The 138216-nt window shown below is 37.2% G+C and overlaps 1 protein-coding gene, 1 non-coding gene and 2 pseudogenes across 3 annotated transcripts; 1 reads left to right on the top strand and 3 right to left on the bottom strand.

Moving 5' to 3' along the window:
* Window positions 1-25129: 25129 nt before the first annotated feature.
* LOC140616711 (pregnancy zone protein-like) lies at window positions 25130-61103 on the bottom strand (annotated as a pseudogene).
* A 13144-nt stretch (window positions 61104-74247) lies between these two features.
* LOC140617746 (U2 spliceosomal RNA) lies at window positions 74248-74438 on the bottom strand. The gene has a single exon (XR_012017925.1). It is a non-coding gene; the product is annotated as a U2 spliceosomal RNA (small nuclear RNA).
* Window positions 74439-76741: 2303 nt separating this feature from the next.
* LOC140617523 (pregnancy zone protein-like) lies at window positions 76742-127088 on the bottom strand. 2 transcript variants are annotated; one of them, XM_072799095.1, is made up of 36 exons: window positions 126935-127088; window positions 124253-124433; window positions 123383-123536; window positions 123174-123226; window positions 122605-122625; window positions 121984-122152; window positions 120673-120757; window positions 118215-118338; window positions 116749-116863; window positions 114636-114745; window positions 112125-112286; window positions 111310-111537; window positions 109633-109696; window positions 105554-105696; window positions 102590-102739; window positions 99863-100027; window positions 97583-97706; window positions 91779-91914; window positions 91144-91372; window positions 90516-90642; window positions 90170-90291; window positions 89902-89953; window positions 86773-86856; window positions 85677-85853; window positions 85297-85384; window positions 84150-84306; window positions 83691-83765; window positions 83243-83420; window positions 82404-82624; window positions 81300-81518; window positions 80998-81128; window positions 80533-80623; window positions 79731-79799; window positions 79258-79360; window positions 77934-77975; window positions 76742-77278 (listed from the first exon to the last, which is right to left on the bottom strand). In XM_072799095.1, exons 1-36 carry the CDS (start codon window positions 127015-127017, stop codon window positions 77256-77258), a joined length of 4455 nt encoding a protein of 1484 aa, XP_072655196.1. In that variant the 5' UTR covers window positions 127018-127088; the 3' UTR covers window positions 76742-77255. The 2 variants fall into 2 exon arrangements, with proteins under 2 accessions (XP_072655196.1, XP_072655197.1); XM_072799096.1 differs by having other exon boundaries at window positions 97601-97706.
* LOC140617524 (ORM1-like protein 2 pseudogene) lies at window positions 87107-87967 on the top strand (annotated as a pseudogene).
* Window positions 127089-138216: the final 11128 nt, after the last annotated feature.

The following is a 138216-nucleotide window of genomic DNA, read 5'->3' as shown; positions in this document are numbered from 1 at the left end:
GGTGTGAAACCCGACAAACTAGCAGTAAAAATACAGTAGGCAAACATTATTATTATTTGTTTGGACCCCTAAAATATGCATATTTATTCATTTGATCCGGTCAAAAAGATTCTTTAACTTATCCTCATTTTTATAAACTCTTTTCTTGGGGTGCCTGGATGGCTTAGTTGGTTAAGCGTCTGCCCTCAGCTCAAGTCATGATCTCTGGGTCCTGAGATGAAGCTCAGTCAGGCTCCCTGCTCAGCTGGGAATCTGCTTCTCCCTCCCTCTCTGCCACTCTACCCCCCCCACCCCCGCCTCCGCCCCTGCTCGAACCAATAAATAAAATCTTTAAAAAACATTCTTTTATTTTTTGCTCTTCAACTTGGGTGCTATTATTACCCTGTCTTGCAGATCTCTATGTTTTTCTGCATCTCCTAATCTATTCTTGATTTCCTCTAGGATATTTTTATTTGTTATTATATTCTTCAACTGTGATTGGTTCTTTTTTTTAGATTTTCTATCTTCTTATTTTGAAATAGCAGCAAATTGAGTCATTCATGAAGCCAGCATTGTCAGAATCACCCTTTGAACATATTCCTATATGGAATGTTTAACATGCAGCACAAACTGTTAAATACAGTGTCTTACTAAAAAATTGATGGTGTGATTTCATTCACTCAGACACCACTTCTACCAACAACTGTGTGCATGCTTCTTTCAGGAGCGTGTAACACAGTGCACATGCTGCTGAGCAATGTGTACACTGAGATAAGAGCTCTATTGATTCTTAGAAGCATCTAGCACTCTGAGAAATATCTTTTGTCCATGTGCTCTTATGGAATGTTACTTATTTACTATTTAAGTATAGTTGACATACCTTGTTACATTTGTTTCAGGTGTACAACATAGGGACAAGTTTATACATTATACATTATGCTGTGACTACTGTAAGTGTCACTACCATCTGTCTCTATACATTGCTCTACAATATCATTGACGATATTTCCTATGCTGTACCTTTCATCCTCTTGACTTATCTACTCCAAACTGGAAGCCTATACCTCCCACTCCTCTTCACCCATTTTGCCCATCAAGTCATTCTTACCCACCGCCCGCCCTCCCAGTTGGTGAGGAGAATACAGTTTTTTTCTGTATTTATGAGTCTGATTCTTCTTTTTGTTTTATATATATATATATATTTTTTAAAGATTCCACTTATGAGTAAAGTCACATGGTATTTGTCTTTTTCAGTCTGACTTATTTCACTTAGCATAATACCCTCAAGGGCCATTCATGCTGTCTCAAATGGCATGATCTCATCCTTTTAGTAGCCAAACAGTATTATTAAAGCTCAGGATGCTGTGGGAGTGCATAAGAGGGATGCACAATCCGCTCTCGGACTTTGGAAAGGCAATCTCTGGCAAAGCAAAATTTTCATTAAGCTTTGAAGTATAACTAGTGTTTAGCCAGAGGAAAGAAGGCAATGAAAAATGCATTCTAAGCACATAAGAAATGACATATACAAAGGCTCAGGAGGTGAGAATAATCATGACACATTCAGTGAAACGGACAATACTTGGTATTGAGAAAGTGCCCATGCACTCAGAAACGTGGTGAAACAAACTGGCTTCAAATAAAAAAGGAGCTTGTTGATACTATTAATGTGCGTGGGGACTTATCAGTGGCGTGACTTCTTCAGATTTGCTTCTTGGAAAGATCACTTTTATTGAAATTTGGAAGACTGACTGGGAGGAGGCAATCCAGGAGTCAGAGAGGCCAATTTGGGAATTGATATAAGGTGAGATGACGGTATTTTGCACTAGCGTGTTCATAATGACATTAGAAAAAGATGGATAGGTTTATATCATATTTAAGAGGTAAAATTACAGTACCCAGTGTATATATGAATGTGATGGCATGTGGTTTTAAATTTTCCTGGCTGATTATGGAGTGAATTGTGTTGCCTTTGACTGGCTGAATGAAATGGAGGAAATACAGAGTGGGAAAGAGGGACAGAAAAGCTGAGGGCTGGGGGGACAAAGAGTCTAGTTTTAGAAAATGCTTGTAGGGGCACCTGGGTGGCTCAGTCAGTTAAGCGTCGACTCCTGATTTCAATTCAGGTCACGATCTCAGGGTCCTTTGATTGAGACCCCAGTCAGTCCTCCCTGAAAGTGGAGTCTCTTCCTCTACCCCTTCCCCTGTTTTCCAATGGGTTCTCTCTCTCTAAAAAAATAAAAAGAAAGAAAAAAAAGGAAGTGCTTGTAGAATATTCAAGTATTAATATTCAAAGGGAGTTTAATGTTTGCATCTAGAATTTAGAGCGGTATGCCTTAATAGAAACATAATGTGAGCCTCCTATGTAATTTTACACTTTCTAGAGACCACATTAAAAAACAAAAATAGGAGATTAAATTAATTTTGATAATATATTTTACTTAAGGTATCCAAAATATTATCATTTCAACATTTAATTAATATAAAAATTGCTAAGATGCTTCATGTTCTTTTTTTGTACTAAGTGTGAAATCTGGTGTGCGATTCTACACTTACAACACATATCAATTTAGACTAGCTGCATTTTGAGTGCTCAATAGCCCATGTGGCTACTGGTTATGTTTGACGCAGTAGGCTTAGAGAAATGTTTTTCAGATTATGGTCATCATTTACAGTGAGCTATGATATGATCAGTGAGTTATGACCAAGATTTAAAAAAATGAGCTAGAATATAATAAAATAGAAATTATAGTATAGTGAACAGAATAAGTAAAAATATTGATTTCAGGAACATCTGTTTGATATCCATGCAGCAGAAACTGTTGGTTGTATCCTATTACTGCTTCTCCAATTCTATCTTTCTATCCTTAATCCTTAATAATAGAACTCCTGAGGGGCACGTGGGTGGCTCTCAGTTGGTTAAGCATCTGCCTTTGGCTCAGGTTATAGTCTTGGGATTGAGTCCTGCATCAGGCTCTCTGCTCTTTGGGGAATCTGCTACTCCCTCTCCCTTTGTTCCCTCCTACCCCAACTCATGCTCTCTCTCTCTCTCTCTCAAATAAATAGATAAATAAGTAAAATCTTAAAAAAAAAAATCCTGAGTTTTAGCTGGGCACAATTTGCCTAGCTAAAAACTTTCATTTTCTAGCCTTCTTCCTTGAAGTTAAGTGTGGCATATGACTATATTCTGGTGATTGGAGTATAAGTGGAGTAGCTTTTCATGACTTCAAAAGGAAGAGTTGTGTTTAGTGTTCCCCCTTCCTTCCTTACCATTGGCTGGAATGTGGGCATGGTGACTATACTCAGACCTTCTATTGTAGGCTCTAAGATAGAAGCCATGTGTCAAAGAAGGCAGAGCAACAAGCAAGATATAGTCTGAATTTCTGAATCATCCAAAGGCCACTCTAGCCTAGACTTTCATGTTATTGAAAAATACATTCTCTCATTGTGTTTTGATATCTCTTTGCTGGGGCAGCAAAGTTTATATCCTAACTAAATTATTTCTTTATCACTATGATTATTATCATGTCTATTCTTAACTGTGAGTGTCTTCATACATTGTGAAAATGTGATTATAGTGTTCCATTGTGAGCTGTCCTATGAAAACGTACAAATTTTGCTAGTGCAGGTTAAAGTTAAAGCAATTGGAACACCACCAGTTTACTGAAAGCTGGCCTACTTAAATAGATTAGAGATTTATCAGTTTGTTGGGAAAGCTGATGCTAGGGAAATGGATGATAATAGCCAAGTAGGATATGTTGGTGATAAGAGAAAAGAGCCTAGGACAGAGCCTCAAGGAACACCAGGGTCTAGATGAAGGGCAGGTGCACCTAATGGAACAAGAAAAGACAGACAGAAAGAGAAACATGGGATGGGATCTCTATCTCCCCATTCCTCCAAGCACATTTTTAAGAAAAGTACAGTCAGGAGAAGATTTTTACTAGTAAGGGTGATTGGTGCTTGATGCCAAGGCATCTATAAATGGCACACAGAATTAGAAAAAAAAATTCAAAAGTTTGCATGATTTTATTCATTTATTTTATTTATTTATTTTTAATTTGCATGATTTTATAATGCACTGATTCAAAATATAACAGAACTCAAGGTGTTTTTAAGAAACTAGAAATAACTAAAAACCTAGTCACAAGATTAGTTACTTAAAGTAGGAGGTATCAATAACATTAAGAGCATTAATTTGTTGTCTTATAACTTACAAAGATGGTCTGTAAACATTGTTATTGTTAAATCCCTGGCTATCCATGTCAAATACCACAGTGAAATCTAATAATATATTAAATTATCATTTTTTTTCCCTTCTCCTAGATTTAGGCAAAAGGAGAACAGGATCCAGCAGTTTCAGTGTCTGTGTTGAGCAGAAGCCCAATGGCAGCTCATGGAGTGAGAGGAAAACAAGCAGCTGGAGCCAATTTCATGGAGTTCATCTGAAGGGAAGGGGGTTGCTAGGGCAGTACTTGGCAGACATGTTGGGTGACGAGTTTCTTTTAGAGGAGAGAGAGAGACTTAAATGAAATGTTGCTTCTCTAAATGCTGAGTGGGAGGGCCAAATGAAAGGGCAGAGGTGGAGTATTGTGGAGAGAGAAGTGATAATTCCAAGAGAGAGGCTGAAGCTGTGTGAGGCAGATGTAACTGAGTAGGTGGAGGAGTTATCCTTAGGAGAAATGGCACCACTTCCATATAATCATAGACAAAGAGGTAAGTTTTATCAAAAAATGCTCCCTTCATCCAAGATAGAGCTTTCTCTTCTTGGGAAGAAGACAAGTGAGCTTAGGGAAAAAGTGACTACATCAGTTGTCAGGACACTGAGTCCTCTTTCTGACCCAGCGGTAAGTAACTCAGTTGACTTCCCTCAGTTGACTTCCCTTTCATTTTCTAGCCTTCAGCTTCCTCGCCAATAAATATGGGGATGGTGATGTATGCACTCTCAGCTTCCTGGGGGTGGTTTTACACATGATGCTGTGTGGAAAAAGAGATTTCAAAACTACAAACCTTAGTGAACCAGTGAAAATGGATATTTATATTTGAATATATTTTTTAAAATTTTATTTATTTATTCATGAGAGACACAGAGAGAGGGAGAGACATAGGCAGAGGGAGAAGCAGGGTCCCTGCAGGAGGCCCACTGTGGGACTCGATCCTAGGACCCCGGGGATCATGACCTGAGCGAAAGGCAGGCGCTCAACCAGTTAGCCACCCAGGCGTCCCTATCTTTTGAATCTTAATGATTGAAGAAGGGCTCTGGGCTTTGGTCTAGGATGGTATCCAAATAAAGAGAGTTAGGGGACCTGAGTAACACATCCTTGATAGAAAAGAGAACAAGTTTTCTAGAATTTTGAAGTAGTTCACAAATATTTAGTGTTAAAAAATTGAGGTAAAAGCATAAGATAGGAAAGAAAGTAGGGGAAAGAAGAAAGGCCGTTTCTCAAAAAGAAAGTAAGGGTGTAAAATGCGGGAAAACTCATGCCCTTAAGAACAAGGGAGGATTATTTGGGAATTGAGAAAAAATAGGATTGGGAGGTAGATGGGTTCCAAAATACAGAAATACATAGGAAAAAAAATGTTTCCATTGTATTGGTATAGTGCTTGCCGGGACTGAATATGGCTTCTCCAGTGGTAACAATTGTTAGACCTGGTTTACTTTGTCTAGGTGAAGAGAATGTTCAGGATAGTGTAGCCCCTGACAATGAAATCAAGAACATTTCAGCCAGTTACATGTTAACCACATTCAGGGTCAGGAAGCTTAATGAATGGCATACTATATTCACTCTATCAGAGGGTGTATTCAGCGCCAGTACCTTGAGGAGAACTTGGGAGTTCAGACCATATGTATCTCCAGAGATGGTCTTAAAGATTTGATTGTTTCTCATTTATGCTACTTCCTTAATTTTTAAAAAGATTTTATTTATTCATGAGAAACACACAGAGTGAGGCAGAGACATAGGCAGAGGGAGAAGCAGGCTCCTTGTGGGGAGCCTGATGTGGTACAGGATCCCTGGATTCTGGGATCGGGACCTGAGCCAAAGGCAGGAGCTCAACCGCTGAGCCACCCAGGTATCCCTCTCTCTTAATTTTTGATGAGAAAAATATTTGAATGTACAAAGATAAAAAGCAAAATGAACTCTCAGATTGTTTCTATTCAAACGATATGCTTGCCCTAGTTTCTCAAAATTATCAAAAAGCTTAATGTTTTATCTTTTAAAGTCCACTTGTTCCTTTCTGCTTCTAAAGAGTACTGACATCACATGTAATTTGTTTTACTAGATTCTACATTGCCATACAGAGGAGTGAGTGCCTGAACTAAAGTGACTTATTACAAACAATGCAACTCAGTGACTGTCTTTACAGTACTTTTGGGCACGTAGAAGTATTTTTTGTATGACGAATCTGTAGTGAATTTGCTAAGTCAATGAGCACATACCTTTAAAACTTTGTTTTAAGGGATACTGTCACATTCACCTTCTAAAAAGACTCTGCTAATTATCATCTACCAGTAATGCCCAAAACTACCTTTCTACATCTTTGAAAAATTTCCCAATCTGGTAGGGAGTGGTGCATTATAGATTTCTTTTCTTTTATATGTATATGATTGCTAGTGATGTACTGCATCATTGTCCTTCCTAACTTATAGGAAGGCTGTAAGGGCTTGTCTAAGGGTTTTATTTTCTGATTAGGAAGTCTTTTTGCACCCCAAAATTGCAAAAAATCTGCTATATTGTTTTTCTAATTTAAGTATTTGTAGTTGATATTTTATCTTTAACTATATGCAGTTTATTATTATTTTTTTAATTTATTTATGATAGTCACAGAGAGAGAGAGAGAGAGAGGCAGAGACATAGGCAGAGGGAGAAGCAGGCTCCATGCACCGGGAGCCCGACGTGGGATTCGATCCCGGGTCTCCAGGATCGCGCCCTGGGCCAAAGGCAGGCGCTAAACTGCTGCGCCACCCAGGGATCCCCGCGGTTTATTTTTGAATATGAAGCAAGGTAGGGGATAGGTTGCAGGGTAAATTTTCCTTTGGTGATTGAAAAATTCTGTGCATATGTGAGGGCACCTGTGTACACTGACACACAGGATTATTTCATCGCTTCACCATATGAATCCACTTTGTTCTCTGAGGGTCTCATGTTCACTGTGGAGCTTTTAAGAGTCAGAAACTTCATTTTATTTATTTATTTATTTATTTATTTATTTATTTATTTATTTATTTATTTATGAGAGGGCGGGGGAGGGGCTGAGGAGAGAGAAAATCTTAAGCAGGCTTGGCTCCCAGTGCAGACCCTACGCAGGGCTCAATCTCATGACCTTGAGCTAAAATCAAGAGTCAGATGCTTAACTGACTGAGCCACCCAGACACCCCAGAACTTTTATTTTATTTTATTTTATTTTATTTTATTTTATTTTATTTATTTTTTAAAAATTTTTATTTATTCATGATAGTCACAGAGAGAGAGAGAGAGAGAGAGAGAGAGGGGCAGAGACATAAGCAGAGGGAGAAACAGGCTCCACGCACCGGGAGCCCGACATGGGATTCAATCCCGGGACTCCAGGATCGCACCCTGGGCCAAAGGCAGGCGCCAAACCGCTGCGCCACCCAGGGATCCCATTTTTAGAGAGTTATACCTAGTCTAGGAGAAAACACTGGAGTCAGATTTTAAGAATAGGAAAGGTGAAGTTATTTGTCAAGCTTTAATTACTTAGATGTTAATGACGATACTAACAACAATAGTGATGATAGCTAGAAATTACATAGTACATACTAGATGGATGAGCTGAGTAATGATCTAAGAGCTCTAGATATTCTAATTTATTTGGTTTTCTGTCATGCCAAAAGGTTATTTAACTATTAGTTGAATTGCGGGTTATTTATCCCACAATTTCTAGTAGTACTATAGCAATGTGTAAGAAATAAATAATGAAATATATTTTGTAAGATATTATTAAAAACTGTTAAGTTTTAAAAGTCATTGTTTTTATAATTCATGTGTTTTCATGGCAAGCTACATATATGTAGTTTCCTATTACTTAATTTGAAATAATGCAGTATAATTTGGAGGTAAAGTCATGTTATTTACAAAACAAAGGGCATGAAAAAGATAGTATTCCTTTAATAACTGTGTGTGTATAAAATTCTACTTTTCTAGTTTTCAGCTTTTGGTAAATGCAATATTATGATTTATAAGAGAAATATATATTTGTTCATGCAAATGACCAAATATGTATTTCACATTTATATTTGGTCCATGGCTCCTCCCCAAACCCTTGGAGTTTCCTAAGTGTTGAGAAGAGACAAATGTGTTTCTTATTATGTTTATGAGATTACTTTTAAACCCCAGCTAAGGATAGGGGGCTGGTTGCCAGGAGAACTAACCATGTGATTAGAGCACTGGAACTTTCAGTGCCCTACCCCCATCCCCTGACACTTGGTGAAGAGAGAGGGGCTGAAAGTTGAATCATTCACCAATGGCCAATGAATGGTTTAATCAACTGTGACTATGAAATGAAGCCTCCATAAAAAAGACAACAACCAGGAGGACTGGGTGGGAGAGCTTCTGATTTGTAAACATGTGGAGGTGCCAAGAGGACAGTGCACTCAGAGAGGGCATGGAAACTCCATGTCCCTTGCTACATACCTTGCTCCATGCATCTTTTCCATTTGGCTGTTCCTGAGTTATATCCTTTGAGAGTAAACCAGTAATCTAGCAAGTAAAATGTTTTCCTGAATTCTGTGAGCTGCTCTAGTAAATTAATCTAACCCAATGAGGAAGCCATTGGAACCTTCAATGTAGTCAGAAGCTTAGGTAATGGCCTCGGCTTGCAACCAGGCTCTGAAAAGCTGATGATGGAGCAACCTTGCAGGACTGAGCCCTTAACCTGTGGAGCCTGATGCTCTATAATACTACTAGAAATTGTTGAATTGTAGCACACTCAGCTGGTACCTGGACACCTGCTTGTTGTATGTGCTGGACCATGCCCTCCCCATTAAAATTGGGTCCAGGATCCCAAAAAGAGCAGTAATTACAAATAACTCTATTAATTAATTAGATAAAATGATGTAATTTTTCCATGTAATTAAAAAGTATGGTGTAGATTGCTAATGTATTTTAATTTTTGGTAACTATTCTGCGGTCTTATATATATATATATATATATATATATATATATATATATATACACACACACACACACACACACACACTCAAAAGTGAGATTGCTGGATCATATAGTAGTTTTTTTTTTTTAAGATTTTATTTATTTATTCATGAGAGACACAGAGAGAGAGGCAAAGACACAGGCAGAAGGAGGAGCAGGCTCCCTGCAAGGAGCCTGATGCGGGATTCGATCCCAAAACGCAGGATCAGGACCTGAGCCGAAGGCAGATGCTCAACCGCTGAGCCACCCAGGCATCCCCATGTAGTAGTTCTATGTTTAAGGAACACCATGCTATGTAGGCTCTTCTCTGTAGCAGTTGCACTTTTTAACAATGCCACCAATAGTGGACAGAGTTTCAGTTTCTCCACATCCTCATTTTTGTTTGTTTTTGATAGTAGCCATCCTAATGAGTATGAGATAATATATCATTATGGTTTTGATTTGCATTTCTCTGATGGTTAGTGATGCTGACATCTTTTGTGTGTTTATTGGCCATTTGTATATCATCTTTGGAGAAATGTCTATTCAAGCTTTTTTTGCTCATTTAACAAATCTGATTATTTGATTTTTTTAATGTTGAGTTGTAGGATTTCTTTATATATTAATGTAGATATTAACCCCTAATCAAATATATATGATTTAAGTATTTTTTTGCCATTCCACAGATTTTATTTCACTCTGTTGATCATGTCTTTGATGTACAAAAGTTTTTAAGTTTGATGTAGTCTCGATTGTCTATTTTTGCTTTTGTTGCCTGTGCTTTTGGTATCATAGCCAAAAAATCATTGCCATGTACAATGTCATAAAGCTTTTCCTCTCTGTTTTCTTCTTCTGGGAGTTTTATAGTTTTAGGTCCTACATTTATTTTTTTAACCCAATTTGTGTTAATTTTTGTATATTGTAAAAGGTAAGCATCCGACCTCATTCTTTTGCATTTAGATATTCAGTTTTTAAAACATCAATTGTTGAGGAGATTGTCTTTTTCTTCTTGAGTGGTCTTGGTACTGTTGTTGAAGACCATTTGATCATATATATGAGGATTTGTTTTTGGGTTCTCTATTCTCTTCCATTGATCTATTTGTCTGTCTTTATTCCAGGACCACACTGTTTTGATTACTGTAGTTTTGTAATATTTTTTAAATCAAGAAGTGTGGATCCTCCAAATTTATTCTTTTTTTCAAAACCATTTTAGCTATTCAGGGTCCCTTGAGATTCCACATGAATTTTATTATGGATTTTCTTTCAAAAGTGTGGCTTTACTATTGTATACATTTTACTTTACATTTTTTCCATTAAAATATATATTGAAGATAACTATCCATGTCAGCATAAATGTCTATATTGAGAGAGATATATTGATTTGATATATTTGATTTATTACACTTACATTGTAATTAATCAATGCCATATTGATATTCAATGTTTCTTTCTTGTTACTCTAGTTATTGCATTAATGGGCATCTGCGTTTTTGAAGAGTAGTCTGTAAGGTAAATTACCAGAAGTAGACATACTGGATCAAAAGGTCAATATTAGAAGAGGTTTCACAAGGGGAAGGTTTTTATTCATTGCTATATTGTCAGAGCCTAGAATGCAACAGTACCTGGTATGTACTAGGTGTTTAATAAATATTCATTTAATGATGAATATATATATCTCCTAAATTCCTAAGATATAATTCTTGAGCTCAGTCTCAAAAATTGAGAAGATATTTGCCAAGCAGACTATTGCAGGCACTGCTCATTGGCTATTTATTCATGTAATATCCTTCTCCTTAGCCAGCTTCAAGCTATGAGTCTAGCTTGATCTAGTCTGACCAATGACATATAAGTGGAAAACTTCTGGGGAGTGGGCTATGGAAGACTTTTGCTTTCCTAATAAAAAGAGAAAGTTTCAGTAGTCCCACAGTGAAGGCTTTTCCTCATTCTTCCTGTGTGGAAAATGGATGTGATGCTTGAAGATTCAGTGACCATCTTGAGATGATGAAGCAGCAGGAGGAGGATGAGGAAGGTCTGCTTACTAAGGAAGAACAAAAGATAGAAAGGGCCTTGTTCTCTGCCAGAATTATTGGGCAATTGTATCAACCTTGAAATGTCAACCTATGGACTTTCCTATTTGTTTAAGCAACTACTAGTTGCTTTTCTGTTATTTATTGCCAGAGGGATTCCCAGCTGATACAGACACGTGCAGAATATATTCTAAGTAGATAGTTCAGTGTGGTGAGAAATGGGTTTTGAAACAACATGGGATGTTAGGTAATCTGTAAGTACAAAAAAGGAGTTTAGCTTGGCAGGGGTTTAGGGATAAAACCAGAGAGTGAAGTTAGAGCTTCTAGTGCCATAAGAAAGAATTTGGATTTCATTCCATAGGCAGCTGTGTAGAAATGAGTTAGGCATGGGAGGCACATGAGCACTCTGGTAGGAAGCTGGCACACATACTGGAGGAGAGCAATGTAGACAATGAGAAGACCAATCTGGAGGCTGTTTCAGTGTTGCAGTGAGAGAAAATGAGGGCCTCAAGTAAGGTGGCAACGGTGGGGGGAGGGGTGAAATACGAATTTGAAGTATACAGAGCATGACAATTACTATGTTAATGTCAACAAGCAGAGTGACATTAAATAAAATGCAGTATTACTGCATTTTATCACCTCTGAGACATCATTGATAGGACACCATTCTCTAAGGTACTATTTCAAGAAAAAAAAAACCCTCATCTAATTAAATTCTAATATACTACTGATTGTAAAACACATCTCTGATTTCACAGATGTGAGAAGATGTGTATTTGAGAATCACTGAAAGGTGGTGATAGCAAATATTTGCAAAGTGCTTTGTGCCAGGCATTGTGCTGAGCACTTTGCTTTAATTATTTTACTTAAGATGCTCAAAAAACTTGTGAATTGTTTCTGAGTACAGAAAAACAAGAAACTCAAACTTCCTTTTATGAACTGAGTATAACACTGATACCCAGATCTGGCAAAGATAGCGTAGTGAGGAATCTCATGCAGGAATATTGATAACATGTCTTAAGTGAAAAGTTAGTAAACGTGATCCAACAGCACATCAAACAAGTACTGATTTTATATCATGATCAAGTTGATTTCATTTCCACAGATGTAGGAAGAGAGAGAAAGATATCCATTCTTTGTAAAAACTCAGTAAAAGAGTAATGAATGGTTAATTCCACAACTATATATATATATATATATATATATGTCTTTTCCTGAAAGCAGATATCATGCTTAATAAGAAAACATTAATGTATTTGCAATAAGGAAGAAAGAAGACAAAAAAGCTATCTCTACTACTCTGTTCTACACATTTCAGCAAATACAACAGAGATATTAATTATTAAAGGAAAAGGTGAAATGATTATTTGCATATGAGATAATTTATACCTCAAATATATAAGAGAACCAATTAAGAAACTACATCAAACAATAGAAGAATCAATAAATTATCTGGACATAAAATTAGTATGTGGCAATATTTGTCAATATAGAAAGCATCTATCTATCAAAACTAAATCACAAAAAACCCTATAACTGCACAATTCATTTGAATCAGCAATTCTATTTCTAGGAATTCAGTCTGCTATTTTATTAACACTCTTGCACAATGTTGTATGTTCAATATTATTCATTGCAATACTGTTTGTAGTAGTAAAAGACTGGAAACAGCCCAAATTTACATCAATAAGCAGCAGGTTAATAAGATATGGGACATGCATACAATATAATGCTGTGAAGCTGTGACAAAAATCTCCATTGATATGGAAACATGTTTAAGATATATTGTGTGAAAACAAAAAGTGAGTTTATGCTACCTTTTTATGTTAACAAGGTGGAAAGAAGAATGAATAAGCATATTGGTTTGTGTATTGACCATTTTTTAATGAAGTTGTTTGTTTTCTTGTGAGTTTTAAGAGATTTTTAAGAGAGGAGGCGGGGCAAGATGGCAGAAGAGTAGGGTCCCCAAGTCACCTGTCCCCACCAAATTACCTAGATAACCTTCAAGTCATCCTGAAAATCTACGAATTCGGCCTGAGAATTAAAGAGAGAACAGCTGGAACGCTACAGTGAGAAGAGTTCGCGCTTCTATCAAGGTAGGAAGACGGGGAAAAAGAAGTAAAGAAACAAAAGGCCTCCAAGGGGGAGGGGCCCCGCGAGGAGCCAGGCTGAGGCCCCGGCGAGTGTCCCCAGGACAGGAGAGCCCCGTCCCGGAGGAGCTGCACCGACCTTCCCGGGGGAAAGGGGCTCGCAGGGAGGTGGAGCAGGACCCAGGGGGGCGGGGATGCCCTCGGGCTCCCGGGGACACTAACAGACACCTGCGCCCCGGGACAGTGCGCCGAGCTCCCTAAGGGCTGCAGCGCGCATGGGGGACCGGAGCAGCTCGGGGGGCTCGGGGGCGGCTCCGCAGAGGGGGCTGCGGGGCGGGAGCGCGAATCCAACAGCTCAGACCCCGGAGCACAGGGCGCCGGGACACAGCCCAGGATCCGGCCTCCCCCGGGACAGGCAGAGGCCGGGAGGGCGCAGGATCGCGAGGACGCTCCTGCCCCGAGCTGAGCAGATCAGCGGCCCCGCCCGGAGCCTCCAGGCCCTGCAGACAGGGTAGTTCCTGTGGGAACTGAATCTAGGTTTCCAGATCTGCAGCAACCACTGGGGTTGTTCCTCCTGCGGCCTCACGGGGTAAACAACCCCCACTGAGCCCTGCACCAGGAGGGGGCAGAGCAGCTCCCCCAAGTGCTAACACCTGAAAATCAGCACAACAGGCCCCTCCCCCAGAAGACCAGCTAGACGGACAAGTGTCAGGGGAAGCCAAGGGACTTAAAGTACACAGAAGCAGAAGACACTCCCCCGTGCCCCCGTGGTTTTTTTTTTTTCTTTTTTCTTTTGGCTTTTTGATTTCTGTTTGCTTCCCCCACCCTTTCTTCCCTTTCTTTCTTTTTCTTTCTCTTTTTTTCTTTTTTTCTTTCTTCCTTTTTTCTTTTTTTCTTTTTCTCTTTTCTTTCCTTCTTTCTCTTCTCTCTTTTTCTCCTTTTCCCAATATAACTTGTTTTTGGCCACTCTGCACTGAGCAAAATGACTAGAAGGAAAACCTCACCTCAAAAGAGAGAATCAGAAACAGTCTTCTCTCCCACAGAGTTACAGAATCTGGATTACAATTCAATGTCAGAAAGCCAATTCAGAAGCACTATTATACAGCTACTGGTGGCTCTAGAAAAAAGCATAAAGGACTCAAGAGACTTCATGACTGCAGAATTTAGATCTAATCAGGCAGAAATTAAAAACCAATTGAATGAGATGCAATCCAAACTACAAGTCCTAACGACGAGGGTTAACGAGGTGGAAGAACGAGTGAGTGACATAGAAGACAAGTTGATGGCAAAGAGGGAAACTGAGGAAAAAAGAGACAAACAATTAAAAGACCATGAGGATAGATTAAGGGAAATAAACGACAGCCTGAGGAAGAAAAACCTACGTTTAATTGGGGTTTCGAGGGTGCCGAAAGGGCCAGAGGGCCAGAATATGTATTTGAACAAATCATAGGTGAAAACTGTCCTAATCTGGGAAGGGAAACAGGCATTCAGATCCAGGAAATAGAGAGATCCCCCCCTAAAATCAATAAAAACTGCTCAACACCTCGCCATTTAATAGTGAAGCTTGCAAATTCCAAAGATAAAGAGAAGATCCTTAAAGCAGCAAGAGACAAGAAATCCCTGACTTTTATGGGGAGGAGTATTAGGGTAACAGCAGACCTCTCCACAGAGACCTGGCAGGCCACAAAGGGCTGGCAGGATATATTCAGGGTCCTAAATGAGATAAACATGCAACCAAGAATCCTTTATCCAGCAAGGCTCTCATTCAGAATGGAAGGAGAGATAAAGAGCTTCCAAGACAGGCAGGAACTGAAAGAATATGTGACCTCCAAACCAGCTCTGCAAGAAACTTTAAGGGGGACTCTTAAAATTCCCCTTTAAGAAGAAGTCCAGTGGAACAATCCACAAAAACAAGGACAGAATAGACATCATGATGACACTAAACTCATATCTGTCAATAGTAACTCTGAACTCTGAACGGGCTTAATGACCCCATCAAAAGGCGCAGGGTGTCAGACTGGATAAAAAAGCAGGACCCATGTATTTGCTGTCTACAAGAGACTCATTTTAGACAGAAGGACGCCTACTGCCTGAAAATAAAAGGTTGGAGAACCATTTACCATTCGAATGGCCCTCAAAAGAAAGTAGGGGTAGCCATCCTTATATCAGATAAACTAAAATTTACCCCGAAGACTGTAGTGAGAGATGAAGAGGGACGCTATATCATACTTAAAGGATCTATCCAACAAGAGGACTTAACAATCCTCAATATATATGCCCCAAATGTGGGAGCTGCCAAATATATCAATCAATTAATAACCCAAGTTAAGACATACTTAAATAATAATACACTTATACTTGGTGACTTCAATCTAGCTCTTTCTACACTCGATAGGTCTTCTAAACACAACATCTCCAAAGAAACGAGAGCTTTAAATGATACACTGGACCAGATAGATTTCACAGATATCTACAGAACTTTACATCCAAACTCAACTGAATACACATTCTTCTCATGTGCACATGGAACTTTCTCCAGAATAGACCACATACTGGGTCACAAATTGGGTCTGAACCAATACCAAAAGATTGGGATCGTCCCCTGAGTATTCTCGACCATAATGCCTTGAAATTAGAACTAAATCACAACAAGAAGTTTGGAAAGACTTCAAACATGTGGAGGTTAAGGACCATCCTGCTAAAAGATAAAAGGGTCAACCAGGAAATTAAGGAAGAATTTAAAGATTCACGGAAACTAATGAGAATGAAGATACAACCGTTCAAAATCTTTGGGATGCAGCAAAAGCAGTCCTGAGGGGGAAATACATCACAATAGAAGCATCCATCCAAAAACTGGAAAGAACTCAAATACAAAAGCTAACCTTACACCTAAAGGAGCTGGAGAAAAAACAGCAAATAGATCCTACACCCAGCAGAAGAAGAGAGTTAATAAAGATTCGAGCAGAACTCAACGAAATCGAGACCAGAAGAACTGTGGAACAGATCAAGAAAACCAGGAGTTGGTTCTTTGAAAGAATTAATAAGATAGATAAACCGTTAGCCAGCCTTATTAAAAAGAAGAGAGAGAAGACTCAAATTAATAAAATCATGAATGAGAAAGGAGAGATCACTACCAACACCAAGGAAATACAAACGATTTTAAAAACATATTATGAACAGCTATACGCCAGTAAATTAGGCAATCTAGAAGAAATGGATGCATTCCTGGAAAGCCACAAACTACCAAAACTGGAACAGGAAGAAATAGAAATCCTGAACAGGCCAATAACCAGGGAGGAAATTGAAGCAGTCATCAAAAACCTCCCAAGACACAAAAGTCCAGGGCCAGATGGCTTCCCTGGGGAATTCTATCAAATGTTTAAAGAAGAAACCATACCTATTCTACTAAAGCTGTTTGGAAATATAGAAAGAGATGGAGTACTTCCAAATTTGTTCTATGAAGCCAGCATCATCTTAAATCCAAAACCAGACAAAGACCCCACCAACAAGGAGAATTATAGACCAATATCCCTGATGAACATGGATGCAAAAATTCTCAACAAGATACTAGCCAATAGGATACAACAATACAGTAAGAAAATTATTCACCATGACCAAGTAGGATTTATCCCCGGGACACAAGGCTGGTTCAACACTCGTAAGATAATCAATGTGATTCATCATATCAGCAAGAGAAAAACCAAGAAACATGTGATGCTCTCATTAGATGCAGAGAAAGCAATTGACAAAATACAGCATCCATTCCTGATCAAAACTCTTCAGAGTGTAGGGATAGAGGGAACATTCCTCGACATCTTAAAAGCCATCTCCGAAAAGCCCACAGCAAATATCATTCTCAATGGGGAAGTACTGGGAGCCTTTCCCCTAAGAACAGGAACAAGACAGGGATGTCCACTCTCACCACTGCTATTCAACATAGTACTGGAAGTCCTAGCCTCAGCAATCAGACAACAAAAAGACATTAAAGGCATTCGAATTGGCAAAGAAGAAGTCACACTCTCCCTCTTCACCGATGACATGATACTCTACCTAGAAAACCCAAAAGCCTCCACCCCAAGATTGCTAGAACTCATACAGCAATTCGGTAGCGTGGCAGGATACAAAATCAATGCCCAGAAGTCAGTGGCATTTCTATACACTAACAATGAGACTGAAGAAAGAGAAATTAAGGAGTCAATCCCATTTACAATTGCACCCAAAAGCATAAGATACCTAGGAATAAACCTCACCAAAGATGTAAAGGATCTATACCCTCAAAACTATAGAACACTTCTGAAAGAAATTGAGGAAGACACAAAGAGATGGAAAAATATTCCATGCTCATGGATTGGCAGAATTAATATTGTGAAAATGTCAATGTTACCCAGGGCAATATACACGTTTAATGCAATCCCTATCAAAATACCATGGACTTTCTTCAGAGAGTTAGAACAAATTATTTTAAGATTTGTGTGGAATCAGAAAAGACCCCGAATAGCCAGGGGAATTTTAAAAAAGAAAACCATATCTGGGGGCATCACAATGCCAGATTTCAGGTTGTACTACAAAGCTGTGGTCATCAAGACAGTGTGGTACTGGCACAAAAACAGACACATAGATCAGTGGAACAGAATAGAGAATCCAGAAGTGGACCCTGAACTTTATGGGCAACTAATATTCGATAAAGGAGGAAAGACTATCCATTGGAAGAAAGACAGTCTCTTCAATAAATGGTGCTGGGAAAATTGGACATCCACATGCAGAAGAATGAAACTAGACCACTCTCTTTCACCATACACAAAGATAAACTCAAAATGGATGAAAGATCTAAATGTGAGACAAGATTCCATCAAAATCCTAGAGAAGAACACAGGCAACAGCCTTTTTGAACTCGGCCATAGTAACTTCTTGCAAGATACATCCACGAAGGCAAAAGAAACAAAACAAAAATGAACTATTGGGACTTCATCAAGATAAGAAGCTTTTGTACAGCAAAGGATATAGTCAACAAAACTAAAAGACAACCTACAGAGTGGGAGAAGATATTTGCAAATGACGTATCAGATAAAGGGCTAGTTTCCAAGATTTATAAAGAACTTATTAAACTCAACACAAAGAAACAAACAATCCAATCATGAAATGGGCAAAAGACATGAAGAGAAATCTCACAGAGGAAGACATAGACATGGCCAAGAAGCACATGAGAAAATGCTCTGCATCACTTGCCATCAGGGAAATACAAATCAAAACCACAATGAGATACCACCTCACACCAGTGAGAATGGGGAAAATTAACAAGGCAGGAAACCACATATGTTGGAGAGGATGCGGAGAAAAGGGAACCCTCTTGCATTGTTGGTGGGAATGTGAACTGGTGCAGCCACTCTGGAAAACTGTGTGGAGGTTCCTCAAAGAGTTAAAAATAGACCTGCCCTACGACCCAGCAATTGCACTGTTGGGGATTTACCCCAAAGATACAGATGCAATGAAATGCTGGGACACCTGCACCCCGATGCAGCAGCAATGTCCACAATAGCCAAACTGTGGAAGGAGCCTCGGTGTCCATTGAAAGATGAATGGATAAAGAAGATGTGGTCTATGTATACAATGGAATATTACTCAGCTATTAGAAATGACAAATACCTACCATTTGCTTCCACGTGGATGGAGCTGGAGGGTATTATGCTGAGTGAAATGAGTCAATCGGGGAAGGACAAACATTAGATGTTCTCATTCATTAGGGGAATATATAAATAATAGTGAAAGGGAATAGAAGGGAAGGGAGAAGAAATGGTAGGAAATATCAGGAAGGGAGACAGAACATAGACTCCTAACTCTGGGAAACGAACTAGGGGTGGTGGAAGGCGAGGAGGGCGGGGGTGGTGGTGAATAGGTGACGAGCACTGAGGGGGGTACTTGATGGGATGAGCACTGGGTGTTATTCTGTATGTTGGCAAATTGAACACCAAAAAAAATAAATTTATTATTTAAAAAAAGAGATTTTTAAGAAAATATTTTGGATAAGTCCTTTTTCAGATACGTCTTTTACACATACTTTCTCCCAGTCTGTAGCTTGTCTTCTCATTCTGTTGACAACATCTTTTACAGAGCAGATTTTTAATTTTAATGAAGTCCAGCTTTTCAATTATTTCTTTCATATATTGTGACTTTGCTGTTGTGTCTTAAGTCACCACCATATGCAAGGTCACCCAGATTTTCTACTGTGTTATCTTCTAGGTTTTTATAGTTTTGTATTTTACATTTAGGTCTATGATACACTTTCAGTTAATTTTCGTGAAGAGTATAAGACCTGTGTCTACATCCTTTCCTTTCTACTCTCCTCCTTTTTCCCTCCCTCTCCTTCCCTCAGATCCATTCTTCTTTCTTTCCTCCCTCCCTCCCTCCCTTCCTTCCTTCTTCCCTCCCTCCTTCCTTCCCTCCTAGCCTTCCTCTTTCTTTCTTTCGTTCGTTCATTCATTCATTCTTTCGTTCGTTCTTTCGATTTTGGATTAATTTTTAGATGTCAGTTATATCCAGTTAACTGATGGTGCTGTTGAGTTGAACTACATCCTAACCAATTTTCTGTCTGCTGTAACTGTCCATTTCTGATAAATGGTTGTTAATGTCTTCAACTATTGTAAAGCCTGAACAGACAAAGCAATCTTAAGCAAGAAGAATAAAGCAGGAGGCATCACCCTTTCTGATTTCAAACTATATTACAGAGCTACAGAGTTTTAGTAGCTCAAAACAGTATAGTACTGGCATAAAAAGAGACACATACGCCAATAGAATGAAATATAGAGGGCCCAGAAATAAACCCACACATTTTATAGTAAATTGATCTTTGACAAGGGGAATAAGAATCACAAGGGGAAAGAATAGTCTCTTCAATACATGTTTTCAGGAAAACTGAATATCTACAGGCAAAAGAAATTTTGCCCTTATCTTACACCATACACAAAAATCAACTCAAAATGGATTAAGACGTAAGCATAATGTTGTAAAACTCCTAGAAGAAAACAGAGAGTATAAATGACTTGGCAATTTTTTTTCTTCAATATGACACTAAAAGCATAGGCAACAAAAGCAAAAATAGACAAATGGACTATACAAACTAAAATGTCTCTGCACAGCAAAGGAAATCACTAGCAAAATGAAAAGGCAACCTGCAGAGTGGGAGAAAATAATTTGAAAATCATGCATCTGATAAAGGGTTAATATCCAAGATGTATAAGGAACCCACATGACTCAATAGCAAAAAAGCAAAAACCCAACTCCTCCCCCACCAAAACAACAACAACAACAACAACAACACACACACACAGATTAAAAATGGGCAAAAGACCATTTCTACAAGTAGATATTTCTCCAAAAAAGACATACAATGGTCTATCAGTTATATGAAAAGGTGTTCAACATCAGTAATCATCAGAGAAATGCAAATCAAAGCCATAATGAGTTAGTACCTCACAAGCGTTAGGATAGCCATTATCAAAACCAAAAGATAGCAAGTGTTTAGAAGGATGTGGAGAAGAGGGACTCCTTGTACACTGTCAGTGGAAATGGAAATTGGTAAAGGCACTATGGAAAACAGTATGGAGGTTCCTCAAACAATTAATAATAGAACTACAGTATAATCCAGCAGTCCCACTTCTGGATGTTTACCCAAAAGAATTGGAATTAGGATCTCAAAGAGATGTGTATGTTTCCATGTTTATTGCAGGGTTATTTATAATAACAGAGACATGGAAACAACCTAAATGTCTATGGACAATAGAATAAAGAAAATGTGGTATATACATGTAGTGGAATATATTCAGCTTTAAAAAAGAAGGAAATTCTGCCATTTGCTACTTCATAGATGGACTTTAAAGACATTATGCTAGGGGCACCTGGGTTCCTCAGTGGTTAAGTGTCTGCCTTTGGCTCAGGTCATGATCTTGGGGTCCTGGGAATCGAGTCCTGCGTCAGGTTCCCCACAGGGAATCTACTCCCTCAGCCTATGTTTCTTCCTCTTTCTGTGTCTCTCTTGAATAAATAAATAAAATCTTTAAAAAAAGACATTCTGCTAAAGGAAATAAGCCAGACACAGAAGAACAAATAATCTATTGTCTTATCAGAAATCAGAAACAGTGAAACTCATAGAGGTAGAGGGTAGAATAGTGCTTACCAAGGGTTAGGGGCACAAAGAATCAGAAAGATGTTGGTTAAAGAGTTTATAGTTTAGGGATGCCTGGGTGGCTCAGTGGTTGAGCATCTGTCTTCGGCTCAGGTCATGATCCTGAGGTCCTGGCATCGAGTCCTGTATCCGGCTCCTTACAGGGAGCCTGCTTCTCCCTCTGCCTATGTCTCTGATTCTCTCTCTGTGTCTCTCATGAATAAATAAATATAATCTTTTAAAAAAGAGTATATAGTTTTACTTACCCAAGGTGAATAAACTTTAGAAATCTGTATAGTATAACACATACAGTTAACAATATTGTATTGTATGTTTAAAGTTTCTTTTTATTTTATTTTAATTCAATCAATTAACTTACAGTGTATTATTAGTTTCAGAGGTAGAGTTCAGTGACTCATCAGTTGCATATAATACCCAGTGCTCACTATATCACATGCCTCCTTAATGCCCATTACCCAGTTACCCCATCCCCCACCCATCTCCACTGCAGCAACCCTGTTCGTTTCCTGTAGTTAAGTGTCTCTTATAGTTTATCTCCCTCTCTGATTTCATCTTATTTTACTTTTTCCTCCCTTCTCCTATGATCCTCTGTTTTATTTCTTAAATTTCACATATGAGTGAAATGATATGATAATTTTCCTTCTCTCATTGACTTATTTTGCTTAGCACAATACACTCTAGTTCCATCCACATCACTGCAAATGGTAAGACTTCATTTTTTGATGGCTGAGTAATATTTCATTGTATGTGTATATACCACACCTTCTTTATATATTCATCTGTTGATGGACATCTGGGCTTTTTCCATAGTTTGGCTATTGTGGACGTTGCCACTGTAAACACTGGGGTGCAGGTGTCCCTTTGGATCACTACATTTGTATCTTTTGGGTAAATACCTAGTAGGGCAATTGCTGGGTTGTAAGGTAGCTCTATTTTTAATTTTTTGAGGAACCTCCATACTGTTGTCATGTCTGCACCAGCTTACATTCCCACCAATAGTGTAAGAGAGTTTCCCTTTCTCCACATCCTTGCTAACATCTGTCATTTCCTGGCTTGTTAATTTTAGCCATTCTGATTGGTGTGAGGTGGTATCTCACTGTGGTTTTGATTTGTAATTTTTAAAAAGATTTTATTTATTTATTCATGAGAGACACACAGAGTGAGAGAGAGAGAGAGAGGCAGAGACACAGGCAGAGGGAAAAGCAGGCTCCCCGCAGGGAGCCCGATGTGGGACTCCATCCCGGGTCCCCAGGATCATGCCCTGGGCTGAAGGCAGCGCTAAACCGCTGAGCCACTGGGGCTGCCCTTGATTTGTATTTCCCTGATGCCCAATGATATTGAGCATTTTTTCGTGTGTCTGTTGGCCATTTGTATATCTTCTATGGAGAAATGTCTATTTATATCTTCTGCTCATTTCTTGTTTGGATTATTTGTTCTTTGGGCATTAAGTTTGAGAAGTTCTTTATAGATTTTGAATACTAGCCCTTTATCAGATATGTCATTTGCAAATATCTTCTCTCATTCTGTCAGTTGTCTTTTGGTTTTGTCGACTGTTTCCTTTGCTGTGCAGAAGCTTTTTATCTTGATGAAGTTCTAATAGTTCATTTTTGTCTTTGTTTCCCTTGCCTTTGGAGATGTGTCTAGGAAAAAGTTGCTGTGGCTGAGACCACAGAGATTGCTACCTGTGTTCTCCTCTAGGATTTTGATGGATTCCTGTCTCAGATTTAGGTCTTTCATCCATATTGAATTTATCTTTGTGTATGGTGTAAGAAAATGGTCCAGTTTCATTCTTCTACATGTGGCTGTCTGTAAAAAGTTTCTTAAAAGAGTAAATCTTATGTTAAATGTTCTTATCAAAAAAGAGGGAAGGAAGAAACTGATGACAGTTACATTTATAGCATTTATAGCATTGTATATGGCAACTCTTTCCTTCTTGCAAGAGACTTCTTTCTCTTCTTCAGGAGCACCTAGAGTAAGTAATTTGCTCAGTAGTCAGGGCTTTCACAAAGTTATCTTTAAGTAACCTCTGCTTCTGACCCTGACAATTCTTAAGGCAAAGGAACACAAGAGTCTGGCTATACTTTTGAAATAGGGGAGGGGAAAAACAAGGGATTATAATCAGCATAGATCACATTTTTCCTAAATCTTTTTTAGGAGTGAAAACAAAACACCAGTTGATATTTCAGTAAGTTATCTTTCCATGTTATTCAGGGAAGAAAGCAGGGAAACTGAGAAATATTTCACATATTTTGGGAAAAGAGAAATGAGCACGTATAGTTTCAGTTCAGGTATGTGTATATATATATAGTTTTTTTTGGAAAATGATAAAGGAAAAGATAAAGGAAGGGGAGAACAGTCTAGTTATCATTTTGGTAATTTCTATTTTAATATATATACCTCCATAACCTCACATTGTTGGGTAAAAACATGCAAAGACTTCTGGTGCTAAACTCCCATGTATGATTTTCTTATACAGGAGTGGATAATTTACCCTCCCCCCAATTTCTTCTTTGGCCTATATTTGATAATGCCATTACTGCCCACTCATATATTCTTCTTGCTTGTGTAAGCAGAAATATGATCCTAGAAATATGGAATTTTAATCCCAGGATTTAATAAAGAGCACTAGCATTAAAAGACTTACCTCTTTTTCTGGGAATAGTGAAATGTTGGGAAAATGTGTTAATCTCTTTTTATTACCTCTCCCATTCATTATGTATAAATGGATCAGCAATACTTGGCTTCATAAGAAAGGGATCAAAATTCATAGTGACAAATAGCACTGCCTACATCATTTGAAAGAAGGGACTAATGCAGTATATTCTCTTCTCTTTGGAAAACCTACGGTGAAATAAAAAAGTGGTCTGGATTAAGGAGAGGATTTTTTAGACTCCTAGCTGACCTGCCTTCCTGTCTTCCGTCTTGTTTTCCCTTCTAATCCCTGTGATTGAGAAACCTCTTGTTTCTGACAAAATTCCCACATTCATTTGGGATCAGATCTTTTGGGTCATCTTTAAAGATTTCTTCTAAATTTTCCATTTTGAAATCTGTTTTTGATTCTGAAGAAGACCAAGGAGAATGATTTTCATAGAGCTTCTTAGCTTTTACTCAGGAATAGAGAATTAGATTTGATTTTTTGGGAGTGCTACTTCCTAGGAAATATTATATGCATCCCTCAATATGCACCTAATATCTAATTATTTCTCTCTTTGTGATGTTAGCAATTGTTGGTGTTCAAGACCTAGATAGGTTATTTTATTATGAGTTGCAAACTGGTTTAGATAATATGAGATATATAGAAAAGTCTCTGAGATGTTTAAAATGCTATGCAAATATAGAATTACATCATATTAGATTTTCTTGAGAAAAAGGAGGAGGCGGAAGATGAGTGGAAGAAGAGGGGTAGAAGGGGAGAAGGAGGAGCAGGGGGAGGTGGAGACCCTGGAGAAGGAGGAGCAAGAGGGGAAGAATGCAGGGCAGGGGAGAAAGAGGGGAGAGGTGGGGAAGGGAAGGAGGAAGAGAAGACTCCTATAAGTTAAAAATAAAAAGTAAATAAATTTCCTCCACAAAAATGTTTGTAGATTGAGAATTCTTTCACCAATGGGACAGGAACTGCAAGATAATTTGGCTTCTTTTTTTTTTTTTTTATAATTTGGCTTCTGAATAAAATGTAGGTCCATTTACCTCCTTTCCTTTTCCCAGTCACCCATTTAAAGGATGTTGAAGACAGCAAGAAACCTGCAGTAGGGCTGAAAATGAGAGGGGACATCATCAGGTAAGAATTCTGCACCATCACCATCCACAAAAATTGATTTTAGCAGTTATGGATGAGAGTACCCTGGGGAAGTTGGGGAGTCTAGTGGGAAAGTCACAACACACTTGGGGGGATAATTCAAGAATAGATGCATCGAAGAGTGTAAGAGAAATATCTTTACTTTGCTTTCATCACCTTCCCCCAAGGTGGCACAGTTTGATGCCAGGACAGACCCTCATGGCCTGTGATTTTTTTCCCTGAGGGAAAGTGAGAATATACTGAGTGAGTGCCCCGTTAAAGTTTGGCTTGGTCATATGACTTGCTTTAACCAGTAGAATGCAAATGGAAGTTATATACTTCTCATTTTAGTCGAAACTAAAAGTCACTCTGTTATTCCCATTTCTTTGTGAGGAATCTGAAGCAGAGAGGTTAACTGTCCTCCTTATTCAGTTGGTGAGACATGGATGGAACTGAATTTGTCTACAGGCAATCTGGCTTCCGTGTCTAGACTTTAACCATTGCACAATATTGCCTTTCTCCAGCACATTTTAGTCTCTTATGAAGGCTGTTTTTGATGTCTTAGCTTAGGGACAAAGAAATGTTTTCAATATTTCAAATAATCAGTACTACTTACTTATCTGTCTCTAAGCAAAGGCTTCCGAGACTAATGGATGAGTTTTTTCCTGAGGCTTCTCAGAATATAAACTATAATCGTTTAATCCCTGTTTGACTTTATATGTAACATCCACAGCTGAGCTATAAGCAGATTTGTTACACATTTGTTCTTCACATTATTTAAAATAATACAACTCTTTATGTGAACATGTAATTAACATTTTATAAGTGAACGACTGGACAAATGATAGCTTGACCAGAAACATATATTTATTCAACAAGCTTCTGTGATGTTTGTTTCACAGAGACAAACAACTCCATTTCTTTTATTTTTTTTTAAAGATTTTATTTATTTATTCATGAGAGACACACAGAGAGAGGCAGAGACATAGGCAGAGGGAGAAGCAGGCTCCTGTGGGGAGCCTGATGTGGGACTCAATCCCAGAACCCTGGGATTGTGACCTAAGCCAAAGGCAGATAGAAGCTCAACCACTGAGCCACCCAGGTGCCCCCAAGATGGGTTTTAAATACAACCCAAAGTGTTTGGAAACACTTTACCATGAACAAAATTCCCCAGATTTTCTCCTAAACAACTGAGACAATGCATATTCTCTTGTAGTCTTCTGTATGAGATTAACTCTCTGGGTCCATGTGAATATTTTCTAAGATGCAGAGACTTGTCTTTGTACCTTTTGTAATTATCAAACTATTCTTTTTGTGTGCCTCTGTAAAACATTCTCTTTGCTTTCTAGTCAGATATGAAGATATTTATGAGTTCTATATTTTATTTTATCTTATATAGTGATATATTAGAATATTTACACTATCATTAACTAACCACTGTGGTATATTGATTCTTTTGGGGAAGGTCTTTAAAATTAACAGATACAATCAACTTTTTGTTCTATTGTTTTCTACTTGAAATTTATGGAAATACATTCCAATTTCAACATAATTAAAGAGAGCAGAACACTCCATGGATCTAAAATGCAATTTTTATTCTCTTAGAATAAAGGAACTTTCTGGAAGGATGCTATTAGTTACAGCTTTTCTCATATTACTCATTTTCTAGTGAAGAGACCCCATTAAGAGACCACCAATATGTATAGTGTCAGCCAAAATGTCAGAGCTCTTACCTGTTCCACATAAATGAGGACATGGTTGTTGCTTACCTCTGTCCTGCTCATATGGCTAGATCTTTCAAGCTGAGGAAAATCAGAAAATTTGAAAGTTAGAAAATGAGAGCAGATTGTAGTAAGGGTTACAATGATGTCAGAGGTAAGACTCCTATAAATTATTTTCATGATTAAATAACTAGGGTACATTAAAGATATAAAAGATGAGAGAGAGGGAGGAATCATATTTGGATACAGTCTTCAGAATTGTCATGTTTTGACTGTGAAAAAAAATCACCTGACTTTCTATGGAGAGAAGGAAGCCAGGTATTTTCAGATCAGGATTTCTAGCATGCTTCGATATCAGGTAACACACTGCACCCTATGGCATCTGTGATGATTCTAGTTCATATTGACTTTATCATTGTCAAATTTTTTAGGATATATCAGCCAATTTGGTACTTAATCATAGTCTGTCTTTCTAGTATTTTTTAAAAAAGATTTTATTTATTTATTCATGAGAGACACACCGAGAGAGGTAGAGACAGAGAGGCAGAGGGCTCCGCAGGGACCCCAGGATCATGACTCAAGCTGAAGGCAGATGCTCAACCACAGAGCCACGCAGGTGTCCCAGTCTTTCTAGTATTGTTATAGTAAACTAAAGTTACATGCCTATGTGCTTTAAGTCCCCAGCTAGACTGTGAATGTCTCAAGGACAGGGACTCCTCTTGTGTTTCTCTGGTATCACACAAGTCTCTCAGCTTAGAGACAAATAAACAATTATTGAATTTAATTTTCTGGGTTTGGGAAAAATATTTTTTGAGGCAGGCTGATATTGATAAGGCTTTGATATTGGTATGGTCTTAGTTGGAAGACACAGAGCATCCTTTTATATGAGATCTGTTAGGCTTAAAATACACCTACCATTTTTACTGTTGGTTTCAAGGGGATAAAACCAGACAGCATCAACAATCACCATATTGGAAGTGGCACAGCTCCCCGTGTAACTGTAGTGTCAAAGGAAAAGGGAGTAAGGGCTTTGTATGTGAAACTAAGCCAGACCCCTCCTCAAGACCGACCATAAATCTGCCTATCTTCATGAAGTTTTCTGTAACATTATAACTCCTAGAAATCTGTGTTACCTGGACATGTAGGACATTGATGTTTGGAACCCTGAATATATATCAGATCTATGACTTACTACAATCACAGATATTTAAGTCCCAAAAATCAGAATCTTTGGGAATGGAGCTTGGTAATCTGCATTCATTAACACACTCCCAGTTTTGGGACACTCCATTTATACTATACATTTGTTATTTTGTAGGTATTACTTTTCTATTTTGAGTTAACTTGAATGTAGCATGTCTCCAGAGAGTCTCCAAAGTGTTGTGAGATCAGATAGGCTCTTAACGCTTTATACTTTGAATACATTGATGTTTACTAATTTGGTTGGTTGTCTGAAATACCATTTGTTTTACAATATCAATATCATTAGTAGTAGATACATAGTATCATATGCTGCTATGTTTTCTTAGGATTCCTATAAGTGTTTTTTTTTAAAAGATTTTTATTTATTTATTTGAGAGACAGAGAGTGCACAAGCAAGGGGGAGGGGTAGAGGGAGAAGCAGACTCCCAGCTGAGCAGGGAGTCACATTTGGGACTCAATCCCAGGACTCTGGAATCATGACCTGAGCTGAAGGCAGACGCTTAACTGACTGAGCCACCCAAGTGCCCTGTGTTTTGTTTTGTTTTGTTTTTATTAAAGATTTTATTTATGTATTTATTTATTTATTATTTATTTTAGAGAGAGAGAGAGCACATGTGTGAGCAGGGGGAGGGGCAGAGGGAGAGAGAATTTGAAATGGTCTCTGTGCTGAGTGCAGAGCCTGACGCAGGGCTGGATCTCACAACTGCAAGATCATGACCTGAACCAAGAGTCTAACGCTCATCTGATTGAGCCACCCAGATGCCCAAAAATCCTATAAGTTTTTGATGGGTTATTATAAGGCAATTTCTATATTTTATATTTAATTTATACTTCTATTTAATATTAACATTTGCTATTTATGTATTTGATTAGAAAAATAATAAAAGAGAATTCTATTATTCAGAAAAGGTAAGGAAGACTTACTTCAACCTAAAGTATAAATCTCTGTGGAAAGTAATTTATTCTTCAGCAGTGAGTTGAACAAAAAGTAGTGTAAAAGTAGGAATTTATTAGAACATTTGAGTAGTGTACTTTTTTTTTGAATAGTATACATTTTTATTTGACAGTTTGAGACCAGACTTTGCTTTTAAATGCTTCAAAAGTATTACTGAGGGGCACCTGGGTGGCTCAGTGGTTGAGCGTCTGCCTTTGGCTCAGATCATGATCCCAGGGTCCTGGGATTGAGACCCCATGGGGAGCTTGCTTCTCCCTCTGCCTATGTCTCTGATTTTCTCTGTGTTTCTCATGAATAAATAAACAAAATCTTAAAAAAAAAAGTATTACTGAAACTTTAAAACAAAAAAAAATTGCTAGAGAAAAGGATCACTTTGTAATGATACAAGGGCCAACTTCATTAGTAGATATATCAATTTTAAATTATATTCGCCAAATAGCATATCTTCCAAATATATTATTAATTACTGAAGGTTCCAGGTAACATTTAAACTGAGGATTAGATGATTCAATCAGAAGTCTTACCTGACATTCAGTGAGATCTGGAAGCTGGTGTGAACTTTGGGTCCATCACAAGTATGGGGTACAGTCTGCATCTTCAAGGCAAATGGGTAGTCCTCCTCTGGAAAAATATTGTATTTCATAGTGTCTGTGGAACACCAAGCACATCATCAGTTTCTCTCTTTACCTGGGACTCTTCACTGTTCCATCATTCAACTTCTCTTGATTTGCCCTTCACTTGTCCAGGAAGGAGAGACCAGAGCTCCCCTTTCATTTGGTGAGGTTAAAATTTCCAACATAACTGGAGTCTCACCTGAAGATACACACATCTGTCTCCAGCCACTGTTGCAACATATTCCCCAGGCAGCTCTGGCAATGAGACCTGATGCAATAACAAGGGGTTGTTGTCATCCACTTGGAAATTTGTAACAAATGCCAGGAATTCTGAATGGTTACCTGTGCAGCTTTCCCAGTCCTGGTGAATGTGGGTGTTCCATATCGGGACAAGGCCTGGAAAGCCACTACTGTGGCTCAGGAAGAGATGAGTGGAGGGCCCACCCACCCCCACAGAGTAAGTTTTGGAAGCAGGGATTTTCCCCCAAAGTCTGTGTTGGTTACCACAAGGGGACACTGGCTTTTTTTCCCCCTGAATTATACCCCTTTCATAGTTTTTCCTTTTTCTCTGCCTTTCAGGCATCATCAAAGTTATGCTATAGTTTCTGAAAATGAAATACAAAATTATTGATGCCAATTAGCCTCACCATTTATTTTCCCTTATATTGGTTTTGTCCTAAGGGACATTTCTACCTATTGAGAAGTTGCAGCTTGATCTTTCTCATCAACAGTCCTCTTCGTTATATCTTTCACAGATTGGGTTGAAAATTAGCAAGTTGGGAAAAAGAGTACTGTTGTTAATGTATACAGAAGAGTGAGATAAACTGGCTATGAGTGGTGATACATCTTAAAGGTCCAGGACAGCCCCACAAGAACAGTAATTATCTGGCTCAAAATGTCAAGAGCACTGATATTCAAAGACCCTAGAGTGTGGCCAATGACCTATGTGTATAAGCTTTATAGAGGAATGATGCTTATGGTAAGTAGCCAAATGTATAGGATGTTAACATAGTGCTTAGGGAAAAATTTTGGGGAATGTCTTAGATCTTTTCATATTCCCATGGTCCTCAAATATCCCTAAATAATTCTCCCAAGATTTAAGGTCTTTTCTCCTTTCCTTGTTAACTATTGTATTTTCAAGATTCCTGTGTGCTAAGTGAATCTGGAGGAGACCTGGGTGAAGGAGAAGCCCTCCTGAGAATTCTGTTGTTTGGTGATCCACTTCATGCTGCGTGAGGCAGAAGTCAGCTCCTCTGAGGTCAGGGCAGGCTGGGCCATGAGGTAAGCCAGGAGCACATAGGACATCATCTCCACCTCAGCTGAGGGAGCCTGAGGTTGGTAAAAATGCTCCACTGGTGCCCTGGGTTTCTGAGGTCACTCCCAGTGGACTGAATTATCTTAAGGGTGAGAAAAAGGAGAGAATCCTAATTATAAGTAGATGATACTGAATACACATTTGTATCATATAGAGTTGAATATAATACAGAGATGAAGTAATGTCCTCTCTGTCATAAGCCCTGCAAATTCAGTAACATTTCCATGCTAATGTTGGTTTACTCCTATGGGGATAAGTTGAAGAATGTTCAATGCTTGGAGGCGGAAGCCTAGAGCATCCTTATCAGTCTCTCAAATTTTATTTTAATTGAATCAGGAAGAGAAAGCAACAGAGAGAGTTCCCTTATTGCTTGAGATATTTCCTGGAAACTGAAGGATAAATTGGAATATAAAATCCATCTATTGATCTCAGAGGACTTTTATGATAATCTCTGGCAAATAGAGATAAAAACACTTTGAGAATGTTATTACACTTCCTTTAGTATGATTTTTGATTGTGCCTCTTTTTATCCAAGTAGGGAGACAGATATGTGAAATATATATATGTAGTAGTTAGGAATATAATTCCATAATTGCAGCATTGTCAATTATGTTACACTCTGTATAACATATGAAATCACACAGAAGATATTTATAAAAAAAGATTTTATTTATTTATTTGAGAGAGTGAGAGCATTGTGGGGGAAGGGGAAAAGGGAGAAGGAGAAGCTCAAGCTGACTCGCTGCTGAGTAAAGTATCCAATATGGGGCTTCATTCCACAAACCTGAACTGAAATCAAGAGTTGGAGGCTTAAATGACTAAGCTACCCAGGCACTCAAGGAGACGTTTTTATAAGAGGTGCTCTGATTTCACAATATATGAGCTGGCTAAGGAATTCCGGATGAAGCTTGTTACTTTCAGTAGGAATATAGCTCCTCTCGTTTTGTAGTATCAGTGTAAGTGAAAGGGGAAATTTTTTGACCATTTTCTCTCACCTTCTTTCACAGCTTCCTCATCAAGAGACTTCAGTATTTCTCTTTTCTTACCTTGGTTTCCTACTAGGGCAAAAGCATAGGCCAACAGCGTCTTGGTATAGCTATGGCTTCCATGTGTCCCCTCTTTTGCTGTGCTCTAGGTGGCCTCTAGGCAGAACAGGGCATTGTGGATAACAGTGTGCTGCAAAGACAAAGAGGAAACGATGTCAAACTAGGGTAAGTAGAGGATGGAGCAAACCTTGCGTTGGATATTGCTCGGCAGATGTTATTCATGGTTGCCAACCAGCCAGGGAGACAGCCAGATATCCACAATATTGAAATCGAAAAAATATTTTACAACTCTTAGTTTTATAGTTAAGCCTTAAAAGAATAAGGCTAGTGAGCCTGTGTTTTTAGATTAGTTTTGGTACCTAGTCCAAGGGCATGGCCAGGCAAGTATAAGTTCCCCTTAGTCAATTAACCAAAGAGCTCATCTAGCTGAGAAATGCCTCAGCATTGAGCAAAAGGAAAGTTGAGACTTGACTTTTAGTAGGGTGTGTTCCAGACATCAGGCCTGTGGTTTCCATGGTAGGAAATGGGGCTGAGATGAACCTTACACTGACAGCGAACCTTACAGCGTCCGGAAGAGGAATCTTCGGAAAAGCAATAGGCAGAGAGGACCACTTCGTCTTCTACTTTTCCTTGTGGAGAGAGAGAGAGAAGAAATTTTTATTCACTCTACTCTCAGATTTTAATATATTCTCTTCTGTTGTTTCATGGAGACCCTCCTCAGTATCTGTCCCTATCAAGCAAAATAACATCCTCATGCAAAGCACCATTTCTTTCTCCTCTATAAAAAAATTATAGGTTATGGGTTTAATATTATAGTCTTTCCCTGATGCCCTCTCACACTGCTGGACTTCATCTTTGCAATTTCTCTGTGCCTTCTTTCTCTCCTCACTTTTGGAGGAACGTTAGAATCGGTGTATCACGAGGTTCAGGGTAAGTACTCAGAACACCTAAACTTAATGGCATTGTTGAGCAGACACCCAGAACTCCTGAAACAGCCATTGTCCTTCAGCCTTTGGGAGAGCCAGGCAAGGGCTTGGGCGATGTGTGCTTCAGTGATAAAGATGCAGGTTCAAGCCTGGGCAAAAGTTTTCAGTACAAAGGCCGTGAGCCTGAAGGGTGAGGAAGCATGGCGTGCTGTTTTCCATGCAGCACTCTAACACTGTTTTGCACACGTAGATTCCTTCTCCCCCCAGTGTACCCTCATGAGAGTCAGTGAGCTATTACTAAGAGTTTGGAGACTTTTTCTGTTAACCTGGCAGCTTCCATATCCTTTTTGTTTAGCTACAACATGTTGTTAAATGCATTACCTATGGTAATGCATTCTAAAGCATTTCTGTGTCACTTTAGAGATTCACGTGTCTCCCAGTGTTCTAGGTGGTTATGATATTTGCTCTCACATCCTGCGCCTCCTGTCTTTCTTCTTTTCACAGGTTTCTTATCTTCTCTTTTGCAGCTAATGCTCTAATGAACTAACTCCTTTTAATGTCTTGCTTCAGTAAATATTTACCTCCACATCACCTAGCTCCTCCACCACTTCCTGGGTCACTGATTTCCTCTTTTTTAAAAAGTTTTTAAAAAGATTTTATTTATTTATTCATGAGACACACACACACACACACACACACACACACACACACACACAGAGGCAGAGACACAGGCAGAGGGAGAGGCAGGCTCCATGCAGGGAGCCCGATGTGGGACTTGATCCCGGGACTCCAGGATCATGCCCTGAGCTGGAAGGCAGATGCTTAACTGCTGAGCCACCCAGGTGTCCCACTGATTTCCTCTTGTTTTCCTGTGTGGTCAGACTTATTCAGACAGATAGATAAACAGAGAGGTAGATGAGCAGATGGGTGGTCAGGCAGATAGATGGGATAGATGGGTGGACAAACAGAAACCAGACGGGTGGACAAACAGAAACCAGGCAGATGGACAGATGGATGGATAAACAGAGAGAGACAGACACACACATTGTCATTTAGTAGAAGGTAATAAACTACACTCAGTTTTTCTAGCCTGTTTTTAGCACTTTCAAGTGCTTGAGAGGGAAAATCACAAACTTACAATGGTCTCTTAGCAACATGAGAAAGAAAAGATGCTTGGTGTATTAGATATAAAATGAATCAACTTCCAAGTTGATTATTAGTTGTTTATACCAGAGACGTAAATATTAATCCATGCTGAATGTGATTTTCTCCTTTGTAAAATGAAGTGAATAGCTCTCACTTCACAGGATTGTTTAAAGAAGTAAAAAGACTAATATATGTACATGCTGTGAACTCATGGTCAAATCTCAGGATAGATTTTCTTTTCTCACCAAGTGTTACCCTGATTCCTGCCGTATTGCTCCCCAAAGGTGCTATAGGAACTATCTCGGTGTTTGTAGTTCAGCTGTCTCTGGTAACCTGGAATGAAAGATTCAACTAGTCAAGAAATGTTATATAGAAAGGCAGGCCACCCATAGGTGCAGGCTGATGCATCCAGAAGCCACAGACATTGTATGGTCTTCTGTGCATAGGATCTGACATAGTTTGAGGAATATTACAGATATGTCACAATATAACATCTATTAAATGGTTGGAAAATTGTCATTTCCACAAAAATCGCCATTATTAGCTTAATATCTGGTAATACAATTCAAGTTAAACCGGGAAAAGTCTCATTAGAGTAAGAAAGTAAACATTTGTCTCACCACTGATAAGATAACCAAGGGCCTTGGACTTGATCTCTGGAGTCAACTGTTGGGTTTCATTCAGATAGTTCAAGACATAGGAGAAAACAGGACCATGTTTTGTTCTCCACAGCCAAAGGGCACCTGGAGGAGATTCTGTATATTTTGCATAGCAGACATATTATGTCACCTGGGAAATATGAAAGATTAGATGTCAGAGTAATTAGATGTCAGCTCCTAAGTAGCCAACATTATTAAAGACAAATTATTTTCACATTTAGAGTCACAGGCACTATCATTTAGGCAAGAGGAAATTTACATTTAGACAGTGAGACTTCCAGAATCCTGAAAGAAATAGATGCTATTGATAAGTGGAGATTTAAAACACAAGTATTCGGGTGCTTGGGTGGCTCAGTCAGTTGTACGTCTGACTTTTGGTGTCAGCTCAGGTCATAATCTCAGGGTCGTGAAGTGGAGCCCAGAGTCAGGCTCCATGCTCAGTGAGGAGTCTGCTTGAAGATTGTCTCTCTCTGCCCCTCCCCCTACTTGCACACACACACACACACAATCTCTCTCTCTCTCTCTCTCTCTGTCAAATAAATAAATAAATCTTAACCCCCTCAGATATGTAGATATATGTATATAGATATAGATGTATGATGACTGCTCTTTTGTCCCAAGTTTCCTGGTGCAAGATGACTCACCCAAAACTGAGAAAGAGGCTCTGGCAGATTCTTTGACCACATTTGGTGGGAGCTTCAGGGATAATTGGTCAGATATTTCAGTACCTTTGAAAACAGACAACCCATATCAAAGTGCAACATCTCTTATAGCAACGTACTGTAGTGAGCCCTCCTGCCTGGGTCCAGCCCTGCCACTTACTAGCTATGTACTTTGGACACGTTACTTAACTTCCTCATAGTCTAAATTGCTCATGTGATGATTCAGTGGAAGAATGCATGTAAAATACATGTGCATTAGAACAGCCTCTGCAACATCTTAAATCTCAATACATGTGAGCAGTTATTATTGTTGTTATGATTATATTTAGCAATATTATTATGTCCGCTAAATATGAAGGAGTTCAGGAATGCAGGGTCTGAGGAATAAGGACTTTGGCTTATGATGAGATTACTTTTAACTGTCCAGCTCTTCTTGGTACTGTACGGCTTCTAAAGTCCTTTCTCCCCTCTCACTTTATTATGTTCTGTGAAGCTGTACATGGTGGCTTTCTAAAAGAGGCCTGGGAACTGGTGGGGGGCATATAGGTCTTCAATTTGTTTATATAATTCTCCAGTTATTTGTTCTCTGATTTTATACTCTAAATTGGTCCTTCTCAAATGACAAAAACAGTGTCATATACACTATGGAGGTAGAACTAATACTAATGTGGTAATGTAATTTAGAAGCAACAGCTATTTCTTTCTTTCTTTCTTTCTTTCTTTTTTTTTTTTTGCAAGAGCTATTTCTTAATGATATGATAAAATCCTAATGTAAAGTGGTAAGTTTTTTTTTTTTTTTGCCATGAAACATTTTTGCAGGAAGATGAGTACAAAATGCCCCATGTTTTATCATTCTTTTAGAGAATATTACGGTCATTCAAACTTATCAATGATTCTGCTCTCTTTCTACCTAAACTATGACACTCTAAGCTACTATGTCCTGACTGATTCATGAGCAGCCACTGGGCTGTGGAGATAAAAGCTAAATGTGAACTGAGCAAGCCCCAGCACTAGTCTTGTCTGCACCCCTAAGCCACATTAATCCACTCTCTTGTGCTCAGTGTCCTCTTCTGTAAAATGCATATAAAGAAATACTTATTTCGATGCCAAATTTAAGGGAACATTCTAAAAATAAGGGAGGCACAATGTATGGACATGTATTGTAACTTGACATATATATCCCTGTGGGGCATTATTCTCACTATGATTATGAAGATGAACTCTTACCTGAAGTGCAGGTCATAGAGTTGAAAGTCTTTTCTTGCTCAATACCTTCAGGCACTGGTGAAAAAAGAAAAAGGAGAAAAGGGATAAATGTCCAGGTTTCTGAAGGACAATCACAGATTCATTTGAAGGGTGGGGTTTACACTAAACGACCTTAACACCCTACTTATTATCAAATTATTATAAATCCATAAAACTCTGAAGAACCATGGAGATCAGCAGAGGAGAAAATGAGGGGTAATAAAGAAAGAGAATCAAAGGTAAACGGTGTAAGTAGTAAATGGATCTTAGAAGAGATGGAGAGGTCAGGAAAAGGGAATAGCTCTGAAATAATTTGTGAGAAAAAGTATTTATGATAAGCTAAAAAGGTTAGCTAAAAACGTTTACTATAATACTTTTAGGACAAGAAATTCCACCTGTCTTATCAGGTGGATTGTGGGAGTATGGTATTAATTATTCTTTTTTTTAATCTCAGGAATATGGCCATACTGCTTTTCATTGTTACTATTCTTAGAGTCTCAGAAAAATAGTGAAGTGGTCTCGACCGACTTACCTCCACCAACAGGGTTTTGATGACCATGTCTTTTCTCCCAATCTCAGGGACCTCAGCAACCTCATTTCCACACAGTGCTAGGAACTGCACTGCCTCTGCACTTACTGAGAAGTTCACATTCCCTAAAACAGAGAACGTAGAAAAAAATGAGCATCCATGTTGATAGCAATCTAAGCCATCCCTAATAGTTGAAAATGGCTTTGTGCTCTGTAATCATCCGAAGGGCTGCACTTTAACCTTGTTGCTGGATAGAATAGGAAATAAAGCTGAAAAAGACCCTCAAGGCTAATGTACACTGAGTAATCAGTGTCCAAGCACAGTGATTGTGGGGCCCAGGTGCAGTGGGAGTAGTGGGAGGAGACCATTGTGCATAGGAATCAAAAGAAGAAAAAAACCTCTCACTTTATGAACTATATTTGTGGGAAGCAAAAAAGTGAATATGATGTAAGTAGTGTTCAGATATCCACCACCCCTGTTGATCTGAGAACCTTTTGCAGGGGATGTCACTCACCCAGAGCTTTAGGAGTTATCGTCCAAGACAGGGTTTCCTGCTCATTTGCACAGATGCAAAAGGACTCTCTTCTTTTTTCATTTTGGGATTGTGGGAAGGCTAAAGAAGCTTTCAGTTCCACTGACCTATCATTCGCAAGTGAGGCATGGGGAGAGAGATTATCAGGATAGGGAGAGACAATGCATGCGCAGAATTGGGGCCACATATGAGATGCTACACTAAATTGGAATTTGGAAAATGATGTCACCTTAAGTTCATGCATGCTTTGGGGAAGTATGAGTATGGCGATTATACAAATCAAAGATGATTAACTTACTGGGAGGATCTGGTCTTTTCTTCAGGATAAATTGGAGAAACCTGCACATGAGGCAGCAGTGGGTAGGAGAGAAAAGCAGCAATGCTATATTGCCCTTGGGGGCACTAGCTACTGGTTTCTGCTTGTTGGCTCCTACCTTTCTTGTGGATTTTCTTCCTTCTTACCTTTTCCCACTTCCTGCAACATTTATCACATGTCTACTATGTACAAGGCATAGCAAATTATGAAGAGTATGTGAGAATTTCCTGACCTCGAGGATATTGTGTTACAAAGGGGATAATCTATATACAAAACTCTGGGGCACCTGGGTGGCTCAGCGGTTGAGCGTCTGCCTTTGCCTCAGGTTGTGATCCTGGGATCCCGAGATCAAGTCCCATATCGGGCTCCCTGCAGGGAGCCTGCTTCTCCCTCCGTCTATGTCTCTGTCTCTCTCTCTCTCTGTGTCTCTCATGAATAAATAAAATCTTTAAAAAAAAAAAAAACCCAAAATCCCTCTGCCACTATTTACAAAAAAATAGAGAAGTTATAAGCATATTGTGGGAGTTTAAAGATGGGAGAACTTTAAGAATGGCACTCATGGAATTAAGAAAACTTAGTTTGAGTCGGCATCCTGGTAAAAAGCCTATCCCTTGCTAGAGGATTCAGGAAATTTTTTTTAAAAAAGCATGTGATTTGGAGATCCATGATTTCAGTACCTGCGGCTTAAATGTCATTGTGTGATCTTTCTGATCCTGTCCTGCCTTGCTTAGCACAAGCAGGGCTAACGCAGAATTCCCAGAATTATCCACAGTCTTGAAAACAATCAGGAGCTGCCTGAGCAAAGAAGTCTTGATTCTATCCACTCTTTCAAACCTCCCTTGCTTTCTTTACCCAGATGCATTTGGAAAGGTAGTGGAAGATGGTGGCCTTAAGTGTGAAGGCTTCTCTGAGGATCGCAGAGTAGGGCATTGTGAGCTCCAAAAGAAGGGCTGGAAGGCTCGGAGGGAGGCAGGGAGAGAGAGACCAGTCCAGTGTCATTGGACAGGCAGAGGGCGGCCGCCTTCCACTCCGTGATGGTATCAGGGACTGTCACTTCCACTTCAGCCACCCCTGATGAGCTGGGGAGGATAGAGATGTAAACAGAGAGGAAGCAAATGAAGCATCTTTTCTCCGTCTTTTTTTTTTTTTTTAAGATTTTATTTATTTATTCATGAGAGGCAGAGAGAGAGAGAAAGAGAGAGAGAGAGAGAGAGAGGCAGAGACACAGGCAGAGGGAGAAGCAGGCTCCATGCAGGGAGCCCGATGTGGGACTCGATCCCAGGTCTCCAGGATCACACCCTGGGTTGAAGGCGGCGCTAAACCGCTGAGCCACCAGGGCTGCCTTATGTGCACATTCTAATCTTGTTTATGGAAGGTTTCCCCAATGGCGTTAGGCAGTCTATAATTTGGATTTATTTATTTATTTATTTATTTATGTATGTATGTATGTATGTATGTATGTATGTATTTTTTAATTTAGTATATTTTTTTATTGGAGTTCGATTTGCCAACATATAGCGTAACACCCAGTGCTCATCCCGTCAAGTGCCCCCCTCAGTGCCCGTCACCCAGTCCCCCCCACCCCCCACCCACCTCCCTTTCCACCACCCCCTGTTCGTTTCCCAGAGTTAGGAGTCTCTCATGTTCTGTCACCCTCTCTGATTTTTCCCACTCATTTTCTCTCCTTTCCCCTTTATTCCCTTTCACTATTTTTTCTATTCCTCATTTCGATAATTTTAGCACCCATATCTGTTTTCTGGCAGTCTCATGAATAATTCTTTTAGAATTGTTCATCTCTGAGACAATTTTACTAATAAGCCTATATAATAAAGGCATTTTCTTAGGCTCATTCTGAAAGGCTGAGAGGTTGAACTTCTCAGAAAGATTATCTTGGAGTTGAAAATGCTGGAGGATCCGCATTCCCTCACCCAAGGCAAATGGAGGAGAGTGAAGGTACTTACTTCACCACCAACTCCTAGATCCAGGTCTCAGTGTTTCAGAGATTGGCTCTGGACTTTGCATATTATTTTTGGACATTATATTAGATGAGTGAAATTGAGTCCAAAATATGGACTTGCTGCCATTCCTGCTATTAAAATAAGGTAAAATTACAATTTAGTTAAAGAAAAAGCATCCATTCATTTCATGGTGCATGTGCAAGGCTTAGAAGAGCAAATTTTCAGTTTTCCTGCTCAGATAGTCTCTTAAGAGTTGCAGAATTTTGGAAATAACTTGTTAAGCCCTTATTCTTTGAGCAGACAGGAGTCTTTGTTAAAGGTAGAAATTTCATATATCCTAGAGGTAGCATAGTTCTCGAGTGAGGCTTGTAGGACAAGATAACTTGGGGATGCATTTATGGTTTGTGGGAGAAATAGTGGGTTTTCTAGGTCACAGAGTATTGTTTCCTCCATAAGAAGGATTGAACAGAAAATGTAAAACTCTCTTTAGGCAACATGTGTTCAGTTGATTGAATTACCAATGTGGTGAACAGAAGTTAATAATATCAACTCTTTGCAGTGTATTGAAGCCTTTAAACTCATTGTTCTCTTGATTACAAGGCTAGAGCATTAGATCTTATTCTCTTTATATCTTGGGAAGGAGGAATGAAAAATTCAAGATGCCAAAGAGAGACATTTCCATTTGGTATAGCTCTATGATGGAGATAGAAATTATTTACAAAAGTGAGGGGGGTAGAGATCTAAACACGAAGCCTTTTTGGTTATATGTTGTGCCTGAAATCATGCTTATAAATTAAGTTTGACTGAGGCTTTCCATCCAAGTACCCCATCTGATATTTCAGAATTGCCTTTGTGACAGTATATTTATAAGGAAAAACATTGCCAGACATTTTACCTCAATACCTTGCTCAACTGTGAAAAGCATCAGTACTAATCTTTTTAAATAAATATCATACAACTTCTTTCCCTTTTGTCCTTCCAAGTGGTAGCCATCTCTATCTCTGACTTTGGTTTTACAGTGATATTACTCTATTGTCTCTGTCTTTACTCTTGTGTTGAATATGTAAGTGGATTATTACTACTCAAGTTTATCTAATTGATGCATCTAAATAAACTATTTTCTCTTTCCTGCTCCAGATATCAAAGACCCTTCAACTTCTCTAGCTATTGCAGTTAATTATGGCTTAATGTGTTATTTTTAACTCCATTTATTGGATGATAACTATATTTTCCTTATCATCTCAGTGTCAAGGTCAACTTGACTTTCTACTGATCCTTTCACAATGTTGACATTAAAATTCTATTCTTCCTTATGTCACAACTCATAAACTCTACTGTAAATGCCTTTAGAATAATTTTCCAAGACAAAATGTTACTATAATTTTGCTTCTTTTTCCCATCTGACTTCATCAAAATTGTGTTGATCACTGGACACTCCCACTAATATTTTATTTCCTTGCTGATCACAAAATACTTTCTACTGGACATTCTGTTCATGGCTGTTAAAGGGCCACTCAACCCAGCTTTGTAATACTTGTATACATTTTTTTTGGCCATTGCTACTTTCAAGCAAAAAAGTATAAAAACTCAAAGTTTAATTTTCTTCTAAATGCAGTATTTAGTGTGATCCTTATAAGATCCTTAGAGATCACCTCACCACCCCTTCTGAAAGTCTTCCCATCTCACGTAGAGTAAAAGTTCAAATTCTTACAATGACCTAGAAAGCCCTCCACAATTTGGCCTCAATTATTCCATTGATCTCTCTCTCCAATTGCTCTCCCTTTATTCACTGTTCCAACCACACTGGTTTCCTTATTCTTAGAACATTCCAGACAAACTCTCATGTAGAGCCTTTGAGAGACAGAATAGCATAGAGGTTAGAAAACATGGATCTGGAGTCAAACAGCCAGGATTGAGTCCATCTCCATTCCATATCTTCCTGGCTATGGCATCTTAATGGCCTGAGTTACTTAGCCTTTTTGAGTTCAGTTTTTCCATTTGAAAAGTGGTGATAACCATAAAAAAGAAATGGATTGACTTATTTTGCTTAGCACTTATTCTCTAGCTCCATCCATGTTGTTGCAAATGGCAAGATTTCATTTTTTAATGGATGAATAATATTCCTAAGGCAGTCAGACAAAGATGAATACCATATGATTTCACTCATATGTGGAATTTAAGAAACAGAACAAACAAGCAAAAGAAAAAAAAGAGAGAGAGAGAGACAAACTAAGAAACAGACTTAACTGTAGGGAACAAACTGATGGTTGCCAGAGGGGAGGTGGTTGGGGGGATGGGTGAAATAAATAATGGGGAGTAAGGAGGGCACTTGTGATGAGTGCAGAGTGATGTATGGAAGTGATGAAATCACTGAATTCTACACCTGAAACTAATATAACTGTATGTTGTATTAGTTAACTGTATGTTAACTAACTGGAATTAAAATAAAAACTTAAATGGAAATTTTGAGGTGATGGAAATTTTAGTTAATGCTGTGGTGATAATCATTTTGCAATATACAAGTGCATCAAGGTGCACCTAGGTGGCTCAGTGGTTAGGTGTCCAACTCTTGGTTTTGGCTCAGATCATTATCTCAGGGTGGGGAGACTGAGCTCTGCATTGGGCTCTGTGCTCAGTGGGGAGTCTGCTTGAAATCCTCTCCCTCTCCCTCTGCCCCGCCTAAAAAATAAGTGTATCAGATAAGCACCTTGTACACCTTAAACTTATATATAAAATGTTATATGTCAGTTACATCTCAATAAGGCCATCTATCATCTATCTACATCTCATTGGTCTCCAAGACAGAGTAAGCACTCCACAGGCATTTTCTGTTATTGGTGTTGCTGTCTAAGACTGAAATACTCTTCTTCCAGAGGAGTCTCTTAGTTCTCTCCCTTAGCTCAAATTTCACTCTCTTCGTGGGATAGTCACTGAGCACTTTATTGAAACTTACAACTACTTTAATCTCAATATTCTATTTTCTCTTTTAACTTTTCCCATAGCCTTTATCATCTTCTACTAGACTATATAATATACTTGCTTATTTTGTTTATATTCCTTCTGTGCCCATTAGGACATAACCTTCAAAAAGGTGAAGATTTTTGTTCTCAATATTTTTTATATGTCCAGAAAGTAGGTCAGTAAGTGTTCAGTGAATATTCATGGAACACATGAATGAATAATAACTCAAATTTTTATAATTTCTTAATTTTTGCAGTTTCAGGCTCAATCATTTCTATCATTGTCTAACATGATTTTAGTGTCTTTTTTAGATGAACCATGCTCTCCCTCTCTCTCTCTCTCTCATGCTAGGGACATTATTAAAGTTTTATTCTCCATGTATATTGTTCTGTGTCATCAAACCCTTTGAGGTTGTATGATGGCTTTCCAAATAGACATGGGAATAGGTTTTGTGTTCTTCAAATTATTTTCAAGAACTTTTACAAAATAGTCTAGTTTTTGTACCTCTTCCATTGCACCATATACTTGATTCATTTATATCTATCCATTTATCATTCACTATATCTACCTGTTTCAATTCTCAGTTATTTATTTATTTTATTTTTATTTTATTTATTTATTTATTTTTAAATTTTCAGTTATTTATATCTATACTTTTTATAAGTTTCTTTTTGAGTTCTATCATATGCCTACAATTCCATCCTTATCAATTTCCAAAAAATCTGCTTCCCCCTCAAACTTTCATGGTTTAAACTTGAACTTATTTTTTTGTAACATTCATGGTTATTTTCCTTTTTCATATTCTCTATCATTTATATAACATAAGTTACCTGACAAAATCATATTTACCATCACTGGAAAACTGTTTGGAATTTACTTGTGTTATTGAGAAAAATAGTCTATGGTCTTTTAAAAGTAAGCCAATAGCTTTGTTTTCTTCATGATAGGGTTGGTTTATGGAGGTGTAATTAGCCTTACACGTAGGCTCAATTTCTCAGAACAGAGGGAACAATTTTTAAGCAGTCTAAATCCTGAAATTGTTTTGGTACTTTACATTTTGTTATTTTATTGGGTATTTTGAAAGGCCTTGAAGAGCCTTCAGGCAAATTCCTTCAAGTTGTTGATGAAGGACTTGACAAGTGTAGAGAAGAGGCATTACATGCCCATTGACACGTAAAACCTGTTTATAGTCCAAAACTCAAATGATGTTAATCTTCAAAAAAATAGACAAGAATATCTTGGAAAAATGGATAGTCAGAATCATGGGAGAAAGGAAGAAAAAAGTATTGGTTAATGGCTGCAAGTATAAATTGACCTTGGGATTGGGACATATGTTTAAATGGGGAATTTAAGGGTGTAGGAAGAGGCTGCATAATTTGATGTTTTATTTTTTTTATTTTTTTTATTTTTTGGCATTGGATTAGGAGGTTTTGCTGCCATTAGTGTGAAGATGGCGCTTTTTTTTTTTTTTTTTTAAACCGGGAGGCCTTTTCTCCTCCATTCTACTCTTTAAGATACACCAGCCTTATAAATGTTTCTTGATTCTATAGTTAGAATTATTCTCTCCCTACATTGTAAACTTTTTTCCTTTCATATCATACAGTAGAATCTTGTGTTTCATCTGATTTTGTGCCCTAATGTATCTGACTCATTTTAAAACATTCTGGGCAGTTCTGGCTATGCCATTTACCAGCTAAATAATCACAGCAAAAAAACATTTTATCTGAATATTGGTTTCTCTATGTATAAAATGGAGATAAGGCTACACTACCTCATTTTTTTCTTCAAAGTAATATTGTTGGTTGTAATACAAAATTGAAAGCAATTTGCCATTTTACCTGTGAGCAATGGTGCCTTTCTGTTCCTACAGGTGGATGGATCGTGAATATGACTTTGGTTTTCAGATTTTAGAATTGGTGAACACATTTAACCCCATACTCTGTAAAAGTGATAACTCAATAGGTTTGTAAACTTGATTAGAATATATGAAATATATTTTCCTTAGAGATGTCCCTATGTACATGGCCAACAAGCACATGAGAAAATGCTCCGCATCACTTGCCATCAGGGAAATACAAATCAAAACCACAATGAGATACCACCTCACACCAGTGAGAATGGGGAAAATTAACAAGACAGTAAACAACAAGTGTTGGAGAGGATGTGGATGAAGGGGAACCCTCTTGCACTGTTGGTGGGAATGTGAACTGGTACAGCCACTCTGGAAAACTGTGTGGAGGTTCCTCAAAGAGTTAAAAATAGACCTGCCCTACGACCCAGCATTTGCACTGCTGGGCATTTACCCCAAAGACACAGATGCAGTGAAACACCAGGACACCTGCACCCCAATGTTTATAGCAGCAATGTCCACAATAGGTAAACTGTGGAAGGAACCTCAGTGTCCATCAAAAGATGAATGGATAAAGAAGATGTGGTCTATATATGTACAATGGAATATTACTCAGCCATTAGAAAGGGTGAATATCCACCATTTGCTTCGACATGGATGGAACTGGAGGGTATTATGCTGAGTGAAGTAAGTCAATCGGAGAAGGACAAACATTATATGATTTCACTCATATGGGGAATATAAAAAATAGTGAAAGGGATTAAAGGGGAAAGGAGAGAAAATGAGTGCGAAAAATCAGAGAGGGTGACAGAACATGAGAGACTCCTAACTCTGGGAAACAAACAAGGGGTAGTGGAAGGGGAGGTGGGCAGGCGGTTGGGGTGACCGGGTGACGGGCACTGAAGGGGGTACTTGACAGGATGAGCACTGGGTGTTACACTATATGTTGGCAAATTGAACTCCAATAAAAAATATACAAAAAAATGTTCTTTAGTAGATAATTCCATTTATTTCCCCTGCAGTGGTTGCTCCTCCCCTGTTTTATGGGTACATTTATTTTCTTTTTCTGAATTTACTAGATGTATTTTGTGGGCCTTTCTTTTTGCTTTCATGATAAAGTTCCTGTTTTTTTTTTTTTAATTATTGCTCTTAAATATATCATACTAATTTACAGTCCTGTTAACTCTATCATTATAGAGTTTCAAATATAGGGACACTCATCTTTGCAATGCTAGTGAAGAGGAGGTATCTATCACAAAGAAAACATTAAGCATCATTCCATATTTTATTTATTTATTTTTAATTCCCTATTTTAAATGGAACTAACATTTAGACTTTGGGAAATGGAAATAATTTAAATGCTATTTATCTAGGCTGGAATCAATAAATCATTGTGTTTTACCACTACTTTGCTTGTGATTAAAAGCATAAAATCTTTTTGGTTGTAGAAATCTTTTGATCATCTTCATTAGGCAATATATTTTAAGTATGTATGTGGGTTCTTAATCACTTTTAAAATTATCTGAGTGCATATAGAGAAAAAACATAAATTTAAAACATAATTCAAATTACATGAATTACTTATCTATTGAAGAACTGATATGGTTTAGGACAAAATCCAATAAGATTTTTTTTGCATAATACATAAAAATTTAAAGATAATGCTAATGAAATGATCAGACACTGACGGTATCTTCTAATGCTTTTGTGTTTTTTAATGAAAATTTTAATCTCCAAGTTTATCTCTAAATTGGGCAGCTTCTTATTTCTCTCTCTTAAGTACAATACGTGTGCTTCTTTACTTCTGAATCAATGATTGGTATACTAAGGTTTCTCTTTGTCCTCAGGTGTTTTTTTTTTCTCTCATACTTACCATGACAGAAATTTTGTTAGCCATGATATTAGTAGTATTGACTGAAAACTGAACAAGACCCTGTTCATTGGTAGTTGTGTTGTAAAGATAATTTGCTTCACTTGTAGAGATAAAGATACGTTTATTGGGGATAGGCACATCTTTCCCATCTATCAGAAGCACCTAAAGAAGAAAAGAATTTGATAAGTTATGTGGATAATACTCAGAGAAGACAGAACTCATGGGAACAAATTCCTTTGCTTCCATAATTGAAGGCAAAAGCAAAAGCAAATGCAAATCCTGAAAACAACACTTCCATGTTTACTACAAAATCGATTTTTTTCCTATTTGTATCCTCATGTCTTTCACCTTTTTTTTTTTTACCTTCTCTTTGGATCCTCAAGTCTTTTTCATCTCCTGAAACAAACCACGTAAGCAACCCCTTAAAAAATGTTTCTTTTTGAGAAAAATTATAAGTAGTTTTAAAGAAATACTTATAAAATGGATAATTAATGATAAGTACTTGTAAAAGGGGTAAAATTATTAGTTAAAATTAAAGTGTATACTGTAAATATGAAAATAATTTAATAATAGCCACAAAGTGTACACTATTATAGTTCTTATGTCTAAGAATAAAACTACACATATCTAGTCTAAACATACGGGAAGGCAAAAAAAAAAGAGAGAGAGAGAAGCAAGCCATAACATAGTCTTAATGACAGAGAACAAACTGAGGGTTGATGGAGGGTGATGGGTAGGGCATGTGCTAGATAGGTGATGGGTTTAAGGACTTGTGATGAGCACTGGGTATTATATTTAAGTGATGAACCACTAAATTCTACTCCTGAAACCAATATTACACTATATGTTAATTAAGTAGAATTTAAATAAAAATTTGAAAAAGAAAAAATTAAAAATAAAACCGCTTATTTATTCATTTCTAAATAGAACAGCAAGTATACAGGAGAATACTGATAGCCATAAATTTAGAATAATTTTTGAGAAATTCTCTTAAAATTCTGAAGCTGGCTGGAGATTGGCAGAAATATCTTTATTGTTAGATACGTGGTAGAAGAGATTTGACACAATAACTAACTCATATCACATTAAGCATTTTCATTAGCTACATGTTCTAAAAAGAAATAATACCTCTGTAATATCAGTGATATTTACAAAGGAAAGTAGTTTTACTGGTTTCATGGTTTGGGTCATAGTAATTAATTGATATCACTAACTAGATGTAGGTTATATCATTGTGCCCTGAAGGTAGGTACAACTGGATACTTCCTTTTTTGTGAATTGCAATATACTCTACCTGTCCAAAGAAGGGAATTCCTCGTCTAAAGTTCGAATCCACTTTCACGAATCTGAGTCTGGTTACAATGTTTGTGATTTCACAGGTCTCATAACCAGTAAATACTGGTTCTAAAAATATGTAGAGAAGAGTAAGTATTCTTGGAAGTTACTTTAGTCTTAAAATTAATTTCCTTCCACCTTCCTATGACCCTTATTTTGTTATGGAAAACAAACAAATGTTTATTGTTTCACTCCCTATATTAATTTAGAGTTCAAACCTGTTCTCTCTTCTCTGGTCTTGGCTTCCACTGTAAGTTGCATTTCATAACCCATATTTTTAATCTGGAGTAAGTTTGATTTTACTTGTTGGATGATGCAGCCATTGCTGTTAAGCTGAGAGAAATTAAAAAAAATTGATAAATACCATACTGATTAAGACAATAGTCACCAAATCTATTATTTTCTTTCCGATGCCGAGATGACTTCTTTGGGTTAAACATGTTAATTTATCTTCAGAAGTTTAATATTCACATCTGTTTTATAATCTCTAAGGGTTAGTCAGCAAAATGAGAATTTTATTGACAAAAAATAGAAATTCTTTTTCTTTTTTGGTGGGAAATATTTTGGGACAAGCTTACTCCAATGTCTTCTTTCCATTTAATAAAATGGGGTAGCTCAATTGTTGTCAACAATGATAGTGCCTAGAGAGAACACTAAACTAACCTGTTGACTGAATTTCTCGCAGAATTCTTGTTTTTGACAGTAAGCAGAATGAAATAATTTTCTGCACATGCTTACAGTCTCAAGTCCTGGGACAGGTTTCCCATAGGTGTATCTGTCACATAAGAAATAAATCAGGAACTGAGGAAAGGTATCTACATTTTCCACCACAGCCCAAACAATTTTTTTCTGCAGTTCCTTGCACTTCTTTATTATTTTGGGTTCATATCAGTTGAAATATATCTGGAAAATATATTTATCAAGAGGTACTACTCATTAAGGCATTTTTGCTTCAATGTACAATCAAATTTCCTTCATGATTAAAAAAATTCTTCCTTTTAAACTATTTATTTTTTATCAGTCTTTTTATTCTGTCATTATAAAACAAAAACTTGTTGTTTATACCAGGTGAGAAAACTTAGGTAATAAATTGAACATAGATAAATAAATAATAGAAATAATAAACCCAACATAATAACATGCACACACAGAAAGAGAGAGAGAGAGAGAGAGAGAGAGAGTCCTGATAAAACCTAACAACCATAAGGCATATAAAAAATTGTGTGTGTGTATACTCCATATTTCTCTTAGTTCTTTCTCTTAACAGAACAATTAATAATTGGTTTGCTTTGGGCATTACTTTTCTATTTGTAAATGCATCCAATATAACTTCTAATAAAAAACATAATCAGAGCAACTTATTCTGAAACCCTTTTCTAAGATACAGATATCAGTACTCAGATGCCATTAAATTAGACAAATAATTCCTTGGTCATTACTTCAAGACAGAATTGAGGCAAAGGTCCAGATGCTTTGATGCTTTCAGTATATAATATTTAGATGGGCATATTTTTTTGTTTTGTTTTGCTTTGTTTTCTGTTTTTTTTATTTTTCCCTGCATGCTCCCTCTGCTACTGATGATTTGTAGGAAATGAGTTTTAATTCTCAAAGCTGAAATGAACATATAAGAGTTATTTGCAATTGCAAAAGGTTAAAGAAGGGAATGCTACAAGACAGAAAACATTTTCAAAACTAGCATTAGTAAGTCTTTCACTATCAATAATTACTTTAAATGTAGCAGATTAAATTATCCAGTAAAAAAATAGGGAAAATGGATAAAAATGTAAGATCCAACAATATGCTACATACAAGAGAAACACTTTAGATTTAAGGACACGCAGAAGATGAAAGTGAAGGGATAGAAAAAGATGTTCCATAAAAATGATAACCAAAAAAGATCGGGGTGGTTATACTAACATCACACAAAATTGACTTTAAGTTGAGAACTATCACAAGAGACAGAGAAGAGGGATCCCTGGGTGGCGCAGCGGTTTGGCGCCTGCCTTTGGCCCAGGGCGATCCTGGAGACCCAGGATCGAATCCCACGTCGGGCTCCCGGTGCATGGAGCCTGCTTCTCCCTCTGCCTGTGTCTCTGCCTCTCTCTCTCTCTCTCTGTGTGACTATCATAAATAAATAAAAATTAAAAAAAAAAGAAAACATTATAAAAAAAAAAGAGACAGAGAAGAAATTATACAATGATAAAAGGGTCAATTCGCCAAAAAGATATAGCAATTATAAATATATATGCACCCAGCATCAAAGCACTTAAATATATGAAGCAAACACTGCTGAAACATAAAGGAGAAACAGACAACAATACAATAATACTGCAGTATTTCAATAATAGACAAGACTATCCAGATAGGAATTCAATAAGGAAGCAGTGAGACTGAACAACCTTAGAGACTGTATGGTCTTAAGAGACATATTTAGAATATTATACCCCAGTGTTGGCAGAGATTTGCAGAAAAGGAATACTTGTGCACTCTTGGTGGAAATGTAAATTGGTACAACCACTGTGGAAAACTAAGGAGGTTTTCAAAAAAATTAAAAATGGAATTACCATGTGGCCCAAAATTCCACTACTGGATATTTATCCAAAGAAAATAAAAATACTAATTTGAAAAGGTATGTGCATCACCATATTTATTGCAGCATTTTCTTAAATAACCAAGGTATGGAAGCAACCCAAGTGTCCATCGAGAGATGAATGGATAAAGAAGATGTATGTATATACACAGTAGAATATGACTCAGCCATAAAAAAGATGAAGTCTTTTCGTTTGCAATAGCGTGTTTGAACCTGGAGGGTATTATGCTAAATGAAATACGTCAGACAGAGAAAGAGAGATTCTGTATAATTTCATTTATAAATGGAATCTAAAAAACAAAACAAATGAATAAATAAACAAAAGGCAGAATCAGACTTACAAAACGCAGAGAACAAATTAATTATTGCCAGACGGGTTGGACAAAATAGGTGAAAGGAAATGCAGAATGCAGTCTTCCAGTTATGGAATGAATAAGTCATGGGAATAAAAGGCACAGCACAGGGAATATAGTCAATGGTATTGTAATAGTGTTGAATGGTGACGAATGGTAGCTGCACTTGGAGTGAGCACAGCATAACATATAAATGTTGAATCCCTGTGTTGTACACTTGAAACTAATGTTACATTATGTGTCCACTCAACTCAACTCAAATAAAAAAAGGAACACATACCAAAAACAAGTCATCCAAATCAGAAAAGAAGTAAAACTTATCACTCTTTGCAGAGGACATATTATATATTGAAACCCCTCTAATGACTTCATTAAAAAAACTATTAGAACTAATAAACAAATCCCATAAAATTTCAGCATACAAAATCAACATACAAATCCAAATATGTTTTTGTACACTAACAATGAGCTACATGAAAAAGAATGAAGAAAACAATCCTATTTATAATAGCAACAAAAAGAAGACTTAGTAACATACTTAACCAAGGAGGTGGAAGACTTGTTCACTGAAAACTACAAAACATCAATGAAAGTAATCACAAATAAATGAAAAGACATCCTATGCTCACAGATTGGAAGACAATATTAAAATATCCATATTACCCAAAGCACTCTCTAGATTCAATACAATCTCTATCAAAATCCTAATAGCATTCTTTACAGGAATTGAAGACATCACACTTCCTGGTTTAATACAGTATGGTCCTGGCATGAAGATGGATATGTAGATCAATGGAACAAAGCCAAGAAATAAATTCATTTCTATAAATTAAATTCTTTTTTTTTTAAATTGGTTTTGGATAAGGATGCCAAGAATACACAGTAAGGAGGAAAGGATAGTATCTTCAACAAAAGTATTGGGAAGACTGGATATCCACATGCAAAAGAATGAAATTAAAAAAAAAAAGAATGAAATTAAACCCTTATGTTACATCATACACAAAAGTTGGTTCAAAATAAAGACTTAAATGTAAGATCTAAATGATAACATTTCTATCAAAGCTATGGGGGGAAAGCTTTATGGGGTACATATGAGTCATAGTAATCAAAAGCTAAATGAGTAAACACTATTCTTAGAAATATTGAGGGAACTTGAGTGTAAAATAAGGATTAGTATTGGAAAATTACTTTTAATTTTGTAAGGTGTGATAATGGCATCATGACTATGTAGGAAAATGTTAGCAATTTTTAGAGGTACATAGTACTGCATCTAGGGCACACAATTCATGATCTTTGTAGTTTATCCTGAAATGTTAAAGCAAAAAAAAAATGCAGCAAATATAGACAGATGTTAATTGTTAAATCATGATTAGGATGCCTCTATTCTTTTGTGTATTTGAAATTTTTAATAATAGGCGGTCAAGATAAGTCATTGAAATAATTTTTAAAATTCTGTGGAAAATTGATTTGTATTATGTACCTGGCCAAGTAATCTCTCAAAATTGAGGCAAAATATGAAATTTCAGACAAAAGCAATTTAATTCACATCCCATGTACTGATACATTCACTTTTTCATCCAGGATATTGATTATCTTTGGCATCTGAACTTGGACCTCAAACTTGGGAAGTACTGTTGATAGAGATAATGGAAATAGGGAAGCTGGTAAACATTTAATGGAAATACAAATATCTCATGTCTATAACATTTCCCAAAATAATACCCTGAAATGCTGGATGCTTTTTTCAAGTGCCAACTTTAAGATGGTAAATTTTAACAATTCATGCAAAATGATCTGACTTTGTGGTCACAGCAGATCTTGATGACACTAACAAAAGATGCTGGCTCCACTGAAATAAGAATTTTGATACTTGGCAAAGTGTAACTTGCTACTGAAAATCAAGCTCTTGTGAGCTTCTGGTTACGAATTACGATGGCTTTACAAACAGCTCAAGCTGATTCTAAGGTACACCTGGGTGTCTCAATGGTTAAGCGGCTGCCTTCAGCTCAGGGTGTGATCCTAGAGTCCTGGGATCAAGTCCCACATCAGGCTCCCTGCCTGGAGCCTGCTTCTCTCTCTGCCTCTCTCTTTGTGTTACTCATGAATAAATAAATACAATCTTTACATAAAAATAAACCACGTTTAACATACCTATGGGAGATAGAGAAAGTCTAAGTGAGTGCATGGTATGAACCAAAAAGTTATGGCCTTTTCATTTTTCAGTATCCATACCAAATTCTACAGTAAAGGGGTGCTCTGTCCTTTCATCTGATTCCTTTTGTACCACCACCTTGTAAAAGCCCTGAATGGGCTCACATGAGAGGGTAAAGACCAGCTGTTGGAGGCCACTCTCCAACCTGAGACTCTGCAGTTGTCCAACTCAATTTCTTTTTTGGGTCCTGGAGGTAAATAGTTACGCAGTCATAATAATCCTTAAAGCAAACAAATGACTTTGGGGTTGGTAACTGGCATTGTCTTCAAAAGAGATAAACACAGAAAAAAGATAAAACAGAATAAACCTGACACCTGGGAGTTGGAAATTTTAGATCTGAAAGATTTTTTTAATAGTGATTCATCTGTAAGGAATGTCAGAACTTGTAACCTTATATGTGCTGATTTCCATTACAAGACTCTCTCCGTTGCTTACCTCAAGGTATATCAATGGAATCTATCTGAAAAAAGGAAAGAAGAGATGTGATTAGAATTTCACCAAAGGCTATGATTTCAGACTTATGATCCAATAGCTTACTCAGGAAAAATAGTATCTGTAGTAAGATATAACAAAATTTAGCCTGCAATATTGAAGAAATAAAATTGCTTAGGGAAACCAGTAAATAGTTCTAAGAAAAGCATAAATAATGTATTTCCACAGCAATCATTGTGTTCCTATTTCTCTGGAAAATATTATTGGTGAATAACTTGTATTAATTTATTAATATTTATTAGCTTATTAATATTATTTACCAGTAATATATAGTAAAGAACATGACTATATTGTTTACTTATATACATTAGGAAATGGATGTTAATAGATATTAATAGAGTGATATGTCATTATAATTTAGACCAAATAGGAATAGAATTCCAGAATGACTTGGTTAACTGTTAACTAAGCATATTTTTTCTAACTTAAAAATTGCTTTTTAATTTAATTTAATTTTTAAAAAGATTTTATTAATTAGGGAGAGAGAGAGAGAGAGAGAAAGAGCAAAGAGCACAAGCAGGGGGAATGGCAGGGGGACAGGAAGAAGCAGACTCTTCACTAAGCAGGGAGCCCAATGTGGGGCTTGATTCCAGGATCCTGGGGTTATGACCTGAGCCAAAGGCAGATGCTTAACCAATTGAGCCACCCAGGTGGCCCCTAAAATTGCATTTTTAAAGAAGCTTTGTTTCCTTGCTTTGTTGAAAGCTAATTAGAAGAAGGGACACTTGATCAGCAAAACCAAAATATTTATACATAATATATATTCTATACTATATCTATGTTACATTATATATTAATATACTTTATACAATATGTTATGATATTGTCTATTGTATGTGTATATCTATATATCTATATATATTCAGAATCAGTGAAACTCTTTGTGCTTTAGTCATAAACTTCTTGAGAGTATGGGTATGGATAACCTAACTTTTTATTGTGTCTCTTCATTATGTTTAATGTATTGTGCTCATGGCAATAAATGTAGCTATTGTTGAATGATTAGTTGCTATTATAAGAGAAACAGCTTCTGCATCTCTCACCCTTCAATTATGCCTTACACAAGAATCTAAATCTGTGGTGCGGCTGGAGCCCAGGTTCCTAAAGGAATGTCTTTTGTCTTCTTGCTTTTCCTGGACCTTCCTGCACCCTTTTGGAGGAGTACTCCCATCCTACCCCCCACCAAAACCATAACTCTTGAGATACTTACCAGTTAATTTAGGGGATGAAAGTTCTCATCCACAGAGACAATACGGTATTTTGCTGAAAAACAAATTCCCTAGTCAGACTCATACATGATAAAGCAGGTAATGTGAGTAATAAGGCAGGAGGCTCAGAGATAGGGATTTTGATGACTGGTTGCAAAACCTGCTGAGAGGTGGCCTTTCTTCTTCAGTGTTGCCCCAAATAGTGGAATTTTCCTACATACCTTTCTGTCCTAGTTCATAGATGGGTTTGTCTGTCTGGACAAAGATCAGATTTTGAGTATTCTTTACCAACACTGTGCTCCTCTTCCTAAAATATTGTGTTGGTCCCTTTATCTGGACAGTGAGGAATGCCACCTCTGAAGAGGACAAGATCTTTGGGAGCTAACAAACGAAGAATATTGCTGAGGAATTACACAGTCTTCTCCCTCCAAATCTTTTATTCATTACTGTTTTCAAACTCTCTTTCAGCTTCACAAAGGGCTAGATTAGTAAAAATGTTTCTACAATATGACTGAAGATAATAATATAAGATATAGGGGAGATATATCAGTGAGAACAGCCATAAGTGGGACCCATATCTTCAGATAGTTTACCTGGAACTCTAGTTTTAAATCATAGTTATATATATATATATATATAGTTATTAAATCATATTTATATATATTGTGAAGGAATGGAAAGAAGCCTCTGTAAAAACGTGGGAGAATATGATAGCTGAATATCTCGGCTGGGCAAACTTCAAGAGGTACTGGATGTTTGCCTTGAGCATCTTGCACCATTTATACATTCAGAGGACAAAGACACCTAATGTCTCACTACAGGAGAAAAGTTCTGCTACATACTGTCCTACCATGAGACTTTTGTATAATCTTTTTCTAGGTATTGGCCTACTCTGGCCTTAATGACATATCAAAGCTAGAAAATCTCTCTAAGTCATAATATTTTCTACAGCTGATAGGATTTTGTTGAACTTTTTTTAAAAATTTATTTATTTATGATAGAGAGAGAGAGAGAGAGAAGCAGAGACACAGGCAGAGGGAGAAGCAGGCTCCATGCACCAGGACCCCGACGTGGGATTCGAAACCGGGTCTCCAGGATCGCGCCCTGGGCCAAAGGCAGGCACCAAACCGCTGCACCACCCAGGGATCCCCGATTTTGTTGAACTTAAATTGAATTTTAGCATTAGAAAAATATTTGTCTCCTATGCTGGTGGAAAATCCATGCTTTGTTCCTTTGTAGCTGAAAACTCACTCTTTTTAGAAGTCCTCCCTAACGTTCTTAAAGTCATTCTTTGGGATTCAACATCAGCTCCCCATGATTCAATATAATGTATCAAACAAGGACAGGCAGATAGGATCACAGTGAAGGAGACCCAGTAGAATAAGTTCTTTTCCACCACCACCAGGTCAGTGAAGAGACTCTGGTTCCCCTGAGGGACTCCAAGGAAGCCCTTATAGACACTGTCTCATTCAGGTACCTCAGAAGGAGGCAGCCCTTCTCAGGGCTCCCAGTGTACATTCAACAGGGAGGGGACCACCACCACATACTACCTGGGAAAAGAAGAAGGCTATATATCAGAGAAAAATGGAGGACAGCAAGCATTTTCAACCATAAATGTGTTTTCCATAACATTATGTATTTCTTGCTACAATTGGTTCTATACCAAATGTCAATGGTAAGATGGAAGTTCTATCATTGCCTGGTGTAAGAATTTATATTTTTTCCTCCTGAGTAGTGCCTCACCCACATAGTTAATCTGCCAGAAGTTGGCTTCAAGGATGTTACAGTTTTATGGGTATCCTCTGTGTTAAAGAGCATTAATATCTGAATTCCTCAGTATATATATATATATATCCATAAAAGCATACATATATATATATATATATATCCATAAAAGTGTACATATATAATAAATTGCTGGCGATTATTCACTTTCTAAAAAGATTTTCATTAAAATCTGTCCAAATAAACATCATTTGTGCATGAACACCATGACTGAATTTATATAAATTCAACTGAAAAAATTTCAGTGAACATATATCCATTATATAAAATAACTCATATCTATATTATAAAATAATTTTCTTTATAACATATAACACTGAAAACATATTTGTTGTTTCTCTAAGTTTCCTCAGATATGCCTTAGCCAAAATAAATAATTTTTTTATCAACAAGTTTTTATTTTTGTCAATAATTTGAATGTATTTAATTATTCAGAGGTATGGGCAATCTTTTGTGTGAGGTTACTTTCATTTTTGTTTAAGATTTTATCTTTAAGTAATCTCTACACCCAGTGTGGGGCTTGAATTTACAAACCCAAGATCAAGAGTCATATGCAGCCAGTCAGGCATCCCTGTGAGTTTACTTTCTTGACTTTATTGATAAATTTCCTTTATCTATTATATTCTCACATATCCTACTCTATCCCCCACCCCCCACATATTTCTAGTCACAATTCTACCCATTCTTTGGGGACCACCTCAAGTGACACTTTTGACACAACAGGTGAAGCAGTCATCTTAGTATAATCTCTCCATATTCCGAATTCCTATGAGCTAAAAGAGTCTGTATTTCCTACGTATCTTCTACTTGCAAGGAATTGTGTTAAGCAGCCTCTATATTAATCCTCCTAGCAATCCTAAATGATACTATACATCACATTCTTCATGTTCATGACAGCTAAAACATGGGGTCCTCACCAGACCCCAAATTCTAATATACAAGAGTAAGACAAAATCCCTGCTTAATTATTAAATCAGCATAAAATGTGACTCCTCAAAATTTTAATGATTTAATAGCTGCAGGCTTAAGTCATTTATTTATAGAGTTAATTTACAACTAAAAAAAAAAAGAGAGCTATTGTTTTCTTATATTATTTTACAATCCTTTCCCTTCTACTTCCCACATGGACACTTAAAGATAACCAGGCAATTTGACACATGAAAAACTATCTTATTATTTTTCAAAGTTAATAGGTATGAGACTAGTAAAAGAGAGTAACAGAGACTGTTTAGTTGTGGAATCTGGAAGTCAAGTTTGGTTCTCACATTCTCCAAGTGGTCTGCTCCAGCCCGTTAGTCATGCTGTATGTGTTTTGAGTTGTGCCTTGGCAAAACTATATGCCATGAAATTAAAATCTCAGATTTTTTTTATTGCAAAAATGCTAAGGTTTTGTTCTAAAGCAGAGAAGCTCAGAGTAGTTAAATACCATACCCATAATCATTCATATAGTACTTCTCATTTAATCCCTTTCTGGCATCTAGATATTTTTTATCTGAATCATCTACTCTTTCAAAAATGGTAAGTGATAAAAATGATCATTTTTTTTACTTCCTCATCCATATGTTTTTCCCTCCAGTTCTTTGATCTTCATAGGAAAGAAGGCATCAGGGTATTATAATTTTATTCAATATACTATTATTATTATTATTTATAAACCTAGTTGATATCATAATTCAAAAATTAATTCCATGTATAGTAGATATTTCAAACAACTATTTCATGAAGATTTGGTTAGTATTCATTCAATAGATATTGAAATTGGAATTCATTAAGGTTAAGTAATTTGCCCAAGATTTCATCTGTGAGCAATTAAACTATTAAAATATTATTTAATAATGGATGTTTGCATTTTAAATATTTGCCTTTGCAGGAGTGACTAAATTTTGCAAATATTAAACAGATAACTTTTAATTTTCTCTTTTTCTTCATGTTCCCTGCCACCTCTGTCTCTCTGAAGGCAAAAGGAGAACACTTACTGGATCTTTTGGGTAATATCTCACATCAAGGGATAATAATGCTGGAGGGATATGGGATATTTTCTGCATAATGAGAAGATATCTCTTCTGTTCATGACAACCAGGCCATGAAGTTTGTTGTTCTTTATCAAATGGTGGACGTGATGTAAAGATATAATTTTCAGTGGGCAGAATGATCATATGTTGTGTTGGACTGAACACAGTCCACTTAATATTTCCAACTCCAATAAATGCCACTTGCTTCATCCATTTAGCCTTTATTCAGAAATCTGAACAGCCCCTATGTATTTCCAGATGCTCTCTGGGTGGAATGCAGTGGAAGGTGGTACCATCCACAGTTGTACATGAGGTAGGGGAATGATGGCAGAAAAATGTACCCCTACCGGTTACTGGGAAATTGTGCCTGGAAGAAATTTGAAGAAGAAAGGAAAGCAGATTGGTTCTGATTTCTGCTTCCTGTACTTTGGCCTGGAGAGGGCCAAGTGGATTAAGTGGATAAGGCTAACACAGAGAGAAGGATCCTTTGATCCCTCTGCACATTTAGAACTCTGGAGTCTCCTGTATTAGTCTGGAATGTAGCTACATTAAAGTCAGGAATACAGAGTGGGTAGGGTTCTGAACTACAAAGGGGACTCTCCCATACAGGTTGTATTGGAATAGCCACAGGATTGGAGGCAGGCTGTGTCACAAACTGGGGATTCTATAGGATAAAAAACAGCTGACATGAATGAGGGTCAGCCTGAGAGGACTTCTGGGACTTCTTGGTCAAGGGACCAAGCTGAGACAAATGGCTGAAGATTCAAATGATGAATTTTGGCAGGTAAGGAGAAGCCAGATTAACTGTGGCCAAAGAAGACCAAGGACTCTCAGACCAAAGACTCTGAGTCTTTTTCTCCACCAGGAAGGAATGGAGGTCACAACCTTCTAGCTCCTACTTTGAGGAGGAACTGGGGAGAGGTGGAAGAAAAGTCTTAGATTATTGGATTTCATGAACTTTACAACTCAATAGTTTTCAATTATTCCCTTTCCCCCTCCCTGGTTGGCTAGTTACTGGGGTCTCTGCTGAAGGCTCAGTCATTATCAAAAAACAAAGGAGCCATACTTCCTCTACCCGTGTGATCTACAATAGGAATTAAACAGCACCCCACTATACACTATAACTATTTTTATAGCCAATGCTTTCCATCCCAAAGAACGATTCTGTGAAGGTGGGATTTGAGATTTCAGTGTCTAATCAAATCATGCCTTCTAGTGACCACTTATTCTATTTCTGATTATGATGACCCAATGAAAAAAAATTGAAGTGTAGAAAAAAATGAAAGAAATAATCCCATTTATGATTCATCTCTTATGATTGGAAGGTATCTTAAGAAATGGAAGGGTAGCATTTAATGGGAAAGTCAAAGCAAAGATATAAAGAAGAGGGAGATAAAGCACAGACTCTTAAGGAAGAGACTTTATTTTTATTTAAAAAATTTTTTTATTGGAGTTCAATTTGCCAACATTTAGCATAACACCCAGTGCTCATCTCAAGTGCCCCCCTCAGTGCCTATCACCCAGTCACCCCAATCCCCTGCCCACCTCCCTTTCCACTACCCCTTGTTCATTTCCCAGAGTTAGGTGTCTCTCATGTTTTGTCACCCTCACTGATATTTTCACTCATTTTCTCTCCTTTCCCTTTATTCCCTTTCACTAATTTTTATATTCCTCAAATGAATGAGACCATATAATGTTTGTCCTTTTCCGATTGTCTTACTTCGCTCAGCATAATACCTTCCAGTTCCATTCACGTCGAAGCAAATGGTGGGTATTTGTCGTTTCTAAAGGCTAATATTCCATTGTATACATAGACCACATCTTCTTTATCCACTCATCTTTCTTTTTTTTTTTTTAATTTTTTATTTATTTATGATAGTCACAGAGAGAGAGAGAGAGGCAGAGACACAGGCAGAGGGAGAAGCAGGCTCCATGTACCGGGAGCCTGACGTGGGATTCGATCCCCGGTCTCCAGGATCGCGCCCTGGGCCAAAGGCAGGCGCCAAACCGCTGCGCCACCCAGGGATCCCTCCACTCATCTTTCAATGGACACCGAGGCTCCTTCCACAGTTTGGCTCTTGTGGACATTGCTGCTAGAAACATCGGGGTGCAGGTGTCCCAGCGTTTCACTGCATCTGTATCTTTGGGGTAAATCCCCAGCAGTGCAATTGCTGGGTCGTAGGGCAGGTCTATTTTTAAATCTTTGAGGAACCTCCACACAGTTTTCCAGAGTGGCTGCACCAGTTCACATTCAAGGAGGGGACTTTTAATTTAATTTAATTTTATTTATTTATTAATTTTTTTTAAGGAGGGGACTTTAAAAGAGACTTAGGGTTCTGCAGGGTCTGAAGCATTGGTAGAGAGCAGGACAAGAAGTAGCATGAAACATGAATAAGGAAGTCTGCCTTTCTCCATAGCGAGGGACAAATCTCAGCAACTATATTGAGCCCAACTCCCTGCCCTCAGCCTGCTGCCCGAGACATCTTAAATTTACCAAGCTTTATGTGGCTGCTATTTGCAAACAAGCTCCACCCCAAGGCCTTCAAATGGAGCTCAGAATTGGGCAAAGCTTCTCCCAAAAGGCCATTGCTCTCCGTGATTGCCTCATTACCCTCAAGGCTCTGACAGGCTCTGAGGTGTTTCCAGAGGATAAAATTCATATTTTAATTAGAATGAACTTTTTATTACTTTGACAGCAAAGCTCCTGGTGAGCAGCTCCTTAGAAGAGATTCATGCATGTTATTATGTATATATTAAACCAGTTGTATTTTGTTAGAGTAGAACAATTCTTGGTTATCATCAACCAGATGTTATGTTTCCACTCTCCCAGTGATAGAATCAAGATTGTCTCCATCTCTCTGACATCACAAATAACTCTTTGATAAATATCTTTTTAGCATGTTTTCTTAGACACTTAGGCAAAACTTTTTGGAGGACACATACACACATGTGGGACTGCTGGATCCAAGGCATGTTCTCAACTGACTAAACACTGCCAGATTACTCTCCAGAATGGTTGTATTACACTATAATTCCACCAGTGAGTGCATGAGATTTTCATAGCCTCAAATTTCTGCTGACAGCTGATCTTTACATTTTGCTAAATAAATGGGTGTGAAGTGGTGTTGTATCACTGTTTTAATTTGTATTTGCCTCACTATCAATGACTTCAGATTTTTTTAAAATATGCCTTTAGTTTGTAAATTGCTTGTTCATTTCCTTTCCTAATTTTTAAAAATTATAGTTGCTATCCCAGTCTAGTTGATTTCCTGAAATTTCTTTTTCTTTTGGGGATTTTATTCATTTATTTATGAGAGACACAGAGAGAGAAGCAGAGACATAGGCAGAGGGAGAAGCAGACTCCTTGCAGGGAGTTCATGCAGTACTTGATCCTAAGACCTGAGGATCAAGGCCACTGCTGAGCCACCCAGGTGCACATTTCCTGAAATTTCTTGTATAAACCTAGATAGCAATTCCTTGCTATTTTAGACCTTCTGAACATTTCTTTCATTTTTTCATCTATAATTCTGTCCATAGTATCCTTTATTTCTTAATGTTGACTGATCAACTTCTTTTCCTTATGATTTATGCTTTCATATCTTGGTTTAAGATATTTTTTCCTGGCCCAAATTTGACTGACCCTTCATTAAGTGTATCAGCAAACTATCTGTATTCTAACTTTACATGTAGTTTTCTTTACAGATCCAAGTTGTGTGTGTTTTTTTAACCTTTAATTTTCCTAGCCCCTTGTATTAACGATCTTTTTAAATGCCATAGATTTGTGGTGCCACTTGTATGTCTGTTATAGTCTCATATATACATCAATCTATCTCTGAACTCTTTATTTCCTACCCGTTCATTCTTGCACCAGTATCCTTCTTCCCCACCTACGTGTAACTTGAGCTTATTCATTTCATTATCTAAGTATTTGCTTTCTTGCTTTGTTTTGTTTTATTTTCCTCTGCAGCATCTGTCAGTTGCTGAGAGGGACAGTTAATATTTATTTTGAATTTAAATTTATTTTCACTTTTGTTTGCATAATTTTAATGACTATGTATTGACAATGGGCATAGCTTCCTGCTTTGTATTTCTTTTAAAGTATATAATGTTCCTCATAGTCTCTTCTGATTTTATTTTTCCTTAAATTTAATTTTGATAGATATAAGATAAGATTGCTACCTGGGGTAGCTTTTCTTTGGTTCATATTTATTGCTTTATCTCATTGCACATTTTCTTTTTTCAAACTTTTTTCTTTTTTTAAGAATAGACAATACATTGCTAAATTCTCCCCCCTTTTATCAGCTAGTTTAATAGTTCCTCTCATTTAGTTGTTAGGCTTAATATATTTACAGTTATTGTAATTTCTGGAAGTTTTATTCATCTGATTTAAAATATAAGCATTCTGTTTTGTCTTAGGATTGTTGCTATTAACAAAGATGTATACTCATGTTTATTTATTCCTGTGGTAGCTTAGGCTTTCCATGTCTTCCATCTAATAAGGCAGGTATTTTAGAAATTTCCTATGTACATTTAGTCTCTTATACATCTATCCCACTTCCCATCTACTTTTAAAAATATATTTTATTTATTTATTTATTTATTTATTTATTTATTTGAGAGAGAGAGAGAGATTGTGAGCATGAGCAGGGGGGAGGGGTATGGGGAGAGGAAGAAGCAGATTCTCTGCTGAGCTGGGAACGTGATGCAGAATGCAATCCCAAGATTCTGGGATCATAACCTGAGCCAAAGGCAGACGCTTAACCAACTGAGTCACCCAGGTGCTCTCCTATATACTTTTATTTTTTATTTTTATTTTTTATTTTTTTATTGGTGTTCAATTTACCAACATACAGAATAACCCCCAGTGCCCGTCACCCAATCACTCCCACCCCCCGCCCTCCTCCCCTTCTACCACCCCTAGTTCGTTTCCCAGGGTTACAGTAATGAGTTATTGAGGTTTGTGCCAGTTACCAATTCAAAACCTTCCAAATCCATCCTTCATTGGCTACTTTGCTTTGTGGAGCTGGTATCTGTGAATTTTTATCCTTTGGCAGGATGTTAAACTTTTCTAATAAAGAGTTCTAGAGGAACATTGACAAAGGAAGAAATTTCTCTTCTTGGTTCTAAGGTACTCCTTCTGCAGGTGTGGTTTCTGCAGTCCCGGCCCGGCTCCTCTGGTGTGGGATTCCTGCAGTTTGCATGATCTGTCGGGCACCCATTTTCAGCAGTGTGTGTGGCTTCTGCACTGCTAGGCTTCTACGGTGCTCCATAGCCAGCAGCACGTGGCAACTTCCTGTGGGTGACTTTCTCCAACACCAACCGAGGTGTTTCATAGCAAGACTGCCACCTGCCCAGTACCTTCCCTTGTCATCTAGTTTCAAAGCCTTGGTGAACTTCTCTATCATCCAGTGAGCCAGGGTTGCTCCCTCTCCAACAAAGTTCAGTACTTAGCATTGAGCAGTTCCTTTGGATGCACTTCAGTTCTGTCTTTTCCTTGGTGCACTATTTCAGCCCAGGAATAGTGTCTGCTCCAAATAATCTCTCATTAACCTGATCTGTTTTTGTTTATAACACTTTATACTAAACTCCCTCTCTTCAAATTACAATGCGGTTCTGATCCCCTGACTGTGCCTTGCCTGATACAAAATTATACTATCTCAAGTTTCTTTCTTACCCATTTTATTTAAAGAAATCCATAAATAGCATTAATACTTTAAATCATTATTGCTTTCATATCTTTTATAGCACACCTTGATTTATTTCTCTTTTTTGTCTGCAGACTATCTCTTGAATGCTTTTCATTGGAGGGCTCTTGTCTAGCAAAACTTCTGAGGCTGGGTATACATGAAAATATTTTTATGTTCTCACATTTAAGTCATGATTTTCTTGGACATAAAGTTCTTCATTATTTAATTTATTTTATTCTTTTATTATTTATTTTTTGGATATAAAATTCTTGATGTGAAGTTTTTCCTTAGTGCCTTTTTCTCTGGAATTATTTAGAATTTATCTTATAAAGATAAGTTTTTCTTAATCTTATAAATTTTAAAAGTTTAGTATATGTTCAGTTTTGTGTTTGTGTTTTTTTTCATCTCTTTTATGTTGTTATTCATATTTTTTTTGATTCTAGGAAACTTATTTCCATTATGTCTTTATATTTTTTCCTTTTAACTTCTACTTTCATTTCACCTCAGAAGTCTAAGATGTAGATGTTCATGCTTTTACTTCAATCTTTCATATAATTTAGCTTTCCATGAGCATTTTCTATGTATTTATTTAAACTTTTCTGCTGCTTTCTTGCAAAGTTCCTCAACTGCATCTTCAAGCTCATTATTTTGTTCTTGTTATACACATCAGAATATTAATCTCATAAATATTGAACATTATGTATTTATATCTAATGTTCTCATTTTTTTGTACTATGATTTCTTGTTTTTAATTTATATTTTGTATACCTTTTATTATCTACTTTAAATATTAGGATTATTTTATGTTATGTTTATTCTGGTAATTCTTCTTTAGATAATATATGTTGGCCAGTTTGCTGTGTTTCTTTTATAGGACTTGAACAGCCAACATTTGTTTAGTTATTTTGGTCTGTGTGCCCATTATTAATGGGTTACTTTGTCCAATAATATATGTAGGGAAAGAGCCAAAGATAAGATCCTTGTCTGTGATCATGCTAGTGACTTTAAAGTATAGGGAAGGAGAGTCCAGGGAGGAAATCCTCAGTCACCAAGTGATCACTTTTACTTGCTATGTTTTTATATTTGTAGGAGACAACAGTGAAAAGAGATCATCTCTGGAGTTTGGAGGGCTGAATAGGGGACAGAATGGAAAAGTGAATGCCTGATGTACCTGGTTATTCCACATCTGATTTCATTTTCATACTTGCAGAGCTTTTTGTCTAATGAGATTTTACTCTAGGCTTTCACTGCTGATTTCTGTGGTGAAGAGATAATGATTGTCCCAAACCAGTTTGAAAGAAAGTCAACAGCAGAATTTAAATAACTTTCTTTTAATGTACCAAGTCAGCTATTTCCCAAATTCCTTTCTATTTGACTACCTCCTCCCCTGCCACTTTCTTATCAGCTCTAGATTGCTTTCATATCCTACAGTTCTTTTATAATATTTTGTTGGTTCCTAAAACTTATGTTTCTCTCTTGCTTATGTTGTTTCTCGAGGGTTATCTGGAAGAAGGAAGAAACAGTCTGTACTAGTTTTTTGTGTTGGAATTAAGTGTTAACTCTATTCTCTGCTTTTTGTATTTTTTTTTACTTGTTTTTGATATTTCATTTAATTTTCTTATTCTCTTCTGCATTATGAGTAATTTCCTCAGATCTTACTACTAATTTATTAATTTACATTTTTTCCTCTGTCAGATCTACTGCTTAAACCATTAGTTGATTTCTCTCTTTTTTTTTTAACTTTTTAAAAAAAATAGGCTCCACTCTCAGCCCAGAGCCCAATGGGGGGTCTGAACTCACAACCCTGAGATCAGGACCCGAATTGAAATCAAGAGTCGGACTTTTAACCAGCTGAGCCACCCAGGCACCCCTGATTTCTTTTTTATTTCAATGAATTATTTTTTTGTCTCTTGAATTATTTGCAGTTGGTGTTTTTTCAAATTAGCCATGTTTTCCTTGTCTTATGTGTTCTGTTGCTTGTTTTTACAACTCCAAACTTTGAAAAGTTGTGAAAGGGATTAGTGTGGCTGCAGAAAATTGGATTATATGTTTTCTTCAGAGCTTTATTAGCCTGCTAAAGTAAAGTATGGAGATACTTCTCAATGATCTCTCTTCCAGTTGTCTTTCTGTATGTACAGCTAAAAGCTTTAATTATGAATAAGGAGAGATTATAGTGGGAACAGAAAAACACAGTTTTGCAAAGTAATAGGCTGTTTCCCAAGGTTAAAATGAGAGTATTTTTATTTTAAAATGCCTGGTTCTTTCATAATATGAAACGGAACAGTGAAAGAGAAAACCGGAATGAATGTAGAACAAGGTCTGCAGGAAATGCTTTTTTTTCCCTCTTTCATTTCCCCCCCTTCAATGTTTATTTATAACATTGAATCTGGAAAGAAGCAATACATCTTTTTCCATAGCTGGCACATTTTGGGGGTAATTTTTCATTTAGATGTAACTCATATAACACAGAAGTCGTTTTCCAGTGTAAATTAAGTGACTTTAGTATATTCATAGTGTTAGGCAATCATTACCACTGTCTAATTATTAAATATTCCATTACTCCCAAAAGAAATGTATTTGCTCCTAATTTTTTCCTCCTCAGTTTTGGACAATCTTTAATCTATTTTCTGTCTCTATGGATTTGTCTAGTTGGACGTTTTAAACAAATAAATGGAATAATACCTTATGTGGCTACTTGTGTCTGGCTTTTTCACTTAGTATGGTATTTTCAAGGTTCATCACACTTGCTGCCTGTATTAGTATTTTACTTTTTAAAAAAATATTTTATTTATTTGTTTGAGAGAGAGAGAGAGGGTGCAAGAGAGAGTGAGCATGAGTGGGGTGGGGGGCAGAGGGAGAAGGAGAAGCAGGCTCCCTGCTGAGCAGGAAGCCAATGCAGGGCTTGATCCCAAGACTCCAGGATCATCACCTGAGCTGAAGGCAGACCCTTAGCCAACTAGCCACCCAGGCACCCCAGTACTTTACTTTGTTATATGAATGAAAGGTACTCTTTTGTATGGACATATCATATTTTATCTATTATTCAGTTGATAAGACATTGGAGCTATTTCCATTTTTTGGCACTATGAATAATGCTGCCATGAACAGCTGTGGTAAAGTTTTTGTGTGAATATATGTTTTCAATTCTCTTTGGTGTGTAAGTAGGAGTAAAATTGTTGGATCACACTGGAACTCTGTTTAACATTTTGGGGAACTGCCAAACTGTTTTCCAAACAGCTGCAGCTTTTTACAATGCTGCATTCCATAAATGAGGCTTCTCTTTTCTCCACACTTGTCGTTTTGTTGTTGTTTGTTTATTTTATTATCCCCATCCTCCTAGGTGTGAAGAGGTGTCTCATTGTGGTTTTGATTTGCATTTCCCTAATAACTGACAATGTTGAAAATATTGTTATGAGCATGTCTTCTTTAGAGATGTTTCTACTGAATTCCTTTACCATATTTTAATTTGATTGTTTGTTTTCTTATGGTTGAATTGTGAGAGGTTTTTATGTGTTCTGGATCCTAGATCCAGTTTTGGAAATAGTTTTGAAATAGAGAAATAATGAGTCTGTCTTCTTCTTTTTCAATATGGCTTTGGCTAATTTAGGTTCCTTGCATCTCCAAATGAATTTCAGGATCAACCTGTCCATTTTTGAAAGAAAAGCCCTTGTAATTTTGGTTGAGCTTGCACCGAATTTATTGCACTGATCACTTTGAGGGATATTGCCATCTTAAGAATATCAATATATGAGTATGCTAAAATTTAAATATTTCATTACTTTATGTCATATATTTTATATTAATCTATGTCTTTCAATCCATGAACATTTATTATTTTGGAGTTCCTTACCCTACATTTTTGCTGATGTTACTCTTGGCTCAATTTTGATGGGTTTATTAATTTTAAAAAACTTATAAAACTTTTACTGCAAAATGTTATGTTAATGCAAAACTAATTGAGTTTCTTTGTTAATGGCATATTGTTCTTATAAATTAAGTTGTAGTTAGTTTCTTGGAATATAGTACATATTATTATAAATATTGTGTTTTTTAAAGAATATAAGAAAAGTTCTTTTTTTTTTTTTTAAAGATTTTATTTATTTATTCATGAGAGACACAGGGAAAGAGAGAGAAAGAGAGAGAGAGAGAGAGAGAGGCAGGGAGAGAAGCAGGCTCCATGGAGGGAGCCCGATGTGGGACTCGATCCTGGGTCTCCAGGATCACGCCCTGGGCCGAAGGCAGGCATTAAACCACTGAGCCACCCAGGGATCCCCAGAAAAGTTCTTTTTATTTCTTTTTATGCTATATCTAACTCAATTTAGTAGGTTTTGCTCTCAACAGTGGTTGAGATTATTATTTATTTTCTTTTTTAATGTGTCCAGATAGCAACTATTTAGTGTTGCACCAGAATATTTTTCTTTGCTTTTCATTAACTTTACAATCATGTTATCTTTCTTCTCTTATGTTAACTTTAAAATATTTTCACTTTGATTAAGCAATAGGTAACAAAATATCGTTTTCCCTATTTCAGCTAGTCACCAGGTATAATTTGGCTACTTTCTTTGGATGGAATCCTAAATTTAAAAAAATTATAAAGTCAGGATATTTTTTATTATATTTATTAATTATCAGTGTTGTAAAATCTACTAAAATTCGAAGAATGATCCAATTGGAAGATATAGTCAGCTTTCCCTAGGTTAAACTTGCACAGGCAAAATGTCAATATAAATATTTCAGAAATTGTACCTTTTATATGAAGACAATTTGTCTTCTTCACTGTTCATAGTATATTCTCACTTTTTTTCTTAAGATTTATTTGTTTATTTGAGGGAGAGAAGGAAGGAGAGCACAAGAGGGAGGGGCAGAAGGAGAGGGAGAGAGAATCTCAAGCAGATTCCAGGCTGAGTGCAGAGCACAATGTAGGACTCAATCTCATGATCCTGTGATCATTTCTTGAGTCAAAACCAGGAGTTGGTTGCTTTAGCTGAGTGGGCCACCCAGGCACCCCTTTAGTCACTTCTAAGAAAACATTGATCAAACCTTTGTGAGATAGCTCTGTATAGTATGTCTATAGAGAAATTTACCCTCTTTTATTGTGATGTTATTGGTTATTGTTATAAATTTTAACCAATTTTGCTATAAAGCAGGTATCTACTTTTTTTTTAAATTTTAGAGTTGGGGGAGGGGCAGTGGGAAAGGGAGAGAGAATTTCAAGCAAGCTCTGTGCCCAACTTGAGCCCAATGTGGGGCTGGGTCTCACAACTCTGAGATCCTGACCTGAGCCAAAATCAAGAGTTGGACACCTAACCAACTGAGCCATCCTGGTGCCCCAGTTGTCTATTTCTTGATTCTTGCTAAATGCTTCTGGAAAGTCCTGTATTAGATACTATGAACATTGATACTTCTTGGATCAGTTTTCTCAGCTGTTCTTCCTTAGAGAACTTTCAGATTGTGCTAATGGATTAGCCAAGATATCCCGGACTCTTTTTAGTTTAGAAGCAAATATATTCCATGAAAGAAGAATGCTTGACATAAGATCAAGCAGAATAAAAATTACTAGAATTGAATAAACCAAGGAGGAAATTAAAATGTCGTTATCTATTTGGAATATGGTAAGTGTTATTTTAAATATTGTGTTTTTAACAAATATAGGAAAAGTTTTTTTTTCTCATTCTCTTTATATTGTATCTAATTTAGTAGATTTTGTTTCTTTGGATGCAAATAAAACATTTAAAAATGATATTTGACTCCCACTGATTCCTTAGAGTTCAAACACATACTTTCATCAAATCTATGTACTTTTCAAGGCAAATATTGCATGGATTAATAAGAATCTGCTATTTTCTTTTAAAATGGATGTAATTGGACAGGTTGTGTAATCAAGGCCTACTTGGAGAAATGATATTTGAAGTTAATTTTCATTCAATCAGACATGATAAGTTCACTATTGAGAAGTATTGGTGGAGTCAATGCGTACAAAGTTCTTTTATGAAATTGACCTGGTACCTGACTTACAAGGCTTCAGTCTCACAAGTATAAGTAAGATCGTTTCCTTGCAAGCCAAGGACCCTGGAATTGGGGGACTTTTACATGAGAGACATTCATTTAACTTTGTGGGTACTATAGGTGAAATAGTAGGTCCTAGAGGGTCTTAAAGGTCTAAACCAAGATTCCTCATGAAAGTTGCTGGACAAAAGGTAATTATGTGGCTTTGGTAGTTGCTTAATACTGAAGGCTCAAGATTTGCAGACAAAATCCAGGAGGCCTACATGGCCGATTAACCCTCCTAGCACTTATGAAAACAATTAGTACAGATCTAATGAGACTGCCACTCCTCTTTTTTTAAGTCAAGAATGATCTTTGGAGAGGGGAAACCATCAGAAACTCAGCAATAAGGCAAAAATAGGAGGTTGCACATTCTTTCAGTACAACTTGGGGGCAAGGGTCACTTAAAGATTATCAGGGAAAATATACTTAATTCATTTCATTATTTACTACAAATGAAAGTTTCCAGACTCCGTGAGGCTACTTATTGATTTTTGTCAGGTACACATGCAAATAATTTCTGTCTCGTGGAACAAATAACCCCAAAGGTTTTATGGCATATTTTATATTGTTTAATTTTATACCTAACCTATCCTTCTTATCTTAATAGTTTTTGTTAAGTTGTCTGTAAATATCTGAGCATTTTGGATGTTTTTTGAAATAGTTATAACATCTTAGTGGTTAGTTAATTAATGGGTTAAATAAAATCTTTGACATGTGTTCACTTTATGTTTGCTTGAGAATATAAAGTAAATATGTATATATATGAATATATATTTTCTTTTTGAAAATTATACTGTGATGAATAATTTGTTAAAATAAGATACCATAGTTAATAATATTCATCTATGAGTCCTACTATAAATTTTAAAAGATTTTACACAAATTGGCAAAGGCATTCTCTTTTATTTTTAATCTTTTCTTTTTTATGCCTGATATCAAGAAGCAATTTGGGATCCCTGGGTGGCTCAGCAGTTTGATGCCTGCCTTCAGCCCAGGGAGTGATCCTGGAGACCTGGGATCGAGTCCCATGTTGGGCTCTCTGCATGGGGCCTGCTTTTCCCTCTGCCTGTGTGTCTGCCTCTCTCTCTCTCTCTTTGTGTTTCTCATGAATAAATAAATAAAATCTTCAAAAAAAAAAAGAAGCAATTTAATTTTATATTCAGCTGCTTTGTATCTTTGGGATAGAATTTCTGAGCCAAGTGATATCCAAGTGTAGTGAGGATGAAAATCTTTTGTGTGGCTTATATATTAACAGAGTTTGGGTAATCGAAGATCATTTACTGGACATGACAAGTTTCATTTTGTCAGATTAAACACACATTAGATCTTGGCATGGATTTTCTGAGGCCAAGCTTTGTTCAACAATAACTTGAATCCTTGCAGACCTTTTGCATTTAGTGGCTTGAGTATTCTTTTATTTTTTATTTTTTAATTTATTTTTTATTGGTGTTCAATTTACTAACATACAGAATAACCCCCAGTGCCGTCACCCATTCACTCCCACCCCCCGCCCTCCTCCCCTTCTATCACCCCTAGTTCGTTTCCCAGAGTTAGCAGTCTTTACGTTCTGTCTCCCTTTCTGATATTTCCCACACATTTCTTCTCCCTTCCCTTATATTCCCTTTCACTATTATTTATATTCCCCAAAAGAATGAGAACATATAATGTTTGTCCTTCTCCGACTGACTTCTTTATTTTAATATTATCTCATTAATTCTGATTCCTAAATGTTATAAGAAAAGGGCCTGAGAATATTAAGAGAAAAGCATAAAGATATTTTGCATACTGTTGTTATTTAAGTAACAATGACTACTTTTATATTTTTAAATTCACTAAGATGAAAGGTCTACAAGAATACTTCTACTTTGTATTAAGTACTAAACAAATAGTCCTTGAAGGAGGTACTAGCACAGATAAATATCTATAGATCAGCATTTTCCCCCAAATGTACCTTGAAGTTCAGCAATATTAATGACTCATGAATTTATATATTTGTATTATGAATCTTTTTATTTTCCTTATGACCAAAGGAGAAATATATGAGAAAATTCTCCTGGAGAATTTTAACAGCAAGAAGAGATTCTTCTTTTTTGAGATAAGCTATAAACATGGCAGAAGACTAGATGTGAAAACTAGACCCCATATCTCATCTTAATTTTTGTTTAAGTTATGGAACAAGATATTTAATTATTAAACTGTGTGGGAATATATAAAACAAAAAGAAAATTTCTTGGCTTCTCCTTCTACCATTCAATCATTTGGAATATGCTCATTTATTTGTTCTTATTTTATTTTTTTAAAAAGATTTTTATCATTTATTTATGTGTGTGTGTGTGTGAGAGAGAGAGAGAGAGAGAAGAAGGGAGAGCACAAGCGAGGGGAGGGGCAGAGGAAAAGAGAGAGCCTCAAGCAGACCCGACAGTGGGCATGGAGCCTGACACAGGGCTCCACCCCAGGATCCGGAGATCATGACCTGAGCCAAAGTTAGACGCTTAACTGACAGCCACCCAGGTGCACCTGTTTGTTCTAATTTAAAAGACAAATAAGAATGGATTAGGTAAACTGGGCCAGTAGTGAAAAGATTATTATTATTATTTAAAAATTTTATTTATGTATTCATGAGAGGCACACAGAGAGAGGCAGAGACATAGGCAGAGAGCGAAGCAAAAACCCTACTTCCAGATAAGGTCACATTCACAGATACCAGGATTTGGGACTTCAACATATCTTTTTCTGTGACACAGTTGAACTCACAACGGATATAATGTGTATTTGCCCTTTTGATGATTGCTGACAGCTAGTTTTGCAAGACAGAGGCAACAATTTTCCTCTTAGAGCTTGGTGAATATATAAAATTACTTTTAAACAAGTTTTGCTTAAAGTGCCAATGAATAACCAAAATTCTGTTTCCTCCTCATTTATTTGACTTTGGAGAAGTATGAAAATCTTTCACATAAAATATTTGTGAAGCATTAAACAATTTGACTGAAATGGTGTTTCTAGCTCATTTTCTTTTCTTTTTCTATGTTCTTTTATTTTTATTCTTTTTTAGTTTCAAAGGTAGAATTTAGTGATTCATCAGTTGCATACAAACACCAGGTGCTCATTACTTCAAGTGCCCTCCTTCATGCCCATCACCCACTTAGCGCATCCCCCTATCTCTTCCTCTCCAGCAACCCTTGTAGCTCATTTGCTTTATTCATGTATTCCAACACTTTGTGTTCATCCATTTCTCCTCTACCTAGCTACCTGTGGGAATATACTCACTCTGCCAGTGACCCATTCAGTCGCTCCTTTGTTTCACTGAGTGCCTACAATAGTCACGGTGCTGTGCTGAGTGAACAGGCTGCAAATGTGATTAAGATACAGGTTTGGTTTTCAAAGATGTCTGAGTTATAGATGAGAGGAACATAATTTTTTAATTATTCTTTTTAAAAATAGATTTTAGTTATTTATTTGAGAAAAGAGAGAAGAGCATGAGTTGGGGGGAGAGAGAGAAGGCCAAGCAGACTACCCGCTGAGTGGGGACCCCTACATGGGGCTTGATCCCAAGACGCTGAGACTATGGCCTGAGCTGAAGGCAGACAATTAACTGACTGAGACACCTGGGTGCCCCAGAAAACAATTTTTTAAAGTGTGGAATTGTATAATGTGGAAGAGAGATGTGCTAAACCATTTAATTATGTATAAAAAAGAAAGCCCAGCTCTAAACAAATGGTCTGTGTATTTGGATATCAGCAAAAATTTCCTTCTTCCCTTTGCCTAGAAGGTGAACTTTTATTTTTTATTTATTTTTATTTTTAAGCAACCTTTATTTCTCCTGAGGTGGGTGCACCGTTCCTGGAAGTACTGCAATACCAGGTCGATGCTTGGAGTGGATGGGGCAAGCTCCTATTCCATCTCCTAATTCCAAAAATCCATTTAATATGTTGTCCTCGGATAGAGGATGTATCAGATATTAAACTGATAAGAACAGATACTACACTTGATCTTAGCCAAAAGACTGAGAAGCAATTGAAGATGAACTCTTATTATGCAAATCTGATGAAGTCCCAATAGTTCATTTTTGCTTTTGTTTCTCTTGTCTTCATGGATGTATCTTGCAAGAAGTTACTGTGGCCAAGTTCAAAAAGGGTGTTGCCTGTGTTCTCCTCTAGGATTTTGATGAAATCTTGTCTCACATTTAGATCTTTCATCCATTTTGAGTTTATTTTTGTGTATGGTGAAAGAGAATGGTCTAGTTTCATTCTTCTGCATGTGGATGTCCAATTTTCCAAGCACTATTTATTGAAGAGACTTTCTTCCAGTGCATAGTCTTTCCTCCTTTATCGAATATTAGTTGATCATAAAGTCGAGGGTCCACTTCTGGATTCTCTATTCTGTTCCATTGATCTATGTGTCTGTTTTTGTGCCAGTACCACACTGTCTTGATGACCACAGCTTTGTAGTACAACCTGAAATCTGGCATTGTGATGCCCCCAGATATGGTTTTCTTTTTTAAAATTCCCCTGGCTATTCGGGGTCTTTTCTGATTCCACACAAATCTTAAAATAATTTGTTCCAACTCTCTGAAGAAAGTCCATGGTATTTTGATAGGGATTGCATTAAATGTGTAAATTGCCCTGGGTAACATTGACATTTTCACAATATTAATTCTGCCAATCCATGAGCATGGAATATTTTTCCATCTCTTTGTGTCTTCCTCAATTTCTTTCAGAAGTGTTCTATAGTTTTGAGGGTATAGATCCTTTACCTCTTTGGTTAGGTTTATTCCTAGGTATTTTAGAGTTTTGGGTGCAATTGTAAATGGGATTGACTCCTTAATTCCTCTTTCTTCAGTCTCATTGTTAGTGTATAGAAATGCCACTGACTTCTGGCATTGATTGTGTATCCTGCCACATTGCCAAATTGCTGTATGAGTTCTAGCAATCTTGGGGTGGAGACTTTTGGGTTTTCTATGTAGAGTATCATGTCATCGGTGAAGAGGGAGAGTTTGACTTCTTCTTTGCCAATTTGGATGCCTTTTATTCCTTTTTGTTGCCTGATTGCTGAGGCTAGGACTTCTAGTACTATGTTGAATAGCAGTGGTGAGAGTGGACATCCCTGTCTTGTTCCTGATCTTAAGGGAAAGGCTCCCAGTGTTTCCCCATTGAGAATGATATTTGCTGTGGGCTTTTTGTAGATGGCTTTTAAGATGAAATATTCTCTTGCTTCAAATCTTTCAATGGTTCCTTTTTTTTTGAAAGATTTTATTTATTTATTCATGAGAGACACACAGAGAGAGAGAGAGAGAGAGAGAGAGACAGAGGGAGAAGCAGGCCCCCTGTGGGAAGCTTGATGCAAGACTTGATCCCAGGACCCCTGGATCATACCCTGAGCCAAAGCAGATGCTCCACCACTGAGCCACCCTCATTGGCATCCCTCTTTCAATGGTTTCTATCAACAAATGAAAAATATTGTTCTAGTATTTCATTATCTTGTAATCTTATTCTTGCACATATTTTTAAATTTGTCTCCGTGTATACATTGTTTTATGCTTTCAACTTAGCATACTATGTATATTCATGAAGTTAACCTTCAACTTTGTAGTTCAGTCCAAATTCAGAAAGTAAATCAAATTTAGAATTCACTTCATGTGACTTGAATAAATGAAAATAAAACTATATCTGAATAGGGAAGGCTAAATATTGTAAACTACTGATATTCATAATTATTATAACTTGATTTATATTCAATGCAACACTAAACAGTACCCAATATGATTATGGGGACAATTAACTTGACGAAAGATTTCAAAGTTTATTTTCAAAGAAAATAATAAACAGCATTGCAGGAAAAAAAAAGATAAAAACAGAGAGATGGGAGGAACCAGCCATAGTAGTTTCTTTTTTTAATTTTTCAAAGAAGATTTTATTCACTTATTTGAAAGAGAGACAGTGAGCATGAGGGGGTGGAGGGCGGGGGAGAGGGATAAGTAGACTCCTTGCTGAGCAGGAAGCCTGATGGGGGGCTCAATCCCAAGACCCTGGGATTATGACCTGAGTCCAAGGCAGACACTTAACTGACTGAGACCCCCAGGGGCCCTGCCTTTAGTAGTTACTAAAACATTTTATTAAGCTAAAGAATAGCAAATATTTTACTTGTAAAGAAACATATGCAGGACTTCATCACCCCAAAGATCTCTCTAAAGTTATCCCTTTATAGTCATGTCAATCCCCTCTTGCCTTACCATCCCTAATCCCTGAAAATCACTATTTTTTTCCCATTTCTATAATTTTTTTCATTTCAAGACTGTTAAATAAAAAGAATAATACAGTATGATCTTGGAAATTGGCTTTATTTTCACCAGGCATAATATTTTTGAGATCCATTCAAATAGTTGTGTAGATCAACAGCTTGTTTCTTTTTATTGTTGAGTCATATTCCATGGCATGAATGTACCACTAGTATCACCATTCACATATTAGGGCACATTTTGATTGTTTCCAGTATTTGGAAAGATTGTTATATTTTGCCTATCTTCCTGTGGGTTACTTGAACACATTTTGGAATTCCATTTTGATTAATCTGTAGTGTTTTGAGCCAGTTTTTCATATAGCTTTTATAGTGTTTTTAAAAATACTGAGGGAAATAGATACATGTTTCAGAAGGGAAATATCACATTGATTAAAAAAACAAAGGAAAAGGTAGAAGTGTATATGTCATGAATTTATTCAACATATAAATTTTTTATATATCCAATTCCTGTCCCTTGTTTCTCTCACTATCTTCTCTCCTGATGAGTCCTTTGCAACTGGAGAAGGTCATTTGATAAGGTCCACAGTTTCCATTTTTAAACAGTTCTGTGTCCAGATTCTAAACAGTAGAATAAAAGGTGGGAAAATTAGGAAAATTCTATCATCTACTAAAGGAATGATTTTTTCATATTTCAGTTGTGAATATTTGAACTTAATAGAATTTATTTTAAATGTTAAGTATGTTCTTATTTTTTGTTTCATATTTTAGAATGGAGAAGTGAATGTCTCATAGCAAGTGCTATACTGTCAAAGATGAACATTGTCAACCAGCCTAAAGGAAAATCTTGTAGATCACATCTCTCATGCTGTGCTATATGGAAAATTACAGGGAAAGCTTTCCTGACCCTAACTAGTATAAGTTTAGAAACATCCTAAAAATGTCATAGGTGATAAATATATCACCACTAGGGATAGACTATAAACTAAATATTAGATGATTTAGTTTTTATACGTGGCAAATTTCTGGGTTCATCTGCAAACGAGTCACCCCAGGCCCAGTAATTATACTTCACATGCATTTTTTTTTCTTCACATGCATTCTTTTCCTACTGAGAAAGTCTATAATACATTTTAAATAGTTTAAATTCCTAAATGATACACCATGGGCTTTTATAATATGATAAAGATATGATCAAGAAGCAAACTTATACAGACAACTGATGTTTTATTTATTTTCTTTATGTTGGCATTAGGCTTTACTGTTTATACTTTACCAGCACTGCAGGGATCCCTGTACTCTTCAATAGTAAATTCCTCTGAAACACAAAATGATGAGACAGCAAGGGTGAAGACATTCAGTAGTAGGCATATGAGCAAGCAATTACAAATATAAGCTAGGAAATATATACTTATAAGTATATAAGTATACTTATATATATAAGTATATAATATATATATTATATATTATATATATATATTATATAGTATATAATATATAATACTTATATATATATATATAGTATATATAGTATACTATATATATTATATAGTATATAATATATAATACTTATATATTATATACTTATATATATAAGTATACTTATATACTTATAAGTATAAGCTAGGAAAGAAAGTATAAAGACAATTATGTAGCCATTGAAAGCAAATGACTTCTGTACTAAACCATGCAGGACTGGTGGAGGGGACAGGAGGAGAATATTGGGCTTGGGGAATTCAAGAATTCAGGGGCAAGTTTCACTTTTATAGTGAAAGATTATCTATCTATAGGATAATGTATGGCCCGCTCCACAGCTGTGTTCTCCTTATTGGAGAGTTAAACAACTTCCTCTCTGAACTCTTTCACACTCCAGGAAGGAGTCAAGTTTTAATAGGATCAGCTGCTAAGACACTGGTTTCTAGTTCAAAGTCGTGAGCAAAAGGAAGAATTTATGATATATTACAGAGTTTCCCAACTTTTGTGAGACTACTCAAGGCACAAGTCAAAAAGGATCAAATTTGGAGCTCCTGGGTGGCTCAGTTGGCTAAATGTCTACCTTTGGCTTAGGTCATGATCTCAGAGTCCCGGAATCAAGCCCCATGGTGGGCTCCCTGCTCAGCATGGCGTCTGCTTCTCCCTCTCCCTCTACCCCTCCCCTCTGGTCATGTTCTCGCCAGTGCACACTCTCTTTCAAATAAATAAATAAATAAATAAATAAATAAATAAATAAATAAAATCTTTTAAAAACTGATCAGATTTTAAGTCTCATATCACAAATCAATATTCAGATGCTTTTTAGTTAGTACTACTCTACTTATATTTCTGGAATAATTCAAACCAGAACAAACAACTTTATAGGAGAATTTAGAAAGAACTGATCCTAATATTGCTTTATGATTGATCTAGAAGAATGCTTCTAAGACTAGTTTAGGAGGCACATGATTATCCAGTGTCTGTAAACTCACTTTCTCTTCCAGTGAAAGATTGTGGAATTTCGATTTAGTTAAGGTGAACTTTTACCAGGTTAGTCAGTTTTTTTCTTTCAAAGCACATCCTGACCCCAACACTGTCGTGCTGTACTCCCCTGGAATCGCACTCACCTGTCTCATAATAGTCATAGGCTTTTACAGTAGCTGGTTTTAAATTGTCAACTTGGATGTCTTGTTCCACTGAGAAGGAGAAACTCAGAGTTTGATTGGTTAGCTGGAGAGACAGGAAAATGGGATTGGAATCAAAGATTAACATCGTGAATAGTTACCATCCTGTCTTCCTATGGTTTTATCAAATCTTATGGTTATGCTATCCATCTGCCCCAAAATCTATGGAAAGCATGGGACATTTTGAGACTGAGGTCATACACTCAGTGGCAGATACAAGGAGGACAAAAGAGATGATTTTATGAACAGTAAATTGTAGTAAATTGAGCCTTGTTGACTGGTCCAGTCTTCATCTCCCTCTATGGCTATTTTCTCTTCCCTCACCTATGTGTGTGTAAAACATTATCTGGAATCTGGATTGGTGTGTTGGAACCTCCAGCAGTTTTCTCAGGTCCAGCAGAGTCACAGAATCTTACCTCTTCAAAGTAAATCAGAACATGGTTGGTGCTCACTTCAGTCCTTTGAATCTGAGGCTTTTCTTGGAGCTGTTGGCCAAGAGGATAAGCCAGACATATGGATGAGGAAATTACCGGCTGAGAGCCCTTTTTATGTACTTGTGATCTAACTGGCTGCTCAGAAACATCCAAACTGCTAATTATGATTTCTTCAAGGTTAATAGCAATATTTATTAAACCCTTTTTCTATTGTCTACCATCTCTATCATCTATTTGTACCTGTGTATCTCTATGTATCATCTATGTGTACCTGTATCTGTTGTCCAGCTGCTTATCATCTGTCAACTTACCATCTACCTATCCAATCTATCTCTAACATATACATTTTCATGCATATAAGAGAGAGCATTAGCTTTTATATATATATAAAGGCTATATATATATATATATATATAAACAAGGAAGAATATCACATATATATGTGTGTATATATGAGTATATGAGATATATTTTTATATCATACATATGTGTATATTATATATTTTCCCTTCTTAAAATATATGATAGGAAGATAATTCAGTACCTCTCCACATATCTGGATGTCACAGGGCTTGCTGGAGCATTTTTAACCATGTCTATGACATATGTCTTACACTGGAGACTGCATAACAGGGCTATCCACTATTAAAATTATGAAGACACTCTAGAGAAGTGAGTTTGAGGGAGTAAACCTCTTGAAAACACAATCAGTGAAATAAAACTGACAAGCATAAATGTCAGCATTTATCATGGCTTTGCTATCCATAAGATATTTAAGGTTTACCTTTCTCACTGATGATTTCACAGGTATGAAGCCTGATACCATCTTCACGTCAACAATGACCATGTTGGAGCTTGATCGTTCCCCAGTATAACTATGAAGTCAAGACATAGGGACAAGGCATTCAAACAAAATTCTTTGGAGTTCAACCAAGACAGAAATCCATCCCTCTTCTCTTTTATTTCTGGTGTTCCTGATCCTTAACTACCACTCAGCTTCCTCATCCATTCTATTTGTTCTGCTATGCTTGTTACAAAAAACCATTATTTTGAACTCACACTGCTAGTATGGCAACATCACACACTCAATGTTAAGGTTTTTTTCAGTAAGAGTGAAGATAATTTTCTTGTTAGTAAATTTTGCAAAAATTCCATATTCATATTGTGTGCCTTTGGACAATGCAGTTTCCCAGCAAAGGAAATAAATTTCTCCATATTCTACAAAAGATATTATTACAAAAGGATTTACCTAATGTTGATGTGAATCTGGAATTTCCTGTGAGTGTCTACTCCATCACAATTCTTGGGGAAAGTATCAACCTTCAGATTGAAGGGAACTTTGCCTTCTTTCTTGGGCAGGATGTTGTATCTCAGGGATGTCTAAAACAAATTGAAAAAAACTTTTTTATCTTTGCATGCAAATAGTCTGTCTCTTCTAGATGATTCATATCTCTCCTTAGTTCATATTTCTTCTGCAACTTGGAGATTCATATGTAGTTCCTGAGACCTATTCTCTCATTTGCAGCATTCCCTAAATCCCAGAAGTCTCACCTGGAGGTACACACATCCTGATCCTGACACTGTTGTGCTGTACTCCCCTGGAATCTCTGGCAACCTGACTTCTTGTAGCAACAGGCGATTGGCATCGTGTACTTCGAATTTTTGGGAGAATGTCTCTGAAGACTTGACAGTGACTACAGTTGTTTTCTCCCTTTTACTGAAAGTTGCTGCTCCATATTTGGACAGGGCTTGGAGAGCTACCACTGTATCCTGAAAAAAGATGGGGCAGAAATCACAGGAGAGAAAGTAACAAAATCATACTGGATGTAAATCAGATCAACGGTATTTTCTCTCAGAGTTATTTCATGACAAACACAGCCCTCCCTGCTCTTAACCATAAACTACTCTATGTACTTGAGGGGAACATGAAAAAGTCTCCCCATTCAAATAGTTTATACATAATGGAGATTAGACCCAAACAGCTGACATAAACCAGAGGCTGTTTCAATAATTTATAAATTTATGTAACAATACACAATATTTGTTGTAAATATTCAGAGAAAGGAGAAGAAAGCAGAACTAGATTAGTAAGAGAAAACTTACTAATGAGAAGGTAAATAAGAAGACTTACTGAAGAAGCTACCATGAAGAAGAAATAAAATTATGTATGTTTCATGAGAAAAGTTTATATGGATAGAAAGAGAGGCATCAGGAACTACCAGGGTGGGAAATATTATGTGGAGACAGAGAAAGGAGAGAGCCAATTCCAGAAAAAGGGGTGGGATTAGCCTCATTAGATAGGAGTATCCGTGTTTACTGGGGGAGGGGAAATGTTTTGAATAACATGTTAGATAATTTTAGTCTTTGTATGAAGAAAAGATTTACTTTATCAGGAAATTAAGTTTATGAAATATTGCTTTAGGAAGATTGATCTATTTTATATTTGAGAGTTGATTAAAAAGAAAAGATATTAGCGACGGTACAGAGAACAGAGCAACAATGAATATATAAAATAATGAGGCTGGAATCTTTCTGGTGGTGGAGGAATGGAGAAAGTATGAATTAGAAAATATTATCCAATTATTCAATTCCCAGAATATAGTTGTGTTTATGTAGTAATATATTTATTTTTCTTCCTAGCGTCTCTTCACAGACCTGAGTGGAAGAGAAGCCCCCATTGGCGTTTTGTTGCTTGGTGATCCATTTCACAATACGTGAAGCCACAGACAGGTCTTCTGAAGATGGGGCAGGCGAAGCAGTAAGATAGGCAAGGAGCAGGTAAGAGGTCATCTCCACTTCAACTGAAGGAGCCCGGGGTTGATAGAATGTCGTAACTTCTTCAACTTTCCCAGGACGCTGCCAGTGGATTGAGTCCTCTTTGAAATGGAAAAGAATATGCTCTTAAATTTAAAGAATGGTTTAAAAATCTAATTCATGAACGATCATTACAATCAGAGTTCACCTGGTAAACTGATGTAAAAATATCACATAAATCTTTGCCAAAAAAGGAAATTAAATTTCTAGCAAATCACATTTTGTCTTTGTGTCTATTACATTCTTGCGTGATATTAAAAGTTGGGCTGTATAGTTTATAATGTGTGAACTGAAAAAATGATCCATGTTAGTAACAGAATTACAGTGTTGGATCAATGATAATTGTTTTTTTGTTAAAAAATTTTTAAAAAGATTTAATTTATTTATTCATGAGAGACAGAGAGAGAGAGAGAGAGAGAGAGAGGCAGAGACATAGGCAGAGGGAGAAGTAGGCTCCCAGTAGGGAGCCTGATGCAGGACTTAATCCCAGAACCCTGGAATCATGATTTGAATCAAAGGCAGATGCACTGAGCCACCCAGGTGCCTCCGTGGTAATTGTTCTTATCCTTATAATAATATAATATGATATGATATATGATATGATATAATCATGATGGATCTTCCTTCTTCTTTCAATCACTGGTGATTTTGGAGGTAAATTTTGCAATAGCAGCCCTTACCTTCTTTCACAGCATCTTTGTCTAGTGATTTAAGAAGCTCATTTCGCTTGACCTGGTTTCCTGCTAGGGCAAAGGCATAAGCCAATAATGCCTTCGTATAGACAAGACTTCCTTGGGCCTCTGAGATGGATCCCCAGGCACTTTCCAGGCAGAATAGAGCATTGCGGACAAGAGGGTGCTATAAGGAAGATTAAAAAGAGATCTTTAGGTAGCAGAACCAGGCTAATGAATTGTTGGTAGGCTAACACCAGATTAAAAGGCACAATGTATCATGTAACATCATGGTTCTGACCAGAGAATAATTTCCTCTGCAGTTTCCAGAAGGATCTAGTCTTTTATGTTCCAGTGAAATATACCAAAATTAAATAACATAAAACCCGCAACTCATTTTACTCATAGTTTCAAGATTTGTATTCCTTGTATTTGTGAGGACTGTGCTGGTACATACAGTGACAGGCAGTGGCATCTCCAGCAGAGCAATGGTGATGTAGGCAGAGAGCGTCAATTCATCATCTACCCCACCCTGTAAAGATCAGAGGCAGAGATATTCAAACACTTCAATATTCATTAGCCAGAGTTGGCTAATTCTACTTTCCCCCTGCACACTCTTCACCAGAAAGCATTTTTTCTTGTGCAACATTATTGATTTTTCCCTCTTTCTCCTCCACCTGAAAATTCTTGAATCTGTCTCACATCATTTCCTCTCACTTTCAGTAATATATTAGGGTTTTTGCATGCGGTTTTATAATTCAATAAATAACTACTAATTTATTGTCAGATTTCAGAAGCTTTAGAGATTACCATCCTTCCTCAAAGCTATGTCGCCAAGACGTGAAGAATCAACAGGTGTATCTTTGCTCCTACACATCACTATTTTCAGGGACCAGAACAAAATTAATGGCACCACCTTAATAGCATTGTTTAGTAGTGATCCAGAGCGTTGGAAACAACCATTTTCCTTCTGTCTTTGTGAGAGCCAGGTGAGGGAACTCGTGATGTGTGACATCTCCACAAAAATGTGTGACCGGGCTTGAGCAAAAGACTTGAGCACAAATGCAGTGAGCCTGTCCAGCACAGAAGAGACAGACGTGAGGACCATCTCACATTTAAAGCTCACTTTGGGCAACTAGTGAGCTAATATACAAAGCAATTCTTAGCTTAGTGCTCTTCTCTCAGACATTGGTCTTTGCCATCCAGTAGAGGAAATTCTTGGGAAGAATTGGTGGGGAAATGACACTTACCCCCTAAATATTCTTTTGTTTGTTCAGCAAATATGAGCGTCTTTTAAAAATCTTAACTTTATTGGTTTCTACAGAATTAACCCAAACTGCCAACTCCTGAATGATTTAATTAATTAATTAATTAATTAATTAATTATTTTTTTATTTTTAAAAATTTTTTAATTTATTTATGATAGTCAGAGAGAGAGAGAGAGAGAGAGGCAGAGACACAGGCAGAGGGAGAAGCAGGCTCCATGCACCAGGAGCCCGACGTGGGATTCGATCCCGGGTCTCCAGGATCGCGCCCTGGGCCAAAGGCAGGCGCTAAACCGCTGTGCCACCCAGGGATCCCTATTTATTTTTTAAAGATGTTATTTATTATTCGTGAGAGACATTAAGAGAGAGGCAGAGGGAGAAACAGGCTCTAGAGTGGGGAGCCTGATGTGGGCCTCAATCCCAGGACCTCCGGGATCATGACCTGAGCCAAAGGCAGATGCTCAACCACTGAGCCACCCAGATGCCCTCCTGAATGATTTTAATATCATCACAGTCTCTTTCTGTCCTTTTCCTTAATGCACAGTATAGAAGCTTATCTTACTACCATTTCACATTATAACACTTTCTGCCTTATATTTTCATTTTGAGCAATCTTTATTTTCCTGCTATTTATTGTGCTCCCACAGCTGGTGTGTATTCATACACAAAATGGTGATATTACACAGTAGAATGACAGACATATGGAGTTTTAAAGGATAACACATTTCAATGAAAGAACTTTCCAGAATTCCAGATTAGAATGGACCCATAGCAAACATATGGAAACAATGATCTTACCAAGTGTTTCCCTGACTTCTTCCATCATGATCCCCAAAGGTGCTGTATGAACCATCACTGTGCTTATAATTCAACTGCCTTTGGTACCCTGAAGAGGAAGTATTCATAGATTTATGAAATAGCAGAGACTTTGGAGAATTAATCAGTTTTTTCCCTAAAAGCTTGGTTAGGAATCATAGGAAGGAAAACTATTATTTTATTAAGATGTCTTCAAGGCTTGATAATGCCATTGAATTTCCTGGCAGTACAGTCCGACATTTTATTGGCTATGGAAGCAACAGTGATTATGAAATCTTAACCAAACGTATGTTGATTTGAGTTCACTGAAAGAGATATTTAGGGAATCAATTAAGATTTCTCTTTTTGGAGTTATCTCTCACCACTGATGAGGTAGTTGATGGCTTTGGACTTGATAGTCTCTGTCAGTTGTCGTGTCTCATTCAGGTAGTTCAGAACATAGATGTTAGGGACGAATAGGACCATATTTTGCTCTCCACAACCATATGGCATCCGGAGAAGATTCTGAAGATTTTGCATTGCAGAGCCTAGAATGTCACCTGGGGAATGAAAGATATTAAAAAATCAGAGGAGGGGTACCTGGGTGGCTCAGTCTGTTAAGTGTCCAAATCTTGGTTTCCAGGACGCCTGGGTGGCTCAGCAGTTGAGCGTCTGCCTTGGGCTTAGGGCGTGATCCCAGAGACCCAGGATCGAGTCCCATATCAGGATTCCTGCATGGAGCCTGCTTCTCCCTCTGCCCCCCCCCCATGTATCTCTCATGAATAAATAAATAAGATCTTAAAAAAAAAATCTTGGTTTCCACTCAGGTCATGATCTCATAAGTGCAGGAACCAGCCCTGAGTTGGGCTCTGTGCTCAGTGGGGGGTCTGCTTGAGGATTCTCTCCCTCTGTCTTTGTCCCTCCCCCCACTCCCTAGTTTGAGCTCTCTAAAATAATAAATTAATCTTTAAAAAAAAATCAGAGCTGGTTTCTGTTGGGATAGGAAGATAGATTACTAGCTAAGTGAGAGGTCAAATCACTTATGGAGGGAAGGACAAGAGTATAAGAGGTGAAGAGAAACAGGAAATAGAAAAGATAGAAAAAAGTGGGAAAAATAAAGTTGATGATTCCAGGATGGGAAAAATAATGGCAGGGCACTTCTTTTCTGATGAACTGCATGTCTGGGAAAAGCTAACTGTTTTCAAAACTATTAGGAAGCATCATCACTTAGTCAATCTCTTGAAGATGAGGGCAGAGAGGGGTGACCCTTCTTATTCCTTCAAGTATGTCAAGGTAGAATAAATAGCACAACATCCATCCAACCCCCTTTCTGACTAATATACAAAGCAATTCTTAGCTTAGTGCTCTTTCTCTCAATCCAGTGCCTACACCCGAAGTCTTCATTAACCGTGGATGGTGAGGCTACATGCACTAGAATAATGAGATGGACAGCTGCTTGCCTTGGGCTGGCCGACTCACCCAAAACCGAATATGTCGCCCTGGCAGATCCTTCAACCACATCTGAAGGAACTTTTAGTGACAACTTTTCAGGTACATCAGTTTCTAATGAAAGAAGACAAAGATATATAAGAGAGGGAAAAAGAATGAGAGAAATGTTCTATTTTTTTTAATTTTTCCCCCTTTTTGATCAAATTCCAACCTGTCATTTCTCTTGACTATTCTATAATAATGTAACCCAAGTTACATTATTTGATGTAACCCGTTTCTCCTAAAGTCATGATTCATGTCAGTTAAGTTCATAATAATATATGTTTGTGCTAAATTTTTATAGATTTCCTTACAGTAGGCCTCGAGTGGGACCCGCTGGGGAAGCCGCAGGATGAATGTGGGGGTGGCACACAGCGAAGTAAACCCCAACACTCGCATGGTGAATAGCCGGGGCATCTGGCCTACATCATCTTGGTAGGACTGCTGCATGTGGTTCTACTCAGCATCCCCTTCTTCAGCATACCTGTTGTCTGGACCCTGACCAACGTCATCCATAACTTGGCTATGTATGTCTTCTTACATACAGTGAAAGGGACACTCTTTGAGACCCCTGACCAAGGGAAGGCTCGGCTACTGACACACTGGGAACAGATGGACTACGGGCTCCAATTTACCTCTTCCCGCAAATTCCTCAGCATCTCTCCTATTGTACTCTACCTCCTGGCCAGCTTCTACACCAAGTATGATGCTGCTCACTTCATCATCAACACAGCCTCATTGCTTAGCGTACTGCTGCCTAAGTTACCCCAATTCCATGGGGTTCGTCTCTTTGGCATCAACAAATACTGAGGGATAGGGCTGGGGATAACACTGGACCAAAGGGCTAGAACATCCTTTCCTTCTCCGTATTGTCTTCTGTATCTTGAAAACCCGAGAACTATATAACCTTTCCCCAACTCCAGGAAGAGAACAGATTGGAAAATGGGGCTCCCGGGGCCCAGCCCTAAGAGCAAATTTTTTTGAATCAGGAAAGGTGGGAAAGATAAGGGCTCAATCACTCTCCTTCATAGCAGGAAGCCATGTTTAAACAGCTCATTTGGTAACTGAGCAGCTTGTTTTGTGATTTTTTTTCTAGATCTTCTACCCACACCACTTTCCAGCTCTGTTGTGCTGTGTATTTTCCTTATAATAAAGATACTTTTTTTTCTTTCCAAAAAAAAAAAAAGATTTCCTTACAGTAAATAAGGAAACATAAACATATACCTTATGTTATGCTTATTTCTTTTCCTTCATTGTTTATGTCAATATTTATTATTAGTGTTTTTAAAAAATAATGTTCCTGGGGTGCCTGGGTGGCTCAGCCTGTTAAGTGTCTGCTTTTGGCTTAGGTCATGATCCCAGGATCCTGGGATTGAGCCCCACATCAGGTTCCCTCCTCAGAGGGCTCCTACTTCTTTTACTATCTCTCTTTCTCAAGTAAATAAATAAAAATAAAATCTTTAAAAACAACACTCATGTCATAAGTATGTATTAAGTGCATACTATATGCCAGGTTCTGTTTTAAGTGCAATGATAAAACAAAAATTTCCTGAATTCCTAGAGTTTTTATTTTAATGGGAGTAATAAAATAACAAATAAATATTTATTATGATAGATGTTAGAGATATAGTTCTACAGAGCAATATATAGTTCTATATAGTAATAATATAGCTCTATAGAGAAAATTAAGGCAGAGAGTTAATATGGGTGAGCTTGTATGACAAAATAAATCAGGAAGTGTAGGGTGTGGGAATCGGGCTCCCCTCTTTGATAAAACAAAATCACAGGTGATTGAAGACTTCATATGTGTCAAGGAGTAAGATTTATAGATATCTGGGGGAAAAGACTTCCAGAAAGAAGGAACAAGAAGTGAAAATACTCCAGAAATTTGAGCATGCAGGTTGTGTTGCAAGACCATACTAGGAGTCCACTGTGGCCAGAGGAGGGTGAGGGAGAAAGTAACAGGATATGAAGTCATGGCAGTAGCAAGGGTTTGGATGGGACATTGAAGATATAGGCTCTAACTTTCAGGTCATGGGAAACTCTTGGAAGATTTGAACAGAAGAGCCACATGATCTGACATGTGCTTTAAATGATCCCTCTTGCTGTACAGGATCAAGGGAAGATGACCAGGAGATCAGTTAGGAGATTGTTGAGATGATCCAGGAGCGGAAAAACTAGAGTAGAAGTGGACTTGGTAAGAAATGGGAAGATTCTGGATATAATGTGAAGGTGGAGCTAATTAGATTTGAAAATAGTTTGGTTGTGGAGTCTAAGAGAGAGAACATAATAAAGGGTGACTACAAAGATTTTATCTCAAGTAAGTAGAAAAAAAATGGAATTTCCATAATATGAGACGGAGAAAACCATAGGAGGAGTGGGCCTGTGGAGACCAGCAGAAGTGTAGTTTTGAACATGCTGGTTTTGAGATGTCTATTAGCCTCTAGGCCTGTTAGTGCAGATGATTAGTGGGCAACTGAATAAACGAGTTTGAGTTAGGAAAATGGCATGGACCCAAGTAGTACATTTTGTTGTCTCCAGTACAAAGTTATTAGTTCAAGTTCCGTGACTAAATGAGATTATCAGGGGATGCTGATAGAGAAGAGAGATCTGCACACTGAGCATCATCCCAAGATGATTCTAGATGGTGCAGAGTGAAACATTTTAAGGATAATTTTTATATGATTATATTAATGGTATTAATAAAACATTGGTTTCCTATATATGTTATTTACCTGAAGTTCTTCTTCAAGTAACTTACATAAGTTAAACTTGAGTATCTTTAAACTATTAATTGAATAATAAATAGTACTATTGCCACACAGATATTTTAACACTTTGAAAATTGTTTAGGAAGAAGCTTGAGTGTTGGAAAGAATCCTGTTCTATGGTCATCAGCTTTAGTTCTCATTGTTAGTCAGGAGCTTTTAGATAAGTCTTTTTACTTCTTTAAGCCTTCATCAGGAAAAAATTGTTCTGAATCAAAGATTTTTAGATTTGCACATGGGAGAGTATGCTAATTTTTTTTCCAGAGGAAAATATACCCCCAAATAGCATTCTGCCACTATACACTTTGGCAAGTGGCTTAACATGAGAATTTTGTTTGTTTTTGATACTCACCTGCTGCACAGAGGAGTGTGTTGAGAGTTTCCTCCTTTTCTATTCCTTCAGGCTTTATATTGAAAAAAAAGGTGAAAAAGTAAGGTAATACTGAATATATAGGAAAAACATCAACCACTTTAAAGTGGAAGAGAAAATGTTAGTAAGAAACTGAGTTGTAAACACATCTATATTTTTGGGAAATGAAATGTGATTGTCCCAGACATAGTGGGTAATGCTATAAAATATGATAAGGCCCCTGAGAGTCAGAGAAAGTATACCTGCATACCTCAACTAATAAGGGCTTGACTACAGTATCCTTCTGTCCAAGTTCTGGGACTCTTGGCACCTCATTGCCACACAATTCCTGAGACTGCAAGGCTTCCACAGTAGCTGTGAAATTCATCTTTCCTGGGGAATAAGATTCTTAAGGAGTTAAACAGCGATTCCATATTGCATGGCTTGCCTTTTGAAGATATATTATATATATAGTTATATATATATATAAAATTTCTTTCAGCTCATCATTGTTGAAGGAAGAGAAAAAAAAGCACGTATCTGGGTCATAGTGGAAAATCATAGTGGAAATCATTACAACATAGGAAGTAGGATTTGTTAACAACTTTACCACTTACCCAGTGACTTTGGGGTCACAGCCCAGAACATAGTTTTCTGGTGATTTCCACAGATACAGGGAGTTTCTTCGTTCTTTCTCTCTAGGTCAGCCGACTTGTCAGGAGAGGCTTCCAGCTGCACACTGACCTGTCCCCCACACCCACCCACAAATCTGAGAAAGATCACAGGCAGAGGTACAGTAACAGGGGAAAGGAGCTTCAAAGGACAATGTGAACCAACTGAGAGGCTTCGAGGAATTGTTCAAATGAGGTAAATCCTGTCCAACGCTTTGTAGTATAGCTGTTGCCCATAGGAAACTGAAAAGCCAATGGAATTGAGATATTCCCAGGGCATAGGCTTTCATGCCAACACAAGGAGGACATGTTTGCTTTAGTCAGAGTGAAAAAAAAATAATAAGGTAATCAGGTGGCTGTTAATGTCTGAATTTAGGAAACAGCCCTCAGTGAATATGACCTTATCACCTTGGATCAATCAGGGAGCTTTTCTCTTAACACCTATTCCATTCCCCAGTTTGGCTACAGCATTCTTCAGCTACCATCCCTGGGAGATGACCCAGGAGATCCAGATATTAAGTGGTGGTCATGTTTCTTCTTTGCACTTTGCTCGCTCTCAGAGGAGTGTCCTTACCCGAATGCAGTGGGACAAATAGTTGAACACGGTTGCTTTGAGTGTGAAGGCTTCTCCTCGCACCACAGAGTAGGGAAGAGTGAGTTCCAGGAAAAAAGGCTGGAACACTTGAAGAGAGATGGTGGGGGAGAGGCCTAGCCCTGTCATTTCTGACAAGCAGAGGGCACTGGCCTTCCACTCTGTGATGGTGTCAGGGACCTTCACTGCCAGCTCACTTCTACCTGATAAACTAGAGGAGGGAAAGAGAGGGAGACTTGTGAGTCAGTATTTTTTTTATTTTTATTTTTTATTTTATTTTTTTAGCACAGACCCTAGCTGATTATGGAGCTTGGTAACCTAGTCACCCAGTGTGGTCAACACTAAACCCGATACAAGGTTGGGCACTTCTAGCAAAGTCTCTGAAAGTTCATCCTTTCCTTTTAGGGGCAAAGGTAGTCTCCTACTTTCCATGATTTTAGACATATCAGGACCAAATTAGGAAAAAACTGCATTTTAAGCTCTGAGATCAATGAACTATGAACCTAAATGTTTACCAGGAAGAAGTGGAGCAGAACCAAAAGGCTGAGGAACACCAGAATCATAGAGGATGGGTCGCATCTTCTCCTGAACTAAATTCTGGGCAATACACAACTTACTCGACTGGTACCAAGTCCCAGATCCAGGTCTCAGGGAAGTACTTCCGCACTGTCTCTTTCACTTCCACGGCTGGAGAACTGTGTCTCATGACCATTGGATAAACTGCTCCTGCACTACCACGTGCTAGAGGCAGGACTGTGGAAAGACAGTACAAAGGGCCCAATGTAAACCTCATTTTTATCATGAGTTTCTTAGAGTTGCCTAATTTCTCAAATAGAATAAGGCCATTTGCTCAGGGAAGGTTTATTATTGGAACAACTTAACACACCAGCTTGTTACTTTGTACATTTATCTATTCTGTCTTCTAGGAAAGCTAATCCTGCTGCTTCTTCAAAGAGTCTGGACATAAATGTATTTTTCTCAACAAGAACCATATGATCCTTTCAATAGATAGAGAAAGCATTTGACAAAATACAGCATCCATTCCTGATCAAAACTCTTCAGAGTGCAGGGATAGAGGGAACATTCCTCAACATCTTAAAAGCCATCTACGAAAAGCCCACAGCAAATATCATTCTCAATGGGGAAGCACTGGGAGCCTTTCCCCTAAGATCAGGAACAAGACAAGGATGTCCACTCTCACCACTGCTATTCAACATAGTACTGGAAGTCCTAGCCTCAGCAATCAGACAACAAAAAGAAATAAAAGGCGTTCAAATTGGCAAAGAAGAAGTCAAACTCTCCCTCTTCACTGATGACATGATACTCTACATAGAAAACCCAAAAGCCTCCACCCCAAGATTGCTAGAACTCATACAGCAATTTGGTAGCGTGGCCGGATACAAAATCAATGCCCAGAAGTCAGTGGCATTTCTATACACTAACAATGAGACTGAAGAAAGAGAAATTAAGGAGTCAATCCCATTTACAATTGCACCCAAAACTCTAAAATACCTAGGAATAAACCTAACCAAAGAGGTAAAGGATCTATACCCTAAAAACTACAGAACACTTCTGAAAGAAATTGAGGAATACACAAAGAGATGGAAAAATATTCCATGCTCATGGATTGGCAGAATTAACATTGTGAAAATGTCAATGTTACCCAGGGCAATTTACACGTTTAATGCAATCCCTATCAAAATATCATGGACTTTCTTCAGGGAGTTGGAACAAATTATTTTAAGATTTGTGTGGAATCAGAAAAGACCCCGAATAGCCAGGGGAATTTTAAAAAAGAAAACCATATCTGGGAGCATCACAATGCCAGATTTCAGGTTGTACTACAAAGCTGTGGTCATCAAGACAGTGTGGTACTGGCACAAAAACAGACACATAGATCAACGGAACAGAATAGAGAATCCAGAAGTGGACCCTCAACTTTATGGTCAACTAATATTCGATAAAGGAGGAAAGACTATGCACTGGAAGAAAGACAGTCTCTTCAAAAAATGGTGCTTGGAAAATTGGACATCCACATGCAGAAGAATGAAACTAGACCCCTCTCTTGCACCGTACACAAAGATAAACTCAAAATGGATGAAAGATCTAAATGTGAGACAAGATTCCATCAAAATCCTAGAGGAGAACACAGGCAACACCCTTTTTGAACTCAGCCACAGTAACTTCTTGCAAGATACATCCATGAAGGCAAAAGAAACAAAAGCAAAAATGAACTATTGGGACTTCATCAAGATAAGAAGCTTTTGCACAGCAAAGGATACAGTCAACAAAACTCAAAGACAACCTACAGAATGGGAGAAGATATTTGCAAATGACGTATCAGATAAAGGGCTAGTTTCCAAGATCTATAAAGAACTTATTAAACTCAACACCAAAGAAACAAACAATCCAATCATGAAATGGGCAAAGACATGAAGAGAAATCTCACAGACGAAGACATAGACATGGCCAACAAGCACATGAGAAAATGCTCTGCATCACTTGCCATCAGGGAAATACAAATTAAAACCACAATGAGATACCACCTCACACCAGTGAGAATGGGGAAAATTAACAAGGCAGGAAACAACCAATGTTGGAGAGGATGTGGAGAAAGGGGAACCCTCCTGCACTGTTGGTGGGAATGTGAACTGGTGCAGCCACTCTGGAAAACTGTGTGGAGGTTCCTCAAAGAGTTAAAAATAGACCTGCCCTACGACCCAGCAATTGCACTGCTGGGGATTTACCCCAAAGATACAGATGCAGTGAAACACTGGGACACCTGCATCCCGATGTTTCTAGCAGCAATGTCCACAATAGCCAAACTGTGGAAGGAGCCTCGGTGTCCATCGAAAGATGAATGGATAAAGAGGATGTGGTCTATGTATACAATGGAATATTCCTCAGCCATTAGAAATGACAAATACCCACCATTTGCTTCGATGTGGATGGAACTGGAGGGTATTATGCTGAGTGAAATAAGTCAATCGGAGAAGGACAAACATTATATGTTCTCATTCATTTGGGGAATATAAAAAATAGTGAAAGGGAATAAAGGGGAAAGGAGAAAAAATAAGTGGGAAATATCAGAAAGGGAGACAGAACATGAAAGACTCCTAACTCTGGGAAATGAACTAGGTGTGGTGGAAGGGGAGGTGGGAGGGGGGTGGGGGTGATTGGGTGACAGGCACTGAGGTAGTCACTTGATGGGATGAGCACTGGGTGTTATTCTATATGTTGGCAAATTGAACACCAATAAAAAATAAATTTATAAAAAATGTATTTTTCTCTATACATGAAAACAATTGTAGCTCTCTATAAGCTGATTATTCAATGGGTAAAGGAAAGAATAAAGAGTAATTTAATGCACCAAATGCTGCTTTAATGCTGAAAGCACGTGATCTCCATTTGCAGTGAGAATCAAACAAGAAGAATGAAGAGTAGCTACAGCAAGAGGATTTCTGAAATGCTTTTTTATTTTACAATGAGTAAGATATGGACACAAACCCTAGGAAACAGTTAAGTATGTGTTATAGAGAGTAGAGATTCAGTGAAGGACAAAAAGTGAAGTTTAGATTAGCCAGAGAAGACTTCACCAAAGTAGACTTTTAGATGATCATTGAAGAATGAGAAACAGAGGAACATGGAAGAGGTATTTGATGGAAATGGCTTAACGAATACACACACCGAGGTTAGAAAGGATGCTCCATAGGGAAAATGGAGTAGGATATCTATTTTAGGGCTGCGTTGAGGAAATAGTAGGTGTAATTATATAATGAAACACCTTGAAGATTAGGACAAATAAATTAGATCTGTTAAAGTAGGAGTTAGCTTGATTTAAAAATAACAATACTTCAGAGATCAAAAGATATATAAAGATTACAGGTATAAATATATAAATATAAATGTGATAAATATATACATTTATATTTTATACATATATAAAATAATAACATGGGACATTCTTTTTTCAAACCTCAAGGACAGTAATTCTATGAATTCTGGAAATAGTGACTGTCTATGAGAAATATGTGACGTGATAAAAGCAAAGTTTAAGGGTGATGACACCTTTCACAGTATTGAGGACAGATTGAAGTGGAAAAGGACTGGAGGCAAGAAAGGTAAGTTAGGATGGTTTTCATTTATATTTTATTTTTTTTAGGATGCTTTTTATAATCATTTCTTTATGAAATAATGAGACACAAGACTAAGCTGGGGTTACTAAGAATAGAAAGGAAAGAATGGGGGATCCCTGGGTGACGCAGCGGTTTGGCGCCTGCCTTTGGCCCAGGGCGCGATCCTGGAGACCCGGGATCGAATCCCACGTCGGGCTCCCGGTGCATGGAGCCTGCTTCTCCCTCTGCCTGTGTCTCTGCCTCTCTCTCTCTCTCTCTGTGACTATCATAAATAAATAAAAATTAAAAAAAAAAAAAGAAAGGAAAGAATGGATAGGTGATAAATACAACTGCAAAATTTGCATAGAGCCTTACAGAGTATGTGGGATAAGAATGTAATGATGGGGGCCCATGGGTGGCGCAATTGGTTAAGCGTCCCACTCTTGGTTATTGCTCTGCTCAGGTTGTGATTTCAGGGTTGGGATTGAGGAGAGAGGAGTCTGCTTCTCCCTCTCCCTCTACTCCTCCCCCTGCTCACATGGGCCTCCTCCTTTTCTCTGTCTCTCTCTCACAAATAAATAAATAAATCTTTAAAAGAAAAAAGGAATGCAATGAAGGTACTCTGTTTTCAGGTTTTCTTGATCATTCTATGACCATGTTTTCTCTTAGGATTGACAAGAAAATACCTACTTGGTATCAAGAGGAATATGAACATAAAGTAATAGTGCTTTACAATTTTTTTTAAAAAACATACTATTCATGGAATCATAATTCTATTTTCTTCATTTATGCTCACATATATGCTCAGTGACTTTATCACTCTTAATTTAGGATCAAAGAAATTGAGCCTTTGATAGCTTATGAGTCTGTGAATTTTTGAAGTTCCATATGTCCTACCATGTTGGAGTATAATGAGAATATGTCCCTTTACTCTTAGCACAGTGCTCTTTTTCCATACACAGAATTTTCTTTTCTTTTTTAAAAGAAAAACTTTTATTTATTTATTTATTTATTTATTTATCTATTTATTTATTTGAGACACAAAGAGAAAGGCAGAGACATAGGCAGAGGAGAAGCAGCCTCCATGCAGGGAGCCTGATGCAGGACTCGATCCCGGGACCCCGGGATCATGCCCCGAGCCAAAGGCAGATGCTCAACTGCTGAGCCACTCAGGTGCCCCTGTACAGAAAATTTTCTTTCTGTTAAGGGAATATTCTTAGTCACTTCTCTGTTGTCAACTAGAACTTTATTCTTTATCTTCTTTGGTAACTGATTTCTACTGTGTTAAAATATGTGTTTATTTTTAAGAAACACTTTTTACAGCACATTTCTTATTAGGAAGTAGGATTAGTAGTTATACAAACATGCAGTGAGAGACTTCTCTCTAGACCTGACAGAAATAGAAAAGAATACTCAGAATCTTTCCAACTTTCCCTCATTTCCCTTTCCAGATACACTTGAAACACACAAGGAGACTAGTAGTATATCTGCTGAAAGTTGGATTATTCTATTTTGTCCAATATATCAAAATCACTTTGGTTTTCTTTTTTTTTTTTTTAAGATTTATTTATTTACTCAGAGAGAGAGGCAGAGACACAAGCAGGCTCCATGCAGGAAGCCTGATGTGGGACTCGATCCCGGGTCTCCAGGATCACACCCCAGGCTGCAGGCAGCACTAAACAGCTGCGCCACCAGGGCTGCCCTCACTTTGGTTTTCATAAAAGAATGTGACACAGACAATTCGTGTCCTTCACATTTCTCAGCCTCCTTTGCAGTAAGGACAGATGTAATATATGCCACTTGCACAGCTGGCCAAAAAAGTCCTGTGCAAACCAACTCCTTTCCCATGGTAATGATCTTAATTGTTGCATTGGAGATGGAGTCACAAGATGAAAGCAGAATGGGTATCCCTGACTCACTGTTTGGCAAGAAGCTGCTCTGGACAGCTACTGGACTCAAAAAGCAGTTTTATGTGAGCAAAAAATAAACTGTTATATGCTTAGCCACTGAGATTCGGGGTTTCTTTGTTACTGTAGTACAGTTTCTCTTATCCTGACCAATTTAGGTGTTGAAACCACCTTGGATAAGAAGGACTTGAAATAGCGACTATTGAAGGCTAAGTCAAAAAGGCAGTCAAATTTGATTTCAGACAGAGACAGTAAAAAAAGAAACAATAATCTTTTTAAAGGTCCTATTTTTTGGGGGGGTGGGTGGAGATGTTATTTGGGGGAAAATTTACTAAGAAATCACTCCAGAGTCATCACATTCAATACACAGAAAAACATCATTTTTTTCCATTATCCTACCTGGCAAATAAATCTCACCGTTAACTGCTGCATGGGCCATAGGCACTCCCGGATATGGCTGTGGCAGCTGACAAAAATTCGGCTTGTGGATTTTTGAGTTGGTAAAAATATATAATCCTGCGGACTGGGTGAAAATGAATGATTAAAGCATATTGGCAATCCAATCGTAAGAGTGGAATATTGTCTTACATTTGTACTGTAAGGGGCCAAGAGCAGGCTGCCCCAAAATGAACCACATGGCATATTGATTTTTTGGAATTGAAGCTACTTGAGAAACAGTTGGTACAAGGACACTAAGTCCCTCCTCTGTCCTTTCAGAGCAGGAAACACATCTCCCATGTGAAAAGTACCCTCCCTGTAGTAAGCATGAAAAAAAAATTCCTTATCAGCAGAGATAGAAACTTTAAAGCCAAGAAAGCTATAGAAACGAACCCTGTTATTTTTTTTCTAATCTATGATCTCAGCCCAAATTCATTTTTTTTCAGCCCAAATTCCACTTAGAATTCTAGAGTTCCCAACATCTGCTTTCCTTATCCTGTCAATTTCTCACAAATGTATCTTTGTCTAAAAAGTGTGAGAACTGCCTGCATTTCTCTAGGTCTCAATTTCATTATTGGGCTTGCGTGAGTACATAAAATTGTTTTTTTCTCCACTTAATCTGTCTCATGGAAATTTAATTCTTAGTTCAGCTAGAAGACCCTGAGGAAGAATATTTCCTTCCCAACACTATCATACTTTCATTATTATTATGTACAGAGTTCATAAGATCTTCATGAAAATGCCACACAATAGGGAAGAGACCTATTTTTAAAATATGAAAACAGAGTCACAGAAAGTCCAGTTCATCCAGTTAGTGAAGAGAAGTTGGGATTCGAACTCATGTCTTCTGATTCCTATTTCTGAATTTTGTGTGCTATATGCTGATGCCCCTTTAATTATCTTTTGCATCAAAGAAACTAAATATTTTACACTTGGATGTTTATGTTTCCTTTCTTTTCTCCCTTCAAACAAATATAATGTGGGTGTGCTGGTGTGTGTCTGTGTGTGTAAGTCATGGTCTTACGGCACAGAGTACTTTTTTTGTTTCTTTTCATTTGAAATTATAGGGTTGCATAGTGGAGATTTTTCTTCACAATCCTAGTAAACTTTGCTTTTCTTTATGTTTTATGTTTTGTTGGGAAATATGCCTTTCCCTGAATCTCTGTGCTCAACTCAGCTCTTTCATAATTTATTCCTTCTCCCTTTCTTTTAAGTATCTTGAATCTTTGTATCCAAAACAGACATGCAGATGCCTGCAGTCACCTGGTTCCTACAACCCACCAGGTCTCAGCTGCCTTTTTTTTTTTTTTCAATATTAGCCACAGGTAAATATTATTTGCTGTCTTATTTCAGAGTAGTGAGAGACTATGAGAACTGAGGCACAGCTATCAGTGGTGGTAGTGACATGAGATAGAAAGAAGTCAGAAATACATGTTTAAAGATTAAACAATAAGCTAGGAAACCTAAGAAGTCCTCTTCCTTTTCCCTACCACCAACTGATTTATGATTCTGGAGGCTCCAGAAGAGACAGATTTAAATTGCTGTCGGCTACTCTGCAGAAGAATGACATATTTTCCTCAAAGTGTAAAGAGAGTTGTCAGTCCTTCTGGTGGTGATAAGGTTTAATCTCACAAACTAGATAAACTCTCCTTTCACAACACTGCCTAGTTAATCTCAAAGATAAATATTTTATCTAACATACCCGTAATACTAGCATTACTACCCAAGTTTTGTGAATCTTTTCTTCATGAAAGATTACTTTCAAGTTTTCCTGAAATTTTGCTGCACTTGCTGAAGATGATGAAAGTATCATAGTTGTATGTTCAGTCATTTATTCATTCAATATGTATTTATTGTGCATCAGACTGATATGATGGCTGCCAATAAGGAATTCACCTTTCCAACATATGGGAAATGTTTTGTTATCCTCACATACTAGAATCTCTGACAGTGGCTGAGAGGGGATATGACAGTAGTGAATAGCTTTGGGATCCACTTGGTTGAGGTTGTGAACCCTAAAAGTACACCCCTTGCTCTTTAAAGAGCCAGATAAATTCGTGATAGAATATCAGTATATGTACAAAGTTCTCCATGCCTCTGATGTTTCAGTATTTTTCTATTAATCTTAGCTTTGTTTTAGGGAGCACAGGACCAGATTCTAGAGCTCAGAAGCCCACTTATTCTCCATTTTAGTAAAGACTTGAAACTCAGTTTGGTTATATTATCAGGAAGATGAATTACCTCAAAAATACTGTAAATGTCATCATTATCCAGGATCTGCTTTGGCGTGTAAATGATCCCCTCGTGAATAAAGTCTTCTGCGTGGATACATTGCTCACTATCTTCTCTTCTGAGATCTCCATAACCAACACTAAAGATACCCTTTACTGGTAGCAAATTATAGACCTGCAAAATTGAGAGAAGGAGGGAAAACTCGTTTTTTTTTTTTAATTTTATTTTAAGTGTGATAATGTTCAACCTGGGATTTAGAAGATCATGGTGTTTGTTTAATACTCCCATGCTGATGTTATAAAAAGCAACACAGATAATCATGGGGAAATAATAAGAGTTATGGATCCTAATCTTCCTATGCAAAGGAAATTAATATGTAGAGAAATCAAATTAATTGATCAAAGTCTCACAGCCCATGGTTAAGAATAAAACTCAAGTCTCCTATGTCCTAGCCCAAATGCCTTCCTTTAAAATGAAGCAGAGGGGTTCCTGAGTGGCTTAGTTGGTTAAGGGTCCAATTCTTGATTTCATCTCAGGTCATGATCTTAGGGTCATGAGATTGAGCCCCTTTTGGGCTCCACACTCAGTGGGGAATCTGCTTGTTATTCTTCCTCTCCATCTGTTCCCCTCCTCCACTTGCCTGTGCAGTCTCTCAAATAAATAAATCTTAAAAAAAAATAAAAGGAAGCCAAAAATGTGAACAGTACAGAGAAGTGTGATGAAAGAACAGAAGCCACTCATAATCCTATCATTCAGAAATAATCATTGTAAATTCTTAATTCATTCCTTTTCCCACTTTATATAACTGTTTCCAACTCTACTGAAGTTTTTTGTTTGTTTTAGTCTACTATTTTGGGATCATGTCTAGTTTGAGAAAAAACTAGGTGCACAGGCAACCTAGAAATAAACCATTTGCAGTTCAGTCTTTGCCTAGAGCCTAGTGTCAGGCACCTGCTTAGTCATATGGTATCCAGGTCATTAAACAAATACTGGCCTCTGTGCAGACAGTTTAATCTGGCTGCGCTCATCTCTTATCTATGCTACGACAATAACCTACTAACCCTTTCCATTCTTTCAATTCAGTTCTTATCCTCTCAGCAGCAAACAGCATCTCCTTAACAGAGAAATCTGAATTGTCATTCTTCTGTTTAAAACTCTTCAGATTCCAGGTTCAGCAGGTTCAGGTTCCTCAAAGAGTTAAAAATAGATCTGCCCTATGACCCAGTAATTGCACTGCTGGGGATTTACCCCAAATATTCAGATGCAATGAAACGCCGAGACACCTGCACCCCGATGTTTCTAGCAGCAATGTCCATAATAGCCAAACTGTGGAAGGAGCCTCGGTGTCCATCGAAAGATGAATGGATAAAGAAGATGTGGTTTATGTATACAATGGGATATTACTCAGCCATTAGAAATGACAAATACCCACCATTTGCTTCCACGTGGATGGAACTGGAGGGTATTATGCTGAGTGAAGTAAGTCAATCGGAGAAAGACAAACATTGTATGTTCTCATTCATTTGGGGAATATAAATAATAGTGAAAGGGAATATAAGGGAAGGGAGAAGAAATGTGTGGGAAATATCAGAAAGGGAGACAGAACATAAAGACTCCTAACTCTGGGAAATGAACTAGGGGTGGTAGAAGGGGAGGAGGGCAGGGGGTGGGGGTGAATAGGTGATGGGCACTGAGGGGGACACTTGACGGGATGAGCACTGGGTGTTATTCTGTATGTTGGTAAATTGAACACCAATAAAAAATAAATTTATTATAAAAAAATAAAAAAATAAAACTCTTCAGATAAATTTGGAACAGACAGTAAATGCTATGGTACCCTGCAGGGAGGCCAATGCTGTACTCGATCCCAGGACCCTGAGATCACGATATGAGCCGAAGGCAGATGCCCAACCACTGAGCCACCCAGGTGTCCCTTGTTGCTTGTTTGTTTATTTTAATACCTCATAAGACTGTAAGTCTAAGATGGTCAAAAACCACATCTGGTTGTTCACTAATAGAATGCCTGTTCCTAGAGCAGGATCCAGCCCCTGGTCAAGACATAGCGAACATTTGTCGCTTTGTCACAAAGTGAACATTGTCCCTTTATTAGGGGACAATGAAAGTAAACCACAAGGCTTTTTTGAAAGTGCTTCATTAGTAGTTTGAATGGAAACTCTCTTTTGTCCATATTTCAAACCAGTGAGTAACTGCCTAGATTTTTAGAGCAAGCTTAAAAATCAGGCATTTCACAAACTACCTTGAAACGTGGTACATTAAAGGTAGCATTGAATATGAAATCTGATTCCAAATTCCACATTTAAAATATATTTTTGGCCTGCTCCTTTTGTAGTGGTTTTATCTATCCTAGCTATGTTTTCTTCATTCATAAAATTAAGGTAATAATACCCATCTGAAAGAATTATTACTCATGTATTCATTCATTGACAATGTACTGGCATCTTTGTACCTACATAAGGTACTGGGCTAGGCAGGGAATGCGGTGGGGAGCCATGTTGCTCCCTCAATGAGAATATATTATAACAGAGAATGAAGAGAAGTGAGACTTGGAAAGCATTTGCGCAAAACGTCTTTTGTGGAACTGAATTATATTCCGTTTCATACATAACCTACTACACCATGCCTGACACTTAGAAGAACACATGTCCTTTCAGCTATAACCTCCAGTTTCCTGAACTGGTCTTCTCCTGTGTGCATGCTCTGACATGCAAGACTCACCGACTGAGGGGAGAGCTCAGTTTCAGGCTTCATCAGCAGAACACTCTGGTCTACTGCTCGGAGGGCACAGAGGGAGTTAGGAAAGGCCCTGACCTCTAGGTTGGTGTGTGAGGCCGGCAGGCTCTGGTTTGAGGAGAAGCTCAAATTTACCTGTAAAGAGAATACAATTATGGCAGCAAATTTTCTAAGTATTACAACCTCAACACTCTCTTCTACCCCAGGCTAGGGCTAGCTCTTTCTTCACTTGGCTTTTTTTCATCCGTTTTAGACCAGGCTTAAGAGATGTGTACACTGAGGGACTACCAGTTAATGATCTCAGGAATGAACTGGAAATGTGGTTCCAGTTAACTCAGGTTTCCTGCTCCTTTAATAACTGGTGAAATTGGGACGCCTGGATGGCTCAGTGGTTGAGCATCTGCCTCCGGCCCAGGGCGTGATCCTGGAGTCCCAGGATCAAGTCCCACATCGAGTTCCCTGCATGGAGCCTGCTTCTCCCTCTGCCTTGGTCTCTGCCTCTCTCTCTCTCTCTCTCTCTCTCTTGGTCTCTAATGAATAAATAAATACAATCTTTTAAAAAAAATAACTGGTGAAATGTAAATTGGTTTCGGTCACATTGAAATAGAATCCTGAGTGGGAATGAGAACACATCCACTAACAAAGATACATACCTTGCTGTAGTTGACTTCTCTCTGTGCAGGTTTTTGTGGTGAATGTGTGTAGTTTGCATGGTGCCCTGAAAAATCATGCTCGGCCTCTGAGACCAGCCACCTGAAGTCTCCTCCAGGGGGCAGTCTTAGTCATCTGACATTCTAGAAGGGTGCTTTATTGTTTATCAGGATCCGGGATTTATTGGGTCATTTAAAAAATTGAACATCTAACATGCATCCTGAGAGTTAACTGGCTGAGATAATTCAAAGAACTGTGAATAAAGAATAAGAACTACAAAATAATGGAAAATTGTGCAATAATTTTTTTCAGATTTGATTCTGTTTTGGCCAGTAGAAACTCACTGATAAGTGAGTCTATTAGTTCCCTATGTTTATGTAAACATTTCTTGAGTAGAATCTGAGTTTTATTTTATTTTGAGTAAATTTTGAGTAAATTTTGAGTAAAAATTTGAGTATAAATTTGAGTATATTTGAGTATATAAAAATTTGAGTATATTAAAATAAGTCATTTAGAATTTAGATACTTTAGTAGTATCAGGTAATATCCTCAGTTTATAACTTTAATAACTCTCTTTTCTAACTTTTAGTGGTAAATAAAAATAGTCAACTTTCTTCTAAATACTTTTCTTTTTTAATAGCTTTCTCTACTTTTCTTTTCTTTCTTTCTTTCTTTTTTTTTTAGAGAGAGAGAGCATGCACCCACAACCCTGAGATTCCGACTTAAGCCAAAAGCAAGAATCAGTCACTGGACAGTCTGAGCCACCCAGGTGCCTCAGCATCTCTACTTCTGATGACTAAGTTACAAGATATTTAACATGAAGAGATTGAGAATAATGTCCAGGGACTTATGCTTCTGTGTGAAAGTTTTCTGATGTTACTCAGGAGGTGTCACATGCTTTGTACCAGAGAGAAACCACTGCTGGAATGAACAAAGTGTGACAAAAGCTGTAGCATAACGTGACCATTCCAGAATTTAACGAATAATTAACTACCCATGATTAGCAGTAAGGGCATTGAAGTTTGAGACAGGAATCTCCTCTAGGTTCACAAGGAACACACGGTACATACACGGTACATTCAAGCAGAACAGAAACTATGCTCTTGGATACCTGTCCAGGTTTAAATTAAATTAGCATCCATTGTGTTTTTTTTCTTGGATCATTATTTATTTATTTAGACCTTATATATTTATTTATTTATATATATTTTTTAATTTATTTTTTGTTGGTGTTCAATTTACTAACATACAGAATAACCCCCAGTGCCCGTCACCCATTCACTCCCACCCCCCGCCCTTCTCCCCTTCTACCACCCCTAGTTCGTTTCCCAGAGTTAGCAGTCTTTACGTTCTGTCTCCCTTTCTGATATTTCGCACACATTTCTTCTCCCTTCCCTTATATTCCCTTTCACTATTATTTATATTCCCCAAATGAATGAGAACATATAATGTTTGTCCTTCTCCGACTGACTTACTTCACTCAGCATAATACCCTCCAGTTCCATCCACGTTGAAGCAAATGGTGGGTATTTGAGACCTTATATATTTAAAGAGGGATAATCTAATATAGTTTTCATTGCAGAAATGCTCATTTGCTGTAATGCATAGTTTAAATCTCCATAAAACTCATGCTCTATAAGTATATTTTAAAAAAGATATGTGAAGCTGGTGAATGCTATCTGATTGTAATGTTATGACTATAGCACAAAACTCCCTTGAGATAAAGCTTTATGTTTCAGTAGGCTTCTTATTACAGCTATGTATTCTTTGGAAATATAAGATTCCATTTGCAAGTTTGGTTTTTCTGCTATAGTCATTAGAGTGCTCAGGTTATGTTTCTCAAAATGGGGCACACACACATATACCTCTGTTCTGTATTATCAGAATTTAACTCACAGTGAGTTGCTGGTATCAAATAGTTTATGGAGATATGTCAGGGGGGATGATGGGATAAAACTGTCAGGTCCTTGTGAAGCATCATTTTTAATGAAACATATGGGGAACAAATATTTCAAAATTAACACTATGAAAGCTTTATAGCAGAGCATATTTTGAATTCCATATGAATTTTAAGATAAAACAAGAAACTTTGAAAACATTGGACTTACGGCCACCTGTTCTAGACTTCTCCACTAACCCTCTCAGGCAGGGTATGGCATCATTCTCTGCCTTTGGAGGTCTTACAGAGGGTAGTTTTAGGAGCACTCTATGGTAGTTTAAAAAATGTATACAATTTCCTTCTTTTCCATACTTCAGAAGGGGAGATGAATAAAAGAACTGCTTACACAAAAGACCCACCTTATTGGCAAAACAGTTTTCAATCTCGAGTTTCTCAGTATCGGCAACAATTTCTCCATTGGGCAAAATAGCATAAATGAGCAGCTGGGCTGCAGGAGCAATGTCTGATTCCACTCGAAAGGAGAAGGAAAATTCCCCTTTCACTGGAGAATAAAGAAAGTTCAAGATAACTGATTAGGAAGAAGGAAGAGTTCTCAATTTTATAAGGAAGAGGCTCTCCAATTATTTCACTTATTCACAATCTGGAGCACACTAAAGAGAGGATTTGCATTTATACCATTGCGCATGTAGTAGTGTCCAACACCTACATGCCAAACCAACAATAGTTTTCCTCAAAGATGTAGGATAAATTATTTCCTTTGCTTAAGTAGAAAAAATCCATTTCATACACATTTCTGTTTTACAATTTAAAAAAGGACGTTGGGGGGGATCCCTGGGTGGCTCAGCTGTTTCGCGCCTGCCTTTGGCCCAGGGCCCGATCCTGGAGACCCGGGATCGAGTCCCGCGTCGGGCTCCCGGTGCATGGAGCCTGCCTCTCCCTCTGCCTGTGTCTCTGCATCTCTCTCTCTCTCTCTCTATGTCTATCATAAATAAATAAAAATAAATCTTTAAAAAAATAAAAAAAGAGGTTGGGGGGGCCCCAAGGAGCCCGCGGGACGGGCCGCAGGGGCGGGAGCAGGGCGCCCGGTACTCCTGCCCCCCCTTCCCCCCCTAAAAAAATTAAAAAGGAGGGTTTATTTTGTATGTTTGTTTCTGTTTCTGTTTTTAAAGATTTACTTGAGAGAAAGAACAAGCAGGGGGAAAGCAGACTCCTCGCTGAGTGCAGAACCCAACTTGGCTCGATCCCAGAAACCTGAGATCGTGACCTGAGTTGAACCCAAGAGTTAGACGCTTAACCCACTGAGCCTGCCAGGTGCCCCTAAAAAATATTTCTCAAGAAAAAAGTCAAGAGAGAAGAATCTCTAGACGTCTTTAATTATCTCTATTTATGATCCAAATCAACACAATTCCTGTCATATGCATAAGGATAATTCAAAGAACGCAACACAATCTCTACCTTCATTTCAATACTGCAGAGATATAGGTACAAATAATCATATACAAAACATGCCATGTTTCTGATTTTTATCAGAGAATTTCCTGCATTTATCTTAGTGGTTCCTTTTTATGTGCATACACAGTGCTTATAGTTATGCCCACTTAATTTTCTCATAAATGTTCTAAGTTCCTTGTAGCATGAAATTATTTAAAAATTATAGCCATCCTATATCTATAGAAAATTTGAAGACAGGTTGTGGTGAAAATACATAGAAACAGGAGGGTTGAAATAAACTTGAAACTTCTCACTTATGTCACTTGGCATATTACCCTCTAGAGGCCATCCATGTTGTTGCAAATGGCAAGATCTCACCCATTTTTTTTGTGGCTGAGTAGTACAGCATAGGGAATGTAGTCAATAATATTGTAATAACATTGTATGGTGACGGATGATGACTATACTTATCGTGGTGGACACTGAGTAACGTATAGAATTGTCAAATCAATATATTGTACACCTGAAATTAATATCCCATTATATTAACTATACTTCATAAAATAATTTGAAATGATAATACTAAAACCATATAATGGGCACATAAAAAACATAATATCCTGAGGGCATCTTGAAGGCATGGACCATATTTTATTAATGTTTTTATCCAAAAGCCTTATTATAGAGATATATGAAGAAAGATATATTATCTTCAAATTTAGTTCTCTTCAAGTATAGTTCAAATATATAAACTTCAAATAAAGTTTAGCTATCACAAATTGTAAACAAAGAGATATCCTTCACTGATGAATTAGTTTAAAATATTTATTATGTACCCACAAGCATGCCAAGGACTAAGAGAAAAAATGGGGTTTCGAAGATAAGGGACAAATACATTTTAATTTTTGTAATATGTATTCTTCATTTTTTCCTAGATATTCTGACTTACTTTGGGTAGGTGAGCTTTTTGATCTCCCTAAATATGCTCTTTTAATAAAAAAAATTTTATTTTGCCTTAGCTAAATGATAGCCTATATTCATTCAAATGAATAGAAAAAAGGGAAGCTAATTATGAGATTTAGACTGGGGACATGCAATAAATAAATAGACCAAATGTATTCATCTTTTTGTAACCGATCCTTTTTTAAAAAAGTTATTTATTCTTTCATTAAGAGATGTTAATGATTCAAGAAAATCCAGAAGGAAAGTATTATCTAAGATATAGAAATGCTGTGAATCACTTGACTTAAATGACATTTAGAAAACACTCCACTTAAAGCAGAAGAATAGAAATTCTTACATTTACCAAGATAGATCATATGTGGGGCCATAAAATATGTCTCACTAAATTTTTAAAAAAATTCTTTAAAAAAGGTTGTATGTATGTATGTATGTATTTATCTATAGAGCATGCAGGAGCAGGGAGATGAGGTTTGTGGGGAGAGAATCTAAAACCTACTTCATGCTGGGTGCAGAGCCGATTTGGGGCTTAATCTCACCATCCTGAGATCATGATCTGAGCTGAAATGAAGAATTGGACACCTAACCGACAGAGCCATCCAGCCAGGAGTCCCATGTCTTACTAAATTTTAAAGAAATAATCACAGCAGCATTAAATTAGAAATAAATAAGAAAAATCTCTGAAAAATATCTTGGTATTTGGAAGTTAAATAACATTTATTTTATGAATCACCCATAGTCCAAAGAAGATATTAAAAGGGAAATTTGAAAATGTTTTGTACTGAACATAAATGAAAATATCACATGCAAATAATTGTAAGATGTAGACAAAGCAGTATCTTGAAACCTAATGCTGTTTGTCCAACTGCTTTCAAAATTTCTTCTGACTGATGACTCTGTCATCCTAGAAAGGATTACACCCAAGGCCCCATCAGTATCTAATTTAGATAATTGAGATGATGATATTTGGGCCTTTCAAGCTGATGAGACTTACATGAGATTTTGGACTTGAGTTAATGCTATAAAGGATTGAGGCTTTTAGGGTTGTTGGGATGCGGTGAATGCATTTTGCATATGGGATGGATGTGAATCTTTGGGGCCAGGAGGCAGTTTGTGGTATGCAGAATAATGTCTCCCAAAGATAGATCTCAAAACCTTTGTTATGTTATATAGCAAAAGGGACTTTGCAAATGTGATTAAGTCAAGGACTTTGAGATGAGAAGATTATCCTGCATTATCCAAGTGAGCCCAATGTAATCACAGTAATCTTTAAAGAGGGGGCAGAAATGAAAGAGAGAGATTTGAAGATGATGTATTTCTGGTGTTGAAGATAGAAACTGAAGGATGTAGGAGGTCTTTAGGAAAGGAAACGGATAATTAATTCCTGAGAGCTCCAGAAAGCCTGCAGTCTTTGGACACCCTGATATTTAGTCCAGTGTGACATCTGACCTACAAAACTGTAGGCTGATAAATTTGCATGGTTTTAAGGCAGAAAGAGGGTGGCAATCTATTACAGCAGCAATAGGAAACGAATACAAAGACCTACACAGTAAGATTTTTCTTTAGTGATTTTCTGTGCTTTTAAATTATTTTATGCATCTTAAGACATTTAATTATAAAATGAATATATTTTACTTGAGGAATAAAATTTAAAATATAGAAATGCTATAAAATGAAGAAAAGATACTAAATGGACTAAAATGGGGGTGCCTGGGTGGCTTAGTCAGTTAAGCATCAGCCTTTGGTTTACGTCATGGTCCTAGGGGCCTGGGATAAAGCCCTGAGTTGGGCTCCCTGCTCAGTGGGGAGCCTGCTTCTCCCACTCCCTTTGCTCCTCCCCCTGCTTGTGCTCTCTCACTCCCTTTCTGTCAAATAAATAAATAAATAAAATCTTTTAAAAAATGAACCTAGTATGCCATGTTTTTATATTAGCTTCCTCATCTCTGGTTGATGGAAGAAGGTTGGTGACCATCGCCTCTGTAAAATGTACATGTAAAATGGAAGATATAAAAGTAACTCCATCTTGCTAAAATGTTTAGGATCTGAGTATATGAGAGAAAAACAAGGAAATCCTGGAAGTACTTACAGTCTCCTTGTTCAATGGACAGCACATGGATTCCTGATCGGGAGATCATTCCTCTTGCTTTGATCTGAAGAGGGAAATATATCCATTATCATCTTAAAGTGCACATAGTAAACTTACATAAACATATTTAAAATATATAAATAATCTCACTACTCCAATCCAGAAGTTTTTTTTAATATTTTATTTATTTATTAATGAAAGACACACACACACACACACAGAGAGAGAGAGAGAGAGAGGAGAGAGAGGCAGAGACACAGGCAGAGGGAGAAGCAGGCCCCATGCAGGGAGCCGATGCGAGACTCGATTCTGGGTCTCCAGGATCACGCCCCAGGCAGAAGGCAGGCGCCAAACCTCTCAGCCACCCAGAGATCCCTCAACCCAGAAGTTTTGAATATTTTTCAGCATTTTCCTGTATGTATAGTTACACACTTTAAGTAACAAATATATATTTTGCAACGTTTTAGTGTTTTACTTAATATTTGCTACTTTTCTTGAATATTAATACTTCAAATTTACATATTCTTTCAATAAATATTTTAAACATACACAAAGCAATATGCAGTACAGGAGGATATAAAGTACATGTAAGTTTTCTCTATTGTTAAAAACCTAAATGTATTGACACTCTGTGTGTGCCAGACGTTGAACTAAATATTTTGGTTTTAAGATTTTATTTAATGTGCACAATATTCGCATGAAGTAGGTATAAATCCTATCCCTAGTATTTAAGAAAGATGACTGATATTTGTCTTACAAATGAGATTATATAAATTGCTCAAAGTCACATAACTAGGAAGCAATAAAACTAAGACTCTTATTGTCAATTTCTTTTTGCTTTTTCATAGATTTTTTTCATAGATTTTTAAAAATATTATTTATAGCTAATCCTACCTAGAATTTCCTACACATTAATTTTTCTTAAAATGACTTACTTGAGTAACTACCAGTTTTGGATCATATTTTTAATCTCAGGGCACAAGTAAGTTTATTGACCTCAAAAGTATGATACCAATTTATAATATGCCTGTCAATGTCCTTTTTTCCTTCAAATGCACTATTAAGAACTTTGTAAACTATTCAGAAGCTTTATAGGTGTAAAATGTTACTGCTTTACTGTTTTATTTTCACTTCTCCAATTAATGTCAAATTTGAACATTTTTAGAAGATTGTTTATAATATATATATTTTTAAGTCACTCCATACCCAACCCAGAGCCCAACATGGGGCTTGAACTCACAACCTTGAGATCATGACCTGAGCTGAGATCAATCAAGACTTGGATGTCTAACTGCCAACTGAGCCACCTAAGTCCCCAAATGTTTATAATTTTTATTTCCTATAGTTCTTGATTTCCTTAGTTCTTGATTTCTTATACTTTGCTTATTTATCTGTTAAGTTCTAAGAAAAACATTCTTTTTGACTAAGAAGGCATTTTTTCTTAGTCTTTTTCCTCTCAGTCAATAATTTTCCATTGGAACTCATAAAACTAAAAAGTTTCAGTAGGGACCAGAGCATAAGTAAGAAATTAAAGCATTAGGAATTTTATTAGGAAGTAACTTTTCTTCAAAAAAAAAAAAAAAGAAGGTGCACACTGATATCTAGCACAGCGCATTACTTAGATAGGAACTCAATCTCCACATGATTAGAAAGAGCTATAGTGGTTTCCATTCTTACCAAATAATAGAAGGTTAATTCTTTTTCATCCTTCAGAATCTGTCCATTCAGGATGTAGTGCGCCCGGATCTCCTGGGTTTGTCCACAGGTTATGGTACCAGCAACAAGTTCAAGGTGAACATAACTCTTGCTCGGGGAGAAAATATGCTTTACAGTGTGCTGTGCTTGGTTATGAAGTTCTTCAAGCCACCAATTATCAAAACAGTGGACATTCTGTTTGTAAGTCACCTAGTGTAAAGAATAAAAGGTCTTAAAAAGGCTATTTGTTAATGTACATTATGTATATCTTGGTCACCCTGAAATGTCATGTACTGAAGATTTTATGTGAACCGGGCCTATTTGATTCCATCATAGTCTGCTCTCCCAAATAAAGCATAATCTGTGAGTGACTTTTCCTTAAGTTTATTTAAGGTTGTGCTATACTGATTTAATAGATAATATTCCCTCATAGTCGAGATCAATTACTTTTTCTTAATACTCTTAAGGCTCTAAACTGCATAAAGATATTTAAATTTTTTACAAAAAATAAAAAATGGTGGTAACACCAAAGAAACCAAATAACATCTAAGCTATAATAATGTTGTAAAAATATTGAATTTTATATGGGGATATCAAGATGATCTAAAAAGTGTCTCCTGACACTAGACGATGCTAGAGTAAAAGTTTTCTGGCAGATAATTTTTTTCTTATAACTTAGGTTTCTGATTTGCTTAATTTCTATTTTACTCTTTATTGCCATTTCTTTCCTCCCTAGAATTTATGCGCTTCCTGGATATGTTTAAGTTCTGTGGCCTCAGCAATGTCTTTTCACTTACCATAACTGTAAAGAGAGAAGATGTGAAGTTGGTGGTATCAATGTAAATGTTCACCAAACCATGTTCATTCGTGGTAAGGCTGGATTGGTATGTGGTTACGTCCACACTGACGACTACAGTTTTATGGGCCATTGGCTGATCCTTCTCGTCAACTAGAAGAACCTAGAAGTGGAAGTAATAGCTGGTGTCAAGGGTTACATAGCAATGACACCTTCCACTCTCTCTTGTGTTCACCTCTTGAACTATTGGCCACTGTCATTTACTAAAGATCTTAGAATCTGAAAATAAGATTTGTTTTTCTGGGCTCTAAACTGTTTTTCTTTCTGACATTTCTATTTAGATGTTCCGTGAGCATATAACAATTAAGAATATGCAAAAATGAGCTCAAAATACCACCTTTCTCAATTTTCTTCATCCCTGTGTGCTCTATCTCAGGATACAGTGCTTCTATCCATTCCCATGGATTATCCAACAATATCAAAGGCCTTTTCCCATCATTTTCTCTCTTTTGCTGACTACATCTAACCCAAGGCTAAGTGCTATCTCTTACTCTGTTCAACACATTTTATTTACTTCTCTTCAGACCCATTGCTATCATTCCAGTTAAAATCTGTTTAAGGTGAAATAAAATGAGATCACTTATCAAAAGGTTTACAGTGGAGCTGAGAGGAACCACGAACTTTTGAATTGGGCGAAACTCAGCCCAAATGCCTGTAACCTGCTACAGAAGATTTTGCTCAGTGAAAGCCTTAGCAACCAATTATATTCAGTCAAGATTAGATTTCTGCCACCAACACCAATCAAAATTCCTCATGAATAACATGCACAAGAATCCTCCTTTGTCTTTAAAACCATTGATATCTGTTCTCAGGGAGAAGATACACTATGTGGATTGCTGCCCAAATCCATGTTTCTTGAATTGCAATCTGAGGCCCCAAATAGATGTTTTGTTTTTATTTTAGCTCTATTTCTTTCCTCCACAGACAAAACATAATATTTTTCCCCCATCTGATTTCCAACAGCTTTTTATTTAATCTTCCACAGTTCATTCTCTTACTGCTTCACGCTTGCTTCAAATCACTCTCTCTATGGCCTGAGCTAAACTGGTCATGTTATTCTCTTTAAAACTTTCAGTAACTTCTCAATCCAAAATTCTGAGCAGGGGTGCCTGAGTGGCTCAATTGGTTAAGCATCTATCTGCCTTTGGCTCAGGTCATGATCCCGGAGTCCTTGGATCGAGCCCCATGTTTGGGAGGGTCCCTGCTCAGCAGATAATCTGCTTTTCTCCCTTTCCTCTCTGCTTGTGCTCTCTCTCGCTATATCTGTCACCATCTCTGTCTCTCTCAAATAAATAAATTCTTTTTTTTTAATTTTTTATTTATTTATGATAGTCACACAGAGAGAGAGAGAGAGAGAGAGAGAGAGAGGCAGAGACATAGGCAGAGGGAGAAGCAGGCTCCATGCATCGGGAGCCTGATGTGGGATTCGATCCCGGGTCTCCAGGATCACGCCCTGGGCCAAAGGCAGGCGCCAAACCGCTGCGCCACCCAGGGATCCCTAAATAAATTCTTAAGAAAAAAAAAGAAAAACAAACAAACAAAACCCCATCAAAATTCTGAACATATTCTATAAAGCCCTCAAGATCTGTTCTGGCTTACTTACAGCCATCTCCAGCTATATCTCCTATCTCAGCCTGTCACATAGTTGCTCTTTAAAAGCTGTTTCACACCTAGGACCTTGACCATTCTCCCCTTTCTTAAATTTCTGGCCAAGTCATATTCATCCTTTTAATCCTCAGTTTTCTCACATTCTTCACTTGTTCCAAGATGGCTTTGCCCAATCATATCTATGCATGTATTAATTTCTTGCCAATTTGCAACATAATACTGTAATAAATGAAGAAAATACAAAATTCGTAATGTCATCAACTGTGAAATACTTAGAAATTTCACAGTTAATGAAGAAATTGCCTATCAACTGTCAATTGCCTATCAGCTGTCAATTCAAATATTAGTTACTAAAAAAGGAAATTTAAAATGCCTAGAAACCTTATATTTATTATATGACAGAAAACTGATAGTTTACTAAGTTAGATATCAGTCTGAAAACTTACCAATAGTATTACCAATACAGAGCTTTGAAACTGGAAAAAAAACTTTTAAAAACTATCAATATGAAAAAAGAACTCAATCATCTAGATGAAAGAGTATCTTTAAAAAAGAATTGTATTACAAAATAATTGTTTATAAAGGGGCAATCTGAGTATGCAGCCAAACTACACAGGAAAAATGTCTTTCAGAGAGATGTGTTAGGAAGTTAGTCAATAAAAGTGTGCTTTGTTTTTCTGGATATGATGTTATTTGCCTTTTAAGTTTGTCATGGCTACCATTTCTTTCCCCATTCGAAATAAATATTTATTTTTATAATAAATTGTACTCTTGTGGTAGTAAAATTTATTTTCTTAATGGCCACCTCTCCCAAAATATGAATTTTATTGAAAAGATATTTTACCTGCCCATAAAAAGGAAGCCCAGGTCTATAATATGTATCCGCTTTCGTAAATTTCAGCTTGCTCAGGATATTTGTGATTTCACATGATCCATGCCCAGTTAGTTCCACCTCTGAAAAAGAAAGAAGTGAAATCGAACTGTTCTATATATTCAACTCACTTCCTACTTCCACTCCAGCTTTGCTCTGTCATGACAAAGTACTATCCCTATTCTATTTCTTACTCTTTCCAGAATTTTTCACACTTAGAAAATACAAGCAACTTGACATTAGCTTCACCTTCAAGATAAAAAATTATTATACCTAATTTCCCAATTCTTCTGGTTTCACTGGTATCTTATTTGTTCCATCTGTGTTCTTAAGCTCTTCTCAGATCTGTGATCTTGCTCCATTTTTGTTTCAGCCTCTCTCAGATCCCTCTCCTCTCCCCAGGACTTTCTGCATACAACAGGATTCTTCACATTGGTCTCAGAATATGTTTATATGTCTATCACAAACTACTTCCCCAGCAAGACCCTTCTTTTCGCTGTATGCCCCTTCCACAGTAAAATGCAATCTGTACCTTGGCTTCATTATCTAAAGCATTGGTCTATCAAAGTTTAAAAGGTCTCTCTCTTATTTGCTCCAAATATAATATTCTCTCTCTCTCTCTTTTAAATTAGGTTCCATGCCCACTGTGGAGCCCAGTGCAGGGCTTGAACTCATGATCTTGAGATCAAGACCTGAGCTGAGATTAAAGATTGGACATTTAACCAACTGAGCCACCCTGGCACCCTTCCCAGTATAGCATTCTCATCTCAGACTTGATCAAAATGAACTCCTAGAAGTACTTTATAAATCAGTGCCACCGAGACTCTTCCAGTGTCTTCTAAATTGTACTTTATTATTTTCCCTCATGCCTGTGACTTCTAATTGTATTATGCTGGTTTATTTGATACTATGTCCTAAATGTAGTTGTTTCTGTCCTTGGGCTCTCCTTGTCTGTCTCTAGCTTCAATTTAGCAATGCTAAGTGAGTTCACTTTTAGAATGATTGCCCTTACTCTTAGGAGCTATAGATACAATGGGAATCGATTTTGGTCCTGATTTTGCTCTGATTTTTTTTTAAAATTATTTTTATTTTTTAAAAATTATTTTTAAAGCTGAATGAATCAACTTCTATCTTGATGTTCCAGATTACAATAACTCATTGTTGTAATGATTTATTGTTGAATGACTTTTCTTTGACCCATTTCATTATATTTCTTTTTATCTACTTCTTATCTTTGATTAATGGCATTTCCATTTCCCAGGTCCCAGGTTTGTAATCTTTGGGGCAATTTTGAATAATAATCTGATGTATCAAATTGTAACACCTTAAAATTGTTTCATCTAGCCTGTCCTCTTCATGTCTGCTAGAACTATATTTTCAAAATATCAATATATTTAGAACATTCTCCTCAAATATATCTGTAGATACCTAAGGCTTTTCATAATAAAATTTAACCTTTTTAAAAAAGATTTTATTTATTTACTTATGATAGACACAGGCAGAGAGAGAAGCAGGCTCCATACAGGGAGCCCAACATGGGATTTGATCCCGAGACTCCGGGACTATGCCCTGGGCCAAAGGCAGGCACTAAACCGCTGAGCCATCCAGGGATCCCCAAAATATAATCTTTTTAGCATATGATTTACTTTTTTACACACCTTAGCCCCAACCTACATTTTCAGTTTATTCTGAGACTAAACATATTTGTTTTATAAGAATCATGCTTTCCCAGTTCATCACAAGCTTTCAAAATATTATCCAAATCAGCTCACATGCTACTTTATCAACTTTCTTTGTTTCTATATAAAAATTAATTCTCTCTTTTCATACTCATTTGGCTGTTAGTTTTTACATTTCTTATAGAAATTTTGTTGTGGTTATAAATACATACACACAAGTAAACATATACATATATACAAACCTATATATAATTTCTTCTTAGACTTCTAGTTCCTTGACAGCAGAGACCATGTTATTTTCATAGTCCCCAGAAACTACAAAGTGTTTTACATGGAATGGAAGTTTGATAGATGCTTAATATATTGGAGACTTAATGAATTAATATTTATAAGTAATACAAACAAACCTGTTCCCTCCTCTTTGATTTTGGCTTCCACTTGTATTGTCATGTCATACCCCCTTTGTCTCAGCTGAAATACTTTGGTCTTCACGAGTTGTGTGAAACAGCCTTTATCATCTGCCTGAAGAGAAAGAAAGAGAGTTCCTGGGTCTTCCAGTTTGATATAAAAAAAGTCAGTTATCAATTTGTGAAAGATTTTTGTTGGCCAAAGGAAATTTTACAAATATTCTGACCATCCTTTAGGTGCTTACCCTTTCCCAAGCCAAAAATGACATCCAGTTTCTTCACTGATCATTGAGTTACTGATTGCCAACCTTTGCCTTCCCCCTTCTCTTCTGAAAGCCTATCCCATTTCTGCCAAATTAAACTTCCTAGTTTCTAAATGTACCAGTGTACTCTGTCTGCATACATTGCTTCACAAGTGATAACATTCTTTGTTCCATTCTTATCTTGGTTAAGAGTTACTGCTCTTCTAAACTCAGCTCAGATATAACATCTCCTCTGTGACCACTTTCATCTACATATCGACTAAGGATTATATTTTTTTAACTGTATTTCTCCATGTCTAGGACATTAATAAAAAGATATATATTCATTGAATAGATGAATCATTATAGTAATTAGATTTCCAAATTAAATATTGGGGCCCACATCTTAAGAAAGATTTGTTTTCATGCACATATGTGTGGGTGAGTGGGGTTGGGGGAGGAGCAGAGGGAGAGAGAGACTCTTAAGCAGGCTCCAGACTCAGCACAAAGCCCAAAGTGAGGCTCAATTCCACCACCCCAAGACCATGACCTGAGCTGAAACCAAGAGTTGGATGCTCAACCAACTAAGTCACCCAGGCACCCCTCGCTGCAGCTTTGATAACTTTCTTTTTCATATCCTTACACTCACTGCCATTCTCTAGGCTTTTATGTTATCTTTCTATGTGGGTTTCATATTCTTCCATATGAGCTTTAGATCCCATAGCAAGTCATTTAATTCTCCCACTAACCGTATTCTCCCCCCCCCCTTTTTTAAAGTAAGCTCTTCACCCAACATGGGGCTAGAATTTATGACCATGAATTCAAGAGTCACAGGCTTTACCACCTAAGCCAGCCAGGCACCTCCTCCCACTAACCAAATTCTTAACACCTGCCACATTCTTCTTTTATCTGTTTGATAAAAGCCGACTTTGGATACTTTCACATTATTTTATGCCTTTATATTTGGCATGTTAATTGCTGTCAGAAGGAAATTATAAAACTGGCCAAATAAATGCCACTATAAATTAATGAACCAAATTCTCAAGTAGGCTCCTAACATTGCCTGGCAATCTTACAGTGTTTCCCCTACCCCACACTGCTCTCTGTTGTACTGTTTTCACAATACAGTATTGTATTCTTTTGTATGATATTCTTTATTGCATTATAATCCATGTGAAAACAGGCTCTGGTGTTGGTGTCTTGGGAAGAATGGTTTCCATATACCTGTTGACTGAATTCTTCACAGACACCTTGCGAATGCATTCCATGGCAGGCAAAATGATATTGTGAGTATTTTCTGCATATGTTAATTGTCACCACACCAGAGACAGGCTTTCCATACGTGTATCTATAATGGTAAAGCAGTTATACAATAGGATATTTAATATAAATAACTCAGATATTTGTTCACATGATTTGATCCACACATATAGCCATCTTGTTCACATAGCAATTGTACTTTAGAAGCACTTATTCTGAAACTACATCTTAATTATCTAATTATTTTAATTATTACCCATGTCTACAACTCTAAGAAAATGCCTACTGGATCTTTTTAAAATACCTCTAAATGAAAATTTAACAATGTAGTTTTTCTCAGATCTTTCCTTACTTTTAGCTGTGGTTTTACTCTAAGACTATCTTATTTCCTTTTTCTCTGCCTTCAGATTATCTAGGTAATAATTCCAGTTTTGATAACACCTTCTAAGGTGTTTTAAGGCAAAATTTAAGGATATGTAGACAGTGTATTTCTAAGTCCTCCCTAATTTATATGTATTTTAAGAGGATAAGTGAGAACTTGAATGGGAATTTAAATATTCAAAAGCACTAACCACGCAGAACAGATATGTTATAAATGAACAGTATCATAATAACTTAGTCTGATTATGCCAAATCTGATGGAAAGATATGCTACGGTATAGTCTGAATGTTTGCATCCCTCCAAATTTATATGTGGAAATCCTAAAACCCATAGATGATAGTCTTAGGAGGTAAGGTCTTTGGGAGGTATGTTGATGATGTGAGTGGAGCCCTCCTAAATGTGGTTGGAGTCTTTATAAAAAAGGCTCCAGCAAGATCCTTTGCCCCTCCCACCACATGAGGACATGACAAGAAGGCATCAGCTATGAACTAGAGAGAGAAGCTTCACCAGAATGTGACCATGCTGGTAACTTGAATTTGGATTTCTAGCCTCTAGAACTATGAGCAATAAATTTCTGTTGTTTATAAACTACCTACTCTGTGGTATTTTGTCATAGCAGTCTGAGTGAAGTAAGATATGATGGGAAGCCAAACTTAGTCTTGTTTCTCAGAGTGTGCTTTATGGAACACGTATGCTGAAATTACCTGAGATATTTATTGAGATTCAGAGTCCTGAATCTTTCCTTAGGTTTATGATTGAAATTTATATATATATATTTTTAAAATTTATTTATTCATGAGAGACACAGAGAGAGAGAGGCAGAGATATAGGCAGAGGGAGAAGTAGGCTCCTTGTGGGGAGCCCGATGCCGGACTAGATCCCAGAACCCCGGGATCATGACCTGAGCCAAAGGCAGATGCTCAGCCACTGAGCCACCCAGACACCTTATGATTGGAATCTTCAGATTTTGGGCCAAAGGAGTCTACATTTTAGTGAATCACCGCCATAGAATCTGATGCTCACTACGTTTGAGGCCTATTGCTTTAGCCAAAACTGTGAGGTAGGTGAGCTTTGGCTTTGATGGCTCTAATCATCCCCTCTTTATAGTTTTTTTTTCTCCCTAATTTCTAGAAGTACTGATAAAGCAATAAATTATTTATTAAATCTCACTTTGTTGAATCTTATCTTTAAATCTGACTCAAAGGGCTCTCTCTCATGAGGGAAAAATCTAAAGCACCAAAACTAGTGACAAAGATGAAAATATGATCCTCATATTGTTTTCAAAAGCAAGAGGTAAAGTGTCTCTCCTCAGTGCATGTGGAGTATGTTCTAGTGAACTAAAAGGCAATCAGGGAAGAAATAACTATGACATGTATTGTGAATTCTACATTATGTATCTATATATTTATTTAAGAAGATCTGCTTAGTTTTTTCCCCTAATTTTCCATAGCTTAAGAAGATCTGCTTATTTTTTCCCCCTAATTTTCCATAGTTTAAGAAATCAGGAGCAATAAGAAATGGGGGTAATAGGACAAAGAATAGCATAGACGTTATGAGCATGAGCATGAGCTTGAGCTGAATGTCCTGTGTTCAGTTTGGGACAGTGTCTGGCATGTAGAATACTTCATGAAGCTAGATTTTTTTTTTCAATTGCAGAGGCAATATAGGATAGTGGTGAAGAGTTCAGGGTCTGGAGTCAGACTGTTGGATTTAAAGTCCAATCTGCCGTTTATTATATGTAGCAACTTGAACACGTTTTCTATTCCCTATGTGTTATATTTTCCTCATTTGCAAACTAAAGGTAACTATCCCTATCTCACAAAGCACTTAAAACATTATCTGGCACATTTTAAGTGTTCAGTAAGTACTGTTATTGGTAGAAGTAAGTGTCCTGTGCTACCACCCCTGCTCACTCTCTGGAGCTCAGACATGTCGGAGAGAAAGTCATTCTCTAATTCAAATACTTGAAGTCCAGTAACAATTACTTGCAATGCACTTAGAGTAGGGAGATAGAAATGGGATGGAATAAATATAACTCACAGGCCACAGGCGGATACTACAAATTCTTCATCCAGAAAACTAATCGTCTTGGGCATTTTCACTTGGACCTCAAATTTGGGCAAAACTGTCGTCAGCAGAAGGAAGAAAGAGGTGAAGGTGGGTGGGTAGGATATCTTGCAAGTATTAGTAATGACTCTATTACAGAACCTTATAACGTAGGATCACATGAAATGATTACAATTACAATAAGCAGCAGCAGAACTTTACTGACAACGGAGACGTGTTTATGATCATGGGTATTTTGTACACGTTAACTTGGTTAAGCTGGCACTACATTTCCTAGGATCCTTTCAAAGATGGAAGGAAAAAGCAGCACCATTAGTCTCTGAAGATGGTCATGGTTAGATGTGGTGAGAGGTGCAGAGAGGCCTCTGGATTCCAGTTTGTTCTTATTCTTTCCCTCTGTGTGTCCAGTTCTTTCCAACTGCTGGTCCTACTGACTAATGGAAGCCCCATACTCATCACCAGAAACTTGATTACGGAAGTATTGAAGTGGTACATATACATACAGTTTTCCATCGATTGTTCTATCACTTTCCCTTCATGGTCACTTTAGCATCTGAAGGCACCCTTACAGGTGATAATTTATTCATCGCCACTAATGCTTCAGGAGAACTGGTTAGTGAGTGCCTCCAATCCACCAGCTCCTCCTGCTGGGCCCTTACTTTTCTAGCCTCTCTCACAGTTGTACAAGACTAGCTGTTCCTATAACAAATCCTGGTCCTATAATCCTCATGACAATCCAGGTGAGTTTGGGGAATCATGTTTTGTGGTAAGTCTCTTCATCCATGGCATGCTATACTTAATTTATATTAGAAAATCCACATGACTGATAACTCATAAAATGGCTTCAGTGCCTGGCTGCTTTGATTAGAGTAGTATAGGTGTAGGTCGTAGACAACCAGGAGGTGCCTTCAGCTATAAGTTAGAGTTCAACAGATGCATGCAGATATTTATTGTTTTGGTTCACAATTTTGTTTGAATAGGGTAATGGACCTATTAAAATCTCTCTTGCCTCTTGCTGGCTCTGCAATTTTGGTAAATCACTAACTGTACTAGTTATTGATGTACTCGTTTGTAAAATGGAGATAACATAGTATCTGCCTCAGATGGTTGATAAGAGGATTAAATGAGATAGTGCATGAAAATGGCTTAGTGAATATTTAGGTAAATTAAAAAATTGCTAATTTCCAACTATCATATGCTAGATTTTTGCTAGTACCTATGTGTAAAAACTCTTACACTCTTAAATAATGTCATAAATGTCTTGGACACAGGTAGAATTCTTACCGTATTCCTTCACTTCAAAGGGGTGCTCTATTTTTTCCCCTGACTCCTTCTCCAGCTTGACCTTATAAGCACCCAGGGTGGGCTCCACTGAGAGTGGGAAGGAGAGCTGGCTGAGTCCTCCTTGCAATCTGAGATTTTGCCATTGGAAAATTCGGTTCCTTTTGGGATTCTATAGGTTAGAACATTATGAGTTCATAGAAAAAATTAAAATATGTATTTTGAGTAGAGGGACAGCTTTTCAGGGAGGGCACATTGGGGCTTGGATAGTAGATGTTTTGTAAATTGACATCAAAGGTACTGAGCAAAGTTGTCTAGGAATTCTACACTGAGGAAAGGGCGGCAGGGTTACCAGCTATGAGATATTACAGATTGTAATACCTCTTTTTGAGATTATGCATACCCAAATTGGTTAGGAATTTGGCTCTTCCGTAAGAGCCACTAAGTTGTACCAGCTCAGGGGATTTTGTTCCTTCATTTACATCTTACCCATTGCCCAGAGGACTTAAAATAGACAGGAAAAACTCTTTAGTCTTGGTGAAGTGCTGGTGAGGAGCAAGGAGGTGGCAATGGAACAGAACTTGTCGTAAGGCCTCATCCCAACAGATATAAGATATTACCTACCTCAATATAAACCACCGGCAACTGTAAAGAAAAAAAATAGTATGAATGTGAGATAGAGGTTAGAAAAAGAAAGGCATGACATCAGGATCTATCAACATAGAATATCTGAATCAGAGGAAGTGAGTCTGCATATTTCTTGTCCAAACAAGGAAATATGCCCCAGTTTGGGTCACAGCAACTTATATGTTTAGTTTGGGAAATATATCTCTTGACAAATCATGACTTTACTTTTATGAAGTACTATACAATTGAGGAAATGTATACTAAGGTAAAAAAGTCCAAATTATAAGTTTATTTTACAGATGAAATTTATCTCTGAGAAAGTCTCCATTTCTCTAAGGGAGAAATCAAGAGCACTTGTTTTCTTGTGTTCAATAAAAATTACTGGGATCTTGAAAAGGATAATTTCAACTGAATATTTTATTTTAATAGTGCAGTTGATGAACTGATTTCCCCGTCCTCCGGCAGTGGTACTTTTATGAGATCATATGGGTCTTAGGTTCTCCAAAAGGATGGGATTGACATTTTTGCCTGTTTCCTCCCAACTCATCCACTGTTATGGGACTTACGGTTTCATTCAAAGGATGAAAACTGACATCCACAGAGACAACACGGAATCTCACTGAAACATAAAGATTTTTTCCCATGAAACCCTCCAATGGGAATCCACCATAGTAACACAGATAATGACATGGCTGGATTTTCATGACTACAGAATAAGTTATCGAGAACCACCCACCTACCCCTTAAAGTTGGCCTTGCTCATTTGGTTCCTGACCTGTTTGTCCTGGCTTGTAGATGGGTTTGTCTGTTTGGACAAAGATCAGGCTGTCTACTTTTGTGATGCGTACTTTCTTCTTCTTTATGAACAGTTGGGTTGGCCCCTTCACCTCCACGGTAATGAGCCCTGGGGACGACGGCAACTCTGGAATCTGTAAAACAGAAACGAGTTGAAAAATCTGCCCAGATCTACTTCTGAATGTCTCAGCCTTTATGATTTTCTTATTCTCTGCTTAGTCCCAGAGAATGAGTAAGGAATAAGTCAAGAATTATGTCCCTGGACTTAAAGATTCTTATGCTTATGTAACATGACAGTAATGCTTTGTTGATTTAAGGGGAAAATGTCATTGCAGTAAAACAAACTAGTTCTTCCAGTCATGACAGTGAAGAAAATAACATGCTCTTATTTCCATAGCAATATAATGTTATTACAATAATTACCAAATGTTATTTTCCAATAGTCAACATCGACATTATATACTATCACTGGTAGTAAGCCAGTATGATTACCTATTTAATTCCTTACATAATAAAAGGTTACAAGGACAAGATATTAACCATCAACCACTTGTGAGATCTTAAATAAGTCACCTAAATTATGAGTTTCAGAACTTTTATGGGTAATGGCAAGAACTTTATTTACCTCACAAGTTTATCTTTCCTATAGCTACCACTACCTTTTGCTTATTGTGCTAGAATTGTTTGTAGATATCATGAAAGCATATTCAGTAGGACGTTCATTTTTAGGACTGAATTTGAAGTTCACTTTGTACTTATGCTTTTTTATTGTTGGGGGGTCAGAACACAAAGTAGCAGCGAATATGCTCTTCCTCTAATGTGCACCCGTATCCCAATGAATTATACTGACCGTGAAGGGCCTGCAGTAGAAGGAATTCTTTGTCACCACATCTGAGAGGAGGGTTCTGGTTTGCATTGCATACTCCAGAATTAAGTTTACTGTCACCGTCTCATTCAGGTCATTAAGCATAACACAGGCCTTCTCAGGAACCTTAGCGTACAGCTGTGATGGGACCAGCACTAGGTACTGCCTGTGGAGAATAAGGGTCTGGATCAACCACGGAGAAGTTAAAAAGACGTCATTTTTGTGGCTGTTTTCTAGATCATCTTTTCTGTAATCACCAATCACAGAACAGAGCCAGGCTTCAGCAAGAGGGCGGAGGAGTGTATTCTTCAAAGCCCAATCCAAAAGATCTTAGAAACTCAGAAACCACCACCAAGTTAAACGCTATGCTTCTCTTGTGTTGTGGAGATATTCACCCTCACAATATTTGCATAAGCTATGGATAAACAATCCTTAAGTCATTATGTATTTTGGATAGAAATTGTTTTCAAGGGCGCCTGTATGGCTCAGCTGGTTAAGTGTCTGGCTTTGGCTCAGGTCATGATCTTGGGGTCCTGGGATCAAGTCCCACAATGGACTCCCTACTCAGAGGGGAGCCTGACTCTCTCACTCCCTCTACTCTGCCCCATTGCTCATGCTCTCTCTCTCCTTTCCTCTCAAATAAATAAATAAAATCATTTTAAAAAAGGATTATTTTTTTATCGAATTTCGATTTGCCAACATATAGTATAATACCCAGTGCTGAGTGAAGTAAAAAAGGATTATTGTCAAATTTATAAATGGATCAAGAAAGCTGAGATTATATATTATGGGATATGGTTCAGCCTTAAATAAAGAAGTCTTATCATTTGCGATAACATGGATGGAATTTCAGGGTACTATAAGTGAAATATGTCAGAGACAGGTAATATTGCATGCTATCACTTATATGTAGAATCTTTTGAAAAAAAGTCAAATTCATAGAAACAGAGAGTAGAAAAATGAATGCCAGGTGCTGGGGCGGGGTGAGGGTGTTGAAGGAAATAGGGAGAGGTTGGTAAAAGGGTACAAACTTTCAATTAAAGTAAGGTAAGCAAAGTCTGAGGACATAATGTATAACGTGGTGACTATAGAATTTAAATGTTCTCGCCAAAAAAGAGGAAGGAGGAGGAGGAGGGGGAGGATGAGGAGAAGAAGAAGAAAGAAGAAAGAAGAAAGAAGAAAGAAGAAAGAAGAAGAAGAGGAAGAAAGGAGAAGAAGAAAGGAGAAGGTGGAGATAGGTATTTAAATTAACCCAATGGGAAGAATCCTTCCATTATATATGTATATGAAATCATCATGTGGTATACTTTCATTATTTTGTAATTTTTTTGTCAATTATGTCTATAAAGCTCAAAACTTTTTTTAGCAATGACAAAATGTAATTAACCAATTAATTATCTTTGAAAGTGTTAATAACCTATTTATATGGGGTCTTGAGTTTCATGTGGATGATATGAATTTCTTTATTCCAGGACACTAAAGAAGTAACAATAGAAAAGGAGGAGCTGGGATCCCTGGGTGACGCAGCGGTTTGGCGCCTGCCTTTGGCCCAGGGCGCGATCCTGGAGACCCAGGATCGAGTCCCATGTCGGGCTCCCAGTGCATGGAGCCTGCTTCTCCCTCTGCCTATGTCTCTGCCTCTCTTTCTCTCTCTCTCTGTGACTATCATAAATAAAAAATAAAAAAAAGAAAAGGAGGAGCTGAAGTGCTTTTCAGTACTATTTCAGAAGTAATTTAGGCTCTTTTCTATTTCTCTCTATTTTTCTGATATCAGAGAGCCATGCAAGGCTAATCACCAAATATATTATCATGGACACCCAGAAAAAAATATCACTTTCTTGTTGCTCTTTGTCCATCATTTACAACCACTCAAATGCCCTGTACTTTGCAATGCTCTGGTTTCCTATGCCTCTCTCTCTTTCTGAAGTGGCCTTTTTCTATCTGGATACAGTCTATTTGCTTCATAAGATTTATCTCAAAAACAACTTTCTTCAGACTTAGGTGATGCGCCTTTCTCTTATATCCCTTAAAGGCTCCAGGAGGAGGTAGATTTTTCTGTGAGCATTCTCACAGAATCCTGCAATGCTTGCTTCTGATTTTGCACCACATTCCTTTCTCTGTACACTAGTTCCTCTATGTACTGTGAGAAATTGAGGGCAGGATCCACATTTTGTTAAATCTGTATATTCCCAAGGTGTAATGCCAGCCCACACAGGTTTGCTGAAGAATTGCATGATCTGACACACAAATGTTGGCTTGTCTGAGGGTCATGAATCCATCTTGGTGATCCTGACTGGGGGAAAATACAGACACTGAGTCATTTTACAGTGGATGTGACACTGCAGCCTTTTTTATGAGACAATAAAGAATGTACATTTTTTTCCCCTTTTGGGCAGAAATTCTGTATTATTATTTAATGAATGTTGTATAATTCTGTATTCTTATTAGGTGAATATTTCACAAATGTAACTGACCTATGTCCCCGTGTTTTCTAGAATTGGAGTATGCTTCTTTCCACATGAGCCATAACAACTTACTGACCTTTCCAAACCCCTTCAACAGCAGATAATTTCACAGGAAATCAGAAAAGTAAGACAGACATATCAAGAAGCAGATAACACAATGAGACAGAAAAGGACAGTAGAATTTAATAGAAATGTTGCTTACGGTTTTGAAGTAGTGGAAGCATCTCTGGGAAGGAGCAGGAAAAACAGAATCAAGACTGGGATGGGCAGTGGATTTCTCCTCATGGTGTGGAGAGAAAGGGGAAATAATAGGAGTCTCAGTCCTTGATTCCTTGAACTCTGTTCTTGTTCCAGAATCACTTGTTTTTAATTTACCTGATGGGCAGTGAAAGTAAACTGCTAACCATTTATTTTTGTAACATATTAACTACTTCCAGAATAAAAAAATCAATTCCAGATTATTTCTATGACCATCAGTATTCTTTTATCCACTTTCTCAAATTTTCAAAGCCTTTTAAAAATACTGCTGTTAGCCTATATTAGCTCTGATTATTAATCAGTATCTTAAATATTTTCAAGAAGAAACAAAATAAATTATATGGACTTGATGAAATCAATTAATATTCTTGACTTGCATTTTCTTTTTTTAAAGAGCTATTAATGTAAATACATATACCAAATTGGTTCTTGGTAGTCCAGGGAGCATCACATATTCCTCTGAGCTTCATCCTCTATGGTTCTTTAATGAAACAAAGAAGTGAAGTTTATCACAGGGTTTTAGACACAATAAATTTGAAGACAATCTCTTCCTTGTTTAACCACTTAATGTTTGCATTTTATAGCTCTCCTTATGTTTGTTTATAAAGAGAATGATAGTTCATTTGGATACAGCCCATGTAATACATATTATTTCTTAGTTCATTGAACACCTAGAATAGAAAGTCAATTAATTCATGATTCTTGATGAACATTCTTATTTAATTCTACTTTGAGCAATATAAAAATATTTTACCAAGGTGCCTGGGTGGCTCAGTTGGTTAAGCATCTGCCTTTGGCTCAGCTCATGATCTCAGGGTCCTGGGATGGAGCCCCGCAAGCGTAGGGCTCCCTGCTCAGTGGAGCGTCTGCTTCTTCCTCTCCTTCTGCCTCTCCCTCTTGCCTGTACTCTCTCTCTCTTTTTCTCTCTCTCTCCAATAAACAGTCTTTTAAAAAAATGTTATCAATAATGATTCATCATCCTATTTACTTTCCAAGGGAGATTGAGGACTCTATCTTTATGGAGTCTTAAAAATAAGAAAGATCCACACTGTTACGTTAATTTAACTAGGAACTCACAAGATGAAGTGTACATATTTTGAATAGAGAACGAGTTTAAACTCTAAAATATGATGTGATGAGAAACAGGCGCTTCTATGGATGAGGTCTATTTTGTTTTGACATACATTGTTTTTTAAAGATTTATTTACTTATTTGAGAGAGAAAGAAGGAGAGCACATGAGCAGGGGGAGGAGCAGAGGGAGAGGGAGAGAGAAAATCCCAAGTAGGCTCCACTCTGGTCATGGCTGGGCATGGAGCCCTCTGCGGGGCTCAATCTCAAGATCCCAGAGATCATGTTTTGAGCCAAAATCAAGAGTCCCACGATTAACCAACTGAGTCACCCAGGCACTCCTTTGATGTATAGTTTTGTAAATGGTCTGAGAGAGTGAGAAGTGAAGATAACGTACATGGCAACCCTTGTGAACTGTATGTAAAACTACAGATATGTAAGATATTTAAATTCCAAGGAGGATAATAAACTAGGGGAGATATAATGCAAAATCAAACAGCATAAACTCTAATAAAATATTGTCCTGGCTCTTAGGAGTTGGCAGATGTTTGCTGAATGAATATAAAACTCTTCTGTGTCATTTTGGGTCCTTCTCTCACTAGAATCTTTATGCTCTTTTCTCTTCTCTGAGCTCCCTACTATTCTCACCCTCCACTCCTGCACTGTCATAAACAATACACTTACTCTGCACCAGCTCAATGTGGGATAAATTAACTTATAATAAATAATAAATGATTTTAAGAGGCCCTTATGTTACCTTTTCCAGGGATAATTAAAACTTACTGGATGTGCAACAAACCTATATTTTGGCCAAATGCTTAATGACTAAAAATAAGAATCCATATTTGGATGAAGCATAAATCATCATCATATCTTGAACTTCAGGAATGGAAGAATAAATTGAATGTCATCAAAATTTAATCATTTTGATTTTTAATTGCAAATTTTATTAGGAACATTTAAAATATATATTATGTGGCATAAATAATACTTTTCTTAGCATTCTCAACTAAGGCTTTTAGACTCTTTGGTTTTCAACCTTTTTCTTTTATTTGCAAGAATTTGATTAAACATGTAACTCCTCACACTTCCGTAACTTAAAATTTTTCATCATATGCGAGATGATAAAAAATGTATTATAAATACTGATATTTAAAAATAAAACTGTAATATCACTTTTTAAACATATCCAAAGTGATTTAAATACCATTAGTCATTTATTGCCTACCATCATTCATTTTAAACATACATGAATTCTTTTGTAACCAGTTGGAAATTTTAAGTCATTCTTGTTTCTTCTTGATCTTGTATTTCCATTCTAATTTCCCACATAATTTTATCCCGGTGTTTTGTTCTTCAATATATTTTAATGAACATTTTGTCATTCATTTCTATAGCTAAAGACAATCAAAATCATAAAAAGGTTTTTGTACCTATAAGGTTCTGAGTAGTAATGCAATTTTTCTGGATTGAATTATCATTACTAGTGTTGTCAATGTATTACTTATGAAGATGGGATGACCACTGGGTAGTATACTATATGTTAGCAAATCGAACTCCAATAAAAAAATATACAAAAAAACCCCCATACATATACTACAATCTTAATACATATGAAACGCATGAGATAAAACTGTTTGAAAATGCTTTCTTGCCTTGTTAATTTGCCCCATTCTCACTGGTGTGAGGTGGTATCTCATTGTGGTTTTGATTTGTATTTCCCTGATGGCAAGTGATGCAGAGCATTTTCTCATGTGCATGTTGGCCATGTCTATGTCTTCCTCTGTGAGATTTCTCTTCATGTCTTTTGCCCATTTCATGATTGGATTGTTTGTTTCTTTGCTGTTGAGTTTAAGAAGTTCTTTACAGATCTTGGAAACTAGCCTTTTATCTGATATTTCATTTGCAAATATCTTCTCCCATTCTGTAGGTGTTCTTTTAGTTTTGTTGACTGTATCCTTTGCTGTGCAAAAGCTCCAACATTTGTTGTTTCCTGCCTTGTTAATGGGGCAAATTAACAAGGCAGGAAACAACAAATGTTGGAGAGGATGCGGAGAAAAGGGAACCCTCTTACACTGTTGGTGGGAATGTGAACTGGTGCAGCCACTCTGGAAAACTGTGTGGAGGTTCCTCAAACAGTTAAAAATAGACCTGCCCTACGACCCAGCAATTGCACTGTTGGGGATTTACCCCAAAGATATAAATGCAATGAAACGCAGGGACAGCTGCACCCCGATGTTTATAGCAGCAATGGCCACAATAGCCAAACTGTGGAAGGAGCCTCGGTGTCCAACGAAAGATGAATGGATAAAGAAGATGTGGTTTATGTATACAATGGAATATTACTCAGCTATTAGAAATGACAAATACCCACCATTTGCTTCAACGTGGATGGAACTGGAGGGTATTATGCTGAGTGAAGTAAGTCAATCGGAGAAGGACAAACAGTGTATGTTCTCATTCATTTGGGGAATATAAATAATAGTGAAAGGGAATATAAGGGAAGGGAGAAGAAATGTGTGGGAAATATCAGAAAGGGAGACAGAACGTAAAGACTGCTAACTCTGGGAAACGAACTAGGGGTGGTAGAAGGGGAGGAGGGCGGGGGGTGGGAGTGAATGGGTGACGGGCACTGGGGGTTATTCTGTATGTTAGTAAATTGTACACCAATAAAAATAAATTAAAAAAAAAAAAAAGAAAAGAAAATGCTTTCTTTTGGGCAGCCCGGGTGGCTCAGCGGTTTAGTGCCGACTACCGTCCAGGGTGTGATCCTGGGGACCGGGGATCGGTCCCTCGTTGCGCTCCCTGCGTGGAGTCTGCTTCCCCCTCTGCTTGTGTCTCTGCCCCCGCCCCCCCCCTCTCTCTCTCCTCTCTGTGTATTCTCATGAATAAATAAATAAAATATTTTTTAAAAAAATGCTTTCTTTAAAATTTTTTTTTTATTGGAGTTCAATTTGCCAACATGAAAATGCTTTCTTAATGAAATAAATTGTACATTTCATCCATCTGGTTTTCCCAATCAGATTTTGTATCCTTGGATGAATATTACTTATTGGCCAATTGAGACAATTTCCACTATCTCTTTACCTCCTATTTTTTCTTTTCTATTTTATTTCTCTTCTAGAATATTCCTGTTCTATTCCCTATCATATAGGTGTAAGCACCAAGATATCTTATTTACATAAAGAGAGAGATGAGAGAAATTCTATTAGAACAATATCATTTATTTATACATCTAAGTTATAAGCCAAAGTTCACATTATAATTATCATTAAATATAATTTTATTTATCTATCAGTTGAAAAAATAGCCTTCTTAATTTCGTTGAAAGCAAAACACTGGAAACTAGGTCAATTGCAAAAGAATTTGGAACTCAGTCATTAGAATCAATCTCATTCTTAGTTTCTAGAAAGTATGCAAAAAAGACTTACCAGCACTTATAAATGGCTACTGATTGCTATTTTCTTACTTAAAGATGCCTAATACACTTAAGAAGTCTTAGAAAATTTAAATATTATTAACTCAGTTATACTTTTGTAAATATAAAACCTCATAAAATTATTTAACTTATTTTTTTAAAATATACATTTAGCTGATTAAATTTTTAGAAAATGTTCTCCAGTGACCTAATTTTGCAAAGCCAGTTCTCATTGTCAAAATAATTGGTCAAATGAGACATTTTTGGGCATCCCGGTGGCTCAGCGGTTTGGCCCCGCCTTCAGCCCAGGGCGTGATCCTGGAGACCCAGGATGGAGTCCCACATCCGGCTCCCTGCATGGGGCCTGCTTCTCCTTCTGCCTGTGTCTCTGCCTCTCTCTCTGTGTGTCTCTCATGAATAAATAAATAAAATCTACTTTAAAAAATGAGACATTTCTGATAGGAAGAATAATGCCTCACTTTTAATTCCAATAAACTCGTAAATATACATCTCTGTGATAATTGTTAGACTTATAAATTCTAAGATAAGCTAGAATCTTGCTGGTTATTTGTTATCTAGATGTAGCAAGACATTTCCGCTTCAGTATTTCTTCCCACGCTTTCTGCTTTATTCTTATGGAACTAACTCTCAGGGGCAATAGGCATTGAAAAGGATTGGGGAAAGGAGGCGGGGTTTTAAATGAAAATTGTCATCATTTCTGCCACTCACCCCTACGAAGAATACAGAATATTAAAAAACGGCCCTAAATTACCCATTATAATGTCATATTTTTTAATTCTGGGAATATATTTAGGACAGATGGATAAATAAGGCCAATAATGGGCTTGAGTCTTAAGGGAATTTTTGCAAATATCAATTGAATTGTCTTTTTGAAAGAGACTAGCAAGAATTTTCCACTCCAAGATAAATCTAAATACATAAAAGTGAATATTTGTATATTAAAATAGATCTGCAAATTATGCCTTGATTATATTATTAGCATTATAATAGTGATTTTTAGATAATCGTTACCTACAAAGATCATAGGTTTATTGATTATACACTGTTTCAAGGATCCAGAAATGATGTTGAAATAGGTTGAGGCCAAAGCTGAATCTGAATGGCAGATTTTAGCCAAACGTCAAAGTCAGGGATCAATGTTAGCATTCCAATTTTTAGTGGTAAGTAGCCACTACAGTCACACAAATGAAAATACAGTGATGAGATTCCAGTCATCAGTTTAATAGGCACTCAATAAATATTTGTGAAATGAAGTAATAAATAAAATCATTTCCTGCTAAACGGAAGATAAGCAAGAAAGTTCATATAAGCAAGAAAAGTATCTGGAAAAGAAGAAATCCGAAATACAATGTGGGATATTTTAAAAAAGATTTTATTTGTTTATTTGAGAGAGAGAGCGCAATGAGAAAGAGCAGAGGAAGAGGGTCAAACAGGCTCTATGGTGAGCACAGAACTTGACATGGGATTTGATCTCACAACCCTGAGATCATAATCTGAGTGGAAATCAAGAGTTGATGCTTAACGGACTGAGCCACTCAGGCACCTGTGGGAGTATTTTAACTGGATTTAGGATTGGACAACACAAGGGTTAACAGGATAGAGTCACCTGTCAAACTGCCTGGGGTGAAATCCTTACTTACTGTGCTGTGTTGGGCAAATTACACGACTTCTCCTTCCTCATCTGTAAAATTGGCTTAATAATAATTCCTTCATGATTTTTATTATTAAAATAAAGCTATTTAAAAGAAACTCTACAAAAGACATCGTTACCTTTGGACATATTTCTAAACCAATGTTATTTCCAAAGAAAGATGTGTTTACAGAGCATTGAGCAACTGTGAGTGGGTGAGAATGAGTGTCCTTGTCATATTAGTGTACATGGAATGGGGGTAGAGTTAGGAGAATTGCCAGAATAACATTGAAACTCATATTAACACACATGGGACATTCATAAAAATATTTTTAATGAATAAAAGAAAGAGGAATCCTGGCTATGGTAATTTATCCTTTATGATAACTTGCTGATTTTCTGTATATGTTTTTCTCCCTGTAAATACTTGGCCTAGTAGAGAGTAGGCTGGAAAATTCTGAAGCTTGAAGGACGCATTTTTATGCATCAAGGATTTCCAGGCACAGGTTTTATTTTTTAAATTCAAGTTAATTAACATGTAGTGTAATATTGGTTTCAGGAGTAGAATTTGGTAATTCATCACTCATGTATAACAGTTCAGGCACAGATTTTGAGAAGCAACACAAATGATAAAAAGAATACAAGAAATGTCTTTTTTTGGGGGGTCTTACTACAAAGACTCATGTTTAATATCACCATGCTGATTCAGAGATTGGGGCAGTGGGCTTGTCAACTGAACTGTGATTCTTTATTTAGACTGCAATTGTATTTTCTTCATTAAAAATTGCCCCAGTGGAAAAATAATGTTCTATGTGGCTCAATTTTCTTCCTCTGAATCTTCAATGGAAATTTTGTTCAGAAGGATGATGTTTTCCATACCTGCACAACCTTCCCCCACATTCCTCTGATCCTCAGTTGCCACAACCCCAACCTGCTGATTCTATTTTATCTGCTTTAGCCGTACTGAACTTGCTTTCTTCCAGGATCTAGAAGTCTTCCTATCTGAAAGACTTTGTGCTTTTTGCTTGCCACTTCTATCTCTCAGATGTTGACATAGCTAACTTCTTCACCTCATACCTTTGCTCACCTAGCATCTTCTCAGTGAGAAGCAAGTGTCATGTCTCATGGGTACATTATTTTTCATTCATTTATTCATCAAATATTTATTTATATATTATAAAACATTTCTTTTTTTTAATTTTATATATTTGTTCATGAGAGACACACACACACACAGAGGCAGAGCCATAGGCAGAGGGAGAAGCAGGCGCCACGAGAGGAGCGTGATGTGGGACTCGATCTTGGTACTCCAAGATCATGCCCTGAGCTGATAGCAGATGCCCAACTACCGAGCCACCCAGGGTCTCAACAAATAATTATTTAAAGTTTGCAGTTACTAGCAGAGCAAGGGAGAGCAGTAGTGGCACAAGATAAGGAGGTAGACTACAATTTTAAATGCTTACCATTTTCTGACATATTATATAATGCCTTACTTATTATATTTATTGTTTATTGCCTGGCACCTCTCACTGGGATATAAATTGATTTTGTTTTGTTGGGTCACTGTTCCTTGTGAATGCACTTATACCCAGCAAGCGTCCAATCATTGTTGAGTAAATGAATGAAGAACCATGTGCCCATGAGACATGACACTTGCTTCTTCTCTCTTATAAAGTATATAACAATTATAAGGGAATACATTGAATTGCATGTATATATTTAACATAGAACAACATCTCAAGGGTTAAGAATGGGTTAAGATTTACCTAATGTGACATGAGAGACTCCTAACTCTCATGTTAGGAAACAAACAAGGGGTAGTGGAAGGGGAGGTGGGTGGGCGGGGGGGTTGGGGTGACTGGGTGACGGGCACTGAGGGGGGCACTTGACGGGATGAGCACTGGGTGTTATATGTTGGCAAATCGAACTCCAATAAAAAAATATATATATAAAAAAAGATTTACCTAATGTATTGTTGAGTTAGTCTTTTTGCAAGAAGTCATATATGAGACTTTTATGAGCAGAACAAGGACTTTCTTCCCTTTTTCTTAATGACATGGGTAAAAATACATACCTCATACATGGAAACATGTTTTTAAATAGTGCAGAGAATAGGTAAATGCAAGGAAGATAGAAATGCCATTCTCTTTCACAGTCTTCTTGTTTACCATTGTTTCTGATGATAGAATATTTCTACATAATTATATTTTGAGGTGGTATTACACACAAGGATTTTGCAAAATGATAAAACTCCATTTTGAGTCCAGGGAGTTCATTCCATAGCCAGTGAATGACCGCAGAGTCAAAAGTCAAAGCTCAGTTTCAGTGGTAAACAGGTTTATGTTTTCATGATTGATTCTGTGATAAAATGATAGGGTATAGCAATGATTAAGAGTAACAGCACCATCTCTAAACCCTGATTTTTGTCAAATAAAAATGTGAGTCTGAGAGATGTTGTTCTGCAATTTTCTTTCTTTTTCTTTCTTTCTTTCTTTCTTTCTTTCTTTCTTTCTTTCTTTCTTTTCTTTCTTTCTTTCTTTCTCTCTCTCATTCTTCTTTTTAAATTCTACCCATTTACTCATGAGAGACACAAAGACACAGACAGAGGGAGAAGCAGGCTCACCTCGGGGAACCTGATGTGGGACACTCGATCCCAGTACTCTAAGATAATGCCCTGAGCTGAAGGCCAACGCTCAATCACTGAGCCAGCCAGGTGCCCCAGAGATTTTTCTTTTTAGTTAGAAATTCTTTCACATGCCCTTCTTTTCTTCACATTTCCCCCTTTGATGGACATCTTTCAAAGAAAACAATGCTGGCCAATTCTGTCTTTCAGGTGTTGCTAATTTTTGTCAAGGGCATAGCTCTTTATAGATTTTATTGTATGTTGGCATGGAGCTGAGAAGGGTTGTTCTCAGGTATCTTTTCCAAGAAGCCAGGGGGACCATCTTCATATGTCTTGTCCCACAGAGGAGGGACATGCAATGGAATTTTCTTGGCCTTATCTGAATGAGAGAGTGGAAAATGAAGAATCTCCATTATGTCCCTCTAAGACAGATGGTTTAGTTTCTATGGTCAGTTGAGTTTCAGGAAAAGCCTTCCAAAGAAAAAGAATTTTATTTTGTACCTACATTTGGGGAGAAGACATCTGCTTACTAACACAAAAATGATAGAAATTTAATACTACAATTAAACTGATGACCAAAAGCCCAATGATAGCTATTGATTGAAACATACTTCTCAGCCAATTTCCCCAATTGCCTTTGTTTAATAGATAAAAACTGTCCCAGGTTCCAGTAGTTTGGCCAACTTCTGCTAGCAGCTTGATATTGTCTTTCATTATTTTTAGTTCTTGTGTTATTTTTCTTAAATTACTGACATAAAAATAACATTCTTCTCCAAGCAGGGCCCAGTTTCCCCCCTGCTAAGCAGTAAGCACATTTAGAGTTTGACAGTTCTGTAGCCATAATATTTGGCACCAGTCCTCTAGAAAGAGGACATTTATGTTTTTTTTTTTTTATTTAAGATTTTATTTATTTTATTTGAGAGAGAGAGAGAGAGAGAGAGAAGGGGCAGGGGGTAGAAGGAGAAGCAGACTCTTTGCTGAATGGCTTGATCCCAGGACCCTGAGATCATGATCTGAACTGAAGGCAGATGCTTAACAGACTGAGCCACCCAGGTGCAGCGACATGTGGTTTCAAAGGTACAATAGGAAAATCCTTTATCTTTACTAGACAGGTTTCACCACCCTTCTAAGGACAGTAGCCAGGCCACAATTCAGGTTCATCATGAACATTATTTGTTCTGGCACAAATCCAATAATCAGTAAGGTAGCAGATTCAGAGTTTCTGCAAGGTGAGGATAAAATACTGTTTTAAAGTTAAAGAACAGTAGGAAAACCAGAGAAAGATCAGTTGAAGCCCTGAATGATATGATCAACTGAATGTAGAGTAAGTTTTTGAAAAAAATGTAAAGTCATACAGACCTCATTTGTGTATCTTGAGTAAGTTGTCTATTTCAGATGCTATCTGCCTCAGTTCCCAGATATTCCCAGTTTGAAGTCACCAGTTGGTATACAAGTCCATTGAGGTTTTGGGGCTTTCTTGAGATGTGACACATGAATCTAAGAGTCTATTCCTTGAAGTCTGGCTGCACAGAGATTAGTTAATTCACCTGGTAGAGATCTTGCCAGTGAGGCTGAACAGTTTCTTTGGCGATGTCTTTCCAATAGATCAAGTTTCCACATTGTAAGATGTGAGTTTGTCTTCATCTCCTGGAGATGCACTGTGGAAAGATTGTTCTACCAGAGCATGATTATTTTCTAGGTGCTTGGTCAGGCTTTTGCAAAACTGAAGTATATCCCCCTTTATTAGTTGTGGGTAAAAATAAGTGGGAGTAGACAATTACAACATCTGTTGTAATTATTTCAAAAGACAAAAGCTTATGCGTCCTGGAGAAAGTAGATATAAGATATAGAAGAACTAACAGTAATACTTTTGGCTAAATAATACTTTTGGCTAAATAACATACTTATATCTGTAAGATGGGAGCAATTGTGGGAAATCCATTTGCCAAACCTTGAATAGTCCATTGAGGAAATTAAAATGTCCAGGAGAAGTACAGATAGGTTTCCCTGGGTTAAATTCAGGACAGATGGAACAAGCAAGATAAGCACTTTTTGTGACCTTGTCAATGTTTCACCACCAATATTGATTCATGAATGTTATCATTTTATCAGTTGACTAATGACTTAATTAGTGTAGTTAATAAAGGAAATTTTTAGATCTTTCTAGTAGGACTGGTTTGTTATTGAGCTCAAATCAAAGTTTCTTTTCTTCATAATCCCTTAAACTTCCAAATCTGCTTTTCCTATTCAGAGGCCAATTTTTGTATTTCCCTGATTAGTCCTCTTAGGTCATCACCAGGGAAAAACAGTAAGAGCCATGGTTTTTGTGGAGGCATCAGCAAGGTAGTTTCTTATGGCTCCCAGGAGTCAGATTTAGAATGCTCAGGGACTGTAATAATATCTAGAGCCGCTGTAGAAGCATAGCATCTAGTAAATTTTGGACATAAGGACCACTTATAATTTTG

This window comes from Canis lupus, chromosome 25 (genome assembly GCF_048164855.1).
Source record: "Canis lupus baileyi chromosome 25, mCanLup2.hap1, whole genome shotgun sequence".
NCBI classification, from domain to species: domain Eukaryota; kingdom Metazoa; phylum Chordata; class Mammalia; order Carnivora; family Canidae; genus Canis; species Canis lupus.
This window is presented reverse-complemented; position numbering and strand designations above follow the sequence as displayed.

What these genes read in the sequence shown, in the direction of transcription:
- LOC140617523 (XM_072799095.1), bottom strand. Translation starts at nt 127,017, where the DNA reads ATGAGGAGAAATCCACTGCCCATCCCAGTCTTGATTCTGTTTTTCCTG. An exon ending in TCAAGCCCTTATTAGTTGAG is followed by an intron (nt 89,954 to 90,169) that starts GTATGCAGGTAT and finishes TTCAATATAAAG; the next exon opens with CCTGAAGGAATAGAAAAGGA. An exon ending in CATCAACTACCTCATCAGTG is followed by an intron (nt 85,385 to 85,676) that starts GTGAGAGATAAC and finishes CTTCCTCTTCAG; the next exon opens with GGTACCAAAGGCAGTTGAAT.